General features: G+C 37.1%; 8 protein-coding genes across 19 annotated transcripts; 3 read left to right on the top strand and 5 right to left on the bottom strand.

Annotated features, from left to right (window-relative positions):
* Window positions 1-327: 327 nt before the first annotated feature.
* On the top strand, window positions 328-3,127 carry LOC132914906 (uncharacterized). Its single transcript, XM_060974414.1, has 3 exons — window positions 328-381; window positions 1,128-1,478; window positions 2,032-3,127. The coding sequence occupies exons 1-3, from the start codon at window positions 370-372 to the stop codon at window positions 2,320-2,322; spliced, it is 654 nt and encodes a 217-aa protein (XP_060830397.1). The 5' UTR covers window positions 328-369; the 3' UTR covers window positions 2,323-3,127.
* A 2,602-nt stretch (window positions 3,128-5,729) lies between these two features.
* Window positions 5,730-7,972, bottom strand: LOC132914909 (cuticle protein 2-like). Its single transcript, XM_060974418.1, has 3 exons — window positions 7,887-7,972; window positions 7,191-7,450; window positions 5,730-6,777 (listed from the first exon to the last, which is right to left on the bottom strand). Exons 1-3 carry the CDS (start codon window positions 7,899-7,901, stop codon window positions 6,573-6,575), a joined length of 480 nt encoding a protein of 159 aa, XP_060830401.1. The 5' UTR covers window positions 7,902-7,972; the 3' UTR covers window positions 5,730-6,572.
* A 2,527-nt stretch (window positions 7,973-10,499) lies between these two features.
* Window positions 10,500-18,578, bottom strand: LOC132914910 (pupal cuticle protein-like). 2 transcript variants are annotated; one of them, XM_060974420.1, is made up of 2 exons: window positions 18,464-18,578; window positions 10,500-11,293 (listed from the first exon to the last, which is right to left on the bottom strand). In XM_060974420.1, exons 1-2 carry the CDS (start codon window positions 18,464-18,466, stop codon window positions 10,874-10,876), a joined length of 423 nt encoding a protein of 140 aa, XP_060830403.1. In that variant the 5' UTR covers window positions 18,467-18,578; the 3' UTR covers window positions 10,500-10,873. The 2 variants fall into 2 exon arrangements, with proteins under 2 accessions (XP_060830403.1, XP_060830402.1); XM_060974419.1 differs by lacking the exon at window positions 18,464-18,578 and adding an exon at window positions 11,800-12,153.
* Window positions 18,579-18,686: 108 nt separating this feature from the next.
* Window positions 18,687-21,083, top strand: LOC132914908 (cuticle protein 18.7-like). Its single transcript, XM_060974417.1, has 3 exons — window positions 18,687-18,810; window positions 19,964-20,284; window positions 20,616-21,083. Exons 1-3 carry the CDS (start codon window positions 18,799-18,801, stop codon window positions 20,811-20,813), a joined length of 531 nt encoding a protein of 176 aa, XP_060830400.1. The 5' UTR covers window positions 18,687-18,798; the 3' UTR covers window positions 20,814-21,083.
* On the bottom strand, window positions 20,862-23,171 carry LOC132914904 (MYG1 exonuclease). Of its 3 annotated transcripts, none has more exons than XM_060974411.1 (7): window positions 23,066-23,171; window positions 22,806-22,962; window positions 22,560-22,655; window positions 22,253-22,486; window positions 21,975-22,176; window positions 21,460-21,635; window positions 20,862-21,394 (listed from the first exon to the last, which is right to left on the bottom strand). In XM_060974411.1, the coding sequence occupies exons 2-7, from the start codon at window positions 22,916-22,918 to the stop codon at window positions 21,223-21,225; spliced, it is 993 nt and encodes a 330-aa protein (XP_060830394.1). In that variant the 5' UTR covers window positions 22,919-22,962; window positions 23,066-23,171; the 3' UTR covers window positions 20,862-21,222. The 3 variants fall into 3 exon arrangements, with proteins under 3 accessions (XP_060830394.1, XP_060830395.1, XP_060830393.1); XM_060974412.1 differs by having other exon boundaries at window positions 22,806-22,978; window positions 23,066-23,132; XM_060974410.1 differs by lacking the exon at window positions 23,066-23,171 and having other exon boundaries at window positions 22,806-23,059.
* A 404-nt stretch (window positions 23,172-23,575) lies between these two features.
* LOC132914422 (FK506-binding protein 5-like) lies at window positions 23,576-89,901 on the bottom strand. 9 transcript variants are annotated; one of them, XM_060973511.1, is made up of 11 exons: window positions 89,476-89,901; window positions 88,956-89,059; window positions 73,985-74,452; window positions 73,315-73,555; window positions 54,225-54,280; window positions 33,157-33,218; window positions 32,836-32,959; window positions 31,326-31,494; window positions 30,088-30,745; window positions 25,407-29,787; window positions 23,576-25,369 (listed from the first exon to the last, which is right to left on the bottom strand). In XM_060973511.1, the coding sequence occupies exons 5-10, from the start codon at window positions 54,256-54,258 to the stop codon at window positions 25,669-25,671; spliced, it is 5,166 nt and encodes a 1,721-aa protein (XP_060829494.1). In that variant the 5' UTR covers window positions 54,259-54,280; window positions 73,315-73,555; window positions 73,985-74,452; window positions 88,956-89,059; window positions 89,476-89,901; the 3' UTR covers window positions 23,576-25,369; window positions 25,407-25,668. The 9 variants fall into 9 exon arrangements, with proteins under 9 accessions (XP_060829494.1, XP_060829490.1, XP_060829492.1 ...); XM_060973507.1 differs by lacking the exons at window positions 73,315-73,555; window positions 73,985-74,452; XM_060973509.1 differs by lacking the exons at window positions 73,315-73,555; window positions 73,985-74,452 and having other exon boundaries at window positions 88,956-89,056.
* A 561-nt stretch (window positions 89,902-90,462) lies between these two features.
* Window positions 90,463-94,622, bottom strand: LOC132914439 (uncharacterized). The gene is made up of 5 exons (XM_060973569.1): window positions 94,351-94,622; window positions 93,592-93,689; window positions 93,298-93,502; window positions 92,725-93,204; window positions 90,463-92,652 (listed from the first exon to the last, which is right to left on the bottom strand). The coding sequence occupies exons 1-5, from the start codon at window positions 94,424-94,426 to the stop codon at window positions 92,528-92,530; spliced, it is 984 nt and encodes a 327-aa protein (XP_060829552.1). The 5' UTR covers window positions 94,427-94,622; the 3' UTR covers window positions 90,463-92,527.
* Window positions 94,623-94,867: 245 nt separating this feature from the next.
* On the top strand, window positions 94,868-96,360 carry LOC132914440 (probable rRNA-processing protein EBP2 homolog). Its single transcript, XM_060973570.1, has 3 exons — window positions 94,868-95,214; window positions 95,285-95,371; window positions 95,471-96,360. Exons 1-3 carry the CDS (start codon window positions 95,128-95,130, stop codon window positions 96,272-96,274), a joined length of 978 nt encoding a protein of 325 aa, XP_060829553.1. The 5' UTR covers window positions 94,868-95,127; the 3' UTR covers window positions 96,275-96,360.
* Window positions 96,361-114,103: the final 17,743 nt, after the last annotated feature.

Here is a 114,103-nt window from a genome sequence, read left to right as displayed (position 1 = left end):
CGGAGTAAGGATATCCCAAAACCAGCAGATTTCTACGCCAAATATTTCGAAATTAAAAATTCCAAAATTATACACGGTAAAAGAATAATACGCCCCAACTTCTCCCTCGTCGGTGACACTACGACACTTTCACCGCAACTTTCAACAGCTTTAACTTGCACACAGACGCATCTAGCGGGATCGCCGTACACGTTTATATCATTAGCAAGAAAACAATTAAGGTATCGTTTTTCATGTCAGGTGTTGATCATCGTAACGTGGTTTACTCACATGATCGACGCCGCGACGCTATAAAAGCTAGATCGTTCGATCGAACCAGCCACACTCGTAATCGAGACGTCCGTTTCGTGGCCGGTGGTGTCCAGCAGCATGAGCTTGCTCGTAAGTGTGATTTCGTCCAGGAAAAAGTTGTTTCGTTGTCGTCGTTGAACGTTGATTGAAAAAACGAAATCGGAAAAAGATTGAACTGGTCATAGAAGTAGTAAAACTTAAACAGTCATTGAGATTTTAACAAAGTTTCAAGATTCTATTGACATTTACGAGTACATTTAATTTTGCACAAAATCAAAATCAGATTTCATCCATTAGACAATCAATATCCTAAATGAAGCTTTAGTTACAAAGTGCTTGTCGAACTTTACTTCTAATTGAGCTTAGATAAATTATCGTTGGAAATTCTATCAAGATTCAACCGAAACTAATATCGGTAATAAATCTGGAATAATCTATATTAGAACTTGAATCGTAATCTCAATTCGAGAGGAACCAACTTAAAATTTAATTGGAAAGATATTGTAATCTCGGTAAAAAAAAAAAAAAGGAAACCTAGGAAACTATTTCGAGCTTTTTAAATTAATTGAAAGAAGGAACGTCAATCAACAATCAAAGTTATCTTTGTATCACTTACAAATATTAAATTCCAAGTTACTGTAAGTTACCAAGTATCTTTATAAGTTAAATTAAATCAGTATTCCTTACCTTCTATCTATTTCCAAGCCAATCCTCCTTTAGTTTTCAATTCAAATCTAATTTCCAATACTTTTGACGCACTGTGAGGTCCAATTGTGAGGAAAAATTTTACAGAATGCAACTTGATCGTTCGTCTTCTTTCCGATCGACTTTTTCAGATAATTCTGGCCGCATTAGTGGCGTCAACGATCGCCAAGACTTACGAACAGAGAGAGTACTATCAATACAGAGGTCCACCGGCGCCATTAACCAGCGATGGGATGGTGATGGACACGCCGGAAGTGGCCCATGCAAGAGCCGCCCATCTAGCGTTACACGCTGAAACGATAGCTAGATTAAGAAAAGCTCAGAACGATTACGAAACGTACGAGAACAACGAAATGTACATGCCTCGGATGGTGGACCCCATGAAGGTTATTATGCAGAAACGACAAAGACAGAGGACGTTCACGCCTTTGGAGAATGACGGACGTGCCATGGAAACCTGTAAGACTTGCAATATACCCAAGGTAAATTAAATTGTTTATTATTAAAGAGTTTATTAAAGAGTTTAAAGAAACTAGAAATTACGAGCAGAAGAAATTTCCATCTGATATGTATCGCCGGAGAAATTTTAATTTCAGAATTTTAAAAACCGAAAAATTACGAATAGAAGAATTTCTAATTTAATGCTGAATTTCGAATTATTTATTTTGTTACGTTTATATATTACGTATACCTTTAAAAAATCCTGAGATTTCAATTTTATAATTTATAATTTTTATATACTACGTATACCTTTAAAAAATCCTGAGATTTCAATTTTATAATTTATAATTTTTATATACTACGTATACCTTTAAAAAATCCTGAGATTTCAATTTTATAATTTATAATTTTTATATACTACGTATACCTTTAAAAAATCCTGAGATTTCAATTTTATAATTTATAATTTTTATATACTACGTATACCTTTAAAAAATCCTGAGATTTCAATTTTTTCTCAAATGAAAAAGTCACGAAAACTCCTAGATTACTAATTATTAATTTCTACATACAAACCTTGCTCTAATTTTCAAGATGACAGAAGCAAAAATCCCGCATGTAGCAACGCATGCGAGAGCAGCCTCAAAGGCATCCGAATTTTATGAATTCGACGTCTTTGACGGACGAAAAAATTTGGTTTACCTTGCTCCTATCGGACTGACGTATAAACACACGCCAACGATAGGTTATCGGGGACCATTGGCGCCCCTGGGACCGGATGGCCGCGTGATAGACACACCGGAAGTAATGAGGGCACGCGAGGCTCACATGAAGGCGCATGCTCGCGCTGTGGCGCTTTCAACGCAAAACGATCTTTACTACTGACGAATAAAATATCATCTCTTTTTGTTTATTCCGTGAGATTTGGGTAAACGGGCATGTACGATACGTTAAACGATTAACTTTGGTATCTTTGCTTAAAATTAAGAATAATGAAAAAATACAATACTCCGTTCTTCGAAGAGTTATAATATTTTGAAATCGAATTTTGACATTTCTGTTTCGAGCTAAGTATGACGAGAAATTTAGTAGGATTAATTTTATCGAATACTTTATTCGATTATTTTATATATACATTGCTTGAGTCAAGAGAATTGCGCGTGTTACTTTATTTTCTTCTCAAATCGTTCGACTTTCCGTCAAACTGTACGCATTCGCTCTACGAGAATCGCACAACGTAACTTTTCGCAGCAATGAGAGCACTGTTTGTATTGTACCTGATTTTTTACGTTTAACATCGTTTTGGACTTTGATTTTCGTTCGTTCGGCAGTTTGACAACGAAAACAACCTACGCACTTTTTGTAAATAATGTTACCAATGCACACACTCAACCTTACATACACGTAATATTAATTAAAATGAATCATTTTATATGAAACGACGATTTCTTTTTATCTCACATTGCCGTTGCTGCAATTCGAATTTTATTGCCATATGATTGTTACTAATGATTAACGATAGGTGATTTTAATAATGTCTAGATTCTAAGCTAATAGTAATAACTTATGATAGTCGTAGACGTTAAGATACTTATGTGAAATGAATTTTACGTTGATTAGAAAATCTCTTTCTTACCACCAAAGTGTATTCTGTATTTTTTATTATCTTTCCTGTGAAATAAAATATGAATATGATTCTAATGTTTTCTATTCTCCGCTTTTTCTCCTTTCCTACTTCAAATTAGGATATGTATTAACGTAGAACATAGAACAGGGACTATAATTAATTAATATCGAACTTTCTCTTTCTCCTCCAAACTCTACGGAACCCACGATAAAAATTAAAGTACATCAGATATAACACGCAATTTACCCAATTCTTTCGCGCAATAACACGCGTAAAACTGAATTTAAACAATGGACTCCACCCGGTTTCATAAAGTTCACAGAACTCGATATCGTAATAATATATAACTGAATTCCGGTTAATGTCAGGGAACTCTTATCGTCTAGAATTTACATTACGCAAGATGCATACAGGTCAAGCTGGGAGCGCTCTTCCTTTCCATTTCTCATTGGACGACGCCTACCTGCTCGCTTATTTACCTACATTCGAGCATGAGTAATCCGGCTCAGTATGGCGTGGGATGACAGAATAAGAGCACGGTGTGCCCACGTGACATATTCGAAAAAATTATATTTCTTTTCTTATTATGAATTTTAAAAAGTAGATAGAGACGGAGAGACGTACACCAAACCTCTGAAACCTCGAGCAATACACGAATATGTCTTTAAATTCCTTCTAAACTTTAGCGATATAATCACGATTGCCTCGGTGAAAAATCTCAAAATCTTCCATATAATACACGTACGCATAATATGTTCACGAAAGATAGTTTCTTAAAACGTTTAAATACATTCCCGAGCCACTGAATTCCTTCGGTAATATCGAATACATGTGCACAATTTTTCACTGCTTAATCGATTAAAAACATTCCACCGTTCTAACAATCTCGCCAAACTATTTACTGTCACCTAAACTCAACTCGATGCCCAGTGACCCGTAATTCACCGCTATGTTTGCACACGATCTATTAAAAATCCATCCTTCCGAACAATCGTCTAATCTCTTCGCCAGCTACTTGGTCGGGGGGAACAGGAAATCTCGACCTTCCACGCCCCAAACGTTCACTTCCTTATGCAGCCAACTCTCGATTCAATATCCATCGCGTTTAAACAGTCAATTACGCGCGATCACTGCGATAACGATGCCGATCCAGATCTAGAAAACGAATCCACGAACGGTGTCTGCTACCGGCACACTTCGCCTTGCACTTATCCAGCAGACACCATGGAACCGGTTCTCTCCGTGACTCGGCCAACGTGTATCCTAGACGCTGGCACCAGCAAGGACGTGTTTGATGGAGCTTGACGAGGTATGCATTAGGATTTAGGGGCAGAAAAATTGCCACCGTGTTGTTCCTTAATGGGATTTATATCGATAGGGTCGTTGAGGTGCACCTGCGATCGTATAAAACGATAATAGGGTGCTAAGGTGAGAGTTGGAGGTGGATTTACGAGGTTGATGTGAGTTTGGAGGCGTTGGAGGGAATACGGTTGGTTTGTGAAAATGGAAATGGAAATTGGTCGGGTTTGGTACATGCGGATGGTCGATTTAAAGTTATCGTAACGGGAGAGCGTTCTTTTTATGCAATTTTGCGGATTTAAAGTAAAATTAAAATAAAGTAAAATTTCTACTTTATGTTAAGTTTAGTTCAAACCTGAGGCTTTGTCACGGAGAATTGAATTACTTCGCAAAGATCTTGAGTTAGCTTTGAGTAGATTTTGTGCAGTTTAATGATTATAAAATTCTCGGGCTTGAGCTTGTACTTGCTCGGATTTTAGATTTCAGTTGCGGAGAATCTAATTTGGTTTGTGAAAGTTTGGGGATATCAAGGCGGAGCCTTGGTACTTTTACGAATTTTTCAATCATCTTTCTTTTCTAACTCAATTAATTAACTAGAAAATAAATTATCCAAATGGAGTTTTATACTAAAAAAAATAGCGTACACTAATAAAATATTTTAATTTTCTATCTAAGTCATATATCTTCGTCTAAAAACTAGTAAATGGCTTTGCATCCTGGTTGCAGCGCCCGTAAGTTTGCCTTTAGTGGCCTGAATAAACTAATCGACACTGTGTCCTTTTCACGCCCGTGTACACGTGTTGGACTTCACTGCAATCAGATTTGCGTGTAGTCGCTCAAACTCTAACTCGTTTTCACTGCCGTGTGTTCTGAGCCGAGCACGAATCAATCTGATTCGTGTCACGGGCATGTTAGTCGACCACACGTGCCTGTTCTCTGATTATTTATTCGATTATGTCAGTGTTGTACAACTTTAAACAGTTCTTAACCGTTTACCATCGTTCGACTATTTTATGAACAATTTTATGGCTAATTATTGCCCAGTAACATACCACTGCATTCTGCAAATATCTTTTTCTTTTAAAAGAATGAAATATTACATTTCAATCCTTGTTAATAATTTCAATTCCTCTTAGATTACTCTTATTTTAATCTTTAATCGTCGTTTTAATAATTTGATCACTGTTTTATAATTTCATAACTGTTTCATTATCGAATGATCGTTTGCATAAATTGGTAACTCTCTTATAACTTAATAATTATTTTTATAATTTATAGTCACGACTATTTCAATTAATTTGACGCTCCAAGATATTCCAGAAATCGATTAATATATCGGAAAGTCAAACACAATTAAAAGATATAAGCAATTAAGAAGAGCGAATTTTTAATCTTGCTTGTTTCAGCGAAACATTTCGCTGCATTTTATTCGTTTCATTCATGTTACAATCGTTTCTCCGTTATGTACACGCACGATAATTTACAAATGTATACGTATCGCTGTAATTATTTAAAAAAATGGAAGGAAAACACGATAGCATTGAATAATATCTATGGATAGTTCATGTGCAAAGGTTAATTCTCACGCAAACGCAAACTTTCCTTGACTAACGAGTGCGAAGGCGATGAAGAGATCACCTTGAAGAGGAATGTGACAAGAGGACATTTTTATCTCGATAATATCTGTAACGGTACAGACCACCGTTATTTCATTTCCATTCGACGATAAATACACGTGTCGATTTCGCTTTCCGTGCACATTTGCATACATCATTTTTCAAAGTTCAACGACAATTTTTAACTTGCATCCAATTGTATTAAAACTGTAAGAAACTCGTATGAAATTCTATTAAGCGAACTTATCGTCTCTGTAATATATGATCCGATGAATCGATAATTTCTAATCTGTAACGATATTAAAATTCGTTGAGATCCGAGCGAAAAACGGACGATCAAGAGGTAGATGAAACACAGAATCACAGAAAAGGGAGAGAGCTAGAAGGAAGGAAGCTTAAAGATACGGAAGACGTTACAGAAAAATTCCGAGAGAAATATTTCGTTGATTCTCGAAGTAAAAACTTATCGGAGGTAGTTGAAATTCGATGACTCGAGGGGATTTTTTAAAATTCTCTCGAATCGTCGATAACAGTGGACGAATGTGAATATTTTCTGTCAGCTTGATTCTTCTCCTGCGGCGATCAACGCCAGTTTAATAGTGATTCCAATTGTTCCCAGCATTCCAGGAGGGATTCCAGGGAGCACCGGCAGGGTTCCATGACGGATTAGGAGCAGCTGGACCGGCTGGAGCTTTTTGGGCCTCCGCATTGTATAAGGAGAAGTGGACAGCCTTTGCTTGCTGCACTTCCGGTGTGTCTACCACGCGGCCATCTGGTCCGAGAGGGGCTGGTGGTCCACTGGAAAATAAATTAATTTTCTTAATAATAATAGTACGTAGGACAAGACAATGTAACAAGGAACAGGAGCTGAATGAAACTTGAAACTAATTCCATATTTAGAATAATACTCGCGCTAGAATTTTATACTCGCTTAGGGCAAAGTAGAATATGTATATTATAATATGTATATCAAGCACATATTTATACGTTCAATAAAGCAATACTATAGTATTCTAACTAAAGTTTGATTTCTATCGAAAATTCCAATTTTAAAAAGACCAGAAACAAGAATATCTGAATTTCTTCACTCTCTTCCTACTTCCTCTTCCTAATAGTAGAGAACATATATATATATATTTTTATATATATGTATATATATACAGAGAGAGAGAAAGAAAGAAATTCCTGTTCTATGAGACAATATGCAAAACCTGTAATGCGGAGCATAGCCTCCAGGTGCGTAGGAACCAGCAGGGCCGGGATAAGGACCAGCGACACCAGGTCCCTTGGGTGCCCTCGCATTTGCATCAGCCAAAGCAGCTAAATGAGCTGCTTTCAATTGAGCAACTTCTGGAGTATCCACGACTCGTCCATCTGCTCCTAATGGGGCTGGAGCCGCGTGGCCACCATAGGCTCCTCCGTACCACTGTGGCGCACAGTAGGCCACGTTCAAGATAACAGAAACCAGAATCTGAAAGAAAGCGAGATTCGCTTACAGAATACATATATTTTTATTTTGACCTTTTACCCTAAGAAACACGTGCTATTTAAATTGCTAAATAAACAAGAAACTGAAGCACGTACGCTTCAAAATAAATCTCTGAAAGAAAGGAAAAAGAAAGGAACGTTAAATTGCGTTAAAGAAGAAAGAATGAAACAAAAAGCTCAAAAATATATCCGAGTCTACTTGAAAAAGCGTACGAAAAATAATCACTTTCCACGATGATTCCAACCAAAAACACACATACGCGTTTTTCAAAACGGATAAACCAAAAAGTGAATGCTCGAACCTATCGAAGAGCAATCCAAAAAACATTCGAACCTTAAAAAATCATTTTCATCAGAAATTCAACTAAAATACAAAATTGCAATTTGGACGAAAAGATAAAAAATGACATAATACTCACAATATATCGAAACATGTTGTCGAAGCTCAGCGCAGGTCGATCCAGCGACTATCGACAGAGCTTGTGATCCGCATTATGACTTCCACAATCTGCTATCGTCGAATTTATAGGGGTACAGGGCGTCGTCGCGTGCCCCACCCCGTGCGCGACAACGGGGTATACAACCACACCCAGAAAAATGCTCTGCTTTAAACGTTGCCTTGCCCAGCTCTGTAACATTTACCAGCCATTAACAATGACACCGTGTGTCCCGTAACCTCGTCAGGAATAAAACTTGCCTCGACGCGACGCTATGCGCGAGACGTGGACACGCACGTCATCGCGGATGCAGTCGCAACGTTCTCCATACATTTTCAATAAAGTGGGAACCAAATTCATAGAATATGTCATTTAAAAATTTATCAATTTCATTGCTTACGATTGTTGTATAGTTGAACTAATCTTTCAAATATTTCATGTAATAATCGAACAAATTAAACGACTGTATAATGGAGAGGGGATACTGATAACTATCGCAGAATTGTTTCAGTAGCTCTAGGAGCTTGAGGAACAGCGAAAAATGTCGTAATTAGAACTCTATCGAGTTTAACTGGAGACTTAAATGCCTGCACAAGCACGAAAGTTGCGGCTACAAATGAATTGGAGACTCCAACGCCCGCATAGGAAGATACTCGTCGAGAATCGTAATCATTTTCGAGCATTTACTTTGAATTCGCGTAGACAAATCTACGGAATTCTCGTCTCCAAGAAATTTGTTCTGCTGTTATTTAACTTTTTCTTTATCACGAATCGTATTCATAATTATTCCGAAAAGTATTCGTTATAAAATCGAAATGTTCCTTATTCGTCAAAAAATGAACACGTTTTTATCGCATAATTGATTCTACTAACCAAAATTAATTTTGTAAAATTATTTTAGCATTGCAATGTTCTGTAATATTCTGATTTCCTCGTGCTTTCTGTATCTTCTATATCCACGCATAGTATTTTAATATTTCACGGGAAATCGGAAAATCTGGAAGATATTTCTATCCTAATTTCCAAAGAATGACAGAATGGGTAATTAGGAAAACAGGTATAGTTTGCATAGGTACGTAACACGAGGCGACAACGTGTTTCAGAAGCATTTCACTCTCTATATCCTCCGAGCGATATTTCATCGTGTGCCCACAGCAAGTGGACGAAACAAATTCCATCGATCGTCGCCCATTCCGTGTTCACCCACCTCTTACGATCCCGCGTGTTGTCACGCGGCGTCACAACCGGTGCATTGGGTTCTTTACTCCAAGCTTTTTTCTCCCCTTCTTTCTTTCTTTTGAAATAACGAACCGAGTTGCGACAGTTGGTGCCGGTTCAAAGACCACCATCGCGCATTGTTCGCGTGCTGACCTGAGCGGAACTGCGCGAGCTTGTCGCCAACGCTTTGATAACGACAGACAAACGTGGTCGGGACGTGCCATGCCAAACACCAGTTTCTTACACAGTATATAATTAAATCAAAATGAGAGAGAGAGAGAGCTTGTTATAAATTTAATTATTTCATAAAGGACAATAGACAACACGTGACAGTTGCTCGTTACTGCAAGTGAAAACAAATTACACTGTTTTCTTAGATCATTGCGAAAAATGTTTCGATATATAAATTTTGATTAAAATCAGTTTTTACAATTTTTAGAATCCTAATTAATAACCTTTGCTTCGCATTCTAAACGAAAGCAAATTATAACGTTAGGTATGCGTGAGTTCTTTTTAAAAATTATTTATATTCGTCTATAAAACTGAGATTTTGAATAAAATGTGTATTTTATACGTGGGTGAATGATTTAATAAGATCCGCTTCTGTTTTGAATTGTAACAAAGCTTACCAAGTAACAATACTTTTTATCTTATTGGCAACCTGTAAGTAACATTTAGCAAATATGTTATATTTGCAAATTACTCTTATTTCTAATTTACTTTCATTTACAATATCATCTTATTCGTAAAATATATTTATGTACTTTATTCAATTTTATTCGTGCCAAATTTGTATGAAACGATTGACGAAAGAAATGCATAAAATTCAGCAGGATATCAAAGTATATCTTGCGATCACTGGGGCAAAAGATTTGGCAAATTTATGAAATCTTTAAGTCTAAGACAGTTTGAAGACTCATATTAGTCAGATAAAATATACCAGCTGGCTGTAGCTCACAGTAAACTGACTTTTATTTGTCTATTTCTGTTTTGCACCCTACAATAGTATATTTTATCATATCCTAAATGAATTTGAGTTCTACCTAAGTACAGTAGATATAGTTACTTCAAGAATCCATTTACAATACACGCCAGATTGTTTTCATATTCTATATATCACTCATAAATTCGTGGATTGTTGACTGAAACGACAAGGGTGCACAGATACCATCTACGAAACGGATAATCCATTTTGGTATTGATTTATGGTTTTTAAGTAAAGGAGCAAATCTTTATTGCCTCCGAGTATATATAAATTCTTTTATTTTAATATAAACGCAATAACCAGGAGAAAAATGCAAATTTCATAGCACACCAAGGTACAAAAGGGAAACAGGATTAGATAGAAAATACAATAAAGATAAAATATCTGTTAAATACTTGCAATCTTTAATGAAAATATTTCACCAACATAACAAAACATCCTCCTTGCAATGCACGATCTACATCTACCTTACAAAAGAACCCTCCCTTCCATTATACGATACACAACCCCTTTACAAGATTACAAAAATTGGACTATTATAAACAATTCCATCGACAAAACTCCCAAAAATGCACACCGACAACAGAGTGTAAAGTAAAACCCAGAAATACCAATTAATCCACAACTCCGTCAGAAAAATGACATATTACAAATATTTTACAATTTTCCCTCATTCTCAAATTTCTCCCATCCCTTGCTGTTTTTCCGCGAAATTTCAACAATTCTGTCATCAGTGGCGCCGATTATAGCGACTCATTTTCCATTATCACCAATGTGGCTGCGGATAAGGGTCAGCGTAAGCGAGGTGAGCGATCTTCGAAATTTGTTCAGCGTGAGCTGCCAAGTGCGCAGCCTTGGCGTGCGCCACTTCCGGTGTATCGATTACTCTTCCGTCGTGAGCCAAGGGTGCGGGCGGACCGTGGTAGATGTTCTGAGCCGCGGCTACGTAGTTGCCGCTGTAGTCTTCGTATTTTCCATCAGAATAATCGCCGTAGCCGAGTGGAGCAGCTTTGGCAGCTTCGGCTGCGTGAGCTGCTAGGTGAGCTGCCTTGGCGTGAGCCACTTCCGCTGTGTCGACCACCCTTCCGTCGTGAGCCAGGGGTGCTGGAGGACCGTGGTACGCTGCCCCGTAGGCTGTGTAGCCTGGAATGGCGGACGCCGAGAGGACGAGACACGAGAAAGGAAGCTGAAACGAAAGAAAATATTTGAAGATGGAGAGAAGGAAAGCGAAGAAACGTTAATATCAGAACGATTCGATTATTTGAGAGGAAAATTCGCCTCGCAATTGTAAATTTATGTTTACTCCAAGTGTTGTTCATCTCGGCCGACAAGATACGAGTGCATCGTCTTTAAGATTACGATATAGTTTTGCGCGGAAAAATCAACTGAATCTAGCGGTCGTCTATCGAAACTAAACTCGATCTTGATATCTTCGCGAATTTCTCAAATTCGAACCAAACGCCATAGCTAGAGCGCGGATGTCGATAAAAATTCACGTTCTTTACAGCACAGCCAAAGGAGTGAAACTGAAATAGCTTCATCCTCTAAGTACTGCACCGAATCAAATACTTTTATTTGCCCATAGAGGCCTAAACATCCGCAGTCCACCAACGACAATACGATAATAATCTACAAACTGTCCGCTACCACTCGAAACTCTACGAAACGTGTAACGTTATGGTCGTTACTCACGAGGAGCCTCATGTTAGCCATGATCCACGACCTGATGCTTTTCTGCTGGTCGAACGGACCGTGGTACACCTTATATAGTCGTGGAACAATACGGGCGCCCACTTAGAACAGCTAAACAAGCGGACACGCCGGTGTACGTGAAATATCCGCGCGCGCACACGCACGCGTTCCGCTTGATTTTCACATAATAATGGGTGGGGAGAGACATTTCTGTTTGGCAACGCGGGAAAAGAGAGTCGTGCGATCGATCGACAGCGAACCGATACAGACATCGGCAGAAGAAATCAACAGCAATAGAAGAAATGGATGGGATAAGATTTGTTGCGTCAATTTCTGACCGGAGAGATCCATAGCGATCGAAAGAGAAATTAGGGTTGGTCTGTTGAGAATTTCGCGTGACTAGGACTGGTTAAATTGAAAATTTAAAGGAGACATTTCTGTTTGGCAACGCGGGAAAAGAGAGTCGTGCGATCGATCGACAGCGAACCGATACAGACATCGGCAGAAGAAATCAACAGCAATAGAAGAAATGGATGGGATAAGATTTGTTGCGTCAATTTCTGACCGGAGAGATCCATAGCGATCGAAAGAGAAATTAGGGTTGGTCTGTTGAGAATTTCGCGTGACTAGGGCTGGTTAAATTGAAAATTTACGTTGGTCATATGGAAACTTTGCATTGGTCAGGGTTGATGAAATCGAATGGAGTTTTGTATTAATTGGGGTTGGTTCTCGCGATTTAAACAGGGGTGGCTCGATGGAAAAATATGAAGAATCGAAGAATGACGGATTTACTTGGACCTTGAGGCGAATGTTGCTTCATAGAATGGATTTTGCCTCTCTCGGGATATTTCAAGTAGTTGGTATTAGTCGACGTTGCATTTTCATAGTTCACAGAAAGGTAACTCGACGGAGAAGTATGAAAGATCGAGGAACGGCCGATTTACTTTACTGTTTTGGAGTAAACTTTGGTTCAATAGTAACAATTTACGCATAAATATAACTATCCACTTCCTTGCGCAATACAGAACCACTTAGCACACTTTATCCATTTGCATGGGATCAAATTTCTCTGTTTGCTAATTTTACACGGTGCTTATGGTCAATAGCGAATCGAGAGATCCTCGAACGTGGCGTTCGATGCAAATTCTGCGAGATTCCATCACGTATCGCTACGCCCGAGTTCTTAATGAGCCCTCGAGCAATTATACTTTGCGAAACGCAGAACAATGACACCCAGTGCTCGAACGATCATTTCTAACGAGCGTCCACAGCCTAATTGGGACAAGTTCATTACGATGGAATCATTTTCCACTGATTATTCGTGGCCTGCTACCAACGAAAATGGCGTAAGCCATGGGACTTGTCCGATCAGCGTGCAATTCAATTCTGATATGGACAAGTACAAGTACAAATATTTTTCTGTTGTTGTAATACATTGTAGGTTTGTGCAATAAATTATTACTTTATTATTATGCTACAGTAGTTATTATCAGCAATCGCTTTCGTCTGACAAGTTTTCTGTGCGAACGTTAATGTTATGCAAATTTATTCAACACTCCAAACAATTCCACGCAAATTTATTTTCACTAATTATGGAATTAATGGAATAATACGCAAATTAATGTAAAAAGAAGAAATATATAGGTAAATAAAAAAACACGTGAAAATGATGTATAATTTATGTCTCGTAAAAATAGAATTGTCGCGAACGGTAGCCGTTGGTCGAAACGATCGTAGAAATATCGTTGTTGAGTAATTGATACCGAGATTCTGTGTAAACCAGATATTTCACGCACGATTGCCGGGGGACGAAAGAATTCGAGAAACCATGACGAAGAAATTTCCAACCAGCGTCGCTTGCTTGAGTAATCGATATTGATACGCAACCGTGATTAACGTAATATTAATGATCTCACGTCAATGTCAATAACTCGATTAAAACGAGAGCAGCAAGAGAATTGAGAGCGAGATTCTAACTATGTAATTACTTCAACTATTTTTGGTAGATCTTTCTGAATTTTTCTCCCTTATTTGTCTATTTTAATATATTTTATTTATTTTTCTAATTTAGAGAAACGTTCAAATATAATTTTTCCAAATATGTACATAATTCGATAACGAAATGTCTGCGTTGCACTCACAGGTTAAAACCGGTCGAGAGATTAAGTTAAAATCCAGCTTTAACGAGATTATTCTATCAGCAGCACGCGGCACGCATTCGCCACTTAACGTGGATTATCCTAGTGGCTCTATCTGAACCTATCAATCATTGTAATCACGGTATTATTATATTCCATCAATAGAGTACAGCGATATGACAAGCCATAGGGGCAAGGATCAATAAACCATCAAGGGAAGCGGTTATCTCTGTCTTTCGAAGCTCTATTGTAATCGAATCATTGCTTCATGTTGATAAAATATATATTCATCGCGTTAAATTGATAAAATTCCCAACGACGACGAATGCTAGGTGGAATATTAATAACAACCAATATCAACGCACAGATACTAAGGAAAATGGGAAATTTAGACTAGTTTCTCGAGTAACTAATTAAAATTTCTATTGAAATTCCCAATGTTTCTATATAAATCAGTTTGAAGGAATATTAAATATTCCAATGTAATTCCTAAATATGCTGAAACGACATTTCAATCTGACTCTTAAAAAGTCCAATTACCTGGCCACTTTTATTCACCTGCAAAACCTCATCGGATCCAGGATACACCTTTCTTCGACATTCCTTGAGAACCGAATTCCTCGATTACCATTACATAACGCCGCAAAAACTAAATAATTTCTTATTTACTATTCGAAATAGATGCAGATACAAAAAAGATCCTCGCGCTTTTTCGAGTTTCTTGTCATGTCCGAATGCCAATCGAAACGAAGTTTAGTCCGTCTTTTATGACATGCGCTACTGGATGCAAAGCAGCGTAAATAATCGAGTGAATGTCGATGCTCGATACGTGCAACAGGCATGCCCTGTCGACAACCGTCCCTGGCCTCGTCCAGGCAAATGTGTAGCGGGTTAGTGACACGCCTAATCGTCCCATAGTGTTGGAGAATGATCCTGGATCAGGAAGGAGGAAGTCACGTTCTCCCTCGGATTCCAACCAAGGCTTCGATAGATTCTTTCGCTGTTATCGCACATTGATTCGCGTCATTTGGTTACAGCTCGGACTACGATAGCAGTTTGTTTGGGATTTTTCACGTGAACTTTATATAATAATCGCAATGGAAATTCGAGCATCGATTCGATTTGAAATTTCTTGATTTTGGAGAATGATTTTCCTTACGAGTGGAAATATTGGAACTTTTTGAATGTTCGATGGAAGGATTTTGTTACAGGACCTGCCGTCAAACGATCGTACGATTTGTCAAATTTAATTCTTCGCAAATCTCCAAAGCAACGTACGATTTGCACATGGCCTCGGTCGAACGACACCAAACCTGGCGTAACATTCGCATAACGTGTATCGTTATTACGTTTACGCTTCCTTCCCGTTCTTCTCGGCTGAATCAGGCGCCAGCGCCCACGCAACGAGCACAGCGTGCCAATCAATGGCACCACGACGAACGTTTAGCGAGACCCTTAACTGGTTAGCGTGGATAGCCGCTGATTAAAAACAATGCCGCGTGACGAGAGCCCCTGGAATCCCGTGGAAAGGGCTTTTGTTCAACGTATCTATCCATCTATGCATTGCTGCGCCGCCCACGCCACATACTACGCGATCTACGCGATTTTCTCCGCATTTTCTGAACGCTGCGTCTTCCTCTCGTGCACCATAGCGGTGAGTGTTTAAAATGCTTAGAATTATTTATTAATTGGAATATTTTCCGCGTGTTCGATACCTGCAGTATTAATTCTTATTATGAGATTTGGTTACGTTAAATAGTTCTTGCGAAAAATAGCGGTGAATATTCGCAATACTTTTTCATTTTCTTGGAATTTATCGTATCGTGGTACCTGCGTTGTGCAGACGGAAATTTTGTATTAATCAGAACGAATTATACCAAAGTGAACAATGGTGTCTTGTAAGATACGAAGTAGAAGACTTATTCAAAATTTCACAAAACAGGTCTAAATTTCATCCGCTTGAAACAGTCTTAAAACGAGACATCACAAAAATACCTGAGATACGTATCGCTAAGACAAATTTAAAACTACTTAAATAGTTTTGTAACAATCGATAGTTTAGCGATATCGGAGAGTTACGATTGAAAAAAAAAAAAAGGAACTTTATATGCGTGATCGAAAGCGTACGTGCGTGACCATAGAAAAATGTCTATTATGCAAAACAGAATTGTTTGGCTATGAAATTCACGCGAATCGCGCAATCGCTTTTTCAATACGGCGTCGTTGCACGGATTGACTTTTTGCTCATTTCATTGTCTCGTGTCTCGTATGTTTCTTGCGTTTTTTAGTGCTGTAGGGTGTAGTTTTTCAGACTAGACTGATCGCGGCAAATTTACGTAACTTTGGATGGGTTTATGTAAGAATGTCTTATACATTGATGCTAGTTTTCTGGAGACTTTATTTTACATCTCAAGCCTGTATTTTAAACATTCTATCCAACGTTTTAGTTTTGTTCGAAGTTGCGTTTTATATTCTATCATTGGATACTCGATATTGGAATCATTATGTCATTGAAAAAGTTACAATTTCCAATATCAAATACCGAGAATATTCGAGCATCGCAAATATTAAATTCGTTAAATTATTAACCGCAATTACTAAGAAAAGTTAAATTCGCCAGTACCGAATTTGAGCCATAAAATCTTGCAAAATTCAATTTCTTCTTTCACGCACTCCTTAATGCTACATAAAATACCAAGCAAATTTTCAATAACTTCATTACGCTAGAATCGGCCAGAGAAACGGAGATACGACTTCGAAAGCAAACCAATATTTTACACATGTGTTTTTTACAATCTTTCCACTTTTCTCTCTTTTTTCTTTTATTTTATTGGTAAGAAAGGTTTCATTCCAATCACGTGCGATTGTTTATTCCGAGGACGCGGGACGGCCTTCGTCTTGATCAACGTATCAGTTACCTTTCCTACTCCTTCTGCTTTTATCCCTTCTTCCCATTTAATTGCATTTCGTCCCTGTTCTTTCCCTGAATCCGTGGCTTACACATCAAGGTTATACTCTTGATTCTCGCAATAATAATTGAGATATTGATTCGATTACGACATCGCACGCGATCTTCCATTATTTACATTTTTCCGTCCATTTTCCATCGAAAATCGATTATCATCTGTATTATTATCGTTATCGTGGGAAAGAATGCGAATATGAGAGTAATTAAAGGGACGATGATCGATTTATTTCAGAATAATGTATGGATTACATTTTACAAAGTGTTACGCGAAGGTGTGAACATTCACGACGCTGATTGAAATATAATAGAAGATCACGTTTCGGAAATTGGGAAAACTGGGAAAATTGAGAAAATTTGAAAGATCGCACGAAACTTGGACTTGTCCAATTTTTTTACGAGGGATTGTAGAATTAGACTATAGAATATAATACTCTAGAAAGTTGTTTAAAGTGGTGGCTCAAAAATTTGTTTACGAAGGTGAATACTTTTAATTTTACATATGCAAATACTTTCTTTTAAAGAAGTATCGAATCGATCAATTTAATGTTCGAGGTATCGAAACATTTGTCAAATATGAAATATTCTCAAATTAAAGAATGAAATATTCATTTTCTTAAAGTGAAATGTAACTTAATTATTTGTATCCTTCGGTCATTTTTACTTAAAGTGTATTACCTTGGTAAATGCTTAAACTACTGTCACCTACCCATGAATTCTCAATTAGCCCTTCAACGACTCACTTTACAACTTTCTTAATAGCTATATTTAGTGACTTATAAATATCAAAAGAATCATATCTTACCCTCAGCTCGTATTGAAAACACCGTACTAAATAGTTTATAAATCAATTTATACTTTATAACCCATGGAATTGATAAAACCAATCATTTAAAACGTACAGCAGCGAACAAGCTGTAAAAGTAAGTATAAATTCTCCAATTATTTCTTTTTACCCGCAAAATACACAAAAGATAATTTTAATTAAGTAGAATACTTAATATCAAAATTTTCCATATAAATGAAAGTACTCTGAATATTCTATTAAGTATTCTAGTGGCTACAATACTTACACCTAATACTTGAAATACTTTACTTATACAAGTACTACTAATAATAATAACTAATAATAAATAACTTATAAAAGACTAATAATACAAGTACAAAAAATAGAGCAACTATTACTCACCCTCTATAAAATCAAAAGCACTACTTTATGTATTTCGCTATCGAATGAAAAATTTCCTTTTTTTAAAAAAAAAGCGTTCAAAGATACAGGGAAATCCATTCAGAGTAAAAGTTACTACATTTGATTGTACTTGACAAGTAACATAACAAACACTAAACCTCTTACGAATCGTCACAAATTTAACCACATCAAACGTCCAGTGAAAAATGAAATTCGAAGATGTACAAATATATATAGAATTTCCTATTTAAGTTCTATTTTTCTAATTATATCGAGGAGCTACGTTATGAGCTTGCACAAGGATTCGCCGTCTAATAATATAAATTATCGCTATTCGCCCAAGATATCAGTTACTTGGGACAACGAACGTACCATTTATAAGAAAAGAGAATGGTTGGCAATTTTTGTCGGACTCCAAGGAGGAAGTTCACCAGTTGCACCTGACCTCGAGAGATCCTTTTGAAAGACGAGCAGACAAGAGACGGACAGACCAGAGAGTAATGTCAATGTCACCACTTTAGGTGTACCAATTGCTTCCCAGGGTGTGGTCCCCTCCTACGGGTCGACGACTCCCTACCAGATTCACCTATATAAAAGGAGACACCGTGGCTCGACAGGGCAGCACATCACCGTTGATACTTTAGGGCGAGTACTGGTTGGAAAATTCACATTCAATCTGCCAGCAGCGCTTTTCCACGTGACTGACCATGAGAACGATAGTGAGTATGGATTATCCAGGGATTTTCCTTTTTGTCATGGCAGTATGATTGGTGAGGATGTTTTCAAACGATATTGCACAAGTGGTAGATCAGATTAGGGCGCTGTGAGAAGAAAATAGTTCGTTAAATAATTCTTGAATTTACGTCAATTTAAAATTGGTTAATCAGGGCACGATTGATCGGTCAAGTATCGTGTACGTGTTTGATTTTGACTATCGTAGAAATGAATAGCTCTTTGTAGATTTAGAAATCTTTCTTTGCAAAATTTGTTAGCTTGTATAGATCTAGAAATCGATTGTTATTGACTTTAGAACGTTGATCGTTAAAATATTATTAAAATATAAATATAATGATTATTTATCTGTTATTGGATAATTAGAAACTATTCCATTTTTTTACTATTATTAACGATAATTTAGGTACGCGCAATTTTTCCGAATTAAAAAATTCGACGAATAGAGAAATTAAATTGCCATTGCTGCAAAATTACAATTGTTGCTAGAAAAATCGGTATACTGAATATCAATTATTATAAAAAGTTGTTGCGTGTTAGAATGCAATTAGTTTTTTGACCATGAAAATAAAAAAAAAGGAATCTGCAATCGTTACTTATTAATAACTAATCGAGTTTTTCCGTGTCAGTAGGTTTCTTCGTCATTGACATACTAACATCCCACGTTCTAACAGGAGCCTCTTTATATGTATAGTTGCAATTCGTATGCCTGCTCAGTCGTCAAACCAACCATAAAAAAGTTCTTTCCACGCTTCATCACACTTTTCCACTAACTTGCTTCTTTAACGCCTCTTACCTAATTATATTTACTATGCTTCAAACTATTAAACGCTAACAAATTCCAAAAATCACATCCCACCAAATTAATTCAACTACAAGGAACCTTTTTTGCTGTTCGTTAGTCTATTCCTAATTATGCTTGGAGCTTTTGAAAAATACACGTCGCCTCGCACGCAAAGACACGCTTCACTGAATTCATTTTCCACCGCAACTCCATTTCCATCAACCTTGCTCTTTTAAACTCTGACCTAATTAATATTAAACTACAGTTACAATTATAAAAATTGCAGTTAACAAACTAAAATTTGTATCTTGCTCGGTTAACAGAATAAGATGTCAAAGTACTTTTTCAAATTGCAGATCATCTTTGCTACGATCTGCACCCTGGCCATCGCAGAGCCCGGATACGTGGCTCCAGTGATACCTTACAGCTACCTTAGAGTGCCATTAGCCTACGACGGCCACGTTTTGGACACGCCGGAAGTAGCACAGGCGAAAGCAGCACACCTCGCGACTCAGGCGTACGAGGCGGCCAGGAACACACTCAGCTATGCTCACGTGCCGACTCTGTTACGTGTTTATGCACCTGCACCTGGTGCGCCCATAGGCGCCGATGGTCGTGTCGTCGATACACCTGAGGTCGCGCAGGCGAAAGCTGCTCACTTGACTGCTCACGCGTTGGTAATTACGAGCAATTAGTTTTTTAAAATCTGAAAAATCAACGACTCAGTGTTTTTGGTATTAATGGAGAAGAAAGTCCTTGGAAAAGTTCAAGGATCTGTACTTAAAACTTGTTTCTTTCCTCTCCTTTAGAAACGTTTTAAATTTGCAAAGGAATTTTTAAACACTTGTGAGAATAAGATCAGATTCTTACAATGTTTTTTCTTTTTTCTTTTTTTTTTTTTTACAAATATATTCCCTTCATTTAATAATAAAGTAAACGTTTCGTTTCAAGCCGAAGAATGTATAGTATTATTAATATTTGACTTTCCATCATTTTTTTATGTTGAAGGAGACTGCAAAGAATCTAGGACTCTACCCATACGGTGCCCTGGCTTACGCCTCAACACCTTATGCTTATGGATTTGGATATGGTGCTCCCCTTGGTCCTGATGGTAGAGTAGTGGACACTCCGGAAGTTGTTCGAGCGAAGGTGGCTCATTTTGCAGCACACGCTGATGCGGCCGCAAAAACTGTTGAAAATCTCTGATTGCCACTGGGAGGAATATTTGGAAAGGATAACGACGCAACTCTAAAATAATTTCTTGTCAATTTATTCAATATTTGGACTATTTAAATATGAAATGGACGGATAACTGTGTAAAATGATCGGCTGCCTTTGTTCTGGATATTTTTATTAAGTACCGTAAAAATTATAACTGAATGTTATATGTGTGAAATAAAGCAGCAAAAGTATCGTGCTATTTTTGTATGACCTAATACGACAGATTCGCATAATAAATAATCTGTTCACAAATTACTATTTATTTTTGTGCACTGTCTTGGCTCTTAAAATACTTTGAATCTGTTTTAAGTACACGGAACGTGATATAAAATACGGAATTTACGTTCGATCAATTGAAATCCCAAGATGTAATTGTTCCTAATTGGATTTATTATCAAATAGCTTTCCCTAGCTCAAGAGCTTTGCGTGCCATCGCCATCGCTCCTTCTCTGGTTCTATGGCCACCGATGAATAGTTCTGAATGGACAAAAATAGCATCTTTGATTCCAGAGACGCTTGAAAGCGTTTCATCGTGTAAACCTCCCCAAGGTTCTGGCAAAAACAGCCTATAAAACCATAGAATGTACGTTAAAAGCTTCAAAAATAATCCAGTTGTCGTTCGAATAAATACCTGCACACAAAACTGTGAGGTGCCACAGGTATGCATTGAACCCTGTAGTCATTATTATTTCCAAAAACTACAAACTTTAATGGTGGCTGTACATTTTGTTCTTTTTCTATCTCAAAAAGATGCTCACTCCATGGTATATGTCGTGATAATTCTATAATTTCGCCACTAGGGTCAGCCTGCAAGTATTTATCATAGATTTTCTTTGAACATATTTTTAAATTGTATAACAGAAAGGCTTGGTAGGATATATTTTTATGTTAACATATAAGAGAGAAAGGAACCTTCTCTTGCATAATATTGCAGTAAGGAAATGCCTATGATACATTTTTATACAACTAACAATGGCCATGTATTCTAATGCTTGAACTCTATTCGAACAGAATGTTATTCTATTCAAATCTATGCAAATGTCACCTCGAAGATGCACAATGATTTGTTACAATATCCCTAATAGTGCAATTATTAATTACAAAGTGGTAAACACTGATAAACTGTAAAGTCCTTGTTTTAGTCACCTCAAAACGTTTGTCAATAGCTTCCTGCAAATTGGACCTAGCAGGCAACCAAACATATGCAGCATACTGAATACGTTGCACTAATTCCTGACCGGTTAATTCAACTGCTTTCAAAAATTGACTATCAATATCAATATCCTTGCTATTCCATGCAGGATTTAATAATTTCACGCGAGATGATAAGTCTGTTACGATATGATATCTAAAATGGACAACACACTGTAAGTAATTTAATACAATGATATCTTAACCGTGCAACAGTAGTATTGGACACTTACCTAGGTTCCTCGCGGAACATGGTAATTCCATTATCTATAGCATCAATTTCCTTAATGAACGTATTATAAATATATTTAAAAATCATTTCTACGTCGCTATCTTTTGCTTGTGGAATGAAATGTTTGATAATCTCATTGCCAAAATGGCAATAAATCAGGCCAGCACTACTCAGTTTTATTGTCCAATTGTAACCTGGTTTCTTTATTACTGTGCTTACTGACTCGTTGAAATCTCTGACTCACGAATTAAAGGAATGAACTCTATGTTATTAGCTTTATACCAAAATGATTAAAAAGCGGGTCATACCTCATATGATGATCGTAACGATGCTTGGAAGGATCATACTCTTTACCAACATCGATCACAATATCACACGTATTTAAAATATTCATATCGCGTGACCTACAAGTACATTCGATACTCTATGTTAATTAATTCTCTCTCCTTTAATTGTTCCTGCATACTTCTCATTCGTAATAACATTCTCAGTTCAAATTACCCCATATAACTCTATAAGAAAATCTGATTACACTAAATAGCTCTATATCTTACCTCACTATAACTGCATCTTTATATCTGGGTAGCGTCTTCAACATGAAGCAAGCAAGAGCTTCGTCGCAATGAAAAGTACCATCGTGTGTTCCGATTTTTACGTTTTTAGCCATTGTCACGAATTTCTGCGACGTCGTTCGCGTATAGGTTATATTGCCTGATGGAACAGATAGCTTCGTAAAGAGTCGCGGAATTATTCCAGAGACATACTTAATCATATCGAAGCAATAATCACGACAATAATTAAATTATATTCTCACCGTGATGTAAACAATGCTCGTAATACACAATAGAATCCTATTCCTCTAATTCTACGCGTGTGTAACCGATTGTGAATCTATTATAGATTAAAAGGACAATACTATGCGTCAGCCAATCAGAGGTTACGTGCGTTACGTATGACCAATCAGAAGCTACACACGCTACGTTTGCGTACGCACGTGTTTACTATAATGACATTTAAAATTACATATTCCAAGTGAATGATACGTGTGTTTTATTGTTACTAGTATTCAGATACACATTATTTAGATATTTATTTGGGAAAAAATGTGTATTATTAGGTGGAAAAAATATTTTTTGTAGAATTAGATATTTTACTAAATAAATATTGATATTTATATTACTATAATATTAATAATATAAATATGCTCATTGTACACTTATTAGAACAAAGGTATAATCTGGTATTTTAATGGATTTAAAGAAATTGCGAAAGGTATTTATTAATATTTCACTAGCAGATTGGAAAATAAATATATCTCTCTTGGTGACATGGTATATGAAAACAGATAATTTCTCACGTGTTTTATTATTTTAAGCTACAGTAATATTACGATATCGTGGTTTGAGAGATGACTATATTTACAATCGTTATTTAATTATACGAAATTACACATTTCATCAAATTCAATTATTGGAGGAGGCTACCTCCCCCATCATTGAATAATCGACATATTTAGGAACGAAGATTAGATTAATCGTGCTGCGATCAATACTAAATAAAAATGGAAAAAAATCTTGTTGCCACTCTCGATATGAGAACATCAAAGGGAAGAGAAAAGAAAACAATTAACTAAACGTTCTAAATCGATAAAAATAAATAAAGAATAAAAAAACTTATCGTGCAGATGGACGAACAAGAGATTGCACGTAGTACACAATTATTATTAACACAGTATAGGGCTTCCTACATCGATAACGTGTTACTCTACAGAGGGACACAGGATATTTACAGAAACCATCGAATGTACACGCTTTGAAACCATATTTTAAACGTTCTACACACTTATCGGTCGCGATTACCTATCTAAAAAATCGCTAAAACTGTAACGGGATAAATTCACATGTAAAAATATATATATTTATGATATACATGTACATATATGTACGCGGAGTCTATTTATACATTTATTTGTAGACTGTGGATATTTACGCAAGTTCATGATTTTTATGAACTAAAAGAATAGCTGATGAATGTATTCGATCAGTTATAAAAACCTTTTATGAATTATATCGTACGTGTGATACAAAATATTTCGAAATTTCGTTCTATTGGATTATATTGGAGAAGTTTGAAACAGAGCTGGAAATGTACATAGAATGTACATGATATTTAATATTTAAATAAAAGTATTTAAACTGATTTTGGTTGATTAGTCGTATATTTTTGAATCTTTGAATTTCGAATAAATGCATAAAAATCCTCAGTCTATTTACTAGTATTAGGAATTTCGATTCAAGGGACCATATTTCTGCTAAGGAGAACGAAAATCGATGGATCTACGGATTTAAATAAATTCGCAAAAACACGTCGATCTGTCTAAGAAATTATTTTATCGACATGACGATTCGAGTATTTCTCAAAATTCTTTTCTTTATTTGTTACTGTACATCCTTGTTAATCTACTCATGCAGTTGCATCTAGCCAGCTGATACGAACATTCGTTCGTAATTTGTTGAGCAATGCGCGTTAGATTTATTGCTGTATCGCTAGAGGGAATACTCCATCGATGACTGTATCGTGAAAACCATCGATGCAACGTAGGAACGTAGGGACGTGATTCGCTCTTTTGACTAAAGGAAGTCGACAGGGGCTGTTGTTTGACTATCAAGTTCTATAAATTGATACGAGCAAGATTCTGATATTTTTCTCTGAACGAAGACATTTAGGAAACTTGCTCGTGTTTTCGTGTTGGTTAATGACAGTGCAGACTATGGTTATTCATGCAATTTAGTATTTGGACACAGCAGTGTTCTTAATTTCTAGTTTACATATAGTTTTTTTGGAAGTTTTGCTATCTGCCCAAATATGTATCAACCAAACAACAGTTCTACTTTATCAATGGCTGTTTTACTTTATCGATCATCAATGACTGTTCTGTTTTATCGACGAAGCTATAACTAATATTGAATCAATTGATTGCCGACGGCTACTTCAGAGTACATTTCCTCAATCTCTATTCTTTACTCTCTGAACATCACTTATTTCGACGAAAGGAAACGCAATCATGTTACCATTCACCGCATAAAAACAACGGATTGTAAAAAGTAAGTGTGCCATTCTTCACGACACGACTTTTTTCGAACACTTTCTAGCACTGTCATTCCAACAACAAATTCCCTTAAAATCTATCTTCTCCGTGAGCTGCTTGTTCGAACTACCTCGAGCATATTAATTTTAATAAGTGTGAATCCATCATCGTCATGTACAGGGATTATGGCAAATGCTGAGGGGAAGAGGCGCCGCCCTCTTCTCCGGAATCTTACCTATTAATAATATACATAAATATACACTAAGGGAGGGGATTCACCAATTACCAAAATCAACGTTGCCAGCAGCCACAAAGAGAGGACAAACGAATCAAAATCCTGATTCTCCTTTTAACCACTCCCTTTTTAAACAATCCTTATTCCTAGCGTTGTGGCGACAGCTCTGGCTCTCCTCGTCAAACACAGTGCCTTCTTCGCATACGAATCGAAAATCAAGCACTTGCCTTGAAGTGAACCCAGGAGAGCAATAGTGAAACAGTCTGCAGTCTCTATTGTCACCATAGAAACGATACATCTGCTTCTCCAAGCAATTAAAACCACCCTGCCTCCTCAACATCGCTGAGTTTCGACTCAGAGATCTCATCGTGGTCGATTCCACCGTTTCAGTTCGCTTAGTTGCGGTTTCTGAAATAGCGATTGCCTCAGAAACTGACAAAGCGACAGGCCCCTCTGTCGCTTTACTCTCCAAATTCTGTTCCATGATTTTGGCAGACGAAGCAAGCGTGGTTTCTTCCTCTATGGTTGACCTAACAGTAGTCGAGGGTGATTCTTCAGGATGATCAGACTCAATGGACGTCAGACCGATCGGTAGAGTTGTCGTACTAACAATTTCTAGGTCCACTAAGGTGAAACTCTTAGGACTAGTTGATTTCTCAAACTCTGTGCTAGTAGATTCGGTTTCCTTCAAGGATTTCTCAACGGTAGAGGCAAGAGTCGACAGTCTAGAAACAGGATAAGGCGTGAAATTTTCTTCTTGATCTTGTTTCACGTTTGTTGGTGACTTCTGTTCGCTTGGACTGGAGTCCTGGTCGTTTTTGCTCTTCGTGGGAGCATGCATCTTCTCTTCTGATTCGTTTAGAGGCTTCAATTTGCTCTCTAATATATTCTCTTCGCTCCTGCTAGCTTCGGTAGTAGTCGTCGATACATCTGTTGTCATTGTTTCCACAGTTTCGGTCCAATTCTCGTCCATATTCGTCGTGATAGCCATAGTGGTAGTTGGCTTCCGAGCTAATAAAGTGAACTTCCTGATTACCGGTTTGGGTGCCAGCTCGTTATACGATTTAGGTGGCTTTGCTGGCTTGGGATTCAACAGACTCAGTCTAGGTTTAATAATCACAGGATTCGGAGTCGTCGTCGGAGGAATGTAATTGTAATTCTTTCTAGCAGTGATTGGCTTGAACAATTTTGGAGGCATGGGACGAGCAGTGGTAGTTGTAGTACTTGTACTTGTAGTAGTACTTGTTGTAGTACTTGTTGTAGTTGTAGCGGTTGTTGATGTCTGCGGATCTATCTTCTCCGTAATGGACTCCTTTGGACTCTCAGTCTCCACATCCTGATCTTTTCGAGGCTCTGTGGTAGTTTCTGGCTTGTCCTCCTCGTTCTCTTTCTCGGTGTCCTCCATTTTATAATCAGCCAACATTTCTTTACGAATCTTCTCTGCACTTAGACTGTTAGAGTCCGAAGATCCGTGTTCTTTATAGTTATCTGGTTCATAATTGTCATCAACATAATCGTGAGCTATATTCTCGACAGATTCTGACGGTCCTTTCGTTTCTAGTACGTCCTCTTTTTTATCTTTAGGCAACTCATCAGTGAATTTAAGAACTCCTTCCGTACTTTCTTCCTGGTCACTCAAAACAGATTCGTCGTCTTCGTGTTCTTCAAGAGTCTCCTCTTTAGAACTTGGAATTTCTTCAGAAGTCACGTGTTCCGAAGTCACATGTTCTGAGGAAACAGTGACGTTTTCGGAGCTACCAGGATCGTTGTACTCATCGTCTGTGCTCATTTCATAAGTATTTTCATAGAATGCTTCCGTAGAGTCGTAATGTTCCATGGAGGCTTCCTCAGAATTCATCTCTTCGTTTTTCATCGTCGAAAATTCACGGGATTCTTTTCCTTCCTCTTTCTCATTTTCATTTTTCCTGCTCTTAACCTGCCTATGAGAAGACACTTCCTTTGAAAAGTTCTCTAACTTTATAATCTTTCCTTTACGAGAATGTTTAGCCATTTCTTGCTGGTCATCCTGAGAATCTTCATTGCTAAAGACTGTGGTTGATTCATCTTCCATAGATTCGTGCTCTATTGAAGATTCTTCTGTATAATAGCTCATTTCTTCTACAGAAGGATCTTCCTTAGGAGCTTCAGGCTGCTCCACTTCTTCGTCAAACTCTTCCTCGACCTTTCTCTTCTCTTCAACTTCTTTTTCATCTAAGCTTGGAACAGTTGTTTTCTCCTCGCCTTCCAAAATCTCGACGCTTTCTTCATCCTTTTCCAAAGTTCCAGATTGTTTCTCTAGAGTCTCATACTCGTTAGCCTCACTCTTCCGATTGTCTTTTCCTGTAGTGTGGTCTTTACCAGTTTGAAGTTTCTTCGAGTTGCCTCTATGATTATTCACAGCTCTGATATCGACGTCTTTCGAGGTCTGTGACTCTGGTTCGTTGAATATGTGCTTGTCAATCTGCTCAGCCTCAGGATTCACTATTGTTGTCGTTGTCTCTACTTTTTGATCAGGAACTTTGTCGTCAAGTAATTCAACAGGCTCGTTATTTTCGATTTTGGTTTCCTTTCTCTTGGAAGAAATCTTTCCTCTAGCTCTGATCTTGGAACTTATCCTTCTCATGTTTGGTTTGGGTTCTGTACCAGGCTTCTCTTCCTTTTTTTCTTCTTCTAGAATCTTTCCACTGTCGCTTTCTTGCGATTTAGACTGTTTACTTTCTTCAACAGGGTCATCAAGGTCTTTTGAGCTCTTAGAATCCTCTTTATCTACTGAATCTCCTTCTGTCGTTGCTCCAGTGATTTCTTCGGTCGAAGACAAAATTGGAGTCTGTGTAGAAACTTGCTCCTTTTCAGTTGTATTTAAAAATTCTTCTTCATCCTTGGATTTCAGCTTCATATACTCGCCTGGATCGAGAATAACAACATCTAATGTATTTTCTGGCTTTCTTGGCTTAGAGTCTGATTTAGTTTCATCATTAGGCTTGTCTTTCATATCAGAAAAATCTACATATTCATCTTTCTCAGCCTCATGAGTTTCCACTTCGGTATCCTCCAAATCTGACTCAACATTCTTCAAATTTGACATAGCATCCTTTTCCTCGTCGGTGTCAATGTATTCTTCAGCATCAGACTCCCTAGTATCTATTTCCAAAGGAACTTCCAATCCGTCTGACTGCTTAGTTTTACTTTCTTCATCTTCCTTCTCTTCATCTTCCTTCTCTTCATCTTCCGTCTCTTCGTCTTCCGTCCCTTCATCTTCCGTCTCCTCATCTTCCGCCTCTTCATCTTCCGTCTCTTCGTCTTCCTTCTCTTTAACATCGTCTTCTTCATAATCCCTCGCTTTAAAATTTTTAGAAGCCTTTGTCTCTAAATCTTCCAACGAATCTCTCTTCGAATTGTTCTTCTCGTTATCAGAACCAAGTCCTTGAAGCCTACTTCCCTCAAAGACACTTCTTATAGCGTCCTCGGTGAAGTCTTCTCCAAAGAGAATATCCCTAAATCTCATTAGACTTTCCTTAATGGAAGCGAAATCCTGACTTTTATTTTCCGTATCTTTGTTATTCGCACCTGTCACCTGCCCATCACGTTTTCGTTTAGAGTCCCCAGCATAGACAAAAGAAACCATGGAATTCTTGGTCTGACTAACAGATCTTTTAGATCTCAAAATTCCCCTAGATTCTTCAGAGATTCTTCTGCTGTTTCTGATTTTAGGAACGTCTCTGTAGAACGGATCAAAGGACTCGTCTCCCTCCTTATAATCATCGTAACTGGCTGGGATCGTTGGCAAGGGAAGAGTGACTAATTGCGTTGTATTTAATGGTCTACCAGATTCGTCGCTGACACTTGCTTTGGCTGTTACAATTACTCTAGACTGAGAAGGTAGCAATGACGACGGATTCTGGACTATTCTTTGAAGATCTGGAGGTGGTAGGTTGATGGTGATTTGGTGAGGTTTTAGTTGAGGGATCTGCACAGGCGGCAACACGTGTATGTGCTGAGTGACTTGATCATTAGGGGATTGAGAGGTCTGCGAAGGTTTCGAAGATGTTCGTGGGGTTGGATAGAAGGATCTCACTGTAGTTTCGTCGGGAGATGGGGTGGGAAGGAAATTGCCTGAAATCCTTGGTTGTTGGGAGCTCTGGCTGCTCGTCTTCGTTTGCACTGAGCGTGAGGGCTCCGGCGTTGGCACTGGGGATATCGTTAACTTTGAGACCTGGAACAATACGTAGAATTTGTATCAGACAAATGATATGAGATTGTAAAATCAAGTGAATTAATTGCAATATTACTTTTCCTCAGAATGGGTCTCTATTCTATTCTATTTTAGGAAAGTGTTCAAACTCTGTTTCCCCGAAAACGAGCCCCTCCCCCTCCAAGTTTTATTATCCTTAATTTTCGTCTTATTTCGAGTCATAGAGTCTGCCTGACCCGACTTGTACCACGAACTACGGAACGCCTCGTATGATAAAAACAAAAAGCTAGGAAAGAGAAAGTGAATTCAGTGCAAAGTTACCTGTCCCTTATTGCTCGACTGAACAACCTCCAACGGCCTGATACTCTGCACCCCGCTCTCCCTGTAATCCGAAGTCTCTCTAGGATTATTGCTATGAATAAACTGCTCCGTGGTACTAGCAATCCCATGATTGTGAAAGATAGGATTTATCAACGCTGGACTATTTCCATTGCTATTCAATAATGTCTGAATGGTAGAAGATGTAGCGTGAAACAGTGGCGACGCCGTCGATGGTTCGTTGTGAATAATCTGTGGACTCGCAGTCGAGCTGAATCTGATCTGATGCACCTGAGGTGGCTGAACAGTGGTGGAACTGACTCCTTGATTGCTAAACAGTTGATACGAAGTCGCCTGTTGATTATTATTCCTCTCTCCATTGTGGAAAATATACTGGTGATGGTAGCCGCTATTTTTGTCATCGTACAGGGACTTTGATTGACTCGTGTGAACCTGAGGAAACGGTGGTTGCGGCTGGAAGTGTTGCGGATAGCCCGTGGGGTGGGAAAAGGAACCGGAGGATGGCGTAGTGGAAGGTTTACTTGGTTTCGAGGTTGTCGTGGACGTTGTGGTTGTCGTAGTTGGTCGCGCTGAAGTGCTGCGTTGGTGGTCGTCTATGGGGTCCGATGGATCGACGTCGTCCTCGCTAGTTTCGTGTAAACTGCGAATAAAAATAGCGTTCAGAAATTCGCTCGATCGGGTTAGACATCCTTTTTAGAGGGGGCGTCCGAAGTCGAGAATCGTGATTTGTCGCTTTGAAGATTGGAAATTGGAAATTTCAGCATGGAAAGGCTTTTCAGGTACTGAAAAGAGACGGTGTTTCTAAAGATAGCGCGCTACATAGGAAATGACCGCAACAGGCAGCCAGTAAGACGCGATCGATCAAAAAATCGTCGATACACGCAATCACCACACCTATCGATCCTGTATCGCGCGACTACATAAGCAAAACCGGCAGTTATGCGAACTAATGCACCTTTGGTCCTTTCGAAATCGCATCTAGCATAGGTGAACGTCTAGACAGGCATTTGGTACGCGACAGGTGAACCGAGTCGCTACGATAATTATTTTCAGCGAATCGATTTCTGTTCGCGAATGTGTCCTTTCGCGAAAGCAGATTAACAGAGGGGGATGTTGCATTCTTTTGATGGAAAAATAGATATGGCGAGTCGGATTACGAGAGACGAATATGTAATTGGTGGGTGATTTTGTACGGTTCATACGTGAATTTATTAACATACCTGAGAGTGACTGCGTTGTTTCCATAGAGTTCCAAGTTCAAGTTGTAGAATCGCTCGCTCTTGCTGCAATCGACCTCGTCCACTCTCTCGCAAACCCTGGTTTCCTGATCGAAGACGGTTCCATTCAGACAGAGGAACTTTATGTCCATAATCTCGTCTGAAACCAAGTCTCATGGTGAAGGACAGGATCATTATTCGGGGATGCTCTTCTGGGTCACGGTTCTCGAAACGTCCATACATCCCACATTATTCGAAAGTAATTTCAATCGCCGCAGTAATTTATGAAGCAAATTCAGTCTTAAATATATTAAACAAAGTAAATATAGTTTAACATACATTCTCCTGCCTGCTGGAATTTGCATTAGAAAATAGATTTATAATTAGACAGCTTGAAAATATTGTTTGCACGTGAATAGAAAGAATTACGTTCCACAAGGTAGAAAATTGTTATATAAGAAGATGTTATTACAGATTTATAAAAAGGACTATACCAAAAAAGCGCAGTTTCCGTAAAAAAATACAAATATTATAAAGACAATTACATAATGAAGTTTTTTATGAAAAAATGACGCATCAAGAAGGTACCAGTTTTATAAAAGAAACTGCATACCTCGAGAAGATACAAAATTTCTATAAATAAACTTATCCGAATAAAAACTGTGTAGCAAAACGTTCCTGCAAATTACGCGAAAGATTGCTAAATTTAAAATTGAAATCATCCATGGAAGATTAAAAAGTCGAGGTAATAGGAAAAAATAAAAAAGGAAAAAATATACGTCACGTCTAACGAAGATACTTAAAAGGTTAGACGATCTACTCGATTCCTCGTGACGAGTCGAAGCCAGACGTTCTCGACTTAGGTCAGTAAACGTTCCTCGACGACCGTGACATTCTCTTCCGAGTGATCTCTCGATCGATTACAAAACTTGGATCAGACGTTTGCCAGGCCCCCGAGGCGGGTCTCTCGCGATCCTTCGATCGTACGATCGATCGATCGATCTGTCCCGCGTTTACGAGTCTCGTTCTTTGCCTGACGTTAACTTAATTATCGGTTTCTAATTGTCACGACAACAAATTAACGATAAGAATTAAATTAAAGAACAAATTACTATCGATCCCCTGGGGAGTCTGTTTTGAATTATTGAAGCGCGTTCGAACGAATTCGACTTCGGTTGCAGTCCTTTTTGCGGGAAATTGACGAAATAGGAAAGCCATTTGAATGAATTAATTAGCTCTTTCGGTGTAATATAATTTAAGCTGAGAAGATAAGATAACTTTCGTAGGCTTAATTTAGAATAATGAAATATTTGTTAGGTCTATTTGAAACAGGTGTTAAAGTATTAAAATACGAGGGTTATGTCTTTAAATAAACGCATTTTGTCATCGTCTGTTTAGTATTTAAGATCTTTGTCGAATATTATATTTGGCGAGGGATTGTACCATTTTGTTATTTTGAGAAACTGGGAAATTGAAAGTTATAGAAGCTACTGCAGAAATATTGCTGAATTACCTTTTTGACCGATGGTGCAAACGTGAAACATCTGACATCCGGCTTCAACATCCGCGTAATATCCACCGATCACCTTCCCCTGACACGAGAAATTCGTCTCTGGCAGGTTGTCGAAGTCCAAATACTTGCGAGATAATAAAACATGATTACTATGAAACATGTGATCACGATTAATCTCAAAGATCGTATTGTACGATCAATTTACAAAATTCATTAGGGTTCGAAATGTTTGAAAATAATTTCCAACTGAAAACGAGATAAACGCATACTGTAACGTGTAATGTATTCTAACAAGATTAGTAAAAATATTTGAATACTCACGCCAGGTTCCCCCGCGCTGCATAACAAGGAGCCATGCTGGAGGTTGAGGATCGACAATAAAACTGCAACAAACCAGCCAATCACGAGCTATCGTTAATAATATTGCAGACCAATCCATACGTTCGCAATAGCGGAACGTACGAAAGAAGGAAAGAAAGAAAGAAAGAAAGAAAAAAGGGGAAAAATTCGAGAGTAAAAGTGTCACGCGAAAGGGAAAATAATTTTTCATTCGGCAAAGAAAAATGAAATAAAATAAAAGGCTACATGTTCGGCACGAGGTTAATAATTTACTGAACTAATTTATGCGTTTGCGTAACTCTTCTACTCGGAGACCCTGTTACACCAGTTACGGTTATAATTATAAGCAACTATCGACACGCACCTAGGTCGTTGCTCTCTAATACTTGTTTCTTTAAAAAATTCCATCTATATCTAACAAATACTAACGTCTATGTAAATCGCTCTGCGATAATCTCAAACTCATGTACAATATAGCCAATACGGAACAACAAGTTTCTAAATTGGAAATTACAATTTTCCACGCGTTTGCTGAAATTCTCCATATTTTGAGGTACAAGAGCCGCAATTTCCAGGGAATTATTGTTTACATTTATATTATACGAAACGCAGAGGAAAGAGTTGATTTCAGAACCACTTGTTACCGGATCCGATCGGGGCATTGATTTCAATCGGTGCTGCAGAGTGAGAAAAATGATTATTAAATAAAATAGAATGTCGCAGCGGAGAGAATCGATCGACGATCGAGTGGTCAGTTGTAGGCCGAGGTCATCCGGTGTGCACGCGGGCCATCCAATCGGATACGTGCCAGGATCCTGTCGATCTCTCGCGAATCTAATATTCGTGATCGAGGTCTTTTGCAAAGCTGCAGTCGGCTGCCGAAGATATCGCGAGTATACGTCGAATCCGATCAAGATCGGCCGAACACGCACGTTCTCGGAATTTAATTATGTACAATGTCGTCCAGGTTCAAGCTTCGAGACTTAAATTTCGAAAAAATTAACCTTGAATCGACTTACGCTCGATGATAAACGTTTTTAATCAGCGATTAATGATTTCATCACTCGACTAAATTAACCGTGAACTTTAATCGTAAGCGGTAGTTGATTAATTAAAATAAAGATCTTTATCCATCTTTACCTACAGCGTTCAATGTTTGATTGATTACCAAGAATACAATCTGCATGGCAAATTGACCAATTATATCGCTGTCCATTGCCTGCAAGTTTCACTTGCTGACGTTCAACATGAGAGTTATTAAAATAAATTTATTATAAAATCGTCAGAATGCAATGAAATATAATTTTATTTTATACTAAACACGTGTAGAGTTAACTTCAATTTACGATTATTTCTCGTTGTTCCGAGTGTACCGAGTGTCCAGAATCTTCAGAAAAAGGTACCAGCGTACATGCTTCCGATGCAAGAAGAAATTGAAGGAACTTGATTTGAAACGATTAAACAAAATTGCAGTAGAGTGGCGACCGAACGTTTCATTTGTGTTATATTAACGTTACTAAAATTGAGAAACATTGTATTTAAATAATTTTTAGAATTTTTCGAGAATTTATAGAAACGAATATTCAAAATTAAGGATTCAAAAATTTTAAGAACTTGGAAAATTAGGAAAATTCCTAAAATTCATCAATTTAATAATAATTAATATTTACGATATTTATATCTACATTTATATTTATAATAAAAGTTAACAATAAATTTTTTTCTACGGAAGAAAGAAAAAATACGCAACTTTAGACTTTCTATCGTAACGTTATTTATATTGCGGGAACGATTCATCGAATTTTGGTTTCTACGATGGAATTCCGCCATGCGGGGCCACGCGCTTTCCATTTCTTCAACCTTTCCCTTTCAAAACCTTCTACACAATGTATCCAATTATACTGTATATGATACATCCATTTCGACACAGATTTTCCAATTCACCGCGAAGTATGTCATTGATCCACTTGTTTAACGAAGCTTTTATTCCACACATTACAAACCTGTTCGTAACACAAAATATACTACTCTAATAACGCAACTAAAGAAATTTGTTTTTTGTTTGGTAATAAAATAAAACATGTTATTAATTTTCTAATTGTGTCGCTAAATATTCTACGCGCAGAATTTCAAAGTTTAACTAACAATGAATTAAACGAGATTAGAATTTTTATAATAGATAAGTGAAGATATATGGATGTTACAAGAGGAAGATATTGGTATTTATTAAGCTATCGGATAGTGACGAAACGTTAGCACGATGCGAAAACGAGCGCGAAGTAGATATTTTTCCCAGACTCTCGCCAGTAAACTCGATGATCGTTCTTTCATCTCTAGAAAGCTGCGCGAAGTTATTGATGACATTGCCTGCGGCGGAATTGACGGAAACTGTAGTCACGTGACATAATCAGAAATGCCTAGGTGAAAGGTCAATGCATTCCTCGAGAAGAAATTTTAGGGCGTCGAGCAACAACTTTAATAAATTTTCCATAATTCGCACAAACTTTCAATTTCCTTCTTCTAGTTGTACTCGTTCTTTATAGATATTATATATTCGAAAGGGCGTTCCTCGAGCTTCTCCAAACGCCCTGCAATCGTCGGTACCGTCAATCGCGAGTATCGTCGGAAATAAGCAAGATCACACGCTCCACTTGCCGAGCGCGCCACTCGTAGTTTCGTCGTCGAGGCAGCAAGACATTTCCAAACGTGATTTCACCGTCTAAACATAGTCCATTTGTCCATAAATAATTTGACGTAACGAGGACGAATCAGGAATCGGAGGATCGTTATCGCTCGCGTCATCGTCTTTCATAATTCCCGGTTCGCGTAACTTACCTGCCATGCAGATTCCCGTCGCTAATTTCGTTAATCGAAACATGTACGTGCACGATGCTACGGCTGCCTGTTTCTTTCGGCTTCTACTCTTTCCCCTTTACTCTTCTCCCTAGACAGCTTCTTATCTTTGAGAAAACTATAAAGGGACTGTTATCGACGTGCCTCGTTTTTCGTTCGAATTTTACGTTGGAGATTTTGGTGAGACGGCGAGATGAAATTTCGTGGATCGCACCAGGGTCAATCGAAACTTGTACACGTATGAACATTAATGAGCAGGTCTTCGACTCTCTGCTTCGATTCTTTTTGCTCCTAGTCTGTTTCTCGTCGCTGCTGATGAGCAATGTTTCTATCTTTGTTTATCCTTCGTTATGCGGTAGCATCGTTGGATGAGGCAGTGATATAATCCCTTCAGCATGTAACGCCTGTGTGAATCTCGTGACATTTAGATCTGCCAACTGGCCGACCCAATGCTCATCTTCGCGGGACAAGTTCTTGACAGTCCGATGCCTTCGTCCAGGATGTTAGACGGGCTCGGGATATTAAGGGGCACGTGTGCTGCCATATTTCATTAGTATAATATCTATAGCATATTACGTATGTACAAGTTGTACCTTGCATAATAATTCATTAATTTGCTTCGATTTGTTTATTTTATTTACTCAGCCGTTTATTCGTTTATTTTCAAGTATGAATTTATTTTCAGATAATTTTACTAGAATGTTACGTTCTGTTTCTATCTTCGTTTATTCCTTAAAGCTAAGCCCTACTTCCTAATTTCCTACCCGTGCGATAATTCCTTTCATCGATGCTTCGTTTCCTTTTCTTCTTTCTTTTTCTTTTTTCTTTTTTTTTTCTGTTTTGTACGTCTCGTATGTTGTACGTTGTAGTCTTGCAAAATGAAGTTTAAAGCAGCCAAGTATATTATTTTATTTTCTCTCAATTATCTCGTAGACTGCCTCAGAAATGCGAGAAAAGAAAATGCAATAACTTCCTCAGGACGAAGAGTAATAATCTTAAATCGGCGATTACGCAAACTCATGCAAATTATTCTGTTTAATTTTCCGAATGCTCCGTGCAGCTCGCGCTATGGGAAATTCGTTCGGCTAAAGTTTCCAGCGTGTGGGTGTACAAACGACTTCCGTTTGTTTAACGAGTCCCAATTTATAAAAACGAGCCACTCGATTCATACTATAATTAAAATAACGCCGGAGAAATATAGCGGCAAACGCATGATAATCATGGGAATTCTTTTCTCCTATGCAATTATAGTTCATTAGGATTCCTGATACGAATTTAATTATTTACTAATAATTATCATAAATTTCCATGAAATTGTCCCACTTTTATCGCTTATCTCATTCGTAAGAGAAATTACAAAAATGTCAATGAAAATTTTCATTTCTTCCATTATCTACCGCGAAAATAATTCGCAACAAGAATTATCAAAGAAAAATTGGCGATAATTTGCGGAACGAATTATCGAGTTTTATAATCGAATCGATCGATCCGAGAACGTGCGATTCGAGCAATTATTAGGAATCGTGCCCGCTGGAAACAATTGAATTTCCCACGAATTATCAAACGAACAAAAGTACAATTAGTACCTGTGGCGATTCGAAGATCTACGATGGGACAATTAAATCTTGAGAAACGAGAATTGGTAAAGTGGCAGAGAAAAGGCCTGTTTAGGGCTGACTACCGAATTAACAGGACGATTAGCACTTACTCGATACTTTTGTACAACTGATATTCGGAGTATTGCTTCTCTTTAGCTAAAGTCGGAAATTTTTAAGAAACTTTAAAGAAGGAAAACGACAGAGAATAAATCACAAAGGGGAAACACGGAAGATAAAAATACCAGGAAAGCAAAATTGTCGAAGAATAGAAAGATCAAGAGGAAAATATGAAAGAAGAAAAAGAGAAACAGAAGACAATCGTTCCAATAATTTTCGGAATATAAAAATAGACCGTTCGACTAAAGCAGAAAGATCAGGAAGTAAAAAGCGAAGAAGGGAGAAAAGAGCAGAAAAATTATTGTAAATAATTATTTGAAGTGGAAGATCACAACTTCGTTAAAACGAATCGCGAGCAGAGTCGAGAGCGTTCGAGAGATGAGCAACATTGAGCAACATTGTTGCTGGATGTAGTAACGTCTTAGAGACGCTACTGTAACGGTAATATCACGGTAATGGCTGTAACTGTTGCGATAATCGGGTCTCGGTTTCTTCTTTGGTCTCCTCTTCGTTCACCTTGTTCCGTTTCGCGAATACTTTTTCTTTCTTTCAAATTCGATTAGAAGAAAGACGCGCGACTTCTATTTCACGGAAAGTTCGATTCCGTATATTTCGAAATTTATTTCATTACTTTATATACACTCTCTTTTTTAGATTCTTCCTACTTTTAAATAATTCAGTTCTTTCGCCTTGGAATTCTTTTCAAGTCGTTTCTTCGGCTCGTTTATCTATTAAGTTTTTATGCTGTATTCATAGATTTCCATTTCTATAAATTAGCCTCGTGTTTGATTCTTTAGCTTGCGATTGAAATTGATTCGATTTATTTGACAACGTTGACTAACGAAGATCGAGAAATTATTCATAATGTTATTCATGGAGCTACCGTCTGTATTGTTGGTATAATTGGAACGCACGGTTCTCTAATTATACTCGAATTAGTGGCTCGTTGTAGTTGATCGAGTGGAGAAAAAACGATTCGATTTACCGATTCCTCTTAATCCCGATTTCATGCTATTTTATTCTTAATTCTTTCAAAATAAATGGCCGATTTAGCTTTTCCAAACGAAATTAAACAGAAAGATCCGCGATACGTAATTAATTCGCGATAATTATATTACACGAAAGAATAATTTTCGTGCGACGGTGCGACGCTGCAAACTCCAGATTAAAGCTGTCTCTACACGGGCAGATGTTAAAAGACTCGAAAAGTCCTTGTAACCTCGAAAGACGTTCTCTCGAGGACGCTCCGCAGGAGGAAGCGGCTCGATCGGCTGAAAGTCAGCTGAGTCTATTAGAGTCGAAAGGGCACGCTGGCACGCGGGTGTATTGTAAAATCACGTAAGAAGAGCACCTTTCACCTCGTCGATCGCGCGTACAGCCTGCTTTTATACCAAATATCCGCGATTACCGAACAAACATCGATAATGAACGACCAGTGTCGACGATCTATCGATCCAGGAAATACACTCCACGCTACGTATCATTGTACGAACACTTGTCAAACAAACAGGCTTTCTCGAACCATGCACCGTTACCTATCACTTTTATATTTAATAATTTTATTATTTTTGTATTTAACAAATTTCGTATGTTCTGGAAATTTATAGGCTTGCCAGAAATAATGGAAGAGGAAAAATAAAATTGATAATTATTATAAATTACTCGGAAACAATTCGTTCGACAAATGTAACGAGTATTTCGTCCGATTAAGCTTCGATCAAAAATTCATGATCTTGGACGAGTACAAAGAATGGCGTTAAATGGATCACCTGTTGAAGCCGCACGAAACGAGACAAGTAAAAATAGAGGTTTCCGACGAAAAAAGGACAAGACCGAGGAAGAAAAAGAACAAAATCCACGAGGATAAAAGTGAAGGTGAGCAGAGAATCGTTGCAAAATCGGGCCGCGACGGTAAAAGAACGAGAAGCTGGCAATTTGGTCGATACGTCAGCGCTTTCTACGATTATCGTATCGTGACGCGACGTTCGCGTAAATAGAGCAATGAAAAAAACAGGGTTCACGTGTAATTGTTACATAAAACACTCGTCTGATTGGCGCGGTTACGTTTCGCAAAGATTCGTCACGATATTTAAATACGGTTTCCGAAATTTGTAATCTGGATGCACAAGGAAAAGATTCCTTTACGCAACCTCGAAATTTACGAATCTCCATAGGTCGGTATAAATTTATACACACACACACACAAATGTGATCAGTTATATAACACCTCTTCCTTCGACCTTAAATGTTAGCATAATCATCCCATGCAGAGAACAAAGCATCTTTATTTCCTTCTCGTTCCCCTTTGTTCCTCATTTCTCCTCCTTTCAATAACTGTCGACGGCAAATTCACTCTGCAGCTACTGTCTAATTAAAAAATTTTAAACCTTCTATTCTTTTTGGCAAACGTTACATCCTCCTGACCACATACATTTTAGAAAGTGAAATTTAACTTTTTTTCTTTCCAAACACCGCGGAAGATGGCAATTACATTATCGAAAAAGAGGGCGATAATTGTCTTGAAATTATAGAACTAATTCGAATTTCGTCAGTCTCTTCCTTCTGTCAGTTATAATTTATCGTCATTAATCATACGATACGCGGAGAACTTTTTAGAAAGCAAAATTAAATTTCTCTTTCCAAAATCTCCGGAACTTGGCGATTGTTTCGTTTCAGAACGTACAATTACAGTTCCTCAATATCAATATCGGAAGATAACCCAAATTTAATGTAAATAATTTTGTGCTTTATACTCGCACAAGTTCTTGAAATATAATGTCTCAAATATATTTCAAACTATAGAAAATATCCAAAGTATAACATTTGCTATATTGGTGAAAATACGAATGTCTAGTGACATTCCTAACGATAACACGTCGCTTTTCCCTAGCAACGTCATCCATAACTAATTGTAAGATCCGATCCTCTCCTATCAGATCCATTGTTCGCACTTGCGTTTGCCGACAGTCAGCGAAGAATAAATATTTAACAGGTGGCCAAGATGACTTGTCGCCGATGTAGAAAGTCTCTCTGGTGCTGTGCCCGGCGACTCTCAGGTTTCTAATACATCAATATTTCTCGGTGTTCCAGCGACAAGGAAAAAAGCGAGAGCACAGCCGGGTGAAAGTTTACAAAGGATGAGAATTCGGATAATGCTCGAACGTCCTCATAAATATTTAACAGTCTGGATGATCCCGGATGGGTCCTCTCCTTCGCGCTTCTCGCAGGCATCTCTTTCCTTGGTGTCGAAACGTGTTTTGGTACCAGTTGGAGCGATTCGAATTTTTGGAATTTTGGAATACCCGCGATCTTTGAATATGTTTTGCTTTGTCTTGGAATTTTAACGATGTATCGATAAAATTTAGTTCGTAATCGTGTCCTTAAAAAATATTCTAAATTATTCAATATTTTCTACGAATACTTCAGAATTAATGTAAAAACGCAACTTCTGTAAATACGATTATTTAACAAAGGCTTCGCTATCGTTCGATAGAAGTTTGTGCATAAAAATATAATTTCTTTTATTTCGTCAATTACCGTAATCTTTCCTAGTTCCACTTTAATACGGAAGAGAGAACAATAGGAACTCAACCATTCTAAATTGTCTCACATGTTTTCGTTCATCTTGTCACTTAAGAAACAACTTTCCGCGGTATATCGCCTACTATAAATAGAACTTATTAGCATAATTATGTGTCCGGACAATCAGACCGGCGTTCTTGTTCGACGGAGTAGGCAGACAATGTCAATCCAGGTCAAATAGTAGGATTAAGTAGGAGCCATGTTTCAGAAACAATGGAATTTCCTCGTTAACATATGCGTTTTCTAAACTGCCCTGATATCCTACATCATTAGTATCTTGATTAATGGAAACAGTAAATATACTGGTCAAAAGAGAAAATCTACCACGAAAGAGCAAGTACATCTTCAAAGTATAGTTATTATTAAACCGGAATAAGACAAAGTAAAAACTATATTTAAAAAGAAATTCCAAATGATCATCCACAAATTTGTAACCTCAATTTTCTCGAAAACCCAGGCTTCCAGAGCAAAAGCTTATTTCACATTTTCGTCGCGTCTTTTTGCCCAATATCACTTATTAGTCCATGAAATCCTTTACTTGGAACGACATACGAGAAGTCAGGGAAAAACTGAGAAAAATGACAAGCCTGTGGACGTAGGACGAAGAATTTCGCTGGAACACGAATTCCGCTGTTTTCCGAGATCACAGAAGTACTATACGTATCAGAACAGAAGAAAAAGAACAAAATCGTTGCCATACCGGTTTCTAACGTCCAGGGGAACACCGCTCGAGGGAGTTCATAAACGAAAGCGGCGCGGTTATCGAGCGGATCGATTTATTTCAACGGTGGAACGTGCCGATCTCGATTTAACCGATCTACCTGCACTTCCAGCGGCGCAAACACGCGTATTCCGTCGGAGTAGGGCCGCGATCTATCGATCTCTGCACGCGTTCCGTCGCGGATACGTGAAAATCCGCCGAGCTGCCAGCTTACCGGGTTTCGTAACGCGTGTACCGTGCGATCGCCGCGAGTAAACCTGCTGCATACGTTTGCATACGTTGACGAGCGATACTTGTATCACAGATGCGTGTACTCGTATGATGTGTTTATGAAATTTTAGATTTTTCCCTAATTTTAGAAATTCAATTATTTTCAGAGTATTGTACGGAGTGTCTCGTTTAACTCTACCATCCTTGATTACTCGCCTATTCGTCACGACACTGAAAAATGTTCTCGACAAAAGGTGTTATTATTATTGTTGTTATTATTATTATTTAATATGTTACACTACTTACACCAATGCGTTTTCTAAAGTGATACTGATCACACGGCGTTAAAGAGCGATATTAACTTATGCGAGTGATCGTTCATTGTTCAAGCGACCACGCTCTTTTTGCGCAATGTCATTTCGATTGATTGAACACTGATCTCAGTGTGCTTACGTTTTTATGCGGATCGAAATAGGTTAAACATTTTCTGTAAAAGTATAAGGTGTGACACTTAGCGCGAGAATATAAATATTTCTTGATCATAGAAAGCGTATATTTGTGCATATAACGGCACAAGATTGATTTCTATTGTCGATGAAATACGTTATACGAAATAAGTCATTCTGCGACTTTTCTAGTGTCGAGTGTAAAAGAGAACAGAGGTAGTTGAACATTTTGTTTAAGTAATATATTTATTAACTATTATCTGTAAATTTAATGATTTTTTAATATAATAGTATAATAATAGCGAATATATTCTATTTTTAAATACTCACACGCGCACACATTTTCTAAGATAATATTATTATAAAATTACTTATGTGAAGCTCTGTTATTTTGCTCGTATACGTATAAGAAGTTTTAAACTTGAGGTTCAATTTAAAACAGTTATTAAGTATTAATTATTCAAACACTCATATATACAAAGTTATAAGTTAAACAAAAATTAAATTAAAATGAAATATGAGGCATATACTCGATATCTTATAAGTTTGATTCATAAAGGATTTATGAAATTCTAAAAGAAAATTTGTTAGTGCAGTGCACATGTTAACTCTTGCATATGTTTGTACTAATCAAAACATTGTTACTTCGAAAACATTCAATCTAAATTGATCTGAATCACTGAAAAATGTTCTCGACAAAAGGTGTACAGCATCGAGAGAGACGTATTGTGCCTTTGTCAATTTTTTCTTGTCGCACCTGAACATATGTTTTAAAACATATTTAGGAAGTATGTCCTCCTCGATATCGTACAACTTTTGGCCGAAACAATGGTTTTGTATCATCGCAAATAAGAACGTAATTACGGGTGGCGGAATTGGTGAGACATTCTGTATAAGGCATAGAATGATTTCAAGTAGTTTGATGAGCTTTTGGAAAAAATATACAATGTGTCGCTAAATTATAAAACTTAAAATTTTCAAACGTGACAACATATCATCACGTTCAAATATCAAAAGACAGCTCGTAAATAAAGTGTCTGTCCAACTTGGCTGACTTTACTTTCATTTAAAGCGCAATGCAAATCTGGATCGCTCTCTAGAAACTTACGACGCAGAACAGCAGCAAAACAGTGTGTTTACAGTGCAAGAGAAGAGAAGCGTGGAGCAGTAAAGCGGCGAACTAGTGTAACTAGTAACTGGTGTCTCGACTTCCGGTTTCGATGCGGACGCGGCGTTCCCGGGCCGCGTTTCCGTGGGTTTCTGGATTACGTGCTGGCGTGCGACGGTGCGTGCTGGTTCATTATGCGCAAGAAAGCAAGAAAGAGGCGAGAACCGAGTCATTGCTATTCGAGGGCCGGCGCAGGAAACGGAAGTTCCCGATTATCCACAAGACACGACAAGTATCCTCGGATCGCCGCGTATTCAGTCTTGCGGTTGTCAAACTGTCAACGTTGCGAGCTACGGATATTGTCAAAAAATGGAGATAATTATATTTTTGGGAAATTTCTGCTCCATTGATTGAGAATGTTTTATTTATTTTTCTCTTGGTCAAATATTTCTTTATTTGTTCATTTCGATATTTGAAAATTTATTAAGAAGTTATTATAATTATCAGATAAGTTAGAATTATGAGTATGTACATTCTTTTAGCGAGAATTTTTAAGAAATTAACAGATAAGATTAAATATTGTTGCAGTAGGTCTGGACGATGCTACGAGCAACGCTAAACGAAGAAGAATAGACGAGAGACAGGCGTCTTTGAGAAATTTCTGCGATATTAACGGAGAACATTTGTTTCGTTATTTTTTATTTGATACGGTCGACTTTACTTTTCATAATGTAGGTGTGATTCATGGCTCTGATTCCGACTTTTCTGACACATGTCGTCATCGCCGCGCGTACACAGGAACACGTGTCTACTCACGCAAGCGCGTACGAAGCACGAGGGAGTTTCATTGAGGAGCAGAGAGATGAATGAGTCAAGGAAGCGGACGTCATTCACAATAAATGTCACTCCCGTGGATACTGCCGATAGTCACGTGAATCCTCAAGAAATCTTCCTCCGTCACGCGTGCTTTGTTCTTCGTAACGGAACATTTTAATTGACAATAGCATTAGGTTGAAGAACGTTAAGCATGTCGTGGATGTCATCTTATGGGTATAATTATATAATACGTATATCTTAAATATTATATCGTATGTTTGAAATTAAAATTAAATTTTTCCAACAATTCAGACTGCATTCTTATCCTAAATTAAATCTTTCACAAGCATTACGTAACACTGTAACCACAGAGAGATCGCATAATTAATATTGCGAAGGATATTGTAAAATGAAAAATCCAAGATCGTTAGAAGAATAACAATGTAGGCGATATATTTCTATTGCGAGAGCACGAAAGGGTGAAACCTCCGCCTACCGAATCTATCATCGACTCTACATCTATATAGTTATCTAATAGAAAATTGGTCACAGGAAATCATGCGAAAACACCAGCCGGTGAACGACTTTTCCTCGAGAAGGGAAAAGGCTGTCGCCGGTAGCGCGATTCGGTTGGTTGCGCTTGTCGCGTAAAAATCCACGTGAAAGGATCTGCAGGATCGCCACGTGGGCGTTTTCGACGACTTCTATTTTCACTGAATGGCCACTGGGCCTCGACCAGTATACAGTATACATTATTACAGTACACATTAGTATACAACAATAAGAAACCGCGGTACAACGAGGCATTCGTACTAAAAAGCCAGAAAAAGGTCGATTACAAAATTTCTGCTTTCCGAGATGGTTGAACATACGGTAGCTCGCTTTATCTTTAATCGAAGAGAAAATATTCCAGCTGAAACGAGTCAGGTACAATTACTCTTTGAAAAATCTTTTAAGAATTCTTCGAAATTATTTAATTCTCGTCTGGAATTTTGTTCACACGGATTATCGAAGGAATCTCCGATATCTCTCTATTGCCTATCTGGTTTAATCACGCAGTAGTCTAAATGAAAACTAACTGGATTTTTCTTTGGTGGCAGACAATGCAGCAAGGCGAAACTCGAAAGGTCGTCAGACGAACTTCAATTGCTTCGGATGAAACGCGCCATTGTGTTCTCTCTCGGGTGACTATTAATTAGAACTAATTAGGAGATCGCGCGGAATTTCTCGTTTCGTATTACGGTATTTGCAACTTCGAGAAAAGTGATGTTCGTGAATCGAGAGAAATTATGTAACAGCTATTGAAAATCCGAGGGAGAAAAATTGAATTGTCGAGACATAGCTTGGATTAAAAACTGTGAACACATTGGAGTTTTAGTGTGATTTATCGCGATTTATGCCTAAGTGATTTATTCTAATTTATATTTGAATTTATATCGACGTAAACTTATATTTCCATGGTCATTTGATTCTTTAGTAAACGAATTGTTATTCGTAATTGTTGTTGTCAATTGTTAATCGCCAGTTGATTGCAGTTGACTACTCTACTTTGCTAGAAAGGTAATATAAAATAATTTTGTATTTTTTATGAAAACACTGCTATAACAATTTTTCAAGGATACCTTAGCACAATTTTTCCACGATTTCTAAACATAAAATTTTCTCCTTCGCTGATTTTACGCGTACGAATTCTCCTTGGTCCAGTGGAACTGAGATAAAAAAAAAAATTCCGCAAGATGACGATTCGCAAAATCCGACACAATCAAAACGAACTTACACAAACATAATCTCTATATACTAGTTGGATGTAAAAATCCAAAGGTAATCAAGGTCCAAAATGAAGATAGAGAATCTGTGGAAAATTTAAAACAAAATTTCGACGGGGTAATAAATTCATAGAAAGAGAATATTTCGAATAAAAATTTGTTCATAAAAAATAATGGACAAAGAAAAAATCGATTGGTCGGTCGAAAAATATATGCGAGCATTTTATAGCGTATTTACGGAGCAAAGTGAGTAAACTGGAGATTATTGTATAATATATCGCCGAAGATAAAAGATCGAGAGACGATCAAGGTAAAAGACAGAGCGACGATGCATTATTTATGCGGTATGTATTGCACGGTGAAGTGTGCGATACGTGCTTGATATTTTATAGTTTGCGTATTTCACCGGTGAATCTGTAATCCCATTTTATTGGCTCTTCAATGTCACGCAATTGTTGCTTTATTTATTCAGCGACGAGGGTATTTTTCTCGGCGTCGATTTTTATATAAATAGCTCTTTTATGTCTCAATATTTCGAACACAAAATGCATAATGTACGTATGCATTTGCAATTTGTTCTTATTTAAAATTTAACACGAGACACTTCTGATGTAAGTAATTGATTTGACAATTAAATTAACCGAATTAATTTTCCAGTTAAACTAAGTGTAATTAGACAATCTGCGATATATCAAACCTTTCCCCAAATAGTTTCATAATTAGTCTCACGATCGTCTAGGGAATTTCAACATTTCCACTTAACCTATATATTGCTCAATCGGAATTTTCTCCTCCACGAGAATATTTAAAACGGTTTTAATTCGTAGAAATTGTTCCGGTAAAACGCCGTCGAATTATTCCCCCTTCACGCTTCGCTTTCATTTTTTTCCAAACATTCCTCGCCACGGTCCGTACACTTTATTAGAGCGAGGCATTGATAACAACATGGTGACTTTCGTGTTTCCCCTAGAAACACGGCCATGTTTAACAGTCTATATAATTGCACACGATTACAAGCACGCAGCCCGGAAATCGTTTGCCTGGAAAAACAGTCGTCGCTTGATTTCTTCGAAGGAATTTCGATTTCATTAAGACGAGTTGGTTTTCATTGATTTACGACTTTATTTCGATCTGTTTATTGGTAGAAAGGAGAAGCTGTGTTGTATGATTCATTTTTAAGTATTTAGCAGTTCTTTTTGCGATCCTATTTTATGTCCTTATAAATTTGTTAACAGCCCTCATTAACACAGAGCACGGAATATTTCAGGAAATTTCTTTAATTTCATTATAAGTTTATGACAAAATATTGGCCGTCGTTGTTATAAAGGCTTCAATTACCTAAGTCACTAAAATGGTAACGTGCACACAGTGGGTCATGAAACAATACTGAAAGTATCATAAGAACGCATTAGCTAATCGTGTCTTGGAATGCTAAGAATAACATGCCTCGAATTATTTGAAACAAGAATTAAATGCATGCATTTGTGCGATGCAATGTTGTATTATTTGACACAGAAATTAGGTACATACATTCGTGTACCCAATTTTAATTTCTGTATCAAATAATTTGAAAGAAAACCTCAAGAATAGAAAGAAAATACAAAAATATGGAAGATTCGTTTCTCGACAAAATTTCCGAAATACAATCGCATCGATGCATAATGACGGGCATTATTCGACAACGTGAGAGAGTGAAATTAAGATCGTGACTGACTGACTCGCGTCTTACGTGACATCGGCCAGAGACACGCTTCGAAAGGTCTAACCGCATCCTTGCGCCGCAGTTACGCGGTTACGTAAGAAGAAAAGTCAGACAACCAGGTGGCGAGAACAGGATAGCCAACTGTGCTCGAGGTGGGGACGAGAAAAGTCGAGAAAAGTGTGCTCAGCCAAACGAGATTCCAGAAAATACGCGGCTGCTCATAAAAGACACTATATATACGTACTACTTACGCTGCCTTATCTTTAGAAAGATTGATCAAGTTAATTTAAAATATATAACTATTAAGACACGTGTTTAAGTTAGATTCGAGGTTTTCAAGGAAATAGAAAAGCAACGTGATTGGTCATTTTCAAATCTTCCATACTTTAAACGTTAGAATAAGATTAAGAGGATTTTACGAGATTTTAAAGATCTTTTTTAGAGTTTTATTAGTAAAGTAATTAATGGTTGAGGATTTATTAATAGATGTATAATTAAGGAATAATCTTATTAATAGAATAATTGATAGTCTGGGATTTGTTGGTAGAATAACTTCATTAACAGAATAATTAGTAGTTCGGGATTTGTTAATAGGATAATCACTAGTTTAGCATTTATGAGTAGAATAATTTTGTTAATAGGATAATCGTTTTAACTTACCGTTCAGATAGATTTGTACACGCGTAAGATCAAGAAATACCACCGATGTGAAAGATTATACGTATCAATATACAGAATTTTAAAGTCAGATCTCAGTATTAAGATAAGCGTGTCTAGATTGCAACGATTAACTTTTACAAGTGGATAGCATTTGCGAAATTCACAAGCGTTAAATCGTGTCGCGTCTAATTGGCAAGGAAGTGAATCTGTTAGGTTAACGAAGTACGCCGACGAAGATCGTTACAGGATCGTATTTCGAGGCCGATCTATCATTGAAAAAAGCTCCTGTACCGTTTTACTTAATTAAACGCCTATCCAGATAATTTGACTTATATCTATCGAATGATCGCGGAGAAAGTAACTCCGGAAACATCAAGCGGACAAACACAAAAAATACGAAAATTTTTCCATTTCACAAAATCAACGAAAACAAACTTACTATATTAATCCTGTGTAAGCTTCGCATATATGAATCGCCCTATAAAATCTAACCTAAAAACCGAAGTTGACAAGTTCAATGAGCTACGAACCAATAATTTCAACAGACACTATACTTTATGTATCAAAGCCTAATAAGTAATCAAACTTCACATCGATTCCCTAGTTAAACAAAAATAATGTACTCGTCATAGTTGTTCTGTATGTTCCTCGTACATGAATCGCCCTATAAAACTTAACCTAAAAGTCACGTTTAACAAGTTCAACGAGCTACGAAGCGATTTCAGCAGACATTGAAGTTGATATCTCAAAGCCTAACGATTGATTATTAAACTATACTTCGATCCTCTAATTAGACGGGCAATCGATACTCCATTGTAACGCGATTATACTTGACGGTATTATGATCGCGTGCAGGTAAAATCAGCATGGCTCCGCAAAAGCGAAAGTCAATTATTTCGTTCGCTCGAGTCGTTATGCAAAATTCTGCTAATATGCGGCGTGCTGGTTATTTATAGAGTGACTGGACAATTCTCTGGACTTTCTAGGCCTGTTACCCGCGACCGGGGTCGCAATTTTGACGACCTTTCGATTAATGGCCGCACATTATGCGCGATTATATAATCCTGAGTAGGAGATTCTACAGGAGAAGAAGTAGAGCTACGTTTATACTAACACATACAGCTACAGTGCATCAGTAAATGTGCTAATTTTTCATAGTATCAATTATTCTTTGTTTAAAATTGTAGGTTTTTGAGTGTGAGTAATCAGATTCGTAGGTAAGGCGGCGGATAGAAAGAAGTTTAATGAAATGTATACTCTGCGATAATGTCTGCTTACGCAACGAATGTTTAAGCATTTAAGGAATATTGTTTGATCACATTTCTTTAGTTGTATTCGGAGAATTATAAGTTGAATTTTATAAACTTTATTTATCAAATTAGATGTACAAAGCTATTTTATAAGATCGAGTCTATAAAATTAAATCTAGAAAAGTGAATTTGATACATTACATTTGTTGAATCAAATTTATAAAGTAGAACTCGTGGAATTGAATTTATAAAACTGAACTTGTGGAAATGAGCTTGTTACGTCGAATTTATATTGAATTCGCGATATACGCAGTCTGATTATGCGATTAAATTTCAATTACATGCATTTAAAAGTTAAAATATCCAAGAAATAGAAAATACGAATTCTCAAAATCTCTCACACCGCTATAATCTTCGCTGCACCATCCGATAAGTATGAAAATGGTGGGCAAAATGAAGCAGACAGGAGAATGATGGACAGCACGAATTTGCGAACAACGTCGCGAATGAATCATTCGCAAATGGTTGAATCATTTGTACGTTTACGATGCGAGGGCGTGCGCCGCGTTGACGCCACGCATGGAAACGAGCACCGTTGATCGCAGCGTATCGCGATCGAGAGAAGAAAGTCCCTGCCCGATGGTGAACGAACCGGGTTGCGTGGCACGCCGCTTCCAGGCAGAAGCGTGAACAATGCGGAAGAATATTTTGCGAACGATCGAAAAGATACCAGTCTGTTTCCGCGTTTTCCAAACCAAGGAAAATGGATCGTAACTCCGCTTTGAAATGCTAAACGAACGGTGTATCAACATTTTCTTTTCTATCGATCAATACTTCTTTTCTCCATGATAATAGAGTTGAACATTTGTTATTGCGATTTTAGTACTCTCATGCGGCGTTCAATTTGAAAAAAGCAAATTAAGACGAGGTAAAATAAATATATTGTTTACATTCGTTGACTATTGGTGTAAAATAATTCTTCGCTACTACCATATAAGCATGGCCGTGATATAATCTCAAATATCATCAGGCTTCCAAACTAATTTCGAAATCAGAGTCTGTTCCAAAACAAGAGTCGATCTATTTTACGATTAGAAACCCATTACTGAATTTCACTATCCACGGATCCATTAATCACATTTTACTCGCTGAACCTTACTGCATTGACAATTTGCAACTGTATTCTCAGAAATATACGTCAACCATGTTAGAAATCTCTTTGATGGCTTTCCAGTTGATTCCCTAGATCGAGTTACGATTTCGTTTCTAATCCAATCGATCTGATTGCTAATTTATTCGGTATTCTGTCGGTCACTGTGTGATTTCCTTTGAAATCTCCTTGACAGAACTGTGAACAGCCTGAAATGTCGTTGATCGAGTGGCTGGCTGCCACTTCATTTACAAACTTGCTCCGAATGTTGTCAATGTATTTGCAATTATATATATATATCTCAGGACACCTAAGAAGATATATCTAAGAAGATGATCAATCTACGCAGGACGAGAGCATCGTAACGAGAAAACGCACAAACGGCCTTAAAAGAGGTCGGACAGATCGCCAATAAAAGGCAAGCAGTCGTGAGTTTCGTAGACAACGAATGACTCATTGATTATTGCATTCGTGTAGCAACCGCGGGGGCGGTTTTCGCTCATCTTTCGGTAGAAATGCAACCGTGGGACGCTTCAAGAAAGTCTTACGACAGCGTAAATTGAATTTTTACGAAATTATTGATTTCAAACTGATCTATCTCCCATGAAACGATTAATTCGCTTTCTTTTAAATATTCTCCCTTAACGACGAAGCGAGTATTTGTCTAAACTGATTTCATATCATTCCCTACAATGTACGTGCGTTACAATGGAATATGCATTTTGATATTTTCCAAAGTAATTTTTCGACTAAAATATCTAAAAGCTAAAATATCTGAAACACCTAAAGTACCTAAATTCCAGTCTCCATAGACATTGCTAATCGAGAAACTCTACCGGCATTGCATAGATACAGGAGAAATACAGGGATACGTATAGTCAAAGCTTGGAACACTAAAACAAGCTATCCCCGAGGAACGATACATAAAATTCCTGGTCTGGACGCAAACGGCAGGCTTTGTATTCATTACACTCGCCATTTGCGTGTTGGAAGAGCCGCGTCTCTGGACCACCAGCCGCGAAACGTGCGAATCCACCTTTGTACAGGCGTATTTACATTCACGTAGGAGCTAAATGGAAGTTGCATCGGGCAAGGAATGCAGCCTCGTGGGACATCCGTCCGTGAAACGTATGCATCGCGGTCGAACCACGTGGGACGTTCGTATACACTACTGTTCATAAGTCCATCCGGAGTAACAGTATTCGAATATTGTCAAATTTGTACAAAAGTTAACGATAAATCAATAATTAGGAAATTAAAATATGTTCGATCGCCTGGTAATTTTATTACCTCGATAAAATTTGTTTGTCGAAAGAATTCTTCAACGTGTCTTTTACCAAAGAATTTTCCGAGATGGTGAAATTCGGAGACAGAACCCTAAGAACTCTCTCCCAAAATATCCTTCATCGAAGAATTTTCCGAGGTATTAAAGCTGTTAAGGTGTGATTCCTGGTTCTATAGAACGCGTAGAAATTCCAAACTTTTGAACGTTAGTGTACGTCCACTTGTTTGCGATTTTATTGCGGTTCGTACATCCTCCTGTCTTCCCAGAAAATCCTTTGCGTCCGTCTCCGGTGAATCGACTTATGTATCTTCCTTCTTGTAAGCCTTGTCGAGGAGTCTCGAATGTTTCTCGTGGAGAATAGTAAGCCTTTGATTTGGTTTTAAGGCGTGTATATTATACCACACTGGGATTTTTTTAGCAAACAGCGTGGGAGGGTGACTGACAAGTACGTATTTTCGTTTAGAAAGGAATTCGATTACGGAGTATTTTGTTTAAATTGTATTATCGAGGATTTTTGTAGAAGAAATGATTGACTTAATATACGAAACAGACGTATAGGTTTCATTTTACAAATGTAACGGTGAAAGAATAATACGACGTAGTAACGGGTATATTAAAAAACAATTTCATTGTTCCCGCAAGTATAATTCAATATTTAATGCAAAATAAAAAAAAGAACAAAGAATTTTACCAAAGTAATTAAATTACTCAAAATACGTGTCTAATTGGTGGTAGATATCACGAGGCACGTCTTCGCGTGTAGATGGTGTATCGCGGTACTAACTGGGTTTTCGTGTCGAGTCAAGGTGTTTCCTACGTGAACGTAAACACGAGACCGTACGTCGGCCACGATACGAGAATCGCGAATGAATCGTGCCGATGGGAGGAAAGGAGAGAATCTCGTACGGCGGAAGAATCGCGAATAGTTTCGGTGCACACATACGCCATTCTGTCCAGGCAACGCTAATTGCTCAAGAACCTGCCATTAGTTTCTTCATTTCTCTCCCTTGCGACTACCAACGAGGATCGATCGGTGCGATCATTAATTGAACATGTTGATTAAAATTACTTGAATTTCTGAGACACTGGCAAATATTTTACAATTTTACCTACCTTATTTCCGCCGATTAAATGTAAAGGTTAACGTAAATTTACGCTAATATACGAAATATGAAAAAGTCAGATGCGTCGATTTTCGCTGATAGTTATCAACACAGGTTAAAAGTATAAAATATAAGAAAAGTCTGTTACAAGATGTTCCTCTACCACCAATGGTGATAACGACGGTGATGGAACAAAATTTAATTTAATGGATGGCTCAGATTCAACTTTCGTACGCATGAACGTAGTGAAAAAGAGAAAAGAAAAAGAAAAAGAAAATGGAAGGTAGTAGAGCGATAAAGTACAGAAGGATGCAGTGCATGCACTCGTGCAGCCAGTTGCATGCCATTTGCACTTCCTTCACGCATTGTTCGGTTTCCCTCCGACTTTCGAGGACCTCGTATGCAACGAGGCAAGTTGAGTTAGGTCAACCCTCGATCCGAGGCTGCGTATTCCTTCTCGGATGCATTGTTCCCGCGATGCACCATATTGCATTCCATTATTTCGAGCACATGCGTGCAACCGAGGCAACGATTGATTCGCGAGGGGAGTTGAATTTTACTCGAAATTTCCACTAAACTTGTAGCCGGCAAATCGACGGTGACATCTTTCTTTCGAATATTTCGAAGCGGTAAATTAGATCGATAGGGGGGTGACAGGAGAGAATTAGGTTGACGGGACTCACCTTGCAACAAAAATCCATGCAGCGCGAGGTTCATGGCTACGATCAATTCCTTCAGCCTGAAACAGAAGGATTTTTCGTAGTTAGTGATTAAATTTCTGTCGATAATTTTATTTTATTTTACTTTCTCGCGGTATTATTATGAAAGTATAAATTAATGGATATTAATAAATGTTTTGTTCAGTATTACTAATATTTAAATCTAAGTTAATTTAAATCTAATCTGACACCATTGATCTGACATTGCAGAGTCACATTTTAAAATGCATTACTATTGATTTTACAAATTTATCGAATTTATTTTATAATAAATAACATAACGTCAATTGATATATATTATTTGTCATATAGTAAGTGTAACGTTATTTGAAAGATTTATTTAGAAATTATTCTTTCAAATAGAGAAGAGATCGAGATCTGCGATGGCATAGATGAAAATTCACGTTTCAAAGATTCACTGGTCAGGTTCAAGAGAGAATACGTAAAGTTTCCGAGCGGGTAGGAATGAATTTACTTTGTTCAGAGATTCTTGTACGCCTTCGTGCAATTTAGCCGCAATTAGCATCTCTTAGCGTTGCATTATTGCCATCTATCATTCGTCAGTCTTGAAAAGCGGGAATTTTCTGATCGATCCCTCGATTCTGCCCGACGATTGCGCCGTTCGATCAATTAAAAGCAATTAGTCTTATGAAAGACCACGTTTAAGCCGATCGTACGTGAAATGCGCGGATAATTGTGGCGATTGTGCTGTTCTTGGGCAACCTATCCGCGAAGCACATAATTTAGCGAAGTTCTCTTAACAGCGATCGAGTAGTCGTTTTGAAAGATTTTTCAATGCTACTAAATCCTCTTTATTCTCGAATAAATATGGTAAAAGAGGAAAAAAGAAGATATATCGAACGTTTACAGAAAAGTACCAACTTTATAATCCACCCATTCAGCACACCTAAATCAATTCTCAAACTTGTTCAAACTCCGAGATCTAACATGCCACTGCTTCAAACTGCTTCAAACTTTATCAAATAGGATTCAAACTTTGTCAAACAGGACCAAATGAAAAACTACACAAGAGTACCAAACTGCTAGAAAATTTAGAGTAGAACAGAAATTTGGTCAAACGGGTTAAACGAAGCCACTGGAAGTCAGAGCTTCGATCATCCGGATCGATAAAATTCGAACATGTGCAGTGGATCAACGGTGGCGCACTCGAAAGTCCTCGTCGGAGCACAATGGCCGCGTTGCAGCGGAATTAATTCAGGTCGAGCACGTAGGAACACGAGCGGGTAACGGTGCCTCTTTGCAAGCCACAAAACGGCCAACGGAATTGTTTCTGGCACAGCAGACTTCTTTTCCTCGTTTTCGCGATCCTTGCTTAAGTACTTAGCCAATTAATAATCTCTTCCTATCTTATGTCAAAATTGATTTTCGTCCTTTTCATAGTACAAAATTATCGTCAATCTTGCTTCTATCGTTAAAGCTTATAAAAAGATCCATTTCATTTTTTGAGGATCCAACGATGTCAAACATCGTCGAATGCATCGATAACTACACCTATTGATAACTCCTATTCGCCTTACAATTCACGTAGCGTTCGAACGAGTAATAAATAATTGAATAAATGTGGGAAAGGAACATTGGAAACGAAGAATGGAGGGATCCAGCGAGAGCAACAAAGTCAAGTAAAGTTTCGTCAGATTTTGTAATAGGAATGAACCACCCGATTGTGGTATTTTGTTTCGCGTAGCGCGTCACGAAAACGTCCACCGACGTCTTGGTCGATCACGGTCCTCGTTGTGAATACGAAATCGAGGAACACGGCCGCCATTAACGTGCGTACAATTCCTGATGAGCCGTGCTCTTTCGTCTCCTGTACCGTAACCATTCGTCGAGGACTCGTCGGGAATTTCATGGTACCGCGACCTCGTGGAACCAAAAATCTAAAAATTTGATAAACTCTGAGAAATGAGTTTTTTAATATCAAACTGTTTGGTAATTCGTCGTTTCGTAAGGACGAAGAAGAAAGAGTAACGTAAGAAGTTGATGGACTTACAGAATTTTGTTTTTCGATATTTATGAAAAAACTCTTGATAGATTTCATGTATACGATGGTTTTATATGGAAATTTTATGGGAACTTTTTCTTTGGAAAATGTAACACGATGTTCGTTAGTTTGTCGTCTCCTTGGGACGAAGAAGTAACGCGAATGTAGAAATTCGATAGATTTCGAGTAAATACGAGCTTAAAGAATTGTTCACGTTGTTCCAGGGTGAAATGGAAATGTGCAGTTATGTGAAAATTGTGATTCGTGCAAGATATGATCGTATGCATGGTTGCGCGGTTTCTTTCTCTCCTTTGCATCCGTGGCGATCCTCTTTCGCCTTAAAGACGATTTTCACCTTACGTAAAACCGGCACATCGGCCGTGACTCGTTTCCATGGCGAACGACTTTCCCCGATTCTGTATCGCGAACGTTGTACAGTTTAAAAACGATCGATGCCACGCCTTTGGATACTTGCCAGATAATCATATGGTTACTTTTCTCATTACAAACGATTTTACACTCTTTTTATTCGTCGTGTAAGCTTTCGTACAACGAATTTTTGGTATTGCTAATGTATAACGATCATTTTCTATCTTATATAAAAAAAAAAAATGGAATTTAATTTTTTGCCTCCGTAAACACGGGCGTAAATAAAGCAAATTATCTTACATAAAAGTTCATTACAATGAACAATGATTTACATCTGCCTGTTTTACGATATTCTTCCTTGAGTTACTTAACAGTTTTTGATCAAATCTTACTTCAAAGTTCCACACCGCAGTTTATATAATTCCTGTGCACTGTATATTTCACACCTGAGAACGGAACTTTACTTAAATAAACCAAAAAACTTTGCTTCTTTCACTTACTGTAATTTCACTAGACCTGGTAGCGGATCAAACACTTTCCAACGATATCAAACTCGTTTGCTAATACAGTTCGCTAGGAATATATATAAAGTATAGTACTTTCCAGTCATTTTTACTGTTACATAGCTACTTACTATTTCAGTAAGGATCAAAGAGAAGAAATATGTAAAAATGTCCGTACCGAGTAAATATTTCTTTCTGCTTTTCCCTTTCTATTTTTAAAAGTAGAAAATTCAAGGACGTCTGGAAAGGCTACTTGACGAGCGACGACTGTATCATGTGCAGGTGAATTCGTGTAAAGAACCTCTAAGCAGGTCGTTTCGTAATCGATGATGGGTCTCATTGATGATTGCAATTAAACTGTTACACGGATCCTTAACTTTTTGCCTATCTAAAAATCGTATTATCGTCATAACCTAACCTAAAAGTAACCTAACCTAAAAGTAACCTAACCTAATCCATCTAACTTGACTTAATTTAAGCTAATCTAATCTGACCTAAATCCATTTTGAATGAAATAGCATGCAGTCGTACAAAGTGGTTCGAAACTTGAAATTCGCATTAGAAAGTCGAAGACCGAAATCGAGCTGCACGAAGCTACGGGGACAATGTCTGAATGCACCGGAGGATCTAGATCACGGAGGACGAGGATCGACACGCGAGGCCGCGGGCAATATCCGGTCGATCGACCTACGAGCGGAAACGAGGACCGTTCTCCGTTCAGAAAAGGGATTGTTCCACTCGACTATAACGTAACGCGTTCAATCGTCTCGGGAAAATCGTTTTCTTCGAAACGTAGCGAGGGCGAGTTCGTGACGACTCTGTGTGCCGGCACAAAGTCGATCGATCGTTTTAGAAAGTCGAGGATGCGCTCGAGGAGGATCTTAAATCATTCGTTGGCAAATAAATCCTCCGTTGCCGTTACCTTGACACTTAACGACGCTGTTATGAATATTGTAATGTGGTCGAAATTGAAATAGCCATGAAATGGTGAAATGTTAATTTGTTCGAGAAAACGTTCGCGAATTTTTACGCTTTTTATGAAGAAAGATTTTTTTTAAGACAAAGACGGGTGTCGTTGACGCGTAATGCGAGTTATGACTTAACCTTTCAATTGAAAATTAGCAAATAGAAAACTTGATCTTTACTTGATCTTTGCATCGCTGTGTTCTACTACGGCCACTCTCATTTTTCCAATTTTATTTTTCTAACGAAAATATATCTCGATATATGCAAAGTTATTATACGTTGATCTTCTCATATATTTGCTGGCTATTTACTATATTTTACGTTGAAGCGAAGAAAACAGAAGTAGTCCACGATCCATTCATCCGCGGATCTAGAATCCTCGATTCGCAACTCTCGATCTCGAGGCTGATTTATGTATCCCCGAGTGGATTCCGTGTGCTCTAGAAAGATTTTCTCCATCGATAGCTCTTTCAATCGTTGCGCTTTTACATAAACCGAGGACACAGGTGTTCCTTCAGGGCTAGAAAGAAAGCTGCGCGCTCGACTTTTCATGTTTTTGACCGAGGATCGTCGCGATAGCGATCGATTAGGCAAGAAGAACACGACGAAGAGTCGATCGACCCAGCGATAATTAACTGGTTACGTAAAGTTGTAAGAAAGAAGGATGAATCGTCGCGTGGATGAAATTCTGCCCACTGTATTCCCGGATAGAAAATTAATCGACTAGAGTACTAAATATAAATATAATTTTGCATATTTAGACGTGTCTTTGTTGGGAAATTTTCTTTTAGAAATTTGCTTTCGAAAGCCTAAAATATTTGAATTCGCAGACCATTGAAATTCTAAATATGTGAAAACCTAAAATATATGTATTCCAATTCTATTTAAATTTCAAAGATTTGACAGCTTAAAATATTCTAATTTCCAAAATATCCAAATATTTGAGATTTAAAAATACCTAAATTCTCAAACTATCCGAATGTCAAAAATTTCGATCCCTAAGTTATTCGCGTCTTGCAAAATTCATCGACCATGGAATATTAAGAAACTATTTAGAATTATAACAGCATTTCTATGACGAAAGATATTTAAAATTGCAATGGGCTATTTAGATCGACATTCTTTCGATCTCGAAGTGGACTAGTTGCTCTGCCGCATCGTGGGAATCGTACGATTTAGACAAAGACTAATTGATCACTGGCAAACGATGCTGCGTTTGCTTTCACTTTCCATAAAATCGTCTCGAATTGAAACATAACGTCCGAGGAAGGTGGAATCGTGCTACGAAATCGGCAATCGTAGGCCAACGCGATGCGAGAAAGAGAATGGAGATTCGCTCTGCTCTCAACCAGCCATCCTTCGAGCTGATTCACTGCGATTGCACGTAGAACGAATACGTTGAAAGCGAGGAGATCTGGATCATCGATTGAATATGTATAAACGTTCTAGAAAATAAGAATAAAACCATGTTTTTGAACGAAAAAAGTTTCTTTATTCAGCTGTGATGTTTTTATACAATTTAACTTCTGAGAATCCAAGTAAATAGTAAAAGTAACAGTAAAAGGAGTAACAGTGTAAGTCCTTAAGTCGTTTCTCAATAATAAATCAAATTACAAAGAATTGAGTTTCCCATATTCAAATATCCAAGACATCCAAGTTCTAATTATTTAAGTCACTAACATATGGATGCCTCAAAATCTAAATTTCCAAAATAATTGAATTTCAAATAATCCTAATCCATTTAAATTCCCAAATATTATGGTATTTGAGTTACCAAGATATCGAAGTCCTTAAATCCCAATTCGCACTACCTGAATTCCAAATATTCCTGGTCCATCTAAATCTCCAAGTACCTGACTTATTTTTTTTTTAATTTTTTTTTAATATATATATTATAATATATATATAATATATATAATATATCAAATATAATATATATAATAAAATATATATATCAAATATAATATATATATTATAATATATATATATAAAATAAATATAGCATGTGGGTGGCTACCCCCAGCGGGGTGCCAGCTTCGTGTTTTCTAAGTTATATCTTTTATGCCTGACTCATTAAACTCTCAAAAACCTACGACAGAAATATTTATCAAATTAAATAATGCGAAAAAAATATTTTGTTCTCCGAACGGGACAATAATCTACAAGAAAACTCTGAAGCGATGTCAATCGTAAAGGAACAATGAGATATTATAAAGTACGTAGCGACAAGAGAAATTGCATTACGATAATGTAACTATTTCCATAAACAACTCTGCGCGTTATAGTTACACCATGTGCAAGAGTCAACGAAAAGAAAAATGAACGATTGTAACGAAACTTTCGGCTTTCCCCTTACATTTGATCGAAGCTAGACCCGCTAGACGCTAGCGATTGCAGACTCAGATTATGTAAATTGTTACACATACAAAACAAATCTCCGTTCTCCATTCGATCGCTCTTAAATGGCCGATTTGTTGATCGTAGCGCCGATACCTTCATACGGTTAACTCGCGTGTGCCTTATTACACTTTCAAAATGCTCGCTGTCGAGGAATTCGAGCGACAATATTTTCAGCAAATGAAATTCGGCAGAACTCTGCGGGTTTATTAACACACAAAGAACGGGATAACCGATCCTGTTTCGAATAATAATTCCGTCTGTTTATCCGCTGCTTCGGTGTATCGTGCGATTAGATTTTTGAACTCTCGGTTTTCTTGGTTCTTTGCAAGTTTCAAATCCGGGGAGTCGTTTGAAAATTTTTAATTTAGAATTCTTGATTCGCTTTGCAGAATTTTAACTTGCACGGTATCTAAATTCCGAGCTGAATTTCAAAATGCCTAAATTCCAAAGACGTTTGGTCCCAGGATATTTAAATTCCTAGCTTTCGGTTTATGTATCTGAATTCGAAAAATATCAGGTTTCCAAGATGTCTAAATTCTCAGGTATGTATCCGAATTTCTAGATATTCTACCTGGCTTCCAAAGAACATAAATCCATGTAGCTACCTGAATTTCAAAATATACCTGATCAAAAATACACCTGAATTTCTAAGCACTTTAATTCAGAAATTCTCGAATTCTTAAATCCATCGGTTCCCAATATTTTTCGCCATCTACACAACCAGATATACTTATCGTTACAGGTTTTCTGCAACGAATAATTTAATCTAAAGCACAGACCACCAAGCGTAACTCAGAATTCTAATCGCTACGATGTAAAACGTGGAAGAAATGAAATTACACTTCCAGCGTGAGTCACTAGGACCACATCAGCGAGCCACGTTAACCGATCATTTATATCTCGCCGCGTTTCCGTGTTACAATAAATTCGCTATCGGGCGATCGCACACAGCGTAACATTATCCATATTTAATGCGCGTCTTTAATAAAACAGAATAAATGATTACGAAACGGTTACGAAAGCTACCGCCCGACGTTAGACTCCGTGAAATGTCAATTTTCTGCTCGCACCGTGATAAATAAACTTATTTACACTTTCGATCTTGCAACATTTTTCCCAATCGAACCGAACGTCATTATAATTCACCATGATCGCATAACCATGTCACCATAGAATCGAATATTTTTATTATTACGAGACTTCGAACCTCGTTTATTTTACTATGCACGTGTGAAAATTGAACAGGCTATAAATCGATCGTCCGTCGTTTCGACAGACACTTTCGAGGAATTCATTAGAATTCGTTAGAAGTGTCGCGGCACGCTTCGATCTTATTTCGATGCATTCGACAACGAAATAGGGAAACAAATCCTGCTACAAATCTCTTCGACGTAAATCAGTGTCGACTGTTTTGGTGTGTTACAAATTTTACTAATTAGATTGGCCTATTAGTAAATGAAATATTCTCCTTTTTCACGTGTATGTTTCACTGTTAGAATTTAATCTTAAAGTTAAGATTAATAATCTGTGGAAGACACGATGTTTGTGTTGAAATAATAATGATATTTATTAAACAGAACTACAGAACCAGATGTATATAAGCGAGTGATATAATTAACAACGTATACGAGAATTGTTAATTGTTGGCCAGTTACTCTCAGACTAGACTTAGGTAGTGATCCATGATCCCTTAAATACTTTGAACCCCACTCTCCATAAAGTAATGAGTACGACCTGTGTAAGTGTCCTGTTCAAATACCTGTGTGGGTGTCTGTGTAAGAGTATTTGTGCCTATGCGTGAAATATCGTTGTATTCCAACATTCACCACACGTGTAAATTAGAATTCAAAGTAATACTACGTGTTTTAGTTGATCCTACATACTCCACGGTATCGTCGTAGTAATAGAAATGTATAGAAATAATGTCAATGGTACTGTAATACAAAGTACGTACGCGATGACGAGCTAATTTCAATTAAATCGCACGTCAACGGATTGATATGTAAATACCAGGATAAATACAATGGTGTGCCAATGTTTCTCGTAGCAGCTGTGTGTGATCTTTCGATATGGAGAAAATATTGGACCTTTAGTGTCCTAATTTGACTTTAGGGTTTGAGGGATTGGATTTTTACTGACATTGGGCGTTACCTCAACGTGAATTCTCAAAGCGATTACAGAGTCACTTTCTCCTTTTTGAAAAGGCCGGATCGATGATGTCAATCGTAAAGAATATCGAACTCTCGTACGATACTGTAAATTTCTCTTTACGACTGTAGCCGAAACACGTTCGATCGTTTCGGCGACGTTTACATGTTGTTACAAAGTACTGCACGCCCACGTAACGCCGGTGTAAACGAGGTCGTGTGTAATAGACAGAGCTGTTCTGAGTCCAGCTCGCTTTTTGCTTTCTTCTATTCCATACCTTACCGCATTCTGTTTCCAATTTCATTTCGCTGATCTTGGAATTGCTGCGCATCTCCTAGATACGAACATTTCACGATCCTCGAAACAATCGTCTATTTTTTACTCACTCGCTGGAAAGGTAGCTATTTTCGATTCATCGGAATCTTTGAGCCTATCTTAAGACCGATGAATAAGAACGTTTAACCAGATGAATCGGAAGTTGCAGGATAGTTACGAAGCATCCTGGGGTCAAGAGACTTTAAGCTTCATAATCGTGAAATCTTATGTTCCTCCTAAAGGAACCTCACGGCTATGTAATCTGGCCATGATCGTCACAGGGTCACAAAATGTATTGCAGACCGTACAGAAACTTTTTTTTTTTTATTTTATTTTGGTTATTTTACAATTTGTCCTTGTGGACATTTGGTAAAGTGTTATATCTTGTTGGTGAAGAAAAAAAAATATAAATAAAAAAAATGAATATAGCATGTGGGTGGCTACCCCCAGCGGGGTGCCAGCTTCGTTTTTTCTAAGTTATATCTTTTATGAGTACAGAAACTTTAGCAAGAAATGGTACTGCACTTGGACTATTTGAAAGTTCAACGAATTTCACGCTACTGTTGTGCTAACGCAACTAACAGCTACCTTTTTTAGCCGCGAGCTTTTTTAACTCAAGTTGAAGGGGTAAAGTCAACCCTCCAAATGTGGATACCTTAAGCCTTCGCCAAAGTTAGGATTAAGGTTTGGACGACGGTTGGATGATTCCATAGCCGGTTTGCACAATGCATAAAATTTTGTTTAATTATAGTACCCATGTACACCGTTGTTTTCGCAATAAAGAATTGTTACGGTACCGCAGGAGCTTGATGGTACCGTGCGTTTAATAGAAATACTTTCACGAATGATCGAATGAGAAGAAGCTTCTTCGATACCCATCGTATTTCTGTCAATGTCTATTTTGTCAGATTAAATCGACCAGCCAAAGGAATCCGTTCGAAATCGACAACGGAGGAAATGAAATCCTCGTAGCGGAGAATGGAGTTACTGTAGTGTACCGGTGTATACACAGGGTATCTCATTGAAATCGAACATCTAAATTATTTTCATTCTTATCGACGATAAAACAAGATAACGTAAAACCCTGTTAATAATTTTCAAAATTTTCTTACGAATTAGCATTTTTTATCATAAACTGTGAATTTCTTATAAAACGATAGAAAATATATTATTACTATGCAAAGGATATCAGTGGCCTTAGATCGCTCTTCAAGATAATCTTGTGCGAACAAACTTTTTTCAATATTTTCAATAGCAGTGAAAGTGGCGGAGATACTTAATCTCAGCAAGACACTGTATATAGTAAACGAGAAATGAATTCGCTCAGCTATCTTCGAATCGCGATAGATCTACCGAATCTATTAACATCGAATAGAACACAGATGTCTCCGTAAAAGAGATATCGCGTTAGAAACGAGATTGAACGATTAAACAGAAAATCTGATCGGGTCTCGATCGCTATTGGCGTCCCATTTGCATTACAAATCAGTCTTTCCCACTGTAATTTTCGTACCTCCTTATTCCTTATAAAGGTTAACAGCTCAATTTTGAGATTAACTGATTCGAGATTAGTACATGAAGCAGTTAAACGTGAGATAATTACAAGTTTGGGCCGCAAAAGATTGTTATATTTCCTATAAATAAGTCGCACGACGGAAAATATAGTACATATATATATATATATATATATATATATATATATATATATATATTATTGTAGAAAGTTATAATTTATAGTCAGTTCGTAATAACGATGCCACGGTCATTTTAGAAATCAATTTTCTTGAAAACGAAACCTGCTACAAGAAAACTTATTCCACATTTTCGACCCGACTTTTTCAGAAGAATTGCATTTCACGAATTAAAATATTGTTACATGTCCTCCCAAGAGAAAGCTGTTCGCTCTCAGAGACCATCTGTAGAGAACTAGAACTTTGTTAGAAAAACGTAATACTCGAGCCAGTAAGAAGAACGAAATCGTCAGTCTCCGTTAATCTTCGTTGAAACGCTCCTCGATTAACGTGTTCGGTTCGATTCAGTCTCGAGTAGATTCACCGAGGACTCTGACGTTTTCCATTTTCTTTGATGGCTTTATTGAATGGAGCAGGCGTAACGATGGTGAAACTGTGCCTCAGCTGTTGAAAGTCAATCTGAGAGTTGAAACTCGAAAAAAGAAGCTTACGAGTGAATCCAGATGAAAAGCAGAGGTACAAGGCCGGACATTGCATTTTGTAATGCCTGATTCACGCTGCACGCTTCGCTGTCCTGGAAGTAGCTCAAGCCACGTTCACGCTTGCGCGGATGATTGATTTGATCTTTGAATGTTTCGTGATTTTCTCACAGGTTTTATTATTATATAAATTAACAATGGTAAATTCGATGTTCACAACAAGTTAACCAAGTGAACGCATATCTGGCAAATTTTCAAACTCGATTTTTAAAAAACGAGACCTCCATCGAGAAAACATTATTCCACATTCTCGATTCATTTTTGTACATGGAATAATCTCCAGCTCAAGTATTTCGTCTTGCATCCATGAATCTTGCTTCGGTAAGAAACATAAATAAAATTTCACTAAAACTAGGTATGCGGCATTTCAAAATCGCGAACTATATTACTCATTTAGATCACGTGTATTTATATAATTATGTAATAATTTATACAATTATGTAACAGCAATTAGCCAACCGTACGATAAAATTATCGTTCAAAAGCCGTTGATTTCGAATATTTATATAAGTGGCGGTAATGAAGTGTAAAGGAAGAAGTTTTTTCTAATTGCGGTTTCGAACGAAGAAGAAAAGGGGCAAAATCATGGAATGCACAGTGAGAACCGTTCTTTCCGTAATACGATACATTCGGGAAAGTGCCACAATACATTTTGCCGAGTAAAAACCGACTTACGTAACGCGGTATCGATTATCGTTAGAGAGTTATCGATCGCGAGCGGATAGAACAAGAAAAGCGGGGAAAAAAGGAATGCAGCACTTTTTGTACACTTTCTAAGTGCATTGTGGAAAACTCTCACGATATTGGATAGCGCGAATTCATCGTTTGGTCGAAGAACGCGAATAGGTACGAGGAAGAAAAGATTCGCGAATATTACTGATTTTATGATGGAAGGAATTTTTTAAATATTTTACTATTTGCAGATTGATAATATTTTAGGAATTTGTTATTGAGAAGTGGGAGAATTCAAAGTGAGAACCAAAGAATTATTATATGATAGAAGGAATTTTTTAAATATTGTACTATTTGCAGATTGATAATATTTTAGGAATTTGTTATTGAGAAGTGGGAGAACTCAAAGTGAGAACCACAGAATTATAAATATTAATTCCAATGCAAAATTTCTACAAAAGATTCGTTTAAAACTGAAAGGCAATTAAGTAAGCCCTATTTTTATTAAGTGCAATTTTCTGTATTGATTATTTTGCAATAAAATTCTAAATTATCTTTCACACATCGATTTTTCCAGATTTCCTGTTCACGTTACACGTTTTTCCGAGGGAGAAGTAACGGTGTCTCGCGAGGAAATGTGAAATCGATACGCGTCGATCGTCATCGTCGGGTAATCGATAGTTGCTGGATGGCTTGCGATTCGCGGATAACTTGGCGAGTGACAAAACTTGATATTTTTCAGCGTATTATCTAAGACGCGAATTACGAGGAAAGCAGAGCAAAGAGTAAAACCGTCGTTCTCGAATCCGCGCATTTGCATATTACTTCGAGTACGCGCGCCTTATATTTTTTATTTCTTTCGATTACCCAAGAAATCCTGTTTCGAGTCGTGTTTTACGTAATATCCAGCCAGACGAGAAGCTTGAAATATTTGCTATATGCTATTATGTAGATCGCTCGAGATTTTATCAAATAGAATTTATAATTCAAAGACTTCAGAAAATTATAATCTTTATCAATGCGATAAAATAAAATAGTCCTTCGACGATCTTCGTATATGGAAAGCTCTAGTAATAACACTGCGCGAAATCCAGCAATTTTCTACCCTATAATCATTTTACCTCCGCAAGCAACAAATTATTTTACGTTCTGCGTGACCCCCATACGTTAACTAAACAAGTTGCTACGAGAGTTAACTGTGATACGTATCGGAACACGTAATCCCAAAAGGACGAAGGATAAATAGGATTTATCAAATAGTCTCGATTATTTTATACGTATCAAGCTCGCAGCGTGCAACTGCAAAAAGAAAGTAGAATATAAAGTAGATCAGGCTCGAGTAGATAATTATGACCGAAAATGTATAAAATAAATAGGGTTTATTGATTGATATCGACCATTTTTCTCGTTCACGGTTGGCGGTCTTACGCACGATTACCGACCTTTAGAAAGAATGCAGACATTTGAACAAGTGGTTATCGAAAACGAAAGCTAACTGGTTACCCGGTTGTCCAGCAACTATCGCTTCTGGCGGTTCTGGTCTTCTTGTTGCCGCGCCGCAATGGCAATATCCTACTCGATAGTCCAAGTTTCTCTGTTTCGATTCGGAAACACACAGCGAGCTTTATGTAACTGACTGGCACAGTGAAATGTCAGCCATTTGTTGTCCAATCTTTTCACGCGGTTTTCTAAAATTGTCGCGTGCCACTTTTTCATCGTTAGGATGAAATTAACGACGCTGTTTGTTTAGGGAGAAATTTCTGTCGCTATTATATTGCAGCGACTGTTACTAGTGTTACTAGCGTTGGTAGCGATTATTAAGCATGAATAATTTTTTTAAATTGACACAAGCAATTTTCTATCGAAGGCAGATTGACGTGACCGCGGTAACTTTTTTTTAATGGAATATCTTCGCAACTATCGTAATTTCCTTTCTATCGTCGGAATTCCTATTATTAGCCGTTTTTCGTAGTAATTAGAGTAGTTGGACTGCGGAGTTTTATGCAAATTCGCGTTGCCGAGAGCATAATTTAAAAAGTACAGGCTCGTGAGAAAAGTGTTTTTCCAAGTACCGTAGAAAGCACCGCACCTTGGACATTTTACCGATATATACTAATTCAGGAAGCATAAATAACCATAAAAATTCTCAAGACTATAATCAACACACGATAATTAAATGTAAATCATTAGCGTCTGGGATCGATAGGATTTTAACACGAGCAATATTCATCTTTACAACGAGACCAGTATAAATTCATGAGAAAGCTCGTTAATTGGGCTGTACGATATCCAGAAACGGTTTTCATTAATGAAAATCGTTTCTCCTATGGCGGATCGTTCGATAATTCAACAGACGATTCACGGTTCTAAACCGGTTCTACGAGTGTGGTCCAGCCGGAGAAAGGCGTTCATTCACGGCGCGAACAATAAATTATTGTGTCGAATTGAACCGCATAAATTGAAACGGCGAACAATGGAATTTACGCTATCCCTTAGATTACGTGGTTCATTGTGTTCCGCCAGTCACAAAAGAAACCAAATACACGCGCGTATATGGCGCGAGATATGAAATGGGTAATCACTGATAAATCGAAAGCTATCCCGTTGGGCTAACCGTTATCCGGAAGCATCTGGTGATTAGAAAGATGAATAATATTCAATTTTCCTCCCTTTTTAGTTTAATATTCACTTTGACAAATCTCTATAGGCCATAGATTGGACTAAAATTCTTCGATGACAGATATTTCGTATTATCGAGAAATTACTTTCCAGTTCAAAAAATTGTAGCTACTGAGCTTTATTAGAATTCATGAAAATTTGTTAACTCTCTTCTCGTGGCTCATTCTCATAGGTTTTCTCTTTTAAGCACCTTTTGCGATACGCAGAGATTACGTTGAGCTTAATTCTTGTTAATAATATTATGGCGTTATTATAGAATACTAGCGATATTATTACCAAAATTACCGATATCAGAGTACTATAATTTTCTACGCGTAGGAACCATTATAGTTCTGGTCTGAACCAGCGTGAGCGAGTCACAGCAATCACGGGTCATGCTAGTTGTATCACTGCAGAAATTTCACTATCGTCGTTGTATTTACTATATCTATTCCTTGTACGTTCTATATCACCGATAATAATATTCTTACAATACAAGATCATCAAATCAAAATACAATTATCGATCAATTTTCATATTATTCGCTTTTACTTTTCTCCTTGCATGTATGTATGTACATTTCCACTGATCGACCTTCTATCTAATTACATTTTTAAATGAAAGCCAATTACCTATTGAGAAAACGAAACGAAACACATAAAACCAGTTTGGATAAAACACTGCCATAATTCCTTATGACAACGAACCGATCCTTGGATCGTAGGCGAGGCAATAAACTTGCCTGCTGGAAAAATTGCAACAGGATTTTCCTCGTAAAGATCCAGTGATCCACTGGGATGTATGGCATTTAAATAGACGTTTCACGATGTAGGTTAAAAAAATCGAGAATTGTTCGCGGCGATCCGCTATCGCTGGTTTCTAATTGGTAGAAAGCACCAGCTGCCAGTGATTCCATTCTTTTTCTTGTTTCGCTCGAGCAGGCGGCGGAAAGAAGGCAAAAGAAAAGAAGAAGAGGACGATGATCGGCGAGAAGCCTCGCGAGATCCAGTCGCTGATTCGATCCTCCATGACAATGACCTCGACCCTTGAAATTTCGAAACTTTCTAGTATTTCAACGACTAATTTTTGAAGGCCGAAACGGTGAATCGATATGCTATAATTATCATTAAAGTAATTAATTATCTGATATAAAAAAATTGCAAAAATTCGTCAAGCGTGTTAATAAGTGTGTTTACAATGGCTTTGATATCGGACATTCCGACGAAACATCGATCAGCAGCGTTAGCTCTATTTGTTATTGATTCGCGAGATTTATTACGAGCGATTTGCAATCCAGATCGCGTTTCTCGCGGCGCAAGTAAGAAAGCATTCCTGCTTACGACGTTATCTAACAACGAGAAATCTAGTGGTTCCGTTTCACTTCATAGTAAGGTACCATAAATCAAAGCAGCTGGCGTATTATCTTCGCTATCGAAGGCAATGTGGATGCCCCGTTCTAAATACGCGAATAAATCTACGGGATGTAAACGACTAGCATGACGATTATACAAATCGACTGAGCGTTTTCCTTGATTATACATTGCCTAGGAATCGCACATTTCTGAAATAAATCGATTCTAATCGCTTATCCGTGGCTGTCGTTACTTTCGTTCAGGCTTTCCTCTATTTGTTTGCAAATTAGGTAAATGAAATTCCAAAAGTGGGATGAACTTTTGTTCATCGATTAGAGATTCGATTCAGTCAAGGAACGTCGATACGAGATAATTTAATTTAAGATAACAGGGTAATCAAGAGAATGTCATTAAAATATACTGCTAAACGTACCACTAAAATATACTACAAGCATACCTAGATAAAAGAATCCCCTAACGTTCATTCAAGTCAAACGAAACCCATCGTAGCTACCGAACTTTCATCCTATTCATTCAACTCTAAGAACCATAAGAATAAAAGAACACAAGTTTCTAATTGCTCTTTCCAAATAAATTCCCCTGAAAGAGCCTACGTCATCGACTTTGATTTGCGCGTGGCGTCTCTCATTTCACGGCTCCAGGAAGGGGAGATGCTCGTTGAATTGTCTTTGCGTGGTCATCAATCAGTGACACCGCGGAGGCACGCTTTCTTAATGCCACGCCGCCGTCGCAGCTCGCTAGACAAAAATAAAGATTCCACACCGCTGGCCGTAGAGGGGATTCCCTTGCGCAACAGGTGGCTAACCTGACAAGCGGACCCTACCCGCGAAAAAATCCCCGTCAGACGGCGCTATCCTGACGCACGCGTCGATAAATTAACGCTGGAAGTAGCGACGATTAAAGCGATCGTGTGTTTGCATCGAAGAGAGAAGATGGAAAATATGTGAGAAAGTAAGTAGCATAAACGAAGAAGTTCTTTATTAGAATTATTAGAAGTAGTATATGTAAATGACAAGATTAAGGAAAAGTTCTTTATTAGAATTATTAGAAGTAGTATTTAAAAATTTTTTTATTTGAATTTTAAATTCAATGCACTAAAATCTGCCATATGTAAATGACAAGATTAAGGAAAAGTTCTTTATTAGAATTATTAGAAGTAGTATTTAAAAATTTTTTTATTTGAATTTTAAATTCAATGCACTAAAATCTGCCATATGTAAATGACAAGATTAAGGAAAAGTTCTTTATTAGAATTATTAGAAGTAGTATTTAAAAATTTTTTTATTTGAATTTTAAATTCAATGCACTAAAATCTGCCATATGTAAATGACAAGATTAAGGAAAAGTTCTTTATTAGAATTATTAGAAGTAGTATATGTAAATGACAAGATTAAGGAAAATACATTTCCTCTGTTGGTATTAAAAATGTTTACTTTTGGCCATTGCATCACAGCGCTTCTATTGGCGTCATCGTTAAACTAATGCGATCTCGATTCTCGAGTAAGCAGAGGCAAAGTCCAAAGACGTTTCCGCGTTAACTTAACGTGTCCTTTTTGCCGATCGAAACAGGATTTATGCAAACACGATCTCGCTAGAGATCGTTTCTAGAGCAACGTGGTGTAACTGATTGCTTGGTACTTCCCTATGGAAAATCTGCACTAATGTCGGCTTCTGCTAGATTCAAACGTGGTAATTTAGAGATGTGGCGTTAAATTTATAGTGGGTACTACTGGTAATTGGTTTAAGTTCTGATACTTCAGGAAGCGTTCAGCTGTTCCAGTATATTGGCAATATGGTGTTCTAATGGACGTGTGTCGAGATTTGTGGACTGTTTTGTAACGAAGTCTGCGAGGAAGTGAATCAATGATAAGTAGAAATTCCTTATGGGATCCGCATAGTAATTTAGAGAATTTTTGTAAGCTACTGTGTGTCGAACATTATCGTAACAAGGAAACGAAGCAACGACAGATAGAAAGGTAATACTGACTTTTCGTAATCGATTCTGAGTCCCGTGTGGTAATTTCAAAATTTTTGTAGGCTATTGTGTGTTTTATGCGAGACTGATCGAAATTGATGAAACGTTTTATGGGGAAGCTTGCGAAAAAATGAGATAACAATAATTGAAATTCTTCGTACCACACATCTATAGCTTATTGTAGAACTCGTGTGGTGATTCAGAAATTTCTATAAATCATTAGGTATTGAATATTATCAGTACGTAGGTGGTGTTTAGATTACTCTTTGGTACTGAGAATTTATGAAGTATTTTATGGGAATGCTTGTGACGAAGCGAAGTAATGATGATTGGAAAGAACGACGTTGGGTGTCTGTGGATGTTAATGGAACCAATGTGTTAATTTGGGAAACTTAATGGCCCATTAAATACCTATCTCGAAATTCGATAGCATCGAGATTTATAGATAACTTCATTTAAGGTGATCGCGATGAAACACGTATGAATTATTATACATATCTAATTCGGTTATTAGCGACAATTAAAAATATTGTCCTGCCAAAAAACGTCGAACGAAGTATCCCAAGAATTTCAAGTATGTTGGCGTCAGCAACAAACAATAAATTACACTAACAACACAATTTAGAAATGCCTGGAAGCTATTGTGAGTATATTCCGGTCATTTAAAGGTGTAACAATGAAAATTGTACTGATCGATCTAAGTCCATTATTTAAACCAGGATTTTTCCATTATTCCTGCCAGTGTATGGATAACTAATGATTATACTAATTTTGAAGTCTAATGGAATTCTATGTACAAATTACCATAAGTAGGGACGCACATTAATAACTCGCTTGTCTATAAATACTGTTGTATTATAATGCTCAAGTGTTCGTAATGGTAGCAATCAAGATTAACATCACAGACGCTATTTTCGAAAGCCTTTTGCGTTGAGATCCAGGTGTTCTGGACGAAAGAAATGGAAGAAAATCGTTCGGAAAGTTACTCAAGCCTGACTAATGTACGAACGAATCCCAGTAATCGGTAACTCATCTGGTAATTAGTCGAGTCTAAGCTCCGTTTTGAGACAATAATAATTAAGTTATAAATTGTAGGTTACAGACTTTTCTTTTATAACTCAGAACACGGAAAATCTATCAAGGTAACGAATTTCTATTATTACGATCGCTAAATGCATATACTCCGTTATGTAAGAGTTTCCTATCACATAGATTCTTCGTTGTATGGTCCAAAAGCGATATTTTAACGGCTTTGAACCGTTTAATATTACGAGTATAAAAAATAGCAGAGCAAAAAGGATACTATCATATATTTATAAGGTATTAGTTAAGCTTCTTTGAAGTATCGCTACATGTAGCATATCCATTAAAAATTGGTTATTCTATTAATTAAGTTGTTAAAATCAAGGTGAAAATTCTGAATGAAAAGGAAAATCGACGAACCTGAGGTGTCCCGCGCGACTCTCAATCCTTCAGGATCCTCTAGGTTCTTTCAGCTGTTGTTCTCCCTGGGGATGTTCTCCTCGACAGAACGAGCTATCTGCCCCTGGAAGCACGCAGGATCTCGCGCATGTTACCGCACCGGACTCCCTCACAACGTGCACGAGTCATTCTGTGACACCCGCGAGTCCCTCATCACCGTAATCGATCCTCGAAACACCATCCAAACCTCTGTGATCCGTACCTGGATATTACCTTCTATCCACCTGAGTATCGTCACGAGTAAACACTTTCTCCCCTCCCCTTTCTCTCTTTCTAACTCTCTCTCTCTCTCTCTCTCTCTCTTCCTCTCTCTCCCTTGCGCGCTCTCTCTCTCTCTTTCTATCTCTCTTTCTCTCTCTCTCTCTCTCTTTCTCCGCAAACACGAAAATAACCGCGATTGCACAGAACACGTCGACGATTATTTCTTCGAGTCACGAATTCCTACTGCGGCACGTGCCACGATCGGTTTCCAAACACCTGGAGGCCGACTCTGGATCAAGACTCTAGCAGCTAGAGTGTCTTGCGAGCTACGGTCGATTCCATGTATTTTAGAAAAAAGACGATGATTTCGTTAAAGGACGAAGCTTGATGTCTTGGTACCATAGACCGTATTACATGGACCATTTATTACCTATCACTTTTCAAGAATCTTTTTCAGAATTAACGGAGAACGGTAAGAGCACTGGTGAATGGGGTTGGAGGTAGATGAGAATGGGGAAGGGAACGCGGGAAATTCAAGGTTTCGAGTGCACGAGGGAACACACACGGGTGAAGAACACACGTCGAAGATTTGTCAACCTCGCTCGGTGGAAGCGGTCGTCAGACTAAAGTCGTCGTTCCACTGGAAACCGAGTACGTGCATGGCTTTCTTATCCCTCCTGTCAGCTCGAAATCTCTTCCTTCTCTCTCCTGCTCGGCTGGTTTCGTCGAGTTTCTCTGTTGCGCTGAGGACAGGCCCGCTCGTTCTCTCCCTCTCTACGCGGCTCTGTCACTCGGTCCAGAGTGGAGGGGAAACCGAGTCCAAGGATACGGTGGACAGCCAGGAAAAATTATTCGGACGCTTTGGAAACGGGGCTTTCGACGTCCATCGAGCTCTCGTCTGTGGGTTAAGAAAATTGGCAAGTTTCTTTAGGGTATAGGCATTTTTCAGGTATTTTTTTTTTAGAGCTCAACTTCTTCAAATTTTACGGATCGAAAATGGTCACTTTTCGTGACCCACGCGAGGATCACACGAAGTGTCGAATTGCTGTCGACAGTTGATAAGCGATTCAAAGTTGATCTGATGCATAGCGGGTGCGATAAGTATTTGCACGAACATTGTGACTCAATTTCTAAGTACCTAAAATAAAAATTGATAAAATGACAGAAAAGATGGGATGACATTATTCGAGGATTGAAAAGGGTTGTATTAAATATTAAGTAGATTTTTAATAAAAATATCAAAGCACACCGTTGACTGTCACAAATAATCGTAAATCAGTCCTTTAACTCCTTACGAAATAAATTAGGTGTTATCTATAAATCAAAATAAAATAATTATTTTATCCAGCGCATGTACGTCATAAAATCGTATTTATTTAATGATATTTTTTACGATCCTGATTTCATTACGAAAGTACTTTTTCACAATTTTTAGGATCATCGTTTCCTTTGAACAGGAATAGTAGTACAATTTTTGATAGTTGATTATGAACGTAGTTTCTTCGTAGTTTCAAGAAGTGTTACCCAAATTCAACTGCAATAAAAATAATATTTTCTTTCGTGAATATGGAGAAACGTAAAAGGAACTCGTTATTCGATATAAATGTAGCAGAGTGCAATTCTAACACCTCGACTTGTTAGAACATTAACCTTGGAATAAAAAGAATACATTAACTTGAAAGGAACTGTATCTGCATCCACTGCGATGGAAAGTAATTATCGATCAAGATCGAATTCTCAAAAGGAAGAAAAATTGGCTACGTGTAAAAATAAATGAAAACTTGTAAAGTCAATAATAAATCACGAGAAGAGAATAAAATCGTTTTCCTCGTATTAAAATTGGAATTTTCACTGTAATAAATATTGCCAAAAATCGTTAACTAATTTGTCACGCGCTAACCACAGCTGCTCGATGCATAACGAGGTGAAAGAAGAGAAAGGCCGGATTAATGTATCGCCCTGTAACGCAGTGTAACATCCTGTAACTTGCATGTACAATGGCTCATAAAAGTATTCAAATACGTAACCGTAGAAAATTTTTCCGAAACTTTTTTCGTCGATACTTGCAGCCGCTTAGGGTTTAGCCGTCGTACGTTCAATTTCAGATCTAATTTAACACTGTATATAAAAATAATAATATTGTTATAAAATAACACGATACAGTGGTTTTTGTCTCAACACCTACTATATCATAGATAAAAAAATGTAGGATCTCGTTTAAAAAATTTTGTTTGGTCTTAAAATCCTCTCCACCACTTTACCCACGCAAAAATTATTTATACCACATAATGTCTCTTTTTGTTATCATATAACTTTCAAATGGTCCGCGAGGTATTCCAACTTTCTCGTCTAAATGTAACAGCCATATTCAACGTTAGGAAGATTCACGATAAAAGTATGAAATCTCATTATCGTGACGTTAACGTATAATCGGAATATTCGTGTGACTTTTTACGCGAAATAAATGTCGATCGTGGGATGAATATCGCATCGAGAGTCTCATAATTCGGAATAGGGGTAGTTTTAGGGCTAAATGCGAACTATAAGTGTTCAAGTACTTTGAGAAGCCTCTGTATATGAAAACAGGCTCCAAGTATTCGCGAAGCGTGATTTTGCGACTGTAATTTCGTACTCGAATCGGTATCTCCTCCTCTGCTTGGAAACTTTCTACACGGAGCTACCTTGAGGGATCGAGAGCAATTGAGATATAGATTAATCACCTCTAAAATGTATTAACGAAATCGTCAATTATAGTGGGTGGGCGTGGTCATAGCGATCTTTTTATTCCGTGCTTACGAGACAGATGTGGTAATTCGAATTGTTGGGCCCTGAAATTAAAAGTTCCATCGAGCTTTGTACCTTTATTGCCTAACAAAACTCATATGCTACGGTTTCGTATTTGAAATCACGTGTTTCTATGGTATAATAACGAAGCTATCGAATTAGCAATCTTCTGATCAATCTGCGCGAAAAGAAAACGACGTAACAAACGAATTAAAATTCTAAAAAATTGCGATTTTCCAATTAATCCACGTGGAGAGTACCAAATTCTAAAACAATCAAAGTTTGCAATTTTTCAACCATTCCACTTGAAAATTTCCAAATGATAAGAGAGCTTCGTTAACATTATTGGCTTGTACCGTTCTACAGTCGCGAACGCATACGCAATGCGTATGATTGATTGACCGAAGAACAAAGGTTCTCGGGCGACGAAGAAAAAAATTCGATCGCACGGCATTGAGATAGCGGGTTGGAATTCCTACTTTTCCCCGTGCTGTTGTACGAGAACGACACGAAAATAGAACAGACAGGAAGGCGGAGAGAAAGAGAGTGCCGCAACGAGAGCCCCCAGAATCAGCTGAGAAAAGTGCGAGGGAAAAGTGAGCTGGATGGCCTTCGCGACAATTCACTCGTTACCTCTTGTTTCAATTCGCGCCGTTCGAATTCACCTCCGCCGGCGAAGCCAGCCGGCTTTCCGTCAATTCTGACCGATCGATTCGAAAGCTACCGCCTCCTGACCATTTTTGGACAAAGCTACATTGCTTAATAAACACGCAATATCTCATAATTAAACCGTGAATATTCATGCAAATTTGTATTTTTGCGAACACACCTATGGAAATGGTACCTAAATAGAAATTTCTCATCGGCTAAATATTATAACGAATGCTCCGAGTGTCTTACACATTTCTCTATATTATATGTATCTCCTGCGTTTTGGCACGTTCAAAAAAATAAATGCACAAAGATCCTGTCTATTCGTAACTAGACTGCGGCGATATTTATGCAACGATTTATATTTTGATGAATGTAATAAATTTAATAAACGGAACTGGGGTAGGAAATTCGCCTACTAAAAGTTGTAACGCATAAAAATTCGCGGTATATACATAGGAAATTCGGTGCTAGTCTAATCTATGCCAATTAGGAGTCTCCGTCAATTTTTCTTTATCTAATTAATTAAACAAATAATCGATATTCTACGGTGGAATGTCACAGACACGAAATCCAACTTGCTGCAACGTATCTTTAAGGAATACGACCGATCGAAGGCCAATGGAAAGAGAAAAACTGGTCGGTTTTTGTTGTTAAATCCTAATCGATGTAAATCTTCGCACGATAATGAAATTTATGAATGCTCGATCAAGGAAGTGAAAGGTTTTATAGGAATGGAAACTGAATTCTTTCGTAATTGGTCAAAGATGCATCTGTGCATCGGATGGATCGGAAAGATCACAAGGGAATAAGAGCGTGGGTAAAGGCGGATCTCGAGCGTGTCTGTTATCGATCCTGCTAGACATCCATCGATCGACCAACGATCTTCACATTATTCAGGAAATTCTTAACTTCTTAACGATATAAGAGATAAGAGTTTTAATTCTAAGGTGCAAAATCCAATTACGATCGTTTCTGAAACTTTAATTTTTCTGAACCGATCTCTTCTGCATAACGCGATCGAATTAATCGAATCGAAGAAACTCCATTTCGCGATTGCATCCGCAGCTATAAAGAAGGAAACAATTCTCGGGATACGTAAACTAAAAAAAGAAAAAAGAAACATGTAACACCTTCGATCACTGCGAAGGAGAAGATAATAACTCATAATTATTCAGGATGTAAAATTGCCCGCCATTATTCTATCAGTTGTGTGATTTATTTCAGAAACGTGTTGATATTCTGATATTATTTCGTCGGTGTTATCAACTTTCCTGCAGATCTGTCGACACCGTGATCAAGCCCAATTAAGACGACTGTAACGTAATTAAAATATCGAGTGGCGTGACCGTTCTAATTATTACACAAAGCCGATCTTAACTCGGCTAATGTCTGCAGTGTGAAAAGAATCCGATCCTTGGTGGCTGCAGAAATCGGTGTTCTGGCATACGACGATCGTATTAAAGCTGGCAACTGGCAGAGAAAGGCGGCCACCCACTGCTTACACAACGCTTTGCTCCAGTTATTAGTATGTGACTCTTTCGCGGGTCGGCCTGACGAACCGTGGATCGACAGGATTGTCATCCATCTTAAAGAACGTACACAGTGACTCAGGAGCACCAAGTTTCTACTTGTAGACTGAGAATCATCCTAACTCTACGTTGATTTATAATCATTAATTAGGAATATAAATTAAATTCCAAACTAACAATCATAGTAATTAATTATAGGAATATGCAATGGCAAATTCATACTTTGTAAAAACTAATCTATCGTAACTAATTTTTGATCGCCCGATTAAACGAATTTCACACTAACAAATAACTCGATTAAGTTAAATCCCAGACTAATCTCCCACTCGCCAGACACCAATGATCGATTATTGTCGATTCATCGACTCTAACAAGAGAAAGGTACGAGTTAAGGCAAACCAAATTAAAACGTTTCTAGTTTCAATTAAATCATCAAAAACGTTGTACTATCCGCCCCGCGTGAAATTTCAATGTCATCCGGGCGATTGATTAATGAACGTCGTCGTGGCCGATGAAAGTGTTATCATTTCACAATGCCACGTAACAGAGGCTGCCATTGTCAGGCTGGTTATCTACGTGCTACCAGAACTGACTGCCACAACAATACCAGACAAGCTATGGTCTCTGCATAATATTAACTCTCTGTCTCTCTGTCGTAACTTTATTATCGGCTGGCCTGCCTACAAATATCGTTGACCCATAGAAAACCGTTCATAATTACCGCGGACACCCGCAATTTCCGCCTCAACCCTTCGTTCCGTTCGAATAAGAATTAATTCGCCGGGAATAAGCCGTTTTATGGGGGAGACCGGCGTTTTCCAATTTTCCAATTTGCATACAAAGTTAGGATTTCCGTCAGGATCTCTTCTCGAGAAATATAATTGTTTGTAATATTTTATAATTTGAATGCTTCTCGTTGTTTGCCTGTACTGTTTCGTTAAATTATTTCTTCGCCAATAACACGCATCAAAAATTTGATCGATAGAACGACGCGGTCGTTTGCTTACGCAAAAGCGTTTTGCAATTTAGTCGCAGAGGCTAACATCGAATACGTGCGACGAATTAAATCACGCATATTCGCGAATAAACAAAATATGGAAATAAAAATTTCTTCGATCACGGGGTTTGTTCGAACGAAAGTACGATCGATCGAACGACGAGTTTAAAATGCAATTTACAGACGGCGCACGCGAATCGCCGAGCAGTTAACCTTTGATAATTATCGAACTGAAACGCTTCCGTCGAGAAAAATCCTCTAAATGTCGCTGGCCACTCTCTCCCCCTTTTATCGCAACGTTGCATCAGTGATTACGTGTTGGTCGACCGATTTTTCTCCAATGTGAAGGCAAACTGATTTACAATTAGCCAGATATTCGCGCAGCATTTTCTTCTTTTATATTACCGAGACAGGTACGAATTAGGAAAATGTGAAAGTAAAGACCAAGTGTAATCACGCGTTTTTGTCGCTATGATTGATATTTTAGCACTCCAGTCGATAAGGCAATTTCGTAAATTATTCTAGAGAATAGAATATATAGAATTGCGAGAAAGTTTGAAATTTTTGCATCGAGAATTTCATGCGAAAGACACGTTGTGTTCATCGATCCATTGAATTAAATTTTCAACTCCAATTTTGATTTCCATTCTTTTTACGTTCCAGAAAAATATTCAGCTGTCTGGAAATTTTTCGCGGAAGCATTATCCACTTTCTATAAAAATTACATTGAATCTATATATATACCCTGCACGACAAATTTACAAATAATAGATAATTTCTTACTACGTCGACTCTCTCTCTCTCTCTCTCTCTCTCTCTCTCACCGTCTTTGTTAAACATTGAAATTTAAAGATACGTTCAAAACGAGAATGATTGCGTGCAAACGCATCGAGGGATTGATAATTTCAACAAATACGAAATAATCTGCGCTGAAAACGCGATGGCGCACGTGTGGCCTATAGTATCACAGTGTCGAGCAATTTACCGGTCGGCTCCGGAGGAAAAGGCCTTGCAAATGTCCCTTGCTCTTTTCTAATCATATTAGCATATCTAGGTGAACCGTGGCTCCCAAGAGTGATTGTACAGATAGGCGATACCAGAGGCCATTTCCTTTTATCGTTCTCGTAGACAGAGCGACAAATGCCGCCTAACTGCCACGCGGATATGTGACTGTCGTAAGGGGCTCTCCCACTCGTTTCGCGCCACGTATAACTAGCCTCGGTTTCTGCAGATACAGCGGATCTCGTTCCTGTTTTGCAAGCTGTTGTAGAGATCCGCGATCGATCTAACGATCGTCTGACAGATTAATTCCCCTGATTCACGGAAAGAGGATCCTTCAAACGACACAAACGGGTCTGACGACTACATTTGCCTATTTACATTCGTGAAATATGGTCAAGATAATTAATGACGATTTAAGTAACTTGGTATTAGTTCCTAGAATTCGTATTAATTCTTTTATGTTAATTTTCGTACAGGATTCATAAGATGAATTTATCTGGTAGATTCCTTCTTAGTTTTGAATCGAGTTTGGAAAATTGGTATCCAATAAACGAAAGATACTTTGCGCCATTGTTCGATGATAATCATTTTGATAGTGTTACATAGACAATATTATCCCCCTCCCCTTCCCTCTCATCCCCCCCCAAAATCCCACAACGCATAAAAGTAATACACCGAGGAGTCCTGTTTTGCGGCCAAGTTTCAGGACAAAATACAACACACACAAGAATACACAAAAATCACGCTCCAATGCGACTTAAACCCAAAAAACAAAAAAATAAACGCAAAAACCGAAAATCCACGACACATATTAGACCATGGCTACGTCGTACCGACGCGTATCGGTACTTTTGCCTAAACACACTATACTCAAATTCATTGTTTATTGTGAATCTCAAATATTGGCTAAATAAACTATTTAAAAAAAAAAAAAAACATAGACAATATTATACCTTCAGTTAAATTAAAATACAACCTTTGAACTTCATATGGGAAAGAAAGAAAATAACCGCGTTGGTATTTAAAATGTGATATTTATTGGACTTTTAGATATCCAGGGAAAATGAGTAAAAATAAACACACCATACTATTTCCAATGTGATATTCGTATAAGGAAAAGAGTTTGAAACTTAAACTCATCCGTCAATGATTTAGTAATGGAAATCGAGGAAGAAGATTCGTTCATTTGCCGATAATAATCATAAATCACCGACCAAATTTGACAATTACTGAAATAGATCCGCAGCGGGTTACCTAAGAGCCAGTTACCCAACGTAGCTCTCCTCTTCCTACACTTCGCTACTTCATACAGATCGCAGAAACGCGAACCCATTAATTTCCTCTCCGTAGTCGCGAACAGACCCGCGCGGAACGTAAGTTTCCAGGCCGAGCAAACGGCATTAAATTCGCGATTTATCATCCTGAAATCGTATCCTTTCACAAAAGACCTAACCTAAAATTAATCCTCCCATCGGGCCAATTAATCACATCTGGTACGTTTCAGTGTAACGCTTCATTGCACGAAAAATTGACGTATCGATGTCCATACAAACCGTACAATGCGTCTCATAACTACAAAACCACCCTAAAAAATTTCCACTTTTACGCGGTATGTATTATACAATCGACTTTCGTGAAAACAATGACTCGTATGGTCGAGAAAGTTTATCATCTTCTCTTGACCCTCCATTGACTCCATTATATTTTGTAAAATAATTGAAACAAAATAAGCATCATGGGCTCAAAATGATCAGTTGTCAGTTATCGTTTTGTAGTTAGAAAAGTGCAATTTTTCTATGAGATCGTAATTCGAGGACCAGGGCCTGTACTTGCAATTATCTGGAAGTATATAGTACATTAAGTTGGATTTAATAATGATTAAAATTGAATCGAATATTATGCAAAAATTGAAGGTTTCGAGCGATGTTGCAGTTGCGAGATACAGTGTATTGGACTAAATATACCAGTGAATGAAGAGAATTACGTCAGTAATCGGTAGAACGGCGCCATTTTGGGTGCTCGATTACGCCATTTTGTGATCATTTATAGGATAAGCGAGAATTTCGGAGGGCACGCGCGTGAGATAATAAAAGGCTCGTTGAGTAAAGCGTCGAGTCACTTTAGAAGGGAGAGAAAAAAACGAAAGAAAAGCGTGTTCCAGCGCGAAAGTACCGAGAAACCGTGACTTTTTGCGCTCGATGTGTTTTATTATGTAACTTGTTCTTTCGATTTACGCGAGAACCGTTTATTTCTCCTCTGCCTTCGACATCTGGCTAGCAGATCGACGGCGGATTCTCTTTCCAGAGGCTGGTTAATTGAAAGATCGCGTATCTGATAGCTCGGACACGCGGCGTAACACGAAAGATGGATTAAATTAAACGATTAACTTGCTAGTTTTCAGCCGTTTCAGAGATTTTCGTACAGACTGTAATTGAGTTTTATTGATTTTATCGAATTGAGGATTAAACAACAGCTGGACTCAGAGATCGAAGGCAAACAGCTATGACTCAGATATTCACGACAGTTTTTCACAAAACATCCAGAACCTGTCCTAATTAAAAAAGATTCCATTAGATACAAAAGTCTGTTCACTGTCACGGAAGCTATCACCGCAAAGCACGACTAATTAACAAAAAACTCGGAGCCATAAAACAACAGCTTGCAGTTCACGCAACGAAAAAGCGATTCCCTTCACTAAAAATCCGGCTTCGATCCGCTTAAATCTCAAACCAACCGGAGCAACGCTGTTATAATTATAACACACCAAAAAGACAACCAAAAAAAGTAAACTAATTGGGAGAAAAATCAGACGTAAGAAAAAAAGAAATCGCTGGCGAAATTTTCTTGGGAACGAGAAGAAAAATTGCGAATAAAAGATTTCGAAGAGGAATAATTTACGACTAACGATCGAATTTTGAAATCGCCACACCCATACCATTATCACGGCTACCTTGAACCTTGTTACAATTCTACGTGATTTATAATACCAGGGCGGTTTAATTGACCTTTATATTACGTTATTTCACAAGTAATGTCGCCTCTTATTTTACACCTTTAAGCGCTAAGTTAATGTCAAACGGTAAGTGTCAAAGCCAATAGTTACGTAGCAACTAGAAAGAGTACAAAAATATAAAATACAATTGAACGTGCAATTTGCAACAAAAAGTTTTCGAGAAAGTTTGTTGAGACCTTAGACTGTCCGGCTGGGTGAGACAATTTTGCAAGGACTTCGCCTGAGGGCTGACCATATTAGGTCATCCACTTCACGCATTCTAGAGCACCCACGCCACGTTTCACGACCCTAAATCATTGTTATCAATTAATCAACACGTTTGACAATCCTGTAGTCGTTCGACCCCCGTGGTGAACGAAATCTAAAACGAAAGGACAGTCCTTTCGAACAGCATACCTACATTTCAGATAGTGGACGTAGTTTCTGAACTATTCGTGATTTCTTAACAATATTTATATTTGTCCAAACTAAAAAAACAAGCTGAACTAAACAGGTGCAATTTATTTTCTAAATTAAAGATATGATTGCATTCTAAACATGCAAAGAGAAAGATAACATGAAATAAAGTACTCCTATAAAAGGATGACATATCCGAGGTAATGATACATTCGTTCGTGCTCCCCGAGATCCATTTTCTGCATATTCTACATTTTTGTATCCGCGTTAAATATCTCAGAACAAAAAGGTCGAAGAATTTCTACCAACCGTGGCTCATTATTCCCCGAGTACCGATAATAGTCTCATAATTTAAAATCGAAATACGTGTTTCACCCTTGCTACGCGTATTACAAAAGAACAGTCACCTTTCATCGCCTGTTCCAGGCGAACTAACAAAAAAAAAAAAAACCGAACAAAATTCTTCGCTACCATTAGAGGGAACATATTTAGAATCGACGATTTCACGAAGGACCGTTCTCAGGACTTTTACTCCGGGCTTCCTTTCGTCGGTAGCACGGCAACAAAACGCTCCAGTTTCGATAAAGGGGCGTTGAGCAACCGATAATGACCGCAACCGAGTTGCTAGCATGGCACGGCTACCTGAGAACAATCGTATGCGTGCAATTTTCTGTTGTCTCACAACCGAACGAATCTCAGTGAACAATCATCTGGTACGAAAATATTCTAAACATTTAAAAAAATATTTTATTTTTTAAAATGCTTCAAGTCAAAGGTTTTCTTACCTATTATTGATTTAGTTACATGTAATGTAAGAAGAACTTATAATTCTTGTATCACATATATATAATTTTTAATTTCAGCCCTAAACGTTTCTTTGTCACTGTGAGACGGAATAACATTGACACTATACATATAGTCCCATACAACAAGACAGGAGGAATGGTTATAAAAGAAGGGATGATCGTAGAACAAGAAAACTGTTATCATAAATTTATATGGAAGCGTGTTTTGGAAAACGAATAGAACAAGGGTACTACTCTCCTCATTTTCAACTATCGTAAAATAAAAAATATTTATTCAAAGATATTATACAGAAGATACAATCAATTTATATCAAATATAATTTTTATGCAGTAAATGAAAAGCTTAATGTACTTAATTAATCCTTAAATATAGCTTTAATTCAAATTTGCAGTGTTATTTATATTTGATAAAGTGTAAAATAGCTTTGCACATATTTTTAATAGATATTCATTACTTACAGCGACGCAAATTTTTTCATTAATTTATTTGTTTGAGCTAAACCTACCTATCTTTTATATTGATAATAACCTGTAAAATTAATAATTTTTTATGTTATATAGATTTATATTTATTCATAGATTATGAATTACAATAACTAGCTAAACTACTGGATGTTCCACACTCACTTTTCCTGCAGATTTACGATTAAGAATAAAGTCCAATGCATCATTTACTTTTGGTAATCCAACTGTTAATGAACAAGTTGGTTTAATTAGACCCTCTTCGATAAATTGTAAAATATTATCCCCTGCTTGTCTAGTTAAAAAAATATAAAATTAAAATAAACTACTTCGAAAAAATGTAAACCTAATCGCTAAATTGTCCTACAAATTTTGTTAATAATTTTATGAATTAAAAATAGTTCCTATTGTAGCTGATAATTCATAATAATTATCATTCTTATCATAATTCGATAACGGTTTTGAATGGTTCGTTAAAGAACAAAATTTATGGGACATTTTAGTTTAAAGTTATTATACCGATATGACTCAGGCTTCTTCTTCCTATATTGCCTCAAGTTGAATCCACTGACGGAAAAGCCATTCTTTTGCGTATCAGAGTCACTAGATTCTACAGTTACTGCTGAACCAGCGATTATTACTCTCCCTTTATAATAAAAACTAATATTTAATAAACTGGCCTACTTAATTTAAATAATTAGCGCTATTTCTAAAGTACTTATGTACCTTCACGGGACAGGTGGTGTAACACAACTGCAAAATTATCATCACGCAACATATCTTTTATAGTAGCTTCACCTTTGTAAATATTAGTAAAACTAGAAATACAACACAGTTTCTAACATTGCTTTTAACTTGACCTTGCACGAGAATCATTTCTCCTTAAACTTACCAATTTAACACTTTTTTAAAATATTCACCATCTGTGTCATCAAAGATTTCTTTGATATCATTATCTGCAGCTATCTCTTCGATTTGTTTCAATAATGTTTTATCTTTATATTTAAAAGATGCAAGCACACCTTTTTCTCTAGCAAGAGCTGCACCATCTTCAGTAGCAGAAACGCTAATTACCTGAATTAATAGTCATCGTAGACAACTACTGACTTAAAATGAGAATTGCCTATCCATGTTCGTGTTTGTAAAGTTTTATTACCAGAAATCTAACCTGAGCTTTGAATACATTTGTTGCAAGATCAACTGCAGCTAATCCAATGTCGCTTAAACCCACGTTAATTAATATCATATCTCCTTCTTGAATGCTAACGTTTCTTTCTAATGCCATTAAAGCTGTAATATAATCATCGAGTAAACCCACTGCATCAACAGATTTCACCTCTGATGGTACTTTCCAGATATCCTACAAGTCTCTGATATAGTGAAATACAAAAACAAGCGATTGAGTAAAAGAAACTCGCTTACATTAACATCCGCTATGCATTGTTCCGCTAAACCTCCATAACGGTCTTTGTTAAGAGCAATAATTTTATCCCCAACCTTATAACCTTGTCCTTTAGCTTCTTCCCCAACTTGAATTAATTTTCCAATAAACTCATAACCAAGAACCATGGGCAAAGTTGGTTCAAATGTATACATATTTTTTGTCAATAACGCATCTGATGCATTAAGAGCGCAATACTGAACATCTACAAGAACCTGCCAATGCAAAGATACTACAAGCTTTACCTTTCAATGAATATTCTATTAATTTATACCAATGAATTACATAAAAAAAGATATAAGGCACTATATATTTTATATAGAATATTTACATGAACATTTATAGAATAATTACAAAAAGAATTAAGATAAAATACTAAATTACTTTTGTTTATTAACTACCCAAACTTTACGATAAAAACTAATATATAATTTGCTAATAGTGCATAGAGATATGATACCATTATTTCTTTCTCAATTAGAAAGTATAAATGTAGCATAAATATAGTTGAATCATAATTTACAAATGTAACACAAAATTGTTTACTATGGAACTATCATGCTTAAACCATTTTTTCTGAAATAATATTAGCAACAAAAAAAGATTTTATACCTTTTCTTTCTCATTGTGTGTACAAAATTCCTACTCCTTAATTATACAAATAATGTTAACATTATGTACATCGTATTGTGAAATATACAAAACATTTTACAATTCAGAATATCACAATCAAATAATCAATTGAATTATTAAAACAGAAAATTGAAAGTACATGGAAATATGACACAGAAATATTCTCATATCTTTGAAAATGTTAATCTTTACATGACAAACTTACTTCATTAGCTTGTAATATTTTAGGAGGATCAACGTTTTCTAAAACGAAGCGCTCGGAAAATTTCTTCAAAACAGCGGCAGAAATTCTACCATGTTCAGAAGCCGGGATGCCACTTTTCGCATTCTCTTCTAGGTTAACGGACTTGTCATTCGCGATAGAACCAAACCTAACAATTTTCGAACGCGTCGACAATTTCTTCAAATGATTGCCACAAAAATCCGCGAAGATTTTTCTCCCTATCACCACCGACATTTTCTATTTTTCTAAGAAAATTCAAATTGTTATTCGAAATGCAAAAACAGCACCCACGCAGAACTTTATGAAGTACGAATGCGCATGCGCGACTCTAATTTAATATCGAATTCTAAAGTTTAAATATCGATGAGGCGGTAAAATCGAACTGAAACGCCTCTGTATCGATATTTTGAATTTTTTATGAAGAAAATTCAAATCTTCCGCAGTTAAATGTCGGCCGTCGCGATTTCAACCACCGTTTCGTTCAAAGTGTTGTTTGATAATCGAAAAATTAATGTGATAAAACTATTTAGTGCTAATGTGTCGTGATTGAATCCTGTAGTGATGATCCTGGACCACATAATTTTCTCGATTTGCAGCTTTCAACTATTTCTAGACCACAATATTTGAAACAGGTCAGTGATAGAAAATTTCTTCCATTGAATCGCCATTATTCAAATATGAAATATTATGCGCGTATCTACGCTATCGAATTATTGGACTTTCTTTATTAATTATATTAATTGTTCAATATGCTTCGTATCGTGTGAGTTATTGATAACAACCTCCTTGTTTAGACTGTTTGATATATATTTATTTTATGTATAATATTTTTAGTCGTAGGGTAAAGTCAAATTATGAAATGCTTGCTGATATAATCTATCAATATAATATACGTGCATCGAAATATTTCGTATGTTAGGCCTTTTTTTCTAAAAATGATAACTTTTGTAAACACTGTGGAGCACAGCTTATTTATTATTGTAATGATTATTCTGGATGGTTCACCTGTGACTCACACGGTCTGGATTATAGATAACGAAATTCGTATGGTACGAAACGTTAATTCAATATGTCCTCCTTTGAATTCTATGTATTTATTATTAGACTGCGAATCTTTGCATACATTTATAATTACATCAAATATCTAAAGCAAAGTACTTATTATGATATAAAATAGATAAAACAAATTTTTATCTATGTTCGATTTTTTTAGTTATATTTTTTTATTAGTTACTTGTATTTATATAAATTATAGTTAGTTATATGTATATATGTATATAAAAATATGAATTTGCAGAAACATTCGCAGCCTATTTATTACAATATATATATTTTTTTTTTCTTAAATAATATGAGGATTTTATATTATGTAATTTTTATACAAAATAATTGAGAGATATAGAATATATGTATAAGAATATATATAGAATAGAAGTATATGTAATATAATTAATAACTCACCTATCGCCAAATGTATGAAAGATGCAAATTTTGACGAAATTTCCGAGGCTGTTAAAGGAGACTGTTTCAGTGAAAACGTCGTAGAATCCATAGTTAAAAATCTACTATGAAATAGAAGAGAACGCAAATGAATTAAAAGAAAGTAGAAATAGGATAATTCTAACTTAACATACTACTAATTAAAAAATTCTCACTTTTCACGCTCTTGTATTATAGTACAAAAAAATTATGAATTTATAACAACATAAGAAACGATTAAAATATTCATAAAATAAATCTTTTCCATTATGCGAATTTTCGTAAATCTTGAAATTTCTAGACTGACAAAAAATTCAATACAATTAGCGAATTCCACGTAAAATGACTAAAAGAGAAAATGAAAAGTTTCGCAATATGACGCAACCTCGACGCGTTCCGTTAGTATAAAACTGACAAAATCACAGCGAATAAACAAAAATAATGTTTACAAACGCAATTGCCTTTCGAAAAATAGCTGAATTATGATACTTGTTCACCATACCTAATAAACAAAATAACACTTCACACGACGCACTTATTTCGTTCGATTTAGTCACTGGATTTAGAAATAGTTTTTAATTGGAAATAAATGAAAAATTTGGAAATAACGCCAAACTTCAACAGGAAGTATGTAGAAGTGTGTGGTAGAGAGTAGTCACAGGACTGTTGCTCCACTGATGTTCAAAAGGGTAGTGATTTGGTCGATTTTTGTTTCTTCTGACAAAGTCAAGCCTCCCCACCAGCTTTCTAGCACAATTTTTTTATTTTTACTTTTTCGAGCATCCCCACTGGCCTGGTCATTTGTTATTGCTTTCTCGCTGGAAAATCATTCTGCTGGCTAAGTTTTTGAAATATAATTGTACCGGAAATTACCATGTCTTTACTATATCAGATGATAATTACTTTATTAAATTAAAAATGTAGAAAAATCTAATTAAAATTTTTTTCATATTTTAAAGCAGCAAAGAAACATATTTTTTCCATTCGCATTCCATTCTAAAATTATTTTCCGAGTAACATATTAATTAACGTAGCTCCTTGGAGTTTAAAGATATTTAAACATTTTATAAAAAAGATTTATTACTTGTCTCCAAGTATTCTTTTTAACTAATTATAGTATAGCTTTATTGGTCATGTAAAAAGGGTAGAATGATAGAGTACAAAGCATTTAACTTTATTTATTGAGCTAATAAGTCGTTGCAACTGATTCTTCTTTTTCAATGAATATTTTAAATGATTGTTCCATGATGATACCTTATAACAGAGTTCATAGTAATTCAATATCTACAAAGAACTATGAGAATTAAGTGCAACATTTATACAATGAACAGAAATATATGTAAAAGTTTCACTTTACATTTTGAATATTAGTTAATGAATGCTTAAAATAAAAATAACATAAAAAGCATATAATGTATCTGTATGTTAATCAAGTGGGATTTAGAGGAAAGAAAATGGAGTGACAGATAGAAAGATAGAAACGATGACATTGTAAGTTTGATTAGATTTATTCATTGACAAATATTAAGTCATGCATTAAACAGTATGGCCAGCCGTACTCATATCTATCACAAAAATGTTAGTTCCACTTAAAAACAAATATAGTCATAGATTTAATGATCGGATTAAAAATAATAAGGCGATGACGAGTATGACTAGTACATGATTATAAAAATAGCGAACTCATTTAAACACATCAGGTTAGTTCGAATAAGGACTAAATTAAAGTTAGAGTATGCTTAAGCAGTACGGGTCTCACTTACTGTCATCTAGTTAAGTGGATTGAAATAAAAGCAACGAAAAGAAGCAAATACATTTAACATAATATAAGTCACAGCGGATATCCTGCTTAATATCTTGGTAGAAAAATTCCTTAAAAAAGATATTCAGAATGCTTATCCATAAACGCAATTATAATATTATCGAATCTACAACAACGATTTATATATTGAATTTAACATACCTAATGACTCTTCATCTTGTAGAAACTAGTTTCAGTATAAAAAATCTCTTAATTTAAAGGCATACGCAATACAAGCGGTATAAAGCATCATTTAAATACAATAACTTATAAAATTACTTGATAATAGTTAATATACTTTCAAAACAAAAACATTAGACATTCTGTGCATCGAATGAACAAAATGGTAAATACATAAATTAATTGTCGCCAAATAAGTATAATGAGCAATAAATATCACATTGAAAACATTCAGACAAAAGATAAAAAGTGATGCTTCTAGGATTGCGTTTGCCGTTTATACAATCACTATTCTTCACAATCTAATAATATCACTTGATCAGAACCTTGGTACCAATCATTGTTGAGAATTAAAAAATCTACCTACATATTACATACAATAAACAATATACGAACACTTTTGTTCCCCTTCCCAATAAACGTTGTTCAAGTGAAAATGCTGGGTCTTTCTCGTTGGTAGCATAGTTGATAGTATACGAACACATACGTCGACATAATTCGTCTACAAATGTTTTTCTTTTTGTTTTTTTTTTCTTCGTTTTTTCCATTTTTACTCTAAACATATCAAATAGTATACTGTGCATTCACATTCATAATACTGTGAATGAATTTCATCTTACATCCTACGCAGAATATTAGGATATTACTGCATTCTTACTTTATGCGCACTCATTGTTGTTGTTAGGTGTACAAGTTCGTTTTTTAGTACAAAAATTCTATTACAAACGTTAGAAAAAGCTATTGTTACTCTTTCATTTTCCCACTTCCTTGCTTGCTTAGAAACTGAAAACTTAATCTATGCTTCTGGAATGCTGTATGAATAATACTTCTAATTTGACATCGATGTATATCAAAAGGTGTCACACGTCTAGATTATTACTCGTACGATCGGCGAAAACTCCTTCGTTTGTTCTTGTGCAAAAATCAGTTCAATGGTTTGGTAGAAATCAGAGGAAGATGTAGCGTGATTTTCTTTCTTTTTAAATAACGACGATGAATGAATTTGCTTAAAGATCATTTCGCAACTTATCTCTTTGTATTGTGCCAATTTTACAAAGTTGTTATATATCAATAAACCCTCGATAAATTAGAATTCATTCCCTATGAAACTCTCGCTCAGTTAACAATGACTACGTTTACATCCCTATGTATGTCTTTCGTATAAGTCATCAAAAAATTGTCTTTACCTGATACTTTCATCGTTATTGTATATAAAAACTACTCAAGTTATAACAAAAGGAATAATAATATATTTATGAGTAAAAATGTTATGACAATATATCTATTGAAACAACGTATCTTTTTTTTTCCTTTTCAAATATTGTGGAAACAAGAGTTAGTTCGAATTTCATAAAAATCCTTCAAATCAATTCTAGAAATATTTGAACTATTATTTAGTGTCTTCTAATGATTTTGCAAGTCTTACGTATATAAATCTGCACCATTTTCTTTTTTCTTTTCCTTACTATAAAGTTTGCAAAAAATTGATCAAATACAAAGAAATCACAAAAATTCCAACTCCGCTCGATTCGATTAATTTTAAACGCGAAATTAAATTAAAGACTAATTAAACTTAAATTCTGTCTAATGATTCGATTGCTTCACCATTTGCGGCTATTTTACACTTTTTTTGTGGGTGATTATAAATGGTTTGCAGAGGTATATGAAGCAATTCCACGATTTCTATAAAATTAGGCTCTGCAACAGAAGAAGTGAATATTTGAATTACTCGACACTGTAATTGTTTATTGCCATATAAAGTATACTCACCGTTTTCCGCTGTGATATATCCGTGTCTAATTAAAAAGTCAAGCGCGACTGGCACCGACGTGGTTTTAAAATGCGAAGACAGTATCCTTTCTAAACATTCGTTAACTGGAAGCAATTCAAAAGTCTCTACCTCTCCATCATTGTTACTTGGTACAAAATCTGGTGGTAGTTCAAGGTCGTATACAAACTCAGTGTTGGGAAACAGACCCCTTTCACTTTCAAAAAACAGAGATACACAGCCGGCACTCTTTAGTTTTGCAATAAGATTATTAGGAATGCTGGCTTCTTCCCCAGCCTCTTTTATAGCTGTTTCATTAATTCCATAGCCAACGCTCAATCCACCACTCACCATGTTATCCCAGTAGCCGGGCCAAGTCTGCTTGTTCGGGCTACGCTTTTGCAACCATATTGATAAACCTTTTACAGGATCCATAACGTATCCATTAATATCAACTCCATATTTGCGAATTCCAAACAAGCCTATAGAGCAATAATTTTTAAGTAAAGAATTATGTTAAACAAATCCAGCTAGATAGATAAAGATGTTAGTAAGATTGTAATTAGTGTACATACATGTAGCAGACCGGTCCATTTTGAACAGTGGTGGAGTATTGAATTCTGCACGTACTTCATAGCATTCTTCTCTCCATCCTCTTAATGCTATAAACTTTCCACCTGCACGCCATTCTTTCAGAACTTCCTCGACTCTAGCACTTCTCTCTGCATATTCTCTGAACGCTGGATTCAGTTGCACATACTCGGGATGTACTTGAAATACCTAAGAAAAATATTTAAGATAGATATGATAAGATTATAGAAACATATTAACAGACATATTATCTATTGTAATTCAATATGCAGAGTTACCTGTGGATAATTCAACAATTCCTTCATTACATCTGGACGCACAAGGCCAATTTGTTGCCCATCAACAACAAAGGCTCTGCATTCACCTGCGTGAAAACCTAAAAAGTATCGTGAATTATTTCATTAATCCAATTATTGACATTTTAGAATAAAATTAGAATTTAGATATAAAATATAAGCAATATGCGAAAGAAATAGGAAATTAAAAAAAATAAAACTGAAAATTACAAAACAATACAAAATTAAAAACATAATATAGTAACATTGTAATCCTATTATAACTTGAAAAAGAGCTGTAACTGGAAAAAAAAAAGAATACCAATAGAATCTCACAAATATTCATCAATATACATTCTATTTATAGATCTGTGTTTAAATTGTACAAGAAACAGATTATAATATAAATCACCTCATAAAGATATATGATACACATCCTTGGTATCTACTTTGATAAGTATACATATAGCAACAATACTCAAAACATTTATTCTGAGGAAAGTAGGGAGAATAAAGATATATATAATGGTAGGAAAAATTATTGTAGCAGGTTTCATGAAAATCATTTATGCTATCCGGGGAAGATAGATACAATGCCTATTAGTTCGCTGAAAATACGTGAAAGAATACACAAGAGACTCGAAATCAATATCTTAGTAGACAGGACGGAAAGCTACGAATTTCTATGCGCTAATCATTACAAAATCGTACAGGAGGCATACAGAGAGGCGAGGCGCCTTTATATGAAACAATTTCGCTTACCTGACAGGTAGAAGCAGTTGAATTTGTTGGCGAGCTTCAATAAACGTGACATCGGTTTCTTATCACTATCCGTCATTATGTTTCGCTGTCGTTAGCCAGCTGTGACAAAAAATCCTAGCATAGAGTATAGTATATATCAGACGCGAGTCTCACGGGATTTCTCCACATCGAGGGGTACAGTCAAGACTGAAATTGTCAATGCGATTCATCCCAACTACTTTTATTTTTCTTCTGTATCTTTTCATAGAATCAGAGATAAGATATCAGATTCTACTTCTTATGTAACTTATAACATACAATATACTTCTTCTATCGCGATAGCAAACAGTAGTTAATAGAGTATATGATCTGTAATTGGTTGAATTGATTTAGAAATTGTACGCAATTTCTTTTTATTGGATATTGAACTTTGTACACTTTTTAAGGATACAATTTTATACAGGCAATTTGTATTTTAAATTTAAATGGAATTATTTATAGTAAAACTGAAGTAATATCATGATATCAAAATTTTTAATGACACAAAAAAGAAACGAAGAGGTTTACAATTTTTAATATGCACATAAGAGTAATTATTGGGAGGAGTAAAGAGGACAATTTTTAATATTTCATTTTAATTATATTTGAGAACAGTTTAAGAAGCTTGCTTATCATTTAAGTATCATACCTGAAACATAACCCTGTATTTCCAATAGATTGCGCTAAAGGCGTGTGGATGCACACTGTGTATTGTGTCAAAATTGTAAATTTGTGTATTTATCAAATTTAACATAAAAAATGAAAGTGAAAAAGGTTGTATTGCACAGCGAAAAAGCGGAAACATCTTCTGAATCGGATTCGGAACACAATTCATCAGACGAAGAAGTAAATACCACTTACATATCAAAATATCTATCATAATCTTTTTCTAACCTTTTTCTTTTCACGTGTATAGTTACAAGAAGCTTATGCGAAGGGTTTATTGAAACCAGGTTTAAATGTCGTAATTGAAAAACAAAAAAAAGAACACAAAAACTGTGTTGTAAGTATAAAGATAATTAATTCTTAAATGTAACTTACTGGATTAATTTTTTAAAGAAAATGACAAAAAGATCATCCTTATAATTGACATTATTTGTAGAACCTTATGAAAAACAAGCTAGAGAAATTTAAACTGGATTTGCCATGGATCGAAAGGTTAGACTTGGTTAATCACCCAGCACCTTTAGCACCAGAATTGGCATTACAAATGCAGGAACAAGAAGTAAGGCGTTCTAAACAGTTACAAGGGAATAAGAAGTTACCACAGTACGAACCAACCGAAGATCCTGTTCTGAATGACTTTCGCAGGGAAACAATGTTTCACAGACAAGCACAGGGTGCTGTTATGGATGCGATCCCACGATTGAAAAAGCTTGGTATTCCAACAACCAGACCCGACGATTATTTTGCTGAAATGGCAAAATCGGATACTCATATGCAAAAGGTTAGACAAAACTTAATGAGACAGCAAATAATAACACAAAGGTCAGAGAAAATCAGACAGCTGAGACAACAGAGGAAAGTAGGAAAGCAAATGCAAATAGAAGCAACTCTGAAAAAGCATGCAGAGAAGAAAAAATTATTAGAGGAGGTTAAAAAATATCGCAAGGGTGTGAGAAAGGACTTAGATTTCTTAGATGACAAAAAGAAACCTCAAGGTAAAACAGTGAATCAGAAGGTAGCGGCAAAGCGGAAAATGAGGGACGCTAAATATGGTTTTGGTGGGAAGAAACGTGGCAGTAAGAAGAACACAAGGGCAAGCTCTGCGGATGTTTCAGAATATAGAAGGCCTTCGAAGCCAGGGAAAGATTTGAAGAGTAAAGGGGGAAAAGTTGGGAAACCTAAACAGAGATTAGGAAAAAGTCGTAGAATACAGATGAAAGCAAAGAAGAGGAGACAATAGGAACAAACTCGATGTAATATGTTTTATACGACTAATTGGCCTAAGCCACGTATTTGTAAAATAATAAACTTTAGCGTAATAAACGACTCGAGATACTTTCTATTATTATTTCTTACCTTTTTATCGAAATATTTCTGGGATCTCGTTCAACAGACAGCAATGAACAATTGCAAACTGGCCTCGACAAAAGAATTTTTGTCGCATACGTAACTACGTTCAAACGTATCGAGCGTGAAAGCACTGAAACGTATGCAAAGAAGGGATTACGTAAAGACGTGTAAAGCGAGAAAATCTTTTTCCCTTTTCAGAGATCTTTTTCAAGTTAGGTAGCACACTGTTTCGTGCTCAATCAAACGCGAACAGCCCCGAAGCATCATCGATACCGACGTTCTCGAGCTTGCTATTGCGTTTTATACGTATCCGTAGAATATTTCTATGCGCGCTGGAAAAATATACACCGGCCAAACAGAAACGCCCCGTCGACTATTGTGGTTCTTATCACTCGTACCTTTCACGAACTCCTACATAAAAAGAAATTCTTCCTCATTGTCGCTGATAATAGTAGCCGTGAGTGTGTACACGCAACGCAAAGATGTTCCTTCAATTATAGCGATTTCCTTGCTTCATCTCCAAATCCTCGTACTTCTTGTGATTTATTTTTTATTTATATCATATTTTTAGTTTGTCATTCTAAAGATAGATATTATGAAATATTTGAACGAATGAAATCCAATAGGATATTCCGATATAAATAGTATTTTGCTTGGAATATTCTTAAAAATTGTATAACAGTTGAATTAGAAAAGGTAATCGTTACTTGGAACATATATATTATTATTTGAGAAATCTTTACTCAAAAGTTATCTAAGATTAGATTAATTTGATGACGTAAAGCAAACATAACGTACATCGAAGAGTGAGTGTAAAAGTTTCGATTAAGTTTTATCACACGCAAGTACAGAAGAAAAATAACTAAACAAAATGAACGAATGGTACATAAAACAACAGCAGGAGTGGTCGCATGATGGATCGCTTAATCTACAAAGTGACTCTCCAATATTTGGTGCTCGACCCGTTCAATACGTTAATGCCCCATTATGTTATGAAAAATCGCGAAGGATGCGGTCGAATGATAGCGACACGAAACACGTGGATCAGAGTAATCTCCCTATGGTATCGATACCGGCGGAATATTTAACATGTGTCGTCCATTAGACAATCCACTGTATCTACAGGGTTTGTTACATGCATAGGAATGCGATTACACCGCATATTACATGCGCGGCCACGTTTGCACTCGTGTAGAGATACGTATGTACACACGCTCCCCTTTCCTTTAGCGATCGTTGGCTTGATTCGCCACCATACGTAGCTAATGATGATTTAACCTCATCTTCTATTCATATGTGTACATTTAAAATTCACAAGCTTATAACAAAAAACAGCTACCCTTATCAAACTTGTAGATAATATCGCATAACGAATGAATTCCCCCCTCCATTCATACAAAGTTCAAAAGTATATAGTAAAAAAGAAAAATGGTAAATTATATTAACTGCGAGTTACTAATCTCACTCAGTAAAATAAGTTCACGATACAATTAAATATCTTCTTCTTTAACACGTGATTCTCCAAAACGTAGAAAGAATTTTGAGAAAATACCTTCAAAAATTTGAACGAAAATTCAATCTAGTTAAATAACCAAGAGGCCTGAGGGTTATTCGCAAAATATGTATTTCTGCGAGTATCCTGGCTTGGTGTCGCTTCTCAAGGAAAAATCTTTGTGAAAAGATACCAATTGCCAAAATCCGTCACGAGAAAATGACATAGCCAAGATTATGATATATTATGTAAATTTACAAAATTTGGTAAATTTTCATAAATAACAAACTCTTGATAGATGTATAATTAACATTGTTACTATAGGAATGAATTATCTATTGAATTTTAGTTCGGTTCTATAATAAATATATTCTAAGTTATTAAATGTGTATGTCTATGTCTGGAAACTTTATAGAGATGGAGAAATAATTCAGTTACTCTGGCAAAGACAGAAAATTATTGGAAAAATCGATCGATTAACTTGTGAAAATGCATGATGACGCGCACATGTGGGATCATCGATGCGATGGATCCTCGAGGATCGATGGGATGGTCAGTGGAATATGGGATAACACGCTTGATTGGGTTCCGAGTGTATACTTGTTATTTGGCGAGTGGAAATACCAGCGATCGAGCCGCATGCATAAGGCTGGGCCATTGGTGTGCAGCCACGTGCACGTGGCCGTGTATATTTTTTACAATAGCCCCGGGTTATTGTATTTAAATCCAGGAGCACTCTCGCGCTGTGTCCTCCGCTTCTGTGTCCGGCGCAGACACGAGAGCCCTGGGAATCCGCTCTCCAGGTAACAGCTGTTTCAGAGGGAGATCCCCATTTTTATTCCCTCCCACGCATTCCTAACAATTACTCAAGTGGTACGCACTGTTCCATAGGTTCTTTCTTCCATGATTTTCATTCTTAATCCTAGAATAGTATACCATAGGTTCTTTCATGACTCGAACATAGCGATTTCGGTTACCGTGTTGCAAAATAATTCGGCCAATGTATAGCAACATATTTATTCTTCAACGCAGTTCTAAAGCAGCAACAAGACAGCTTTGACTCATCTTGCTATTTAACTCATCAAAGCTGAAAAAACGCTTTATCGAAACTATCTTTTTATCGAAATAAGAGACAGGCCCGCGAGTTATTATCTTTCATAAGGCAGAATCGGAATGTTAGAGAGGTTAGGAAACATCGCCGCAAATGAACAGCTTCCCCTATCGGGATCGGTGAATCGTCCAGTTTTTAGACGTACTCGGTTAACGCGATCATGTTCGCGGTATTCATAACTGGAATACAGTTAGCATGTACGAATTTCATCGAACAAATTCGTGAGGTTTTTCCATGTATGGAACCGTACACACGATTCCACGGCTGGACCACGAGAATATGGACAGGTATCTCGCGCAGATATTTGTATTGATGACAACCGCGGCGTGACATGTATCCTCCGTCGCGTCGGCTGCTAATGGGTGAAATTTGTTTCGCCGTTGCCTTCGGGCGATTTTGTTCGATTTCAAATTTCACCGAATCCGTATACTCTCTCTATCTGCCGTTCTGTTTCGCTACGTCGACCTACCACGGCGTTCCCGTGCTCATGGAAACCTGACAGGACAACGATAAAATATCCATCTCAATTATTTAGACCTTCGTCTAGTGCGCAGTATGGAAACACGGATGGTTTTAATCGATGCAGCGGTTGATAAATTGGTGCATGTGTTTTTTTCTTTTTTGACAATGTAGCTAAGTAATTGGAACAAGGTATTTTTGATCGTTAATGGACGTTTGGGAATTTGACTGGATGTTCCCAACGTAAGAATTGTCGAATCTTTTGGAGAGTTTCGTGCGATCTGTAGAAATTTAGAATTGGAAACCCGCCGGATCTTGGGATTTTTAAGGTAGAATAGTCATATTAAGTTCTTGGAATTAGTAAATTTGAAGTTTTCCGATCATCTACGCTGTGAATTTTCAGAATTTCCAATTTCTACAGCTTTGAATTTCTCAATCTTACTTTTGAATTTAAAGGCGTTGGATCTTCAAAGTTTGGCGTTTTTAATCTTACTTCTGAATTTTCTAAATTCCAAATTTGTTCCGTCTCCGCTAAATTATACATGCATGATAAGGTTTCTTAAAATCTTAATATTATAAAACCAAAGTACGTGAACCGCGTTTGCGACGAGCGAAACAGAAGACGAATGTCGATAAGTCGGAAACGATATAACGAAATCGAAACGTGGATTTTAGCATGAAAATAGTAGGGCGTTCGATGTATTCGGTGCGTTGAAGGATATAAAACATTTTTCAGATATCTCTGCTCGACATGATAGACTTTATCCGACGAAAATGGATTCGACGAACCCTTTTATGGTTGAGACGAATAAAAAAAAAAAAAAAGAAGATGGATTAAACAGAGATTTTTATTAACGCTTTAAAGTCAATTCTTTCTGCTCTTTTCTTTTCCAATTCGTGTTTTATCTCTTTCTATCTCATATACAATTATGAAATGTACAACTGTGCGCTTAAAATGTTCAAAATGGAAGTTGTTTACCGGGTTACTTTGTAATCCAACGAAACTTGTCAGTGTGCTGAACTGTAACGTTGATTAAAAGTTTAGATTGCACGAAGTTATTTCGTTTCTTGAATTTTCAACTTCGTTTCGGATGTCGTTAACGATTGCTTAAAACGCTTTTGATTCTAAGAGATGACTAAACGAAGTTTCGAGTTTGTATCGTGTTTACGTAATCAATGAAGATTTTCGCGAAATAATGTAAATTTATAACGACTGCCTTTAGGAACGCGTTATTATTGTTAATATCAATATCAAAACTTTGTCTTTTCTTTTTCTTTAATTTTTATTCTATGAAAAAGTTACACCGTCTAAATATTGAATCGAGAAAACAAAGAAGAATTAAATCCGCATAGAAAACATTGCACGCGGTAAGAACGAATCTTCCGAAGGATCATTGGGAGGCTAATCCGGTTTAGACGCAACCGAAAGCTTAGTTGGAGTAGTTTAGTCAACTGGTTTGCACACATGGATCAAATAACTCGGTCGAGTAGTGATTTAGTTAAGTTTGAGCTACCATCCATACGAGTTCAGTGGAATATTTCACTTCTACTGCGAATCTACGTATCTGTGTACGGTTCTGTTTAGCAAACACGCGGTGATACCAATAGAGAATGAAAAAGATTCGTTCTTTGCCTACGACTTAATCTTATTCTTCCGCTTAAACGACTCATTGTCGGAATGTTAAATTATCCAATACATCCGATTTAAAGTACGATCAAAGTTATTTTGAGAATCATCCTGCACATGACTCAACAACTCTTAAATATTTCCAAGCCCACGCTTTCAAATTTCCTCTAAAGCAAAGACGAGGCAGTCGCAGTACGTATTTCCCATCTTTTCCACCAGCCTACGTCCCTCATACAAGGACAAACACACGCAAACACAAATACAGCCATTCACACGGAACGACTTTTCCCGGAAGCATAAAACGGTGCTCACGTCGGCACGTGGCTATGTTAGGGGCCGCATCGAATAATACAGTCGTCCATAGACGAGATAGTTAGCCGTTGGTTACTTCTGCCCCCGGTGTGTTCCATAAAGCTCACGGTAAATCGACTGTGAGCGGGTGTGGAGCAGCAACCGAGTTCTACTGTGTTGCACGTACGCGGCCACGGGCGTTGGGTGCCCACGGGGGTGCAGAGGGAGAGGAACGCGAGGAGGAGGGATGGGAAACCATTATTGAAATGCAGTAAATGGCCGTGAGTTTCAATTGCCCCTGGGTGCTTCGAGCGTGCCGTAGGAAAGAGAGGCGCCTACCACCCTGGTCGTGTCCCCGTACACCCCCACACACCCGCGAAACCACCCTTTCACGGACGGGAGGGAATTACGAGAATTCGCAATGATTCCGCTCGCTGTCGGCGCACGAAAACACACGGGGGTTGATCGGCCTACGGGCTGTCGATGGTAAGGGCTATTACCTAGTCTGATGCTTCCTCTGCCAAGATGCTACCCCAGGTTTTTAGGAGCAGGGGCAGACTTGCAGATTTGCAGCGGGGTTTGCATAATGTGTTGCGATTAATATATAGGTTTTGTCCAATTCTTTGGTCCTCGATGTTCTTCTTTTTTCGTTCTGGCACGATTCGGTACGTGGAGGTTCATTCGTACGCGATTAGAAGAATTTGCCATTGTACGAGAGACTTCAGGGATTTTTCTAACTTTGAAAAGCTTACGAAGTTTTCACTATGCATTCCTTGGAGATTAGAATTTCGTTACATCTTTTTCATAACGCTGTCGTTTCTTTATTTTATTTTATTTTTTTTTTTTTTTTTTTCGTAGGAGGGGAGAGGCGTGTGATAGAGAAATTTTAAGTCCAGCCTGGTGATCAGGAAGATTTGTAATTTCTTAAAGAAGGATCCTTTTTATTCAACGTAGAGCTTGGTTTGGCATTACGTTGTATCGTATAACAAATGTTTCGTTCCGTTGAATTTTGTGGATGCATTCAACTTAAAATATACGAAATGACAGAAATTTGTCCAACTATCGATGATCGTATCTGAACATGTATCTCAATAACACATCGAATCGGTTAGAATTAGATTGCTTCCCGTGAAAACGTGAACTATTGGTGGAAGATTCTATCCAATCATTCACACGAGAAACATGTGACCAATTCCCCAGAATAATTGCTGTTTGCAGTTATTATGCATCCTGTGGCGTGTTACACGACACGTGTTATTTGAACAACGTGAATGTTATAATAGATACAAACAAAGCGCAACGCATAATCGCTTCGATGTTCTTCGGATAATATAAAGGTTAGCCGTGTCCCTAATTGGGGATAATGACAATCGAACCTCCATAATGTGCGTGCATATTAAATTGTACAATTTCTGGCCCTAAAAATTAATTTATCGTTTCTGAGGATTTAAGACTATTAATTTATAATCTAAAAATCTTTATTTATAAAGATACGAATAATTTAAAACTTGGGTTGGATATTTTTAAATATAAGGTTTTCAAGCAACAATTAAAAAATTACATTAAATATTTCGTTCTTCAAGAAACATTAAAGTTGTTACAGTAAAGAAACGATAATCTTTATGTAAATTTTCGAAAGTTTTTCATACTGAAATTTCTGCAATTCTTCATAGCAATAATTACAGTCGCAGGCTACGAAGCACGAATCTAATTGGTTTAATCTATGTCGGCTAATTGGTTGACAGATTAAAATCGTGGATGTACAGAATCTCTGGAAGTAATTCTTCATCCTGAATTCTTGCAATCTTAATTCAAAATCAACAAATTCCTACGTTTCTTAAATACAAATTTCTCAAATACAAATAATTGGCAGATTAAAGATAGGGTAAATAATAACCGAACAATTTATTGTAAAAATTCTGTCTATTTTCGAGATAATTAAAATCCTCCATTTACCTGAATTTCCTTTTCAAATTATCTTTTACGTCCACTATTTGTAGCGAGATAATACTTTGCCACCATTTATAAAACTAACTTTAAAAGGTTTGTCATTTTTTATAAAAATATGTGTAATTTAAAATCTTCTGTACTCCCTCGCAAAAAGCTCTGTGACCGAAAAATCTTCATAAAAGAATTTCTCTAACCCAAAAATTTACTAATCCTTTAGAAAATCCTCATTACCTTTTGCAAGCACTTGTGCAACCCGAAAATCCTACTATTCGTATCTAAACTTCCTCTTAGGAAAGTAAATAATACATAATTTGGATCAGTTTTTGTCCCTTGCGATATCTTGCCAGTGGTCCAGATTCGTTCTTCTTCAATTTGCCAAATGACAATTGAATTCACTATTATCAGCTTCGTTCCTGCAAGTAAGTAGGTCCATGTAACTACATGTAACTGAACCAACGGGATCGTATAACGAGATGCAACCAGACCAACCGGAGCGTGTAACTAAATACAACCAAGATCAACTAGAGTACGTAACAATGTATACAATAACCCATAAATAACTAGATGCTTGGTTATTTTCCTTACAACGTTGCAAATTTAACAGAGCATTATTTGACAAAGCAAAATTCATAGTGAAAGCAAGGGTACGAAGAGAAGAGCGGCGCAGACGTAAAAGTACGAAATTATTTGCGTTATTTTGTTCGAAAGATCATTTGCTCGTTCGGTTTAAACGCGCTGTAGCGATATCCATATACGAAACTGAATTAATAATTCGAAGGTTTGCCTAAATCTTCGCGATGATCGAAAGAGATCGATTATCGGTTTGGTGAATGGATTTCTAGATAGAAAAACAGTGGGTGCACGTGATCGATACTCGCTCACGTTCGCGTTGGTAGGCGGGATAAGGGCCGCTGGTGCAAAACGCGATCGTTTAGGTAACGCAGTCAGGGAGACAAATGCGATATCGCGTCTCACGGCTATAGCGGAATTTCAATGGAGCAGATGATATTCAGCGATTCGCAGACGTCGGTAACGAAATTGGACTGGCGTGTCAGTGGCATACCAATAAGCGATATACGCGAACGGAGAGTCCCGGCCACGCTTTATTTTCCCTGAATATGACGCGACCTATTCGCGAGCACGTATTTGTCAGCGAGACCCGCGGAATAGAGCTACTCGACTGTTTTCCCTGAGAAGCGGCATGACATTTTTATGCGGGTCATTTGTATGTATGCACAATGCCTACAGTTTCGCCCCGACTTGTCTAGGGATCCCTAGGATCCTTGCAAAGTATCGAGAGACGTTTCAGAGATCATGTCTGTGTGATTTCTAAGTGGTTGCTGTTCTTAGTCTCTTGCTTTCCACTTGTTTAGGTTGGAACAAGTTCTTTTTCTTCTTTACAACAACAGTAGCTTGCTTGAGTACAGGTTTTTCCGCGATATTTTGTTCGATCAAGGTGATCGATATTATCGTCATGTGATACTTGGTTACTTGCAAATCTTAGGATTCGCTGATAAATGTGTTTAAATTTTTCTTTGCCGAGGAAAGAACAATTTTCTTCGATCATTAATTTTCTCATTTATTGGAAAAGGAAAACATAAAATATTTATTTAATTGGAAATTAATTCTTTAGCGAAACTAATGGCAATTAACTTTTTGATATTCGATCGAAATTAACGAAACAATCCTCGCGTCGGCTAACAGAAATCCCCAGGTTTCGATTCAAACACGTATTCGTTCGACGTAACCTCAAAACTTGACGAAGCTGCCATGTGTTGTATCGAACGTTTCTGGTCAGAAGTTGACATATAACCGCTTTCGTTCACGCTTTTCGCTTTTCCACCCGCGTCAGTCAGAGAAATACAAACGTTTCGGTGAATGCGATCGGTATCGTTCGCGCTGCCCTCTTCATTAGCGTTGACCACGTTTGGGAGATCCGACGATGTTGACCTCTCTCCGCAATAGATAATGGAAGACTGTGTATCGAGTCGAATTGTACCATTCGATACGAAGGACAGAAACTTTCAAACAAGTTTCAACATCAGGAACGTTTCGAAATTATATAATTAATATCATTCCTTGGTCCTAAGATAGATCTCGAGGAACGCGAGTCTCCGGGCTCTGACGTGGTCGTTATTAATCGAAAGTTTCGACAGAAAATTACATCACTTTTACTAATTATATTTTGAGCTTGTATATTTCTGATGGGAAGATATCTACCAACGAGAATTTTTCTCTGTGTGAAATTTTGTATATGTCTGTTAAGTTTGTTGCAACAAAAATAATTCTCATCGATTGCCGTTAATCGATTTTTTAAGCGGGGAAAGTATTTTAGAAAATTCTCGACAGTCTTATTTTATAGTGTTCTTAAGGGGAGCGTGTGTACACGTTGAAATTAAATTATTCAAAAAGCATATTACGTTATTAGTTAATCAAGTTTGTAGCCAAGTTTGTGTCAGTTTGAATTGGAATATACACGTTGAAGGATGTACAGACGTCGATAAAAGATGTCTCTACAATGACCTTTATGTTCTTAATGAATTATTTTCATATTGATAGACATAGGTTCATTCTCTGGTGGTCGGGATCGATGGGATTCGATTTTCACTCTGTCGAACGATATGTGTCGTATCGCAGGTTTTAAATATTTAAACGAAGAATCCTTCTCGCTCACGGAATATAGATGAAAGAGTATTTTTACTTACACATGCAGTTTTAACTTATCCTTGCAAGCTGGAATTTAAATATCTCCAATTAAAATCCGGTGAGCTGCCTTTAAAAGCTGGAAATTTAAATTCTGCCGATAAAGCTTGAATACCGGCACGCCCGCTTGAAATTTTCACCTCGCCATAGAAAGACTATTAGTTGTTATTTATTGCCGATCGCGCGGGAAATCTGTACCCTTTTCCACGTGGATTCCATCCATTTTCAAATATTCGCGCGACGTCGTTTCAAAATTAACGAGTATTTAAATTGGCATTATTTTAAACAAACAGAAGCTATTTTCTACCTTCCATATTATTTTAAATATTTATTTCAAAAATCTCCAGGGCATTAAGCTCTTTGTAAAACTCTCCGATTCAAAAATTGGAACCTATGTTGCTTCAAATATTTAAGCTCTTGATAAACAAAATATGCAAAGTGTTTATCAATACACCAAAAACTCGCCAAAATATTGTGTGTTTTTTTGTTTTTAGCGAAGTACGCTTTTATATATATATATATTATAATAGTATTATATTACGAATAGTATTACAATTATGTAGGATCAGTTGTAGTATAATAAACGACGAATAACGTCCGTAGAAATCGAATTTCCGAATAAATATGAAGGATTTATTTGAATAAAAAATATCTCACGGTAGATCGAATTTGCTTTGAAGAAATTTTTCAATAGGAGAGAAAAGATATCGATAGACCCTCCACGTTCTCGTCCGTAGAGACGCGAATTGCGAGGCATTTCTCACATACGGAGGAGCGTGCAGCGGAAAATCCTTTTTCTAGGGACTTTCACACGCTTACGTGTTTTGTGTTCTTCCCTATTATGACTGTTGCGTGCCGTGGCGGCGTATCGAGGGCTTCCCCGACGTGCTCCACGCGATACGATGATCTCTGAATCGACCAAGTCCTCTTCACCAGGGAAATCGATTTCACAGGCATCCTATACCCGTTTTATATTTAATGGGACATAACCTTTTGCACGGAAAAAATTCCTATGACGATCAAATCCTGTCGTACGTCGCGTTCCTACAGTGTGACGAATGTTTATGAAGATTTAATATTCCGATTACACGATTAGACGATGTATTACACACTCGAAGGTTTCAGATCGAGAGTGGTCGGTAGGAATGGAAGTTGGATTTTTTTTTCATGGAACGACACGAATAAACATACTTGAGATATTTCACAGAGATATTAAAGGCATTGTATCGGACTCTCTTTGTATCGAATTTTTCGATATCAATTCCTTTTTTCAAGGAATAAACCAGTAGTTTTTTTTTTCTTTTTTGTTGTACTTGACATTAAATTTCTCGTCAAATGCGTACTTATTTTTGGGGATATTTTAGATCATCTCGGTTCAAAGTTGGATCCACTCGAAATGCAATACTACGTATCCGAACGAAAGAAGAGAAAAAAGAACGAGTATCATCGATGATATCGACGTATTTTTAGATATTTCGAACAATATTCGGGCACGCGTTCAAACGAAGTGAAAAGTGTTGAAGTGGGTATCGAGATGGACGAGGATGCAATATTTTACGAATATTGAAAAGTTTTGACGGAAAACACCACTCGATTTTTAATGTTTCACGAATTCATCGAAAGCTCGACAATGTCCTTCGCAATTTGTTTGTGCGCGGATCTCATCGATCCGTTTTATCGCTTACAGCGACCCAACTTTTATTTTCGTCTCTCAAAGAATTCATAAATTCATAATTTAGAATTTTCAAATACACAATTTTCTTATTTAACATTAACGAGTTACTCTACCTACGCTCGATCGTTCGCCACTGCCGCCACGCAGTTATGAAAAGATGTTTTAAATTCTAGCTTTGAAATAATAAATTTACCATATCAGAAGTAATATAGAGCGTAACATTAAAATTCAAGACTTCGATTTTAACCTGCAACGAGATCAGGGAATAATTCGGAAAAAAATATCCGCGAAGAAATAACCACCCCGATTGAAAAAATTGAAAAAACAAAAAGACATTGAAAAAACAATTGAATTCTCAAACATCTCTTTTCGATTAACTCGAATTACAAAAATCAGGTTAAAATCGAGCTTCTACAAGCTATTCGTTTAAAGTTTTCTAAAACACTCGATCCACTTTTCCATGAATTTAATTTACACGAATCATCTCTCGACCACCCACGCCTATAAAACTACTCAAAAATCCATGGAGAAATCGTGTATCCCGGGAATGGTATAATGAGAGTTCGCAGCAAACACGTCCGGTCTAGCCAACGTCCGCTTAATAACCAGGAAAAGGAGCCGGATACGTTTCAAGTATTTGCCCAGCGTGCTAATAAGGAGGGGAAAAGAGGCGGAAAAGAGCGAGCAGCTACAAAAAAGAAAAGAAAAGAGAAGAGAAGAACAACGAAAAAGAAGAAGAAAGGGCAACGATTAATATCGAGTTTATTAAGAGCAGGAAGCCGTTAACAAAGAGCACATTTCAGGGACGTGACTGCAGTGGCTACTGTACAATTTCCGGGTCTGTTACCGCCGCGTCTCCAGCTTTCTCACTGTTCATTTCTTTCGAGACACGCCGTATTGATATTTGATTTCTTTTATTGCGCGTCCTTTGAGCGACGCTCGCGACTTGATTACGCCGCAAAGAATAAAACGGCACCGGCGATATTACGTTTGGTAATTCCACGCGAAACGAGCGGACGTGAAAGTTGATCAGCAAAGCTTTGGGTCCCGCGAGACCGAATCGATGCGTTCAACGAGTATGCAAGAGAATATTATCCAGTTTTTGCTCACTTTCCGCCTCTTCTACACTGCTTTTAAGCGTTATCTTTTTGTAAAGGTAAAGGGGAATCCCTTTTAATTCGCTTCTCGTAAACGATGAAATATATTAGAGTCGAGCATCCGAGATGGCGCTCTGATCATCGATATAGTTGGTAATCGTTGGTTAAGGGAACCTTGAGTTTTCGTTTCAGTTTTGTAAACTTTTGCGCGAGTAATAATTTTCATGTCGTTTCCCTTAGGTTTGTTCAGCGTTTAAATTAATAAATTACAATTTCCACCGAACAAAATAAAATATATTATTGATTCATGATTGAGAATAGATTTAGGGTGATTGGCATAATTCAGTTATAGAAACGTGAATTAGTTGCAAATTTTGCACATACCTTGGATGACATAGATAATTGCATCGACTGTACTATTCCTGACAACATATTTTTTTCAGTTTCGGTTATTTGAGGTGATTGGCGGAATTATTCTGGATAATTAATTTCTGCAATTGGACGCGGTTAACTAGACATTAGAATATAGTTAGACTGCGAAAGCGCGATCTCTTTTCGAGTTTCTCATATTTTTATCGCTGATTAGTTACGAGGTGATTGACATTATCCGTCCTACGATGCATACGTCAGAGTCTATTTTTATTTTTAAACTGAATTGTCTGTATAAAATTTCACGTAAAATCCCGTTTCCATCGACTTCTTAGTCTATAATTCTCCAATCCGTGTAGTTATTCAAAAAGGATATTCTAAACAGGGACGACACTCGATAGCTGATTGTCTGGCAGAAACGCGACGTTGCCAGTAATCAACGCATTTTCTGTCCCAGGAACGTTAACGTCGACGTTTATGCGTCATTCACGAACGAGGACTTCGTTTCGAGAATATCATTCCTTAATTAAGATCCTGCGGCTTAATTCATCAACTTGCCCATTGCAGCGTCCCATCATATACATGTGTACGTGCAACGACCTTTCGCGATAACCCACTTGTGAAAATAGCGGGACAACAAATGACGGCAGGTCGATTAAAACGAGACTGTCTGACTCTTTTTGCTTTGGGTCATATTTTAATTAGACCGGGAATGCACTGTTGACATATTTGCGAGCCTTAAGATCGAAGTTCATGTCTGGCATTCTTTAACTGTAAAATTGGAATCGCGCGTTCCCTGTAAAATTAGATTCTCGCGAACGATTGAATTCACAATCACGCGAGTCTTGGAAATATTCCATTCTGAAAATTCCATTCGTGGAAACGACTTTTGGAAACATTTAACACGTTCAATATTTTGATATATCTATTGCTGTATACAATTTTTGTCAAATTTCTTAATTTTAAGCGTATGAGAGTATACGGGATAGTTAATGTAATTTTTCTGTAGTTTTCCGGGTGGGGGGGGGGGGGGGGAGAAGTAGTAGTTATACTATATGACAAATCTAGCGTTTGTTAGAATTATCTTTGAGTTTGAAATATGGTATCGTATTTTAAGTCACGCTGTGTGTTTCTAAAGTTCAGCCTGGAAACTTGTCGCGTTAATTTACCCTCGAACTTCTGAAAATTACTTCAAAAATGGAAACATATTTCATTCTCGTTAAACCACTGTGAAACTCGGTCTTCGCGTTTATATAGCTTCCAAATCCAGCACAGTATTTTTCCATCATCGCGTCGTTACTCTATGGGTCATCCTTTTGTCGGGATCGTTCAGATACTGTAGCATTTTCGCTGAGAAATTTTCCAAAATGGAGCGATATATGGACGACAAAATTCCATTAACTTCTCGTTTCAATAATTACAAACGAAACTTCCTTAGTCCTTTGTTTCGCATAACAATTTCTCGAGTTTCTGACAAAACTGCGATTATAAAAAAACTTCCCAGTCGTGAGATTCTATCAAAAGGATTGGTCGAAAACGCAAACTAGCATGGACATCTTCGAGCATCGATAAGCTGTAATCGAGACGGTGCCAGGTTTGTCGCGCCTGGTCGACGATTTCCAAGCTTCGAAGGCGCCTCGACGTTTCATTTTTCGTCGCACGTAGCGACGGGAAAAAATTCACCCTCGCATGTTCGAGCCGTATGGTCGTTCAGAGACCGTGGATAAGACGGTTAAGGGGTTCCACGGGGTCGAAAGTGGACCACAAGTCGAATAGATAAGGGTGCGAATTTCTCACGAGTCGGTTGATTTACGAAATTGTTCCTTTAAAGCGACATGCCGACAACTTTCCGAATTCCCGTATGTTGCACGCCTAAACCTTCTCGACCCCTTTTCAAACATGAATTCCGTCGAAAGTACACTTTTATCTCGCAAGGTTACCGCTTCATGCAGAATTAACCTTTCTTCGCGTGTTTCCCCGCATATTTCTATTTCGGCCGCGAACGCGGCCTTAAAAAGTTCCTGAAAATTCGATTAGGATCGTCTTTACGTTTTATACGAATGTTTGAGACGTCGTTGCCAGAATTTTAGGCAGTTTCCTAAAATGTTGGCACGCCTGATAGTGTTCATGGACACGGACTTTTCGGCGAATTTAATAATTTAAGCGCGTAGATGGCGTGATGGCGGTGCTCGTCGGTTAGAGGTATATGGTATCAAGGTTTCAGGGGATTTTAATTTGATACTTTGCCTTTTTGCTGGAATTGTAGACAGTTATGGAAATTGGAGAGCCTCGAGAGCTCCTAAAATTTGGTGAAAAATAACGTTTTATCTTAACGCTAGAACCACCGACGAATAGAATATACAACTCGTATCAGAGAAGTAGAAGGGATAGGACAAAGTTCGTAATGCAATAGGAAACACGTATAAATTTTTATTAAACTATCTAAATTTGAAATTCGTTGAACTTTGACAAAATCTCACGGAGTTCGATATGTTGCTAGAAGTAACATCTTGGTAAAGGAAAAATGGAAGAATAAAATTTTAACGAAGAAGGTCCAGTTTCCATGTTTCATATTTTTACGTGCTCGGAAAATTACGAAAAGGTCGCTTCACCTTTTACTCGAAATTAAAGATCCCCGAACGCTTTCAGAATCTCCGTAGACACTCATAATTTAACTGCTCTCGTAAAACTTTAATATACCTCAAGAGTTTCTGATTTTCTTTTTTGTCGAAACGACCAGGGCACTGGCCGATTTATTCGTCCTTTAATGTTTTATGCAATCATGATAATAAATATTAGACCATTTTTGCGTGAGCTGCTTCTTTCGAAAGACGATACGATAGTGACACGCTAGACAGGATTCAGATTCATCCAACTAGGAACTGTACTAGACCGAACTATTACTCGGTGAAAGATTATTCCAGCTATAGCTGCTTCACGATGTGTCGTATGTATCTCGAATATTATTTCGTTTAGTTTCTAACCTTACCAATACAGTGCGTATGATTATACGAAGATAAATAAAATACAAATTTTGAAAAAGCAACGAAATTTCGTCTAACTCTGAAATTTCTGCAAACATGATCGTACGATGATCGTACGTTTCGACGGTATCACGGCAGAACGAATACCGTGTTATCAAGTTATCGACGAAATTTTTTCCGCGTAAAAACCGACAAATGTCCGTTCCGTTTGCCAAAGGGTATATTTTCACTGGTAGACACGCCCCGTAATGATAGAAAATTTCAGCATACACGTCTCGGCCGATAAGCAGTCGCAATCACAAATGCGTTCGTACGATTCGACACGATGTTACGTACCGGAGAAAGAAGTCCAAGTCCATCGTGTTATCGAGCAATCACGAAAGCTTATGCACACTATCAGCGCGGGCCTAATGATAATATCGTCTTCTGATTTACATATTCTCGACGATGTACACACAGCTGACAGTTAAGATGAAATAAAATAATATTTGAGACGTGTATCGCGAAGCAGCCATAAGTGGAATAACTTTTCATCGGGCGATACTTTTTGCTTTAGTACGATTACCACCCGAGTGAATCCGAACTCTGTCTAGTCATTCAGTTTCATGATTTAACAACGGTGCACGATCGAATTTAATATTTGATTAAACTAGCCGACAGAACAGACCGCCATTCCAGTATATGATATGTAAATAATCAAGCGTACCAAGCTCTTAGTATTTCATGAACAGCTGCTCGGTGACAGATCTGGGTCACGTTGAATTCCAGCCCCCTGTGTTAAATGCCATAAACGGGGTCTACCACCGTTCCCGTGAAACAAAACGCTATTGGCCGGAGCAAGAAGTTCCCGGTAGTATCTTACTCTCGAAAGAACGAATCGTTGGTTGGAGAACGCGATCGTGATTTTGTCTCGTAATTGTCACGTTCAAATTCAATTTCTGTTTTGAGCAGACAGTGGATCGTTACATTGATATAAGAAATCATGATTAGTTTAATTCTAAAGTAGACATTTCCTACACTCGTTGATCTTTATTCAATTACGTGTTCGCGTAGAAGTGTATCAATTGCAAGAAGAATAAAAAGATGATAATCGATTACTATTTTCCAAATTTTTAAGTACTAAATTAAATTCTCTCCCATCTCGCGTGACAAAAGATTCCCTGGAAAACATGAAAAACCTGGCTTACTGTATTCGTCTTCAGTAATCCTACACTCGTTGATCTTTATTCAATTACGTGTTCGCGTGGAACTGTATCAATTGCAAGAGGAATAAAAAGAATGATAATCGATTACTATTTTCCAAATTTTTAAGTACTAAATTAAATTCTCTTCCATCTCACGTAACAAAAATTTCTCTGCAAAACATGAAAAACCTGGCTTACTGTATTCGTCTTCAGTAATCCTACACTCGTTGATCTTTATTCAATTACGTGTACGCGTGGAAGTGTATCAATTGCAAGAGGAATAAAAGGAATGATAATCGATTACTATTTTCCAAATTTTTAAGTACTAAATTAAATTCTCTCCCATCTCGCGTAACAAAAGTTTCTCTGGAAAACATGAATAACTTGGCTTACTGTATTCGTCTTCAGTAATCCTACACTCGTTCATCTTTATTCAATTACGTGTTCGCGTGGAACTGTATCAATTGCAAGAGGAATAAAAAGAATGATAATCGATTACTATTTTCCAAATTTTTAAGTACTAAATTAAATTCTCTCCCATCTCGCGTGACAAAAGATTGCCTGGAAAACGTGAAAAACCTGGCTTGATATATTGGTCTTCTGTAATCCTAGACTGCGAATAATTATCCGTTTTGCAGCCTTAGAAGAAGAGGACACGCGGAACTCCGCTAGATAGGACATTTTGACTAAAGAGGGCAGCGTTAGTGACAACAAGCACCGGCCCTTTAGGGTAGCAATCGAGTCTCGGATTCATGCATGAATAATAAACTCGTGTCC

Source organism: Bombus pascuorum, chromosome 15 (assembly GCF_905332965.1).
Source record: "Bombus pascuorum chromosome 15, iyBomPasc1.1, whole genome shotgun sequence".
NCBI lineage: Eukaryota > Metazoa > Arthropoda > Insecta > Hymenoptera > Apidae > Bombus > Bombus pascuorum.
This window is presented reverse-complemented; position numbering and strand designations above follow the sequence as displayed.

Bases quoted from the DNA above. Each gene is read 5' to 3' on its own strand.
- LOC132914906 (XM_060974414.1), top strand. The intron at 1,479-2,031 runs GTAAATTAAATT...CTAATTTTCAAG, and splicing joins AGACTTGCAATATACCCAAG to ATGACAGAAGCAAAAATCCC.
- LOC132914909 (XM_060974418.1), bottom strand. The intron at 6,778-7,190 runs GTTTTGCATATT...TTTATTTTCCAG, and splicing joins GGCTATGCTCCGCATTACAG to TGGACCACCAGCCCCTCTCG.
- LOC132914910 (XM_060974419.1), bottom strand. From the start codon at position 11,820: ATGGCTAACATGAGGCTCCTC. The intron at 11,294-11,799 runs GTGAGTAACGAC...CTTTCGTTTCAG, and splicing joins TGGCTAACATGAGGCTCCTC to CTTCCTTTCTCGTGTCTCGT.
- LOC132914908 (XM_060974417.1), top strand. The intron at 20,285-20,615 runs GTAATTACGAGC...TTTATGTTGAAG, and splicing joins ACTTGACTGCTCACGCGTTG to GAGACTGCAAAGAATCTAGG.
- LOC132914904 (XM_060974410.1), bottom strand. From the start codon at position 23,023: ATGATTAAGTATGTCTCTGGAATAATTCCGCGACTCTTTACGAAGCTA. The intron at 22,487-22,559 runs GTATGACCCGCT...TTCGTGAGTCAG, and splicing joins CGTTACGATCATCATATGAG to AGATTTCAACGAGTCAGTAA. The intron at 21,395-21,459 runs GTATTTATTCGA...ATGGTTTTATAG, and splicing joins CCTCACAGTTTTGTGTGCAG to GCTGTTTTTGCCAGAACCTT.
- LOC132914422 (XM_060973504.1), bottom strand. The intron at 32,960-33,156 runs GTGAGTATTCAA...TTATCTCGCAAG, and splicing joins GCAGCGCGGGGGAACCTGGC to TATTTGGACTTCGACAACCT. The intron at 29,788-30,087 runs GTAACTTTGCAC...GTATTGTTCCAG, and splicing joins AGTCGAGCAATAAGGGACAG to GTCTCAAAGTTAACGATATC.
- LOC132914439 (XM_060973569.1), bottom strand. From the start codon at position 94,426: ATGACGGATAGTGATAAGAAACCGATGTCACGTTTATTGAAGCTCGCC. The intron at 93,690-94,350 runs GTAAGCGAAATT...GATACTTTTTAG, and splicing joins CAACTGCTTCTACCTGTCAG to GTTTTCACGCAGGTGAATGC. The intron at 92,653-92,724 runs GTGAGTATACTT...CTTCTGTTGCAG, and splicing joins ATATATCACAGCGGAAAACG to AGCCTAATTTTATAGAAATC.
- LOC132914440 (XM_060973570.1), top strand. From the start codon at position 95,128: ATGAAAGTGAAAAAGGTTGTATTGCACAGCGAAAAAGCGGAAACATCT. The intron at 95,215-95,284 runs GTAAATACCACT...TCACGTGTATAG, and splicing joins ACAATTCATCAGACGAAGAA to TTACAAGAAGCTTATGCGAA. The intron at 95,372-95,470 runs GTAAGTATAAAG...CATTATTTGTAG, and splicing joins AAGAACACAAAAACTGTGTT to AACCTTATGAAAAACAAGCT.